The sequence below is a fragment of the Populus nigra genome, chromosome 7 (assembly GCF_951802175.1).
Source record: "Populus nigra chromosome 7, ddPopNigr1.1, whole genome shotgun sequence".
Taxonomy (NCBI): Eukaryota; Viridiplantae; Streptophyta; class Magnoliopsida; order Malpighiales; family Salicaceae; genus Populus; species Populus nigra.
The window spans coordinates 17,341,725-17,463,175 of record NC_084858.1 but is presented as its reverse complement, the minus strand read 5'-3'; the positions used below and the strand labels follow the sequence as shown (position 1 = coordinate 17,463,175).

The 121,451-nt window shown below is 31.9% G+C and overlaps 9 protein-coding genes across 12 annotated transcripts; 5 read left to right on the top strand and 4 right to left on the bottom strand.

Annotated features, from left to right (window-relative positions):
* Positions 1-2,454: 2,454 nt before the first annotated feature.
* Positions 2,455-9,178, top strand: LOC133698354 (MACPF domain-containing protein CAD1-like). Its single transcript, XM_062121245.1, has 6 exons — positions 2,455-2,950; positions 4,562-4,800; positions 5,029-5,224; positions 5,433-5,616; positions 6,227-6,381; positions 8,291-9,178. Exons 1-6 carry the CDS (start codon positions 2,690-2,692, stop codon positions 8,927-8,929), a joined length of 1,674 nt encoding a protein of 557 aa, XP_061977229.1. The 5' UTR covers positions 2,455-2,689; the 3' UTR covers positions 8,930-9,178.
* Positions 9,179-10,479: 1,301 nt separating this feature from the next.
* Positions 10,480-12,849, top strand: LOC133700135 (protein NRT1/ PTR FAMILY 4.5-like). Its single transcript, XM_062123685.1, has 5 exons — positions 10,480-10,582; positions 10,841-11,058; positions 11,141-11,584; positions 11,718-11,845; positions 11,949-12,849. Exons 1-5 carry the CDS (start codon positions 10,480-10,482, stop codon positions 12,847-12,849), a joined length of 1,794 nt encoding a protein of 597 aa, XP_061979669.1.
* Positions 12,850-26,555: 13,706 nt separating this feature from the next.
* Positions 26,556-36,109, bottom strand: LOC133698133 (floral homeotic protein AGAMOUS-like). Of its 2 annotated transcripts, none has more exons than XM_062120962.1 (9): positions 35,886-36,109; positions 35,200-35,443; positions 30,260-30,341; positions 28,820-28,881; positions 28,635-28,734; positions 28,450-28,491; positions 28,205-28,246; positions 27,898-28,064; positions 26,556-26,851 (listed from the first exon to the last, which is right to left on the bottom strand). In XM_062120962.1, the coding sequence occupies exons 2-9, from the start codon at positions 35,424-35,426 to the stop codon at positions 26,848-26,850; spliced, it is 726 nt and encodes a 241-aa protein (XP_061976946.1). In that variant the 5' UTR covers positions 35,427-35,443; positions 35,886-36,109; the 3' UTR covers positions 26,556-26,847. The 2 variants fall into 2 exon arrangements, with proteins under 2 accessions (XP_061976946.1, XP_061976947.1); XM_062120963.1 differs by having other exon boundaries at positions 35,200-35,439.
* A 14,113-nt stretch (positions 36,110-50,222) lies between these two features.
* LOC133699470 (integrin-linked protein kinase 1) lies at positions 50,223-57,249 on the bottom strand. 2 transcript variants are annotated; one of them, XM_062122705.1, is made up of 12 exons: positions 56,635-57,249; positions 56,026-56,100; positions 55,839-55,934; positions 55,309-55,394; positions 55,102-55,222; positions 54,292-54,371; positions 52,992-53,054; positions 52,731-52,837; positions 52,475-52,560; positions 52,134-52,255; positions 50,962-51,117; positions 50,223-50,615 (listed from the first exon to the last, which is right to left on the bottom strand). In XM_062122705.1, coding segments are annotated over exons 1-12 (1,302 nt in total). In that variant the 5' UTR covers positions 56,944-57,249; the 3' UTR covers positions 50,223-50,614. The 2 variants fall into 2 exon arrangements, with proteins under 2 accessions (XP_061978689.1, XP_061978688.1); XM_062122704.1 differs by having other exon boundaries at positions 50,223-50,613; positions 51,006-51,117; positions 56,635-57,246.
* Positions 57,250-61,358: 4,109 nt separating this feature from the next.
* Positions 61,359-63,879, bottom strand: LOC133700223 (GDSL esterase/lipase At1g29670-like). Its single transcript, XM_062123769.1, has 5 exons — positions 63,426-63,879; positions 62,686-62,810; positions 62,344-62,589; positions 61,990-62,245; positions 61,359-61,826 (listed from the first exon to the last, which is right to left on the bottom strand). Exons 1-5 carry the CDS (start codon positions 63,676-63,678, stop codon positions 61,603-61,605), a joined length of 1,104 nt encoding a protein of 367 aa, XP_061979753.1. The 5' UTR covers positions 63,679-63,879; the 3' UTR covers positions 61,359-61,602.
* A 10,468-nt stretch (positions 63,880-74,347) lies between these two features.
* On the top strand, positions 74,348-88,546 carry LOC133699142 (alpha,alpha-trehalose-phosphate synthase [UDP-forming] 1-like). Its single transcript, XM_062122291.1, has 18 exons — positions 74,348-74,756; positions 75,781-76,166; positions 76,359-76,456; positions 76,600-76,988; positions 78,130-78,244; positions 78,412-78,513; positions 78,800-78,950; positions 79,315-79,403; positions 80,051-80,099; positions 80,827-80,927; positions 81,482-81,669; positions 82,627-82,741; positions 83,168-83,344; positions 83,417-83,539; positions 83,625-83,712; positions 83,917-84,047; positions 84,150-84,248; positions 87,804-88,546. Exons 2-18 carry the CDS (start codon positions 75,803-75,805, stop codon positions 88,182-88,184), a joined length of 2,760 nt encoding a protein of 919 aa, XP_061978275.1. The 5' UTR covers positions 74,348-74,756; positions 75,781-75,802; the 3' UTR covers positions 88,185-88,546.
* A 3,443-nt stretch (positions 88,547-91,989) lies between these two features.
* LOC133698685 (uncharacterized) lies at positions 91,990-92,753 on the top strand. Its single transcript, XM_062121705.1, has one exon. It carries the CDS (start codon positions 92,187-92,189, stop codon positions 92,622-92,624), a length of 438 nt encoding a protein of 145 aa, XP_061977689.1. The 5' UTR covers positions 91,990-92,186; the 3' UTR covers positions 92,625-92,753.
* An 11,064-nt stretch (positions 92,754-103,817) lies between these two features.
* On the bottom strand, positions 103,818-105,639 carry LOC133699973 (uncharacterized). The gene is made up of 4 exons (XM_062123522.1): positions 105,066-105,639; positions 104,810-104,956; positions 104,606-104,683; positions 103,818-104,170 (listed from the first exon to the last, which is right to left on the bottom strand). The coding sequence occupies exons 1-4, from the start codon at positions 105,420-105,422 to the stop codon at positions 103,964-103,966; spliced, it is 789 nt and encodes a 262-aa protein (XP_061979506.1). The 5' UTR covers positions 105,423-105,639; the 3' UTR covers positions 103,818-103,963.
* Positions 105,640-105,816: 177 nt separating this feature from the next.
* LOC133699167 (uncharacterized) lies at positions 105,817-108,261 on the top strand. Of its 2 annotated transcripts, none has more exons than XM_062122325.1 (4): positions 105,817-106,451; positions 107,337-107,477; positions 107,824-107,910; positions 108,074-108,261. In XM_062122325.1, exons 1-4 carry the CDS (start codon positions 105,846-105,848, stop codon positions 108,149-108,151), a joined length of 912 nt encoding a protein of 303 aa, XP_061978309.1. In that variant the 5' UTR covers positions 105,817-105,845; the 3' UTR covers positions 108,152-108,261. The 2 variants fall into 2 exon arrangements, with proteins under 2 accessions (XP_061978309.1, XP_061978307.1); XM_062122323.1 differs by having other exon boundaries at positions 105,817-106,466.
* The last annotated feature ends 13,190 nt before the right edge of the window (positions 108,262-121,451 follow it).

Sequence of the window (121,451 nt, the reverse complement as noted above, 5' to 3'; positions counted from 1 at the left end):
AAATCTAATGATGTAATAGCAACGGTCAACCGTATGTGTATCTCCCTTATAGTGTGAGCAAAACAAAGATTTGCCCTTGTAGTTTTGTAGCCGTGTGGATTGTCTGTTCTTTGTGATCCTTGTGTTCCTTTTCACATTTATGGCATGAATGGGGCGGTCATTGGCTTCAGTGAGTTGCCGTTGTTTTTCCTCTTGAAGCAGGAGTGAATATATTTTCCTGATGTTAGAGAGTGGTTGCATCAACAGGATTTGTCCACAGACAGCAGAATATGTATCATTCAGCCCCATGAGGAATTGGAAAATTCGTTCATGTTCTTCTCTTTCAGCAATATGCTTTAGTCCTGCACAGTTACATAAAGGTGGATCATTGTATGATCCTAATTCATCCTAAAAGGACTTGAGTGCTGAATAATAAGCTGCTATGGTCTGTTATTGTTGACGATGTTCAACAATCCCTCGTTTAAGCTCAAATATGCGTGACAAATTTCCTTGAGAGAAACACTCACTGAGATCTGCCCAAACATCAGCAACAGTATCAGAGAAGATTACAGTATTTGTTAAGGATGGACTGATGGAGTTGAGAATCCATGACTTTATAATTTGATTGCATCGTCTCCAAGCTCTATATTTAGGATCTGTCTCTGAAGGTGCTTTTATTGTTCCATCAATGAAACCAAGCTTATTCTTAGCCTTCAGAGACATCATCATGGCGCGACTCCATCTTGCATGATTGTCACCTTTCAAAAGTTGGGTGACAATGGCGTGATTGATGTGATTTGAGGGATGAATGTAGTAAGGATCATAAAAATCCATTGTTTCTGACAAGTATTTTTCTGATGGTGTTTCTGTCATGGTGATGTTGACGGAAGCAAAATAATAAGCAGTATTAGGTGCTAAACCACTGCTCTGATACCATAAAGAAAGCAAGAAAGCTGACAGAGAAAGTTTGAAGAACAACAAAGCAGTCTTGTTATTCTGTGTAATTTCTAATTCATCTAAGGTGATGAATCTTCTCTTGATTACTTAAATACCTTCATATAGTTCATGTTATATCCAATATCTTCCTGTTTGTTGCTTTTGATTAAGAGAACATGTAGTTAAGATTCAAGTATAATATTCTTTATATAAGATAATTTAATGATATCAATTTTAAGAATCACTTATACAACTATCACATGAGCATTAATAGAGCATCAACCATTAATATTTATGAACAATGCTTTGATGCAATATGAATCTCATAATTATAACAACTATAATTTTATTTTCAAAATTTTTTTGTTCTAATGACTTTATCTTTACTCTAAATTCATTAATTAAACATAGATGAATATCAAAGATAAAAAATCTTTATTAATAATAAATATGCTCCTACATGAACAAAGTTGTTGTCACATATAACTAATCAATTGACTACAAGGTATATACATTGATAAAAAAATGGTGCACATAAATTAAAAAAAAAACCAGCCATTTAAACTAGCCATAAGTTGTAGTGATTTTTCATCATAATTGTTTAGGCTAGGTCCAAGCAGCAAAGGGATTTTCCTCTAAATTGCTTGGGTTGGAGCTAAGTGATAGGATTTTTCATCTTAGCTACTTGGGCCAGACACAAGAAATAAGAAGGTTTTTTCCTAGTCGTTTAGGCTAGGCCTAAATAAAATGAGATTTCTCCTACCAGCTACCTAGAATAAGCCCAAACGGTTAGCTTCCTTTTATGAATTCCAAAACTATATAAATTTTTATGCTAGTGCACAAAACCAAATTATATTATGAGTTGTAAGAAGTAGTGCCCTACATTACAATAGCACACACTTCCGCACCTTCACTCAGAAAAATTATGCATGGTATTGCCAATTAACACTAACTAATGCCAACACCAACCTCTCTATCAATAATATAACTCAACTCCACACACTACAAGATATTTGTAACTTCACATATCACAAGGTATCTGGAACACTATTTTTAATGCTCCATGAGGTAAGATAATATAACCGAGATTTATATATAACTTGGTCACCATGTAGGAAAGGCCAAGCAAAAGCAAGTCATGTCAGGCAAATTCAAGCCATTCAACACATTCGTTCATAACACAAGAGCTCGTGCTCCTCTCTTTATGGGTTTTTTTCCATCTTCTCATATTATTTCTTTTCCTAAATATTATTTTTCTTTTTAGATTTGCTAACTTTAATATTATTTAATAAAAATGAATGACTTATTATTATTATTATTATAAAAAATGAATTATATAAAATATACAATGTAGAAATTTTTAAAGATAATCTAAACTTCTATTGATTTAAAATAATTGATATAGCAAGTTAGGGAGGAAAAAAACTAGAGTACTTGGGAGTACCTTTACAAAGAAAAAGAAAAAGAAAAAGAAAAAGAAACTGCACGCAAGTCAAAAGAAGATAGGTAGCTGTCTAAAAGAGAATTTTGAAGAGGTGAGCGCAAAGGGAGACGAGACGAGGATCTAATAGGGCCGGTCAACTCACAACATCCTCTCTTGCCCGAACACAAACACCCACAAACGCAACGCGTTTTTAGCCCATTATTACAGTCAAACAACAAAAACAAATCAAAATTCAAGAAATGCAAATCTAATCCTTAAATAAATACTAATCCAACAACTACAAAGATTTCTCATTTATGCCAAAAAAATAATTTTTATTAGTTGATAAAGATGAGCTTGAGTTCTGATGCTTTGACGACTACTCTCTGCAACTCCATTCAAGCTTTGGGTCGTGGCTTTGATGTTACATCTGATATAAGGCTTTTGTATTGCAAAGGAGCTACTGGGTCTAGGTTGGTTCATATTGATGATGAACATACACGAGATCTTGATATCTCTCATGGGGTTGTGCTGCCTAATGTTTCTTTTGATATTGATTGCTCTAAAGAGAATAGAAGCATTGAGAGAATTCCTGTATGCTCCTTTCATGAGGTGATTTTTTTCCCTCTTCTTTTCAATCGTTATCTGGTCATTTTTTCTTATGTTAGGCTGAGCTTTTCGTGATTTGGTTAGTACTAAAACTTATGTTCAACGCATGCCACCTTGTTCTTGTTGGGATTTTCATGTCTGGCTTTTTTGATTCTATGCCTTGTTGCTCTTGAAGTCCAATGTTGAAAGATTATAGCTTTTCTTGTGTTAAATGTTCTTGAACTCAGAAATATGTTGTTCTAATGTTGTTGGCAGGCGCAATTCATATATGCCTAGCTAATCTGGAAAAGTGAGTTAGAATGGACACCCCCCCCAGCCCTCTAGCCCATTACTGCATTGATGATTTAATTTCGGATGACGTTACTGAAAATGCAAATTTAGGAAGTCAGTTAGAGAAAAGTTTTCATTTTTTAGTTTTGTCATAGCAGGCTTGATAAATTAAATTAGTGTGATGCCTAAAGAATAACATAATTTTGTTCATCTTCGGGAGCCAATCAACTTGAGGTTTTAGATCATTTCTCCGTAATACTTATTTTTTCAACTTCTGGTGGTGTGCATGCAGCGAATTTATTTGGCTAATAATAAAATATTTTCACATTGCTGTGATGTGAAACCAAAAATAAGGATTATTGATGTAACTGCTAAATTCTTAGAGATTGTGGCGTAACTTTTATGCCCAGTATCTTGCCCACCTTTTAACCAAGGGGCATTTACGATTACGTTTTTTCTTAGTTTATGGAGACCTTTTCATTTTTACATTTCTGTAATTTCTGCGATGTTGTGATTTCGAGAAGAAATTCTATCATGTTCATGAAAAGTCCCAGGTCATGTATGAATGTTCTGTTGCAACTGTTTTGATTTATGAAGGTGGTTGTATTCATGGATTTTGATAAACACTTTGTGTTCAAAGCTTGGGCTCAACAAAAGGCATCCTCTGCATACATTTCTTTCCTGGTGAAGGGGCCAAATGGCCCAAGAACTAAACAACTAAGCTATACTTTACGAGCACAAAGATGATGAACTCTTTGATTTGGAATATTGATGGTAGATAAATGCATATGAATATATTGGTGAAGAAGAATAGATTGAAATGCTAATATTTTTTTCTGGTGTGTTGAAGGTGCTTAAATTCTCTCTATCATTACCATTACCATTACTGATTTCCAGTCTGGATCCAGATTTTATCTTGTTTTTTCAAGCTTTCTGGTCTTTAATCATCTTTGGTGTTCATGGTGAATCATTTCTGCAGAAATTTATATTTATTGATCAGTGGTTCTCAGATTCTTTACTCTATATTTATTTATTCCATTGATGGACCTTAATGATTTCACTCTTAAGTTGAATATAAATAAAACGTCATAATTTATGGACTGGATCAAATAGCATGTCTTTTTTTTGTATAGTTTTCATCAATATTATGGCTTTTATTGCTGTCCGTGTCCGTGTTCATGGTGAATCATTTCTGCAGAAATGTATATTTATTGATCAGTATGCCCTTTTTAATAGGGTTTTTTTTTGTCGTCATTATTATTGTAGTGAAGTTTCTATTTATTGTTGAATTACTAATGTAGTGAAATGTGGAGTTCAAAATAAACATTTTGCTTGAATTTTCAGATGGCAGGACAATTCAATGAAAAATCAGGTATATCAGGACGAATTCCTCTCGGAAGCTTTAATGGCATGTTCAATTTCACTGGCTCTTGGCAAGTTGATGCAGCTGGAACAAAATCCCTTGCAATGGTTGGGCATTTCATTCCCTTGTATAAAGTTCAGATAGCCAAAGTTAACTTAGTTTTGCTTGAGGAAGTCAAGCGTGCTGTTCCTTCCTCCTGGGATCCTGCATCCTTGGCAAGGTATTTTGTTGTGGCTCTCATTGCTTATAGAAAAGAACTTAACAAAAATTTATAATATAATACATGAGTTTGCTGGTGTGGAAACTTATCATTCTTTACTTACCTATAATGCCATTAAAGAGCATCATAACTACAAGAAATTCATCTGTTAGAATCCCTTGATCATATCAAATAGTTTGGAAACATCAGCTTTTTGATTGGTACCTGTGGTTTTATTTACTTTTCCAGCTTCATTGAAAGCTATGGTACCCATATAGTCACATCTGCAACAATTGGTGGACGGGATGTTGTTTATATCAGGCAGCACCAAGCTTCTCCTTTGTCAGTATCCGATATTGAGAACTATGTGAAAGACATTGCAGATCAAAGGTTTCAAGACTCAACAAGCACATCAATTGCTACCCCCTTGAAATATAAGGACAAGGTTAGTGTTATGGAATTGCTCCCTTATTTATTTAACTAAACCATGCCATCAATTGATGGCTTTCATCAGTTCACCCAGTCTTTTCTTGACACAGCCTCTTCTTATTACATTGCACATTCTTGTCTCTTACACTTGCTGTTTCTTTTCCTAAATTACTTTTCTACTCTGAAGTTACTGAAATATTTACAAGTTAAATTCCTTGCTGTAGGACGTAACAGTGATTTTCAGAAGGAGAGGAGGTGATGATCTTGAACAGAGTCATGCCAAATGGGCAGAGACCGTGCAATTGGCACCAGATGTGATTAACATGACATTTACACCTATCGTGTCTCTCCTTGAAAGAGTGCCTGGAATAAAGCATTTGGCCCGGGCAGTTGACTTGTATTTGGAGTGTAAGTTCTAATCCCATACCTGTGTTCTCTTTTGTGGTTTGAAATTCAAATTTGATTTTAATTTATAATATATTTGTTTTGGTCAAGGATTTTTAAACGAAATCTTTGTCGTGATGATTAATTATTATTTTTTTCTTTTCTAAAGCATTTTGCCAATCTTGAGCAAGAATTTTTTCAATAGCCTGTATGATAAGGAGTTTATTTTGTTGCACTTGCAACAAGGGTGAAAAATTAATGTAGTAAAAGGTTATTAACCTTTTCTTAAAGCTCAATCTTCTGACCAACAAAGTCTTAGAGATGATTTGGGTATGATCTAAGTGAAAATTGGATTGTTGAATTTTGCATATTCCTTGCGTAGATACTCTGAACTATTATCTAACATAAAAGTTACTGATTTGAATAATTTAAAATTTTAGACATTCGTAGTTGTGATCACACCAGCAGTAATGCAATGGATCCCATGATAGCTTTGAAGTGTACAAATGTGCTTAGGCGAGTGTAGAACTAGGATGAGTAATCTTCTAGGAATACTTGTGTTGCATGCCACCTTTTAAAAAAATCTCGACATTTCTAGTTGAAATATTTTTTCTTGTGTTGTTCCCTTTATCAGACAAGCCACCTATAGAGGATTTGCAGTATTTCTTGGATTTTCAAATTGCTAAAGGCTGGGCTCCAGAGCAGAATAACCTTCAAAGAAAGGAGCCTGTTTGTCAATCTCTTCAGTTCAGCTTGATGGGTCCCAAGCTGTATATAAGCCCAGATCAGGTATGTTTTCGAAGTATATCTTCTTCACATGGTAATGGAAATGAATGTTGAATTGATAGCATGTGATATTAAGAAAGTCAAGGATAGTAGCTTCCTAAATAGTTTGTAATATGTTTTCTTTTGTCATTTTTGTTTCTCATGCATCCTTCATTCAAAACCGCCGTTTTAAAATTACTCGAATTCTTAATCCTGTGATGACCTCTCATATCTTAAAAAAGAAGGAAAAGTTCCAGCAGCAAACAAATTGTAAATTGTCATCCATAATTAGCTGAACTATAAAAATTACAATTTCCCCTAATTTGTTTGTGGTGATGGATGTTGGATTGAGGTTTTGAGAACTTAAGCACAACTTAAAGAACAATACTTTTCATAATAGTAAGCCTTGAAGAGAAAGCTTTACCAATAAGAGTGCTACTATTTACACTAGCACCTGACAAGCAAGTGTCGTTGGTGGACTTGCATCTTTCTGAGGTGTATCAAGATCGGATAAAATGAAATGAGTGTAAGTTGTAAATACATAGAATTCCATTGCGTTTTTCTTCATCTGGCGGAAAATTTCTCTCACTTGATGAAAAATGACTTTCTTCAATAAGATCATCAGGATTGCAACACGACCACCTTGTTTAGTTGCGCCACTTTTAAACAAGATCTAAGGAACAAAAAATAAATTGGACTTAAAACCTCTCTACAAGTACTAATACTAAACTTTAGATTAGGAGGAGACTTATGAAGGAATACAACTTAAAAACGAAGGATTAGATGAGAAATTAGGTGAAAAAGAGTTGAAATTATGCAGAACATGCATAGAAAAAACCAATCCCAAAACACTCATTTTCAATCCCTTTTATAAATGATTTTGGAACCAAAATTGATCTAGAATTAATTCTAGCAATTATCTAATTAATTTTTTTTCTATTATCAGTTTGATTACTCACCATAAAACCAAAATAAAACAAGAACTTTTTGGCTTTAGATCATATGTTTTTTAGATGAAGAAACTGTTCAGATTTGCAAAAAAAACCTTATAGAAGAAAACTGATCAAATCTTTTTAATAATTGGCAGACAAAACAAAGAGCTGATAAAAATTAATTCTTTAATGGCCACAGAATTATAAATCCAAACCCAAGTCTAAAATAAATTGACAAAAAATAATCTTTTGTAACCTAAAAATTTATTTTAAAATAAACCCATTTCTAGGGCCAAGCACGAGCTGAGTCATGCATGTGGGTTTAAGTCCAAAATCCATTTTGCTTATGTCCTTTACTCTCTAAGCTTGGGTGCTATCTTGATCCAATTTTAACTTTTCCCATTCCTATTAGGTGTGTGTTCAATATTGTGGTGCATGATGCTTTTCAAAAATGTTTTTCAATTGAAAATACATCAAAATGATGTTTTTTTCAGATTTTTATTTTTTATTTTTGACATCAGCACATTATAACCATCCCATAACACCTAGAAAAGCATCAATTTGATGTTTTTTCAAGTAAAAAACAATTTGAAAAATACTTTAAAAAACAAGTTGTAACACTTACTAAATAAACCATTAAGAAAGTTTGTTTCTTTCCTATATATGATAAAAGCTTTTAGAAGGTTTTGGATTTCCTCGAAACATGCCAATTAAAAGTTTTTTGACATCAATTTCTTATTCTCCCACAATAATTTAAATCATGTTAATGTTCCATGTTAAAGAATTTATATTGGAAATTAAATTCAAACTAAGTTTTAACCCAAAAAATAAGTAGATCTCACTTTTAATTTAGATTCAAATTTAATTTGGTTTAAAATATGCCCATTAACCATGATCTTAAACAAAATTTCAACATGCACTCTTTTTGACAAGCCCTACCAGCGCGAGCATCCATACATGTTTTCTTTTCTACAAAAGTCTAAACATTTATGATTCTGCAGGTAACAGTTGGCCGTAAGCCAGTTACTGGTCTAAGACTTAGCCTAGAGGGCATCAAGCAGAACAGACTTTCCATCCATTTGCAGCATCTTGTATCTCTTCCAAAAGTTCTTCAACCCCATTGGGATGCATATGTGGCCATAGGAGCCCCCAAGTGGCAAGGTCCTGAGGAGCAAGACAGCCGCTGGTTTGAGCCTATCAAGTGGAAGAACTTCTCCCATGTGAGCACTGCACCGATAGAGTATGCTGACACCTCCATTGGAGACCTCTCTGGTGTTCACATTGTGACCGGGGCTCAGCTTGGTGTTTGGGATTTTGGTGCCAAAAATGTGTTACACCTTAAACTCCTATTTTCAAAAGTTCCAGGTTGTACAATAAGGCGTTCTGTATGGGATCATAGCCCCTCCAACCCTTCTGCGCAGAGAACCAATGGTGCATCCTCATCTGTTGCAAACGAGAAACCCTCCAACGATAAGAAAGAAGATGGTAATGTTGGCAAATTGGCAAAAATTGTCGACATGAGTGAAATGTCAAAGGGGCCACAAGACGTTCCAGGTCATTGGCTGGTAACAGGAGCTAAGCTTGGGGTGGATAAAGGAAAGATTGTTTTGCGTGTCAAGTACTCATTATTGAATTATTGATTGATTGTTTTATATTTTAGGATTGCCCTTTATCACATGTAAGCATAGTTGAATATTCTTTGCACAGGCATCCCAGTTCATTTGTTCTTCTGTACATTGTGTTCCTTTTTCTTTGTTGTTTTAGCTCCCTTAGTTGATAGTAACCCGATTTAGTGTGAGAGGGGTTCCTTTCTTCTAAATCTTGTTCCCATTTTTGTTTGGTAAAACACGTCTCTTCAGACCTATGATAATAAACTTGTTTTTAGCTGATATGAAGTTGTTCGTCCATTTTAAGGTCTTCAATACAGCTTTTGAGCGTTCTTAATTTGCTTTGTTATGTTTTTCGACTGTCGCTTCGTTTTGATAAATCTCCGTCTTATACCCCTCGCGTAGTCTCAGGTTGCCTTTTCCTTTGTTTGAAGACGCTGAACAGGTACGACAAATTTGAAAGCAACGGCAAGTTTTATTTTTCGGACGCTACCTGAAAATCCTTCACCGCCAAAACAAGGCCAGGAGACAGAGAGAATGAAACAGCAGCCACGTCAACATGACGAATTCCATATTATTTTCCCCATTTTTTTTTTCTATTGAAGTGAAAGATTAGTTGCCGATTAGTACACTAAAAACATTAACAGTTCTTTGCAAGGAAGCATTTATTTATCTGGAAATTGCAATAGAAAATGTGGCATTCCGGCCTAGTGTGAGCTACCAATTGACCTGGTATGAAAGGAATCGTGAAGAAAAAACAGCTTCAACAGTAGCCAAAATGCTTTAGCCGGCAATGAAAGCAATTGACAACGAGTGGTTTTGCCTTCACACCTTGACTAAATCTATAGTCTAACTGTCAAAATGCAGAATGATAGAATCAAGGTTTTGTTTGAATTCCGTTTCCGTTATTCTAACATTTCTAGTTTCTAGCACAGAGAGTTTCCATCATCGCATGAACTTCTGCCTTGCAGCAATTAAGTATCATATAAACACTAGCTACTCAAATTTCGTCACTGACAGGAGACAGACATACATGTGTCCAAAAACTAGAATCTCAAAGAGAATATGAAGTAGTTTATATGCTGGCACCTTTTTGAACGACGCCCGAATTCTTTATGCTTGTAGTTGTCGTAATTGCTTCTCCTGAATGTCTGGACTCAACGGAAAAGCTCAACTTATTCTTATTTTATTTGTTCTATATATAAATGTCTCTTGTTTATCACTATATCTTCATTTTTCTTGTGCTGCAGTTTGTAATCGGCAATATTAATTAGAAGAAAAGGCGGCCACAACTAAACAAACAAGAGTGGGGCACTGCAGCCCCAATAAGAAGTGGTCAAAACTACTTACATTATAAGAAGAGGAATTCTAAAGCTTATAGTATATGCATTTATAGCTCTATCGTAGCTTTATACCAAGCTGGTCTCTATATTTAGCTACTTTTGTGCACCAGGAAGCAGCAAATTAAACACCCCTGTGAAGCTAGAAAAATATGGTACCTTGTTCTTTGAGTCTATCTATTCGTGTCATCTCCAGTTCATTTAACAGTCTTAATACTTCACTGCTTACTATTTTTTGCTCTAATGCAGGAGAAACTTGAGTTTGTTGAAGGAAAGGTGGATTGGAAGGGAAGACAGGCTCTAAAGAATAAACATGGAGGATTATGGACCTCTTTACTTATACTAGGCATGTATCCAATATGGATGTTAGAGAATAATATAAATTATATTTTAGAATTTTATTTAATAGTTTAAGTGTTTGGGTTGAGATAATTCTTCAAGAAAATGAAATCAACGTAGAACAATGAAAATGAAAAAGACTTGATCCCAAACATCACCTAATAAATATAGATGAAAAAACTCGTTAAATTTAATACTGAAGTCATCACTTAGGTTGTATTATGATATGTGGCTTCTATCATGATAGTTTTAGTTTCACTTGCAGTTATGTTTGCTTTGGAAAGCATGGCAACTATTTCTCTGGCAGTGAACTTCGTGACATACTTCAATGGAGTGATGCACTTCCAAATAGCAGATGCAGCTAATATGGTAACCAACTACATGGGTGTCAGCTACATCCTCAGTATTGTGGCTGCTGTCCTTGCTGACACACTCTTTGGCAGGCACAGAACTGCTGTGATTTCTGGATGTCTCGAGTTGATGGTAAACATTTGTAAACAACCAGTGGATGAAGTTGTTTCTATATAAACATCTGTTTTGACATAAATGATATATATTCATTCAGGGACTATCACTGCTTGCTTTTCAAGCTCACTATGCCAAGCTCAAGCCACCTCCATGCAACATCTTAGATCCAACTGCTCACTGCGAGAAAGTAGGAGGCGGCAATGCAGTGCTTCTCTTTGTTGCACTATTCGTGCTTGCTGCTGGCTCTTCAGGCATCAAAGCTTCCGTGCCATCACATGGTGCTGATCAGTTCGACGAGAAAGACCCGAAAGAGTTGATTCAGATGTCCAGCTATTTCAACTTTGTCTTGCTAGCAGTCTGCTTCGGTGCTGCAGTTAGCTTAACAGTTTTTGTGTGGATACAAGACAACAAAGGATGGGACTGGGGGTTTGGAGTTGGTGCTATTTCCATGTTGTTGGCTGTGATCTTTTTTATTGCTGGATTGCCTATGCACCGGATACATGTTGTTCAAGGATCTAGCACGGTGGTTGAAATTTTGCAGGTTTGCCCATATTGCTCACGAAAATGGAGTACAATAGAAACTATAGTACACTCTTCCGTGGCCTGAACTGTTTCTATATTATATATTTAAATGATGAAGTTATTTTATATTTCTGCTATTTGTTCTCTTGCAGGTGTATGTTGCCGCATTTCGTAACCGAAAGCTTCAACTTCCAGAAGATCCTTTAGACCTCTATGAGATTAACAAGGACAAGGAAGCTGCTATCGAAGCAGAATTTCTACCCCACAGAGATACTTTGAGGTAAAATCTCTGATTCGATAAACAAATATTGATCAAAATATAATTTGTTACTGCTGAACTGAATCCATATATGTATCTTAGACATGAAAATTTGTTTGCTCAGATTCCTAGATAAAGCTGCAATCCAAGCATCTTCAGAGAACTTTTCAGGAGCTCCAAATCCGTGGAAACTATGCAGGGTCACACAAGTAGAAAATGCAAAAATTTTACTTAGCATATTGCCGGTCTTTAGTTGCACCATTATCATGACCCTTTGCCTAGCTCAACTCCAAACTTTCTCAATTCAACAAGGACTCACCATGGACACCAGCATTACCAAATCTTTCAACATCCCCCCGGCTTCTTTACCAATCATTCCAGTCATATTCCTGATTATCTTAGTCCCAATATATGATCGCTTAGTCGTGCCATTTGCGCGTAAGTTCACAGGCCTCCCTACAGGTATAACGCACCTTCAACGTATAGGGGTTGGTCTAATTCTCTCGTCTATATCCATGGCCTCGGCTGCATTAATGGAAGTGAAGCGTAAGGACGTAGCGAGAGACCATAACATGCTAGATGCTATCCCTGTGTTACAGCCATTGCCCATCAGTACTTTCTGGATATCAATTCAGTTCTTCATATTCGGCATTGCAGACATGTTCACATATGTGGGACTTCTTGAGTTTTTCTACTCAGAGGCACCAAAAGGGCTCAAGTCCATCTCTACTTGCTTTCTTTGGAGCTCTATGGCACTTGGATATTTTCTCAGCACCATAGTGGTTAATATAGTGAATGGTGCCACAAAGGGAAGTACTAAAAGTGGGGGGTGGTTAGCAGGCAATAATATTAACAGGAATAATCTGAACCTCTTCTACTGGTTGCTTTCTATATTAAGCTTCATCAATTTCTGTGTCTATTTGTTTGTTGCTAGAAGATACAAGTACAGGCCTCAGAAAGCTAGTCTGCCTTCAAATGAGAACAGAGAGGCTCCTGCCAACCAAGAAGATGGAAGAGAGAATTAATCCCCCCCCCCCCCCCCCCCAAAGAAAAAAATATATAAATATAAAAATGACAGTAATTAATTCTCTTGAAGATTTGGGTTCTCATTTCTTTTCTATCTCAGTTTATGATCGCATGGAATGATACTGCAAGAGTATGAACCAGCTCTGTTGTCGTCGTCGTCTTCTCCGAACAATGAAGAGAGGCTTGAACTCATGGGTTGTATTTATGATCATGAAAACTCTGAAATTGTCGCGCAGATTTATGGTTTTATTTTTCTTTCTTATCTTATTTTTGTTGCCTCATAGCCAATGTCATAGCACTACCAGGTTGTAATGAATTTGAAGTAAAAAAAAAAAAAACGTTTTCAATTCTGGCAGAGAAAACTATTACATGACGACGGAACTGGCAAATAATTTTATGAATTAATGGGGTGGGGTGTGAAGTGACACGACAAGCAGGCAGCAGGAGATTTTATTTTATTTTAAATCAACATCCTAAAATTTATTTGAAAAAATAACACAATTGAAGAAATAATTGAGAAAATAAATCTCCTTTTGTTACGGCATTCTCACCGCAAGAAAAGATTTCACTTGTTGTGCCGCAACAAAGAATGCAGCAGTGTATCTGCTAATAATTTTTTTTGTTGCGGTAGTGTAACTAGTTGCTGACAAATTGTCTGTTGAAGAAAACATGACTCTCTCTAGAGAATCTACGGAATCTTCTCCGAGGAAGCAGATCTCCTGTCACGCTAGTTCAGATTCAGGAAAACAGCCTACTGCGGAGGGAACTAGTTCAGCTCGGTTAAAGGAAGCAAAAGTAGCAACCAGAGGTTTTAGTTATAAGGACTCCCTTGTTGGAGCCTCTTATCTGAATCAAAGGATGGCTGAAGATTGTCTAAGGGATGATTATATTTCAGAAGATGATGATGAGGATTTTGGAGATGAAGATTGTCCTGTAATTAAATTCTGTTGAAGAAAAATGAAGAATCAAAGAACCGTGGCGTCAAACATTAATTATCAAAGTTATGGGGAGGAAGACTTATTTGATGAGAAGACTCCACACGCTATGGAAAATCCAAGGCGATCTAGGACTGGTGGAAACAATTTCTTCCCGGCTAAGTTTTCAATCCCGATGACCTGGGCTTTGCTCTCTTTAGGGTCTATGGATGGTGGCAGATCATTATCTTACCGTGAGACAATGGCATCCAGTTTTTATCCAATTGAAAAGGTCGCTGTGTGGGTCTGACTTCCAGGTTTGGCAATGGAGTATTATGATAAAGGGGTTTTGTGGAGAATTGGGGATCTTATTGGCAAGGCTCTGAAGGTGGACATGACGACGTCAATTGGCACTCATGGAAACTATACCAGTATTTGTGTGGAAATAGATCTTACGAAGCCATTATTATTGAAGTTCAAGGTGAGAAGGAGATCAGTACGCCGAATAGTATGTGAGGGTCTCCATCAAAATTGTTTCCAAATGTGGCCAGTATGGCATAAGAAGGAGATATGTCCTCCTGTACAGCATCTCACTGAGAACGGGAAGGAGAAACAACAGGCAGAAGGTACAACGGGAGTGGAGATGATGCAATAAAATCAGGGCTGATGACATGAAGATATATTGAAGTCTTCTCGTCACCATGTTCATGTAACAGTGGATGATGGAGGAGGATAATCATGGTTATGTACTGCGGTTTATGTCAATCCAAAAGACCAGCTAAAGAAGAGAGTGTTTTGAGCATAATATTAGACTTCTAGCTCAAATCCATATCTTCTCCTTCAATGGTATTAGGTGATTTCAACGAGATTCTGTCGATTTCAGAGAAAATACGTATGTGTGCTAGCAAATGCAAGAATGTGTTATGATTGACTTAGGTAGCTTGGGGCCGAAATCTACACAGAGAGGACTGGAATGCGGAGGTTATGAAAGAATTTATGATAGGTTGAATATATAGAGGCTTCGGCAATCGTTCATGAAGATTGAAATTTCTTGAGATTGTGGTGTAAACTCTTAAAAACTTTTTGTTTTTATGTTTTTAAAGTATTTTAAAAAAAAGTTAAAATTTTTTATTTTTTTTACTTTAATTTTTTATATATATTTTCAGATTATTAAACACTAATAACTCACAAAGATCACCCCGTCTATAGATTTGAAGCAGCCTAGACCACTCAGGAAAACTTTTTCTTAACTAATATATATGTTTTAATTTTTTTTACTCAATATATTTTCTTACTTCCAAAATATAATTAAACAAAACTTATCAATAAGTTTTGTTTTACTCATAATTAATAATATATTTATAAATTTTTTTCAACATTGTATTTTATTAAGTTAAAAAAAGAAATTACCTTTTAAAAATTTCATAAACAATAAAAAACTACTATTGTTACATATTGGATTGATATATTATTATTCATGATATAATTAAAAATCATGTATAAAAAAGTCCTAATCTTATTTGAAATATTATTATACTCATTTGAGTTCATGAAAAATTAATTTTAAAAAATTAAAAACTAAAATAGATAATGCATAGATAAAAGTAATTGTTTTTTTAACCCTGTCAAAAATATTAATCATTTATAATTATCCTCAAATTTATGGAAAAAAAGGATTATTTTGGAAACATTTCAGAAGTATTCAGTGTTTACGGATAAATTATTACATTGCATAAATGCTGAATAATAATATATGAGAAATTCTGAAGTATCTTTGCTTCTTGTATATCAGATAACGAGGCATTAAAGATGGATGGAAGAAGATAAAGGTTGCTTCCTGAGGCATAATTTTTGGCGGGTTAAAGGAGCTAATTAGGCTGTGAGGACTAAAGAGAGACATAGTGGGTCTGCACTTTCGTTGGGTTAATTAAGAACGATATCATTAAGTGGCTGGCAGACAAGAAAAGGCAACCCTCCTCCGATATGCTGCTCATAAGACGGTATCATTAAGTGGCTGCTAGAGTGATGATGGATAACCACAACTATCCTTACTCTTTGTGTAAAAGATTAGATCACCTAACTATGGTATCTTGATTCGCTTTCCATGTGAATGAAGAGCATTTATTGTGCCAAATCAAGTAAAAATCTTATATAATCTAGCACCAACCATAGTGTGACCAACACTTGACCTGAGTGAGCATCAATTTTATGTAAATTGTAGTGTGAAGCCTTCTTTTTGGTGACGCTTTCGTGAGGTGCTTTCTCTCTTCATTTTATTGTCTTTCTTTTCTGAAAAGCTTTTGCTTCTTTTCTTTAGGGTTCGAGCTTTGATAATAGTAGCAGCAATGACATACAAAAATCTTTATAATACATAAATTGAATATATTTTTTAGGCAATGTCTATTTTATCATCGAGAAAATCTGTGATTAGACTTGAGAGACCATGTTAATCCATTCCAAAATAAATTATGTCATATCACTTGGAAGACGTTGATTCGTTCCAAAGTAAATTGTGCAATTGCACTAGAGAGACTGATTCCATCCCAATTCTTGGAAGGTCATGGGATTATTGGCCTAGGGGACCCATATCCATCCTCATTGTTGAGACAATGTCTATCCCATTATTGGAGAAATATGTGATCACACTAGAAAGACCATATCAATCCCTTCTAAGGTAAATTATGTCATAGCATTAGGGAGGCGTTAATCCTTTCTAAGGTAAATCGCGCTATCACATTAGAAAGACTGAGTCCATCCCATCTTTGGAAGGTTATGGGGATGTTAGGCATCATTTGGTGAAAAAATAAAAAATGTTATTTTGAATAAGTCATTCATATATAAGAAACTTATATTTTTATTTTCATTGGCTCATTGGCTATGATAAATTTTCATTTGACCAGAATGCCTGATGTGAAAAAAACTATTTTTTTTCCCTTGGATAGTTGCTAAAAATATTTCACATGTTCAGTGGTTTGAACCAATATCCCACTTGTACTTGGTGCAAGCTTTTCAAAACCTCGAGGCTTCAATTGTATTTTGTAAAGTTGACAAACACATAGTCTAGATTTGCTTGTCTCACTAAGTCTATAAGCAAGTAGAAGAAATCATGCTCTAACTTAAGATGATTAAATTACCACGTAGCATTTTCTACTCCGTATTAAAGAGTGTTGAAGCTTTGATGGAGCATATATGCTAATGACTATAGGGAGGTCCATGATGTGTCCTGTTCTAGGTGTTTCTTGACTATCTGCCTTTGATAATGATTAGGGATGTCAATAAATAGTTATGGAAGAACAATTGATGACTTTTTGAACAGGTTCCCACAAACAACGCTGGTGATAATGTCCCAAAAAAATCCAAGTAGTTTGGGGGCAAAGCTTACATCTTATATAATCTGTTAATCTCTTGGTTTTAGTAACCTGATCTATTTTTCCTAGTCAAGATGGCTGATAGTTGGTGCTTGATACCTACAAAAGGTTTTTTTTTTTTGATGAATTTAGGGACTCTCTGATACTTAACTAAGTAACATTTTGAGAGAAAAGGCAATCATATTTTTAAAAGACTAAAAAATAAATATGCATTAGAGAATGAAGATTTTGACTCTCTTGTTTGAAGGATTCATGATGTATTTATAACTCACGAATCTTGTCTCTTTAAGGAGAAGAAGGGTTAAAATGTAATTTTGCTATAATAATTTCAAATATCTCTAACTCTATTAGTGGGAAAATATATATAACTTGATCAGAGGGAAAAGCAATGCTAGGTTGAGTCAAAGGATACTAGGTGTGGTAGTCTTGCTAGACTTGTATATGCTTTGGTTCAGCGCTTAAATGAGCTCAAGGATACCAGATCTAATAGCCTTGCTAGAGAGAGAGAGAGATTGAAAAAAAAAAGAGAGAGAAAAACCCTTTCTATCATGACCCATATATAACTTAAACTTATACATTTTCCTATTAGGAGAAAAAAGAATGATTGAAAAAAAGAAGAGAAAAAACCTAAAAATTCATGGATTCACATTGCAGTTTCTTCTTGGATTAATTGCATAGGTAAGCCTTACACAAGTACTCAACTATCATTTATTTAATTTTAGCCAAATAAAACATCCAATATGTTTCTTCACACGATGTATTACATCTCATGATAGAAATTATAGAGATGCTTATTGGGCAATATTAGGTTATTCAAATCTAGTCAAGTTCAATTAGAAGTCATATAAAAACTTTAAAAGGTTTCGCTAAACTTTTTTCACACCTGACAATGGATTTGGCTGTTCTTGCTAGATCGTAACCTGCAAAACAAAGTCTCTATATGTTGAGGGGACTCTTTGGTGCCTATATTAGTTTAGAGATATAGTTTAATGGTATAGAAACAACAAGAAAAATGTTGGGCTCTTTTGGGTAAATAGAGAGTTAGTTCCCTATACTTATATTGTTGGGTATTTAAACACCTAATTTAGTAACTTACATAGGAAGACGAAGAAGTGTAGCTCATCATCGTAGGATGGCATCCCTTATATAGCTCGCCTTTGTGAAAATCTTATTCTTTATTGGCGGTAGGAAAAATGTTTAACCAGTAAAAAAGGGTGGTATGAGAATATTTTATGAATGATTGGATGCTATGTATGCATTATTTTATGTGCCAAACCAATGTTGATGAGATAAATGGTTGTGCTAGGTTTTTGGGTAAGTTGAGTTTAAGACGAAGCTAGTACAACATAAATAACCTTAAAATCTCAAACTAATTGGAAAATAGAAAAATATAAAGACAAACACAATCAATCACACAAGAACATACTCAAAATTTATATGGTTTTGGAATTTAAGCCTACTCTAAGAGTGATGTAATCTAATATGACGTTTCCTCCCATCCAAAGGCCTCTCTAGGAGGTTCTAGTTGTGTATGGTTTTGTTTTCCTCAATTTTTCTGTATCCATGTGGTTCAGATCTTAAACATTCAAACTCTCTCTCTTGAAGGGTGTGGTTAGCCTCTTTCTTTGGCTGTATTGTTTCTTCATTTTATGCTTCTGTATGGATATCAGAGTAAATGAGTTCTAGAAGGCTTCTTAAAGACTCGTAAAGGTGATGTGATTCTATCGAATTGATATCCACCTCTAATTATTCAGGTGGTTCCATGGTTACTTGTGCTATGAGATCTTTTTCTGTTTGTGTTAGTCTGTATTGTTGAGTTTGCTTTGTCGCAAAGTGTTCTGTGCTATAGCCTTCCTGGCTCGGATTTGGTGGTTTGACTGCTACTTTGCATGAAGTTTTGTCACTGCATGCCATCAAGTCATTGTTCCCTCTTTAGACATTGCCTTTCTACCTTTGATTGCTTTTCTAATTTGTGCTTTGAGTTTTGCCTTCAAGCTTCTCTTGGCTGCTTCTTGTTCAGGTTCTAGAGACTATCGTACATCTTCCCTTTATTTTGGTTTAGGATATGTGGTCATCTCTATTTTCTAAGGTTATTTATAATCTCCAGTCACGATTTTGCCATGTTACATCTTCTTATTATTTTGGCTTAGGATCTACGGGTTTTTTTTATTATTATTATTAGTAATAATCTGTGGTTTTTGGAGTCTTCAGTTTAGGTAGCTTATTATTATTATTATTTCTTATTTTGTTTGCTTGCTCTGTATTTTTTACAGCTCTTTCTTGTTTTGTTTCTTATATAAATTACTTTTTGCTATTGGCTTTTATTGAATTCCTCCCTTTTTTTTTAAAAAAAAAGAGAAAGTTCATTTGAACTCTAAACATCTCTCAGAAATTATGAAACTTCAACCCATGGAATTAGAGGGTAAACTTTTATTTCCTCAAAACAAAGGCCAGACTAACTAAAAAGTACAGATATGAACAATAATAATTAAAATAATTTAGTAAAAATGATTATATCGCATGAAATTTAATGTTATCTAAAAATAAATAAAACCCTTCTATTTGATATGTGCATTAAAAAAAAACAGATTCCAACATTAATATGTGCCCAAAAGTAGCAAATTATCGCAAAAGCATCCTATACTAGTTCAAGGGATTTTTTATTAAATTAATCTGGCTTTGTTAGATCTTTTTGATACGCTGATCTCAAAAATAAAAAAAAAGTATCGTTTTGATGCATTTAAAAATGAAAAGCACTTTAAAAAATAATCGCAATCACACTCTAGCCTAGATTCATGAGTTGCACATACAAACTTTTCATGCACATAATTTTCTATGCATACAGCTTTTTCATACAAAGAAAACATTATTTTTTACATGAATGGCACTACCCATCACCAACATTTTCACTAATAATGTGCATGACACAACAACCATTGCAAACAAATCAACCAACGAGCAACCATGACTAACCACAAGTTTTTCATTTACTAAAAGCATAGATAACACTAACAAAGCACCATTTTTTCCTCAATTGGATGACCACCTTTACAACCAAGGTTGAGCAACAATTTCGCCACCATTGATAAATTTTCCTTCTTGTTGAAGAAATTTTAAGGCCTTAGTGTATAAATACACCTAATCACTCAGGCAAGTAAACCAGAAAAATTCCCAACAAAGCTAGTCGAACATACAACCACACAAAACCAATCATGTCATTCTAATCCATAAAAAATAGCCAAAAGCAATAAAAGCTAGCTAAAAGTCATAAAAGCCATCCAAGACCAAGACCATAGACTCTTTCTCTTCGTATATGAATTTCTCTTCCATTCATTTCTTTCATACTACACTCCTCTTACATGTGTTAACTTAAGCATCCAAGGGTTCCTTGTTTCAACATTGGACTTGTTTTGTAAAAAAGCTCAAGAACTCGCATTCAAACCTAGTCACACCACTATGCATAAACCCAGCCATGAAAAACCTAATCTTTTTGTAAAGTTTTAATGACTTTATGGATTTTATTTAATTGTAAGAAAAATCATTCTAATAAAGAGCACACATAATTTCTTGATATAGGTGAACATTTTGGGTTTGAAAATTTCATCCCTTCCTTTCTGAATTTTAGTGGCTCAAAAATACTCTAAGGTGTAAATTATGCATTTGGTTCAGCTGGAATTCGATATGAAACTGGAAAGAAACCGATAATTTGATGACATCTATGAGCATCTATATTTTTTGTAACTTGTTGATGAAAAGAAATTTCTCTGTTTGTAAGGTATCAATATTGAATTAAACAAGCAGCTGCAAAAATCACAAAGTTGTCATCTCACAGATAATAAATATACAAGGAAATAAATTATCTACTAAATATCTGAATAAGTTCTTGCATTCCTTTATCATTGGCAGTAATGACTACTTGAGCAACTATTCTCTCATCAGAATATTATCCTGCTTCTCCTGGCATAGTATGCCGAATTCATAATATATTATATATTGAATTTGTTAGAGTAGTAAGTATAGCAAAAAAAGGTTTTGAGGTGTGAAGATCACACTATCTTTAAGGTATTAATTGCCTCTACTATGTTTGCAACAAGGTTAAATCAAAATACATTTAAGATACAACAAATCCTTGAAACTTATAGACAACAACTTCTATAAGTTTGTTAAGAATTTTTGTTTTATTTCTGATGAACACAAACAAAGAGTTTGTAAACAAAAAATAAGGAGAGAAGAATATTGTTTTCTAATTAATTTCTGTCAATATCAAACTGATATTTATAAGGAAAATAATACTCTTTTAGACTAATATGTGTGCAGAAATTTAAAGGCACATCTCTATAGAGTGTTTAGAATTTAAAAGGCACACTTCTACAGAACAATATGTCAATAGAATTCAAAATGCAACTTTTTGGTTAAATTAAGAATAACTTGGTAGGAGGTATTATGCATAATTAATTAATTAATTTAAAAAATTAACTAATTAAATTAAATTAATTCTGAAAATAAAATTGATTATTTTTTCATAATGACAAGTGCCCAAATGCCATTATATAAATATATATATATATATATAATTTGGCTTTGTCTCTAAATCTTCCCTCCAACATTCAAATCTATTGATTTAGTGTCTTTCACTTTATAAAGTACAACAAAACCTCTTTCCTTTCTAATGTATAGGATAGAGTTCTCTTTGTTTTTTTTTTTATCTAATATTCAAGCTATTATAACAATCCCCCACTTAGCTTGTAATATTAAGTTATACCATGTTGCATGCATAAATAAAAGTATCTTTGGATTTAAACCTCTTCTTAATGTAGGCATTCCAAACTTTAAAGAAATTATGATGGAAAAAAAAAACTTAAATTAGAATTTTATTTTATAGAATTGCAAATGTTACACGATTAAAATGGAAGAGGCACTCGAATTTAGGGATCTTATTAATTTAATCAGGTGTGTAATTGAACACAACAATTAAGATTTGAAGTCAATTTGAAAAAAAAATTAAAAGACCAACGATCAAAATGGAATACACACTAGAATTTAAGGACCCAATTGATTTAATTAGGTGTTTAATTAAAGAAACAAATTGAGATTTAGGGTTAATGTGGCAAAAATTACACAAATTAGAAATCCAAAGATTGAAGTATAAAAGATGCTAACATTGAAGGACACTTTTGAATATCATCAGGGTTAAATGAAAAAGATCTAGGAAAATCCAATTTCACCGAATATGAAGGAATTAAAAGTATAGGGATTAAATTGACAACAAAAAAAGAATAAAAAATAAAATAATATTTACAAAAGAAAGAAAAAAAGAAAACTTCCCATTTAAAAAACGGTGTGTAGCACCATTTCTAAAGGAAAAAATTGTTAATTAGAGGAACCAAATAATGTCGTTTTAAAAGCATTGTGAGGGGCAATCATATCCCTCACGCATGCATGCTTTTATTTATCCATTTTTTCTCTATTTTATAGGTGTTTTTAGAGCTATTATGGACCACCATTTCTTTCTCTCACTTTGACATTAATGATAAAAAAAAGTCATTCTCTTTCCTTATACTTGTACTTTATTTTTAGCTAAAAATCCATTTTATTGCCTCTTTATGGTGGTGAAAAATACGTGCCAGATGAGGTAACCTGAGCATGTTATACAAAGTGTACAACAATGGTTGATGGACAAGATTGACCCAAGTAGATCAATGAATGGACTTGTTCTTCATAGAAAGGTTCCAGAACCTTCCTCCCTACATATGAAAAAAGGTCCATGATGAGAAAGAAATGGTAGAAGCCTAGAGAAAGAAGGACTTAAATTTAAGAGATATAATGGAGAACAAGGTTTAAGTTTAAAACGACTTGTCTAGAGGGTATATAGGAGTGAGGAGAGAAAAAAAAAGAGAAGAAGTAGAGAGAAAACAAACCTAAAATAAACAAAATTGAATTGTGAAGAAGAAAGAAAGCTTGTTTTTTTTTTATTATCACTAAACTGAATCATTTCGAACCAGAGAGTTCCATAAAGGATAAATAAGCAAGAGAGGAAGAAAAGAATGAAAGAAGTAGAGAAAAAAAAGGCATAACCAAGGAGATATAAGAAATCTTAGCCTAAAAAGAGAAAACCACTCAAAATACCTCTCCACCATAAGCCAACCACTATGACAGCCACCAAGGACATCCATAAAACCTCTCCACTCTGCTAAATCCCTTTTTTTTTAATGATTTTTGTGCAAAATGTGCAAAATAATGTTTTTTTGATTTTAAGACGCATGAACACAAGTAAATAATGGTATTTATAGGCTTAGTTAGGTTTGATTTGGATATGGTGTGTTTTGATCATAAAAAAATTTAAAAAACAAAATGGATAAATATGTGTTTGCTTTCCCATAGAAAAATAAATGGATGGAAATCTAAAGTTTGGATTTTAAAAGTTAATTTGTGTTTTAATTTAGGTGATGCATGCCTTTTATTTTTTAATTTTTTTAAAAAAGAGAAAAAATGCTATAAGTTTGGTTTTAAAAAAATGCATGAAAGAAAAACCAAAACTTGTGTTTTTAGGTTCATTTGTAACATTGACTTCGAATTATAAAAGTTAGGGTTTTGAGATTTTTTATTTTTTAATGTTGCATACTTCCTTGTTTATGAATGAGAAAAAGCATGACACATGGTTTTGCCTGCTTGGAAGAAGCATGAATTAATAATATGACTTGAGATCTTTTATTCCTAGGATTAAATAGTTATCTTGTATTTTTTATGCTTGTTGTAGTTATCCTTGTTTTCATGATCATGCAAAAAATGTATTTTAAATTCCATGTATTTTGAGGACACACACACACTTACTGTCCATAAAAGTTTTGTAATTAACATGTTATTTCCATGATCTCATTTTACATTTACATGTCTTTATTTCTAAAAAAAGAAAGAAAAACAAAAAAAATATTTATCACATTGCATGTGTTTATATTGGGTTTATAACTTATTTATAAAACCCATTAAGATTTGAACCAAATAAAAAATGTTTTTATGGGCCAGCACGCATTCCAAAACAACTTTTCATTAAAAAAATACATATCAAAAAATAAATATTTTATTATTCACTCACTCAGATAAATAAACTTATAATGAGCTATTATTTTAATTATTATTGAGGAGAAATACCCCGGTCTCTTTTATTTTCAAAACATGTCTTCCTTTTAAAATTTCAAGCCTTTAAGTTTATTATCCATCAAGGACATCTAAGTGACAATCAAGGGTATTAATTTTTCTTAGTAGGTCCAAAACATGTGTGCCACTAAATCCTATCACCAAGTAGATCAATCGATAATTGTTACTATTTGAATATTTTAGTATAGGATGCAAAATTCTCATTCAACAAAAATATAAGTGAACCTTAGTATTATAAGATAAATGAACATGAACAAGTCGTTATTCATGGGCTCCTGTTGCATAAATAAAGTATTTAGCAACAAATCCTCTTAGGATCTGAGTTAGGTTCAATGAGCTTAATATAAATCCACTCAATTATTCATTAATATGCCTTAATAAACTATTAATAGTCATATGTTATGATCAAGAGTAAATAGTTATAGATATGTCAATAGTTATAGATATTTCAATTCACCACGTAATTGAGAGTTACAAAGATGACATGGACTTTATAATAGATAGTTTTAAATCCTCTCGTTCACCTAGAGTTTAACTCATTGCAGTAGATTCATTATCACACATGTAAATAGACCACCAATATTAGACATAACATACTATTATAAATTGAAAACAAGTAGTAATGCAACTTATCCTAGGTAGGATACTTCAGGGTGATAATATTTTTTCTTTAGCATAAACAATCATTTACCTTAAAACTTTGAAGACTAATTAGAATTTTCTAGTAACCATAATATTAGATGGTTACTCGTTTTCAACATAAAACCTTTTTCCCCATCTAAACACAAAAAGTCTTTCCCTTTCTATGAAAGAGGGTGGGTCGCGTGCAATATTGGGACTTACAAGGATAAAAATTATAGATTGATTTTGATTTTTTTAAAAAAAAAACAAACATGCCTAACCTTTAACTTTATTTTTTTTTTATCATAAAAAGAGACGAATTTTTTCCTCTAACTTGACTCGAAACAGAGTCCCAGTTAGCTATACAATACTCATGGATAAAACGCAAGTATTTCGTGCCCCTAATTCCTAGACATTTTTTTGGGTGTAAGTGAGGAGGATGACACTAAAAAATAAATAATAAAAAAATGAAATAAAATTTGCAAGCTGACGATTATGTCGTTGGAAATGACTTGTACTCAAACTGTTGTCCACAAACAAAACTGCCAAAAACATATGATTCTTGTTTTTGAATTGTTTTCTGCAAACACCAAGGAGGTTACCGTTGGTGCTTGACATCCATTCTTTAATTTTTTTTTCTTTTTTTGTTTTCTTTTAACTTCTAGCCTAATATAATTGCTCTGTACTTGAAATGCAAGAAGTTTACTTAGAAGTTGAAAACAGAAAAATGGATTAAAGATATACCTAACCCAAGTTCCTAATTAATGCCATTCCATGGAACATTTAGTTTATCATGATATCATCTTCTCCCTGCCTCATTAGGCAATGGATGTATATGCTACAGCCATTAGAGTGTTTGAATCTAATTAAATAGAGATTTGCATGATCCTTTATAAAATTGTATGTCTTCTCTCATCTAGAACGGCATTCCATAACTAATAGCTAACAAAATGTGGACATTTTTAAGCTTCTGCATGGCTTTGGTACGTAAAAATTCTAAATGAGAGATCCACCCACAATAAAAACGAAGAACTCCATTGTTATTATAATCATGTTTGGGCTGGAGTAGGCAAAACCAGCACCAATCTCGCAAGTTTGCGGGCTTGCCAAACGACCTTCTTGACAATCCTTAAGTTTCGAGTTTGGAAAGATACATCCGCAATTGAAATGAAAATAATAATAAATACTTTATATGCTCGAAAATTATACTTTACACCCTCAGTCACAGTACTATTCCTATTCCTGATAATGAACGTAACACCATCTTGGTCGTCTTATTTTCAGCTAGATTAATGAAACAGTGACTAAATAATTTCTTCCTCTTCTCTATCGCACAAAATCACATTTGCAAGGTGTAAATTGCATCTAGCTAGCACCAAAAATCAATAGGCCTTTAAAATATGAGAAGAAGATGAAAATGATGTGCTCTAGTGCATTGTCTTGGTGAGAGGTATGCTAATCCACTAGTCCTGATTTTGGGTTTAAGCAGAGATTGAATGAAACAGCAATACTAGCTAGCTAGTAATTCCGCACCATCATTTTTTAAAGGCATAGCAGTACTACGGAGAGCTACTAGTCACCAACAAGTCACCATTAACATGGTGAATGGTCTAAGCTACACTTCAATCAGATTAACATGCAAGAAAATATCACAAGATGAAGCAGTAAGACATATATAATAAGTTAGTCACAACTGTAACAGCATCTTAATGCCTTCATGAAACATACAGAAAAGAAATCCTTCTCTGACATTTCTTATGTCTTAACTGGGACAGGATAGTTAATACATAGAGGAAGAGTACTAGGCCCTCCCACCCAGACAAATATGATTTACGCTACTTCAGGTTTTTTAGCATACATGTAGCTTTTGCGCTCAATGGAAACCCAGGTACTCTCCATGGAATATGGAAATGCGAGAAACTGCTGCACTTGGAGATTATTAACTGCACCAACAACAGAGGAAATTATTATACATGTACTAATTGGAATAATGATGTCTTTAAAAAATAATCAGCAATGGAATAACCAGAAAATGCGTCGAGGAGTTTGAAATTTATGAAATGGTAGCTTTTATGCGAGGTTTTAATGATATCCTATCAAACACCACTTAATCATATGCAAAGGGTTAAGAAGATATATAGTAAGAGAGAATTATTTCATTTAGATTTTAGAACAAGATCAAGCCAAATGATGTCAGAGTTCATGGCAATATCAAGCAGTGTAGTAGAAGTTAAACCATAGTGAACTTCAGCACTCTTCTCTACATGAGACAGCAAAGTTACTTGGAACTCCTCAAGCATTAGTACACCATTGCATGAGTAATGAAACCTTTGTACATAAAAAAAAGTTCATCTAGGAGAAAATTAATACAAAACTAGCAGAAAAGATGTTAAAAATACCAGCAAACGCCATAATTTTTTTTAGTAGTATTTTCAAGTAATCTGATTTCACCTATAGTGAGGAGAGTAATTTTAGGTTCAAGTTCTATAATGTAGTCACTTTAGTTCAGAAATCGATAAACAAAGTTTGAAAAATCAAGGTGCGTGAAACATAAAGTATGCTAAGAAACATATACTTCTCAATTGGGGAATCTGATAACACTTAACCTTCTTACAGCTAAACATTTCAGTAAACCTAGGTCGGCCATTCAATTGGTTCAGAGGTATATATTTCCTTTGGGGTGCTAAATAACAGCAACAGCTCTTTACTTCTAGTCCAACTATTCAATGTCAAAATCTTATAATCTCAATAGGAAAATGGTCATAAGAATCTGCAAATAATCATCTATAAGGGACTAAGTAATTATGAGAATGAAAAGACATAGCATCGGTTACATCCTTCCAAGAAATTAGAGCCCATGAACCATGCAGTTGCAACTTTTGGAACATCTCCAAATTAAAGTAATTAATTGTATTTTATGAATGCACAACACTGAATCTGGTTGTCCGGTTAATGAAAACCTATTATTCGTTACAAAGGAGATACTTACACTAACTGAAGGGCCATCTGATCTTGATGTGAGTAATGACTTGCAGGCTGCAATCCATTCACTTGAGAATAGTTCCGAGAGTCATATGGTTGAGACTGCACGATCTCAAAGTCTGCTCCTCCTGGCATCAAATTCATGCTCTGTCGCTTTCTTTCATTTTCTGAAATCTGCACTATCAAGATAAGCCTCAAATTTCTAAATTAAAAACAGCTCACTAACGATATAAGACATAGAGATCTTCATTCATGCACACGCACGCATCCTTGCCCTCACTCGAGATGGATAAATAGATAGATAGAAGAAAGACCTTTGCTCGGAGAAGCTGGTTATTGTTGTGCAAGTCAACCTCCTGTAATGTGCATTTTCATTCAAGGAATCAAAGGAAAATCTCGGAGTGAAAACAGGAAGGAATAAGTTGACCATAGAATCATTATGTTAATAAACACTAGATGACTTTTACCTCAGAATATATAACAATCATATAGAATATACTCCACCAGAAAACAATAAATATTAAATAAATGGGGAATATGATAACAGAAGAAGCATTACCCTCTTCTGCATATACTCGATTTCTGCAAACAACAGCTCATTCTGGCAAGGTTTGCGGGAGGAATTTTTTAGAAACATAGCAGGAAAGTATGAACACAAAACTTGTTAATGGCAATACATGGAAATGTGATATCCAAGTAAAAAAAAAAATTGTGATAGTATCAATTCGGTACTAGTATCAAAACCTTTTTGGATCGAATTCTGCTTATTCCTTTCTCAAGTCGTATTTCCAAACTCTTAAGTTCCTTCACACTCAATGAACTAAGCGCTTCACCCAGCATATGCCTGAAATATAATTTATACTTAAGCGGAGTTTGGAAGAGAAAAAGATATCATCTAACAAATACATCAATATCAAACAGGCTCTGACCTGTTTGAATTCTGCAAATTACCAATTTGGGAACGCAGCTTGGCAGCTTCTTGCTGGTAGTACTGAGATGCAAGAACAAAAGGCAATAAAACATTATATATAACAAAATTAAGAGCCTCAAGTTCAGATTAGAGTTGATAAAATACAGGTAGAAAATCTCAGTGATGTAGATTCCCCCCTTCTATTTTCTTGTAAACATGCATATAATACATGCAAATGTTTGGAATAAAGGGCCCTCTGAAAGTTCAGGTGTTTTTCTGGTTGGCAGTTCAGAACAAAGTTAGTACAGAAGCTTTTCTCCATCAACAGACTATTTTGTCTGCCTCACAAGCTTCATGTGTCTTTTGCAATTCAGATTTGGAAACCTCAGGGCATCTTTTTATATATTGTAACTTTTCTAGGAGTGTTTGGATGAAGGTTTTGGATTGGTGGGGTATTCAATATTGTTTACCGAGAACACTTGACTCGCTGCTTCTACAGTGGCCCGAAATGGTACATGACAAATTTCAAAGATCAGCTTGGAGACTAATTTCAAGTAGTACTATTTAGAGTATTTGGTTGCTAAGAAACAAAATTGTTTTTGATGAGAGAACTATAAACTTGTTTGATTGTTTCTTCACCATTCTTCATCGAGTTGCTATTTGGTTACATACTCAGGATTCAAATTTCACTTATACAGGAAATGACCTCTTAAGATCTTCTGATGACATCAAATTATGGTGTAAGTAGATTAATTTTATTTTTTTCTCATATCCTTGTATTTCTCTTTGACTATTAGCTCTATAGCCTTTTCAATATATCGATGATTATAAAAAAAAAACTGGAAATAAATTAGTAGGAGCATAGCGGAAGGAGGAAGCGAAACAAAATTGGTTGTAATTATCAGAGTGTGTGTAGGGTGGACTGGAAAAAACATAGACAACATTTACAAAGAAATTAAAAGACTATTACTCAAATCTCATGAATTATTTATCAAACCATTTACACAGTAGGTTTATAACCACGGGCCTCCCAATGTACAAACCCCTCTTGAAAACCCTAGATCTTCGAAGAAGCCAGACAACCCTCAACTCCGAGATGCTAATCCATGTGAACACTAGTGTCATGTCAGACACTAGTGAGAAAGGTAAGGCAAAAACTTAGAGGTATCTAATAGATTTTATACAAGCTGGGGTTATCAAGAAAGAGTGAATGAAGTGGTAGCATAGCCCTATATTGGCAATAAATTATTGGGAGGAATATTATGCTTGAACTCCATCTAATAGATATTATGAGTACAAATTGTTAGTTAGAGTACAAATTGGCAATAAATTGTTAGATATTATGGAGTGGTAGCATAGCACTATATTGGCAATAAATTATTGAGAGGAATACTATGCTTGAACTCCATCTAATAGATATTATGAGTACAAATTGTTAGTTAGAGCTGATATATGGTACCTGAGCATTGGCTTCAGAAACAGACCCAGTGTTTGAAGAATCTGCAGAAGCCTTTTTGTACCTCTCAATTGTTGATTTGACACTGCAATCATGTCAACATTTCCATCAAGAAAAATAAAATAAAAAAATTCATCAAAATGTGCATTGGAAAGCTGTGGAAGAATCTAATTAAGAAAATGCAAAGCACCAAAAACAAAGTTTAATGATAACTAAGTGCGTAATCGTGTGAATATTTCATAGTGGACTTACATTCACTCACAATTCTCTGCAAGAGGGTTTCAAGAAGGTTAGTTCTTTTGCTTCAATGGATTGTAGAATTGATGCTCATATATACCATAGAAATGCACTACTCAGGCAGAAGGAGGCTTCATTATGTAAATTTCTCCATCCTAAATAACTTTACCTTATAAGAATATTTAATTGATGATATGAAATTAATTTGCAAAACTAGAGATAATATTTCATTATTATAACTATATGTTTCACTCGGATTTTTAAAGTTATGAATGAAAAGGGAGGGCAGGATTGCAGAGCACGCGTCATCTATTTTTTTTATATATATAAAAAGATTATAACACTCTTGACTCCACACAATAATTGCAAAATATAAAGGTTAAAAAATCAAAAATACCCATTTACCTTAGGTAAAAAAAAGTTGGTCCTAAAGGCGGGATAATTCCACTATATAAAAAAATATGAAATTTCAAAAAAAAACCCAGACATTAGTTGTTTTTTTTCTTTTTTCAATGATTTAAAAATAATTACACTGTGCAATAAAGATATGAAAATACAAAATTAACCCTGAGTGTTTGTTTAATTATTTGGTTATATAAGGGAAGCATCAATTATTTTATAGTGAATTGCACTGTGATTAATCTATAGTAAAATACTGATGTCTTTTAGTTTTATATATAATATTGATAAAAGAAAATAGAAAGAGAGAAACAAATACATTAATCTTACCACTAAAATAGGGATGTTATTTGAAATGAAAGAGAATTGTAGTGTTCATAAATTTTAAAAATCTCCTCTGCCCCTCAAACAATGAAGTATATTTAGCTGCTATTTTATTATTAAAGCTTTTCATCTATAACCTCTAACCAAACACATGAAATACACATTATTCTATGCTTTTTGTAAAAAACAATAAATAAAAATGAGGACAGATAACTTTTTACCAAGCACATAATATTGACAATTAAAATAAAATTGAAAACCACTCCTTCCTCCTTTTTTATTTTTTGTATTTATCATGGTAACCCTTTTCCTTATGCTCTTCAACCTATCCCAAGATAGTAATAGGAAGGATTAATTATTTAATAAAATTAGCAATGTTCTTTCAAGTAAGTAAACACACGTGTTGACAATTCTTACAAGCACTTGCTTATTACTAACGCCACACTTAGCACAAGAAAAGCTTTGTAACGCAATTGATATGACATTTCATATGCCACATTAACGCATATAACATGCTTGTAAACTTCTGATATCTCTAACATGTATTTTTTTCCCACATGGCGGCTTCATAAATCTGTATTTGGGTAATATTGTGTTTATAAGTGTTTTTTTTTAAAATAAAAAAATAAAAAATTGATGTTTTTTTAATTGTTTTATAATAATTTTGATATAAGGATTGAAAAAAATAATCAAATGCTTATGTTAAACTTCCTCAAACATATCCTAAACTTGTGGAACTACTAGACTTCTTACAAAATATAGGCATTATATATATATATGTATGTGTATATATATATAAAAAAAAAATGGCGACGGGGTATTATATTGCTCGCTTAAAACATGTATTTTTGTCCAATGAAGAACAAAAATATATTTGAGGAAGCAAATTTTGTCAATTTCCTCGACCACTAGAGATGTCCTCCTGGCTTGCTCTTAATTACAAGATCAAACATAAAATTACAACTTGGAGGTTATCAGCTGACAAGAATGCAATAACTTCAGTGATTAATAATTACTATTAACAAAAGAATTCAAATATGATGACTTAAAAACATATAATTGGCCAATGACTCTATCAATGGTAGCATATATATGATCAACTTTAGTCTATACATGTAATTTGGTCAACTAAGAAGAAGAAGAATTACCATGTTCAGACACTTTTATATTGCTTATATATATTGGAAAAACTTTTTTTTTTGTTAAAAAAAAGCTTTGTCTCAGCAATAAGAAGTAGAATTATTTCAAAACAAGAACAAACAACCAGATATAATATTATTCGTATTAACTCTTTCTTTGGACAAATTCCTGTGAAAAAGCAAATCTAACTCCTTATGATCCATAAAAAAGAAATTACATTGAAATCCAATTTTTATATAAAATTTGGTTTTTATACATTATTTCATGTGAGGTTACTGATCCCTTTATTTTTCTTGGAAAACCATTGTAAATTTAAGATATAAGAGTAAAAGATTAAGAATATGTTTGTTATTGTGTAAAAAATATTGTTTTAAAAAAATTAATTTGTTTTTACTTTAAATTATTTTTTATTTTTTTAAAATCCTTTTGATATATTATTTTAAAAATTAAAAAATTATTATTTTAATATATTTATATAAAAAAACCTTTTAAAAAATCGTTATTATAACAAAGATTGATGGTAACGCAATTAAACAGTCAAATCAACGAATAACTCCATTAAGTTACTCGTAGAAAACCCTAAAAAGAAGATGAATGACAAAAGTTGACCACAGCTCTCCGAGTCCGTCTGATTATCCAGTCTTTCCTCGACACAATGCGAAGGAAATCCTAAAATTTTGCCATAATAATATCAGTAAAATGTGAACACATCTTGTCAATTCAGACAAGAACCGCTTTTCTAGATTTCCTTATACCTTAACTTCGTCGAGACATTGATTGGCTGTCTCTGCCAAGCTGTCACTGAATCCTACAATATGATTGGCCAAGCTAGATCAGCGGTCAAATGTTCTCCACGTGTCAATAACGCATCACATAGTGGATAATCTCCTTAAACTCCCTCTATTACCCACCTCGATATTCTATTTCATTGTAATAAAATATTGTTCTAATCGGACATTTTATTAGTCTCAGACTGAAACTCTGAGAGAATCAGAGCCGTACAATACCAGCTAGAGTTGTAGGCTTTCTATTACATAGAAGAAACCAAAATTGACAGAACTCTTCCACTGGTTAACAGTTGTCGTTCATTCTCTCTTCACGACTCTCTTTCTCTCAATATTGTCATCAACGGTTAATTTTTTATTTAAAATATATTTATATAATATTTTTTATATTTTTAATATCAACACATAAAAATAATTTAAAAAAATATTAAAAAAATATCAAATTTTTATAAAAGTGTTTTCTCACCGTAAAAAAAACAAATGGGGCAAAATCTCTCTTTAAATTAAAATAAAAAAATAAAAAAATATATATAAATATATCTATACAAGATCGTAAACAGTGCCATCATTATGGCCTTGGTTAACTCATTCTCATTGATCCATCTCTCTGCTTTCACCATGGAAACAATTTAACCGGGAGAGAGAGAAATGGACAATTTTTGGAATTTCATATTTTTTCCAGGGGGATCGGAAGTTAAAAATCTTGGGTTCAGTTTAAGGAATCATGACATAAAGCCTTTTGTCAGTAGGCAAGAACTGAAAAATCGTGTGTGACGTTACCAAAGATTCTGTTCATAAACCCGAACAACAATCTGATCTATTTGACTGGCTACCAAACCCTAACCGGTTACTGTACCATACTTACCCAGGTTAAAAAAGGGGTAAAAATCTAGGTGAAATCTAACTGAGTTTTGATTGGTTGTGGAAGGGTCCACTTGCTTGATTTAACAGTTTTCCTTGAATGTTAATGTACGATTTCGATGATTTCATGTGGTTACTTGAATATGAACCCTAACTATGAACCCTAACAGGGGTTATGCATTGACTAACAGAAAGGTTTTCACTATCCCCTCGTGGGTTCAAACTGAGATTTTGGGAAATTTCGTGTGATTAGGGGAAAAACCCTGGATTGGTTTGGAAAAATAAAATAAGATGAAAAACCCATCTGGGGATTTGGGATTTGAAACCCTAATAATATATGTTTGAGTGACATGACAAATTAAAAAAACCTTTCTTTCTTCTTCTTCTTTTTCACGGTTATTTGACATGGTACTTTTGCTTTCTTGATGTCTAATTGACGTGCTATTTAGCTGGGAAGTGAAAAGAGATGGAGGGTTTGGACTAATGAGAAGATGACAGCTTTGGCTATAGGCAATCTCTTTAGCCTCGTAGATGACACAAACAAACAAGTATGTGCAAAAAAAAAAGCGAGAGATAAAGAGTGCAAGAGGAATAATGGAAGAGAAAAAAAAACGGAAACAACAAAATTAACAACAAGAAAGGAGATAAAGAGGCTGATCTCACAGACCTATACTTATTTCTGCTACCATACTACACTCATATAGTGCTTCTATGTCTGTTTATTATACCAGATCTATGTTTTTACCAAACCAAGAACTCAAAATAACGTGTGCATCAGCATCGTCTAAAGGGTAAGAGAAGAGAAAGAAAGACAAGTGAATCTCAGTTAGATAAGAAACTCAATCTAAACTGCAGCATAAGGAATGATTGTGTCTCTTTTGCTTTAAATCCTTTACCCAGAGATTAAACACAAAATAATAATAATAATAATAATAATAATAATAAATTTCCCACCTTAGAAATTGAAAACCATTTAATGATCATTCATGAAAGAAAGAAAATGAAAATGAAAGAAACCAATTAAAGCTAAAAATTAACACAAACATAAGCAAAATAGAGAGGAAAAAAAAATCTCTTTGGGGCAGAAAGGAAGATAAAAAAAAAAATAAAATAAAATGATCACATGAAGATAGAGGGCTTGTAACATGTAGAATTTAAGATCCAGAGAAGCAAATATCTAAAATTAGATTTATTTACCTATCGTTAGAGTACTCATAAAGGCGACCGCGGCTAGAGAAGACGATGAGTGCAACCTCAGCATCGCAAAGAACAGATAATTCGTAGGCTTTCTTGAGCAAACCACTGCGCCTTTTGCAGAAAGTGACTTGGCGATTGGTGGTGTTCTCGATCCGCTTGATCTCCACCTTTCCCCTTCCCAGCTTCCTCAGGGGGGAGCTCTCAAGGGATTCATTTTGATATTCCATAGCTGCAGCCTAGCTAGCTGATCCAAAACACAAACTGAGTGACAACACAAAAATGTAATAATTCAAGAATAATATATGCATAACTCATAGCATATTTAGCAATACTTTTTTTGTCCAAATGAGTAGTCCAGGATGGAAGTAATATAAAATAAACATAAGAAAAAGGGGTCGATGAACGTCTGGAGCTTCTGAATTGCGATTGTTATGGTTTATTGGTTATGGTCAAAATAATCAATCAACAAAACAAAAATAAATCACTGGTGCTTCAATCTGGAGATTGATATGGGAAAGGGAGACAGAAATGTTTGCAAGTTGTATTTTTTGGGGTTTCTGAGTGATCAAAACAGAAAAGAAGAGGTGGGTTTTGAAACGTGAAAAGATTGATTAATTAGCCCAAAACAAGTGATGAAGCACTGAAGAATACAACGAGATTTCTGTCTCCATGTTTTGGTAACTAACCTTGGGAGGAAATAAAACAAAGTAACTAGGGGCTAGCTGTAGATAGCAGTTAATGTGTAGAGAAAGTGAGGATCTTTTCCTTTGGGATTTCTCCTACAAGTCTAACTAGTACAGAGATGAAGAAAATGGAAGCAAGTTTGGGCTAAGAGGTGGGTATTTATAAAGTGAAAAACAACCTCTCATCCAATCTTTATAAATAACAATACTTCTACCAAATCTAACTACTGTCTTTGTAATTTCTCTTCTTCAATAATTTTTCCATTTTTTTTTCTTTTTCTTATCTTGGTATTGATGAGTGGTGAGCATTGAAGAGGAATTAAAAAGAAGAGGCTAAAGGTGGGGAATCTGTCGTCAGATTCAGACCTCAATAACTCTCCACTATATTCATTTTCTTTTTTATTTTTGGCTTTCAAGTAAATGATTTAGGTCATTAGAGAGAAAAGCAAGGGACTTTCTGAAAATGAATTATAATGGGGTGAGTGAGACGTTTTAGGGCTAAGTTACACTCTCAGTGCTTAACGACAAAATCATGGTTCAAATGGGAAGGTGCTTAACAAGATAACCTCAGACCTCATCTCTACCCTTATTTCATTAAATTCCATTGTGTAGTCACCTAAACTAAAAACGTTTTATTGCCTGCCTACTTGAAACGAAAAAAAAGATAGTTGTATGAATGTTCCCCAGCAGATTGTTTAACTTAGAATCAATTAAATTGTATTAAAAGATTTAATTCAATCAAATTCACATATAATATACAAGATCTCTGAAGATCCCCCAATAGCATCAAATTATGGTATAATAAAATGTCTTTTTCGGTTTAACTTTTTTTTTTATGGTCTCTTTGTTTTTGTTGCAATAACACTAGCATTTTTTTTTTCTGTATTCTCTTCCTTTTTTTCTCTAAATCTATTTTTTTTCTATTTTGTTTTGTCCATATATATTGTTTTGATTATTCACTTTATGGCCTTTTTAATATATCATTTTGATGACTATAAAAAAAAATCCATATATTAATTAAGAATGAATACTAAAACAATAAATTTTTCGGATCGGTAGAACTTCGTGTTTCTCTTTGCGATGATATTTTCTATCAATTTTAATTAAGGAAAAGGTGGTAAGGAGTAGGAAAATTATATAGTTCTCCGCACATGAATGCTTTTGCTTTTATTAATAAGTGATAAAAAAATATATATACATATTTTTTAAATAAAATGAATTAAATTCATTGCTTACATGTTGTAAGCTTCTTATGTACTAACAGAAACATTTCTTTTTCTGTTTTTTTTTATTTAATTAAGAAATTTAAAATTTTATGGTGATTATTATTTTATTTTTTTTGTCAACACATGTGTTTCCTTTGCTTTTATATGTAAAAAAATGAATTATGTGATAACCATCCAAAATAATCAAACTAATTATTTTCTTTACTATACAATTTCTTAAAGAAATCATCAGCAGCACTCCAAATGTATTTTCCTTTCCAAAAATCTACAAAACCCCAAACTCTACATAAATTAACCAATGTAGACAAATATACACACACAAAATCACATTTCTCCTCATCCACTTAGCAATCTTCTATTTAGGAAGATGTATTCAAACATTCTCAAAAGGTAACCACACGCCAGTTTTGTAGTATGTAGATGCGAAGAACAATTTTTCGTTTAACTCCCTTTTATTTATTTATTTATTCAATTTCCTCAGCAAAGAGTAAAGTGATAACCCTTATAATTGCTAAGACTGTAAATTAATGGAGTGAAAGGAATCCACTCTAGAAATTGGAGATCTAGATTATGAACCTGTATATTCTGAAGAACAAAAAAAATCAAATTCTTCATTTCAAAACTAGATATCAATTGTCTCCGAACGCCCAAACCAAGAAGAACAAGTCAGCAACTCATTCACTACTGCCAAATTTCCATGGACGTGTTAACTCAATAACAATTTCCTATAAGCCCACATCACCTCACACAAAAAATGATTAGACTTGCTAAGAGATTATCCTTCGCTTCACTGTCGTTTTTCTTTTTTCCCTGTTTCTATAACTTTTAATTCTAGTCTGCGAGATCCTTACTAGCACTAAAACTATCTAATCTTATTTGTCATACATTCGATCGATTATTTTTAGAAGAAAAAAAGACCATTGTTTTTCACTCACAACATATGGATGTGTGAGCGCCCTATTAAAGACCACCGGCATATATATTTTTTTTTAAATCTTTGACGAGGAAGAAAGTGACAATGAAGAAGAGCAAACCAATATCATTGAAGAAAAAAACTGGCACGATAATAAATGAAGAAAAAGAATTCGGCGACCAGGTGGACACAGAGAAGAAGAAGATCAACCTATCCGTTAATCTTCAAAAACCAACCAACTCAGAAGCAGCTACAAAGTCAACTCAACCACCATGACCTTCTCCTTCTATTTTAATCTTGTCAAACCCTAAAGCTGGACTGAATCTCCAACAGCACAAGAAGGAAAAGTCTCCAATTAAAAAAAAAATCAATAAAGGAACCAAAATTGCGGAGTTTCCACGTCCATAGTGACGATGGAGGAAGACTACATTACTATTTTAAGTGGCATGATTAAGTACAAATCTATTTTGAATTTTTAGTTTTATGATTGAGTGATTTGTGATGAACTACTCGGTGGCATGACTAGTTGCAAATGTCAAGTGAACAAAAAAACAAAGGGTTAGACAATCCATCTGCCTTTTTGTATTTGGTGTATTGATCTCTTGTATATCATTTTAAATTTTTTAACTTTTATATGTTCTTGTACTTCTATATTTTATCTCATGTAGCTTTTTATTATTTTCTGGAAAAAAATTGCACCTTAGACCATCAAAAGAAAATTCATTTTGTGAAAATTATTGACCCTCCCATAATTTATTTGCGATCACACTTTGCCTCTATAATTTTAAAAATTACAGTTTACATCTTGAGTAAAAATAATTTTTAAATTTTAACAAAAGTCTGAATCTAGCCTCGATTATAATATAACAAACGAAACAAATGATAAATCGGTTAAAATTTTTGCTCTTGAGACACAATTTCTCTTTCTTCTTACGATGAACACAATTTTTATACCTAAATCAAAACCTAATCTAGTATTTTTAATCGATTTGGTTAATTAATCGAACCTAAATCTTCTCTTATCGATGAGACTTTGTTGAGGTTGCTGCTACAATCTTTTCCTTCTCTTATTTGAAACCAAGAAGAAATGGGTAATTAACAATTATTTTTTTAATTGAGTTTTTGAAATTTGATGCTAGTGTTAATTCATTAGAATATATGTTGGTTGTACTCGATTTAATAAAAAAATAGATATGTGACCCAATTTCGTTATAGTTAGCTTGTAATTCTTGAAGATAGAAAAAACTAAAAAAATTATTTTTTTGCTCAATAAACAAAATCCAAAATCCCCAACACTTTTTGCAAGTGGGAAAGAAATTAGTCATGGTTTTTTTAAAAAAAAAAACCTATAAATTGAAGTTTGCGAGTTACTATTCACAAAACCCTAATTTTTAAATCTTTATTTAAAATTTATTTAATCCTTATTTAACCCTTGTATAACCTTTATTTAACCCCTTTTTTTTATAGTGATTATGTTGTAGTGGTTGTGTTAATGTTTGCAGTTCTAGTGTTAATGTTGGTAGTGGTGGTGTTGTTGTTGGTAATAATGGTATCCATGTTGGAAGTGCTAGGGTTGATATTAGTAGATCTGGTGTAAATATTGAAATAAAAAAAATATTATTATTGTAGAGTTTGGTTTGACTTACCTGGCTATGAGATTAGGTCAAACATGCTAAGATTGCGAAGCTAAACTTGCACTTGTTATCTACCATATTTTTTTGAAATATTGTCCTATAACAGCGACTGATTCTTATCTTATTTCTTAATAATACTTCTTAAAATTGAAGGAAAAACACAAATTGCACATTTTGAAAGCTCAATCTCCCTTTTTAGAGCGTGTTTGACAGTGTGGTTGCGGATGCTTTTCAAATAACTTTTCACGCCAAAATGCATGCCAATGATGTTTTTTTATTTTTTAAAAATCATTTTTGACATCAGCACATCAAAACGATCCAAAACATAAAAACCATATCAAATTTTAGCAAAAAAAAATTCAAATTTTTTGAAAACACAGCCGCAGCCGTGTTCCCAAACGTTCCCTTAATGTCATCTACATCTTTGAAGTCTTGACTTTAGCAGCATTAATAATCAGTCACTGGTTTACTTGAATTATTTCAATACCTTCAATACTTAATATGGGTTTGTCTTCCCATGTTCTCCACTTTTAATAATTGGATGGATATGGTTCATCCATCATTTTAGCTTGAATTGGCTTTGCTTATCATCATCTTTAATTGTTGTCTATGGTATATTTCAGTATTGCTCACTTTTCATTACCATCATGAAGAAGTTGTTTCCTCAATCACTTATAGCTTGTGATTAAATTTTTCATGACATCATTTGGCTATTGTTACTACAAAGGGTTTCTTTAAACTGAATTTTTCATAATTGATCTACTTGTGTTCATCTTTCTAATGTCCATCAAAAGACACGCATACATCATCATCCTCATTTTGGTCATGAATTTTGTAAACTTAGTTAATGAGAATTTTTTTTTCTTTCAAGAAATCATCTTTCATGTTTTGAGACCAATTAAAGATTGTTTTTAATAATTGTGTTCATGTATGTCCCATGGTTGAAATAAAGTCACTGAGATGTGAATTTAAAAGTATTTTCATCAAATGAACATTTAGACTTTTTTGGTTGGAAGCCCACAACATGTCCTTCAAATGTTATGAAGCAATTTTGGATTTTATATTGGGCATATAATGAAATGGGTGTTATTTGAAAAAGAATGATAAGGATGTTCATGGATATAGTTGGGTTAAGTTTGTACCTATAATTGCATCTAATCCAACTTCTAATATTTTACAAATTTTAAACTCAACATATTCAATAGGTTTTAGACCCGCACGGGTTGGCTTTATTAAGCTGGGCTAAATTTTTTATGAATATTATAAATATTCATGGGTTTAATTTTGTACATAATAAAATACAAAAGGCAAGGTGCTTAACTTGCTTAAAATCACATGTAGCAGAGAATATGCCTTTAGAAAAACAAGATAAACAAAAATGTAAAAGAAATGCATAATTTTATGCAGAGTTGAGCAAGATATCAATAGAAATAATTTGAGTAAAAAATTTCATTGAGCAAATAATACATTTGATATATCTCAAACAATGTGGATAATCTTGTTCTCTTAAAATGAAAACTTCCCCATTTAATTTGAAGATATCGATCATGACACAAAAACCAACATTCCTTCTTAACAAAAGTCTCATAGAACCAAATCCACAGTTCATCTAAATCTTCATACATTGAGTGAAAATAATAACAAGCTATAATTTATTAAAAAATTCATTATCAATAATCCATATCTCACTTTATCCCATATATCATAGCTAGATAAGCACCAACATATAAATGAAAGTGTTTATTAGAAAGGAAATCTACAAACTTTATGTAATCTTTAATAAATATCCTTACTTTATATAATCTTTAATGAACGTCCTTGATGTAAAGGTGATAATAATATAAGGTAAATAATGTTAGCCCATTAACATGGTATATGACAAAGACATCTTGACAAGATTTTTCCCTTTAATGTTATTGTTATAATGACAAATAATTTCCAAAATGGAAGACATTCCTTCAATAAAATAAAGATCCCAACAAGGGTGGTCATGTTTAAATTCAAGTCCTTCTAGTTGTATTGGAATTTCTTAATTGAAATGATATACCATGTCAAAGGAACTCCTATATAACAATTTTACCATGCCCTCAATGGAATCATATTGCAATATAAAACAAAGAAATGCATCCAGGCATTCTAAAACAATATTATTCTTGCATACAAAAATTAGATATTACCCATCAAAAACTTACTTTGTATGCATTAGCATACAATTAACAATAAAATACATAACTCAATGTCAACATTATAATAATAGCTTGATGCAAATCATTAGGTTTCAAGATGTATTCATCCAACATACCTTTTTCATTTAGCAAAAATCTTTGTTTGATAAAAGAGTTCACTCTAGTAGTCTAAACAAATAAAACAAGTAAAGGGAAAAACAATGTTTTCACCTGGATGGAAATTAAACAGTATTTGTTCCTGATTGAATTGTAAAAGGCCAAATAAGCTCTTAGAATTATATTTTTTTTACTATTATTATATATTGCTTGATTAATAACTGAAAGCATTATTGTGAAACAAAGATACTATTTCTATAAAAAAAAAAAAAACAAGATATTAGTGGTGCATTTATGTTCAAAATCGGCATAACAATTTAGAATATGTTTAATAAAAGTGTTTTTCAATTAAAAAATTAAATTAATATTTTTTGTGGATTTCTTTAATACATAATTTTGACATTTTCATATCACCATCATCCAAGAAAATATTTTTCAAAGTCATTTTTAGAAAACATTTTCAATCACAATATAACTGCATTATCATATAAACACTTGTAATGAGAGGAACTTGGCCCTCCCAAATTTGTTTTAAGAAAGTAGCAAGGGGGCTATAGTCCTCCTAAATTTTTGAAAATTTTAATTTTACTCTTCATTTTTTTTTGGATAATAGTTGAGAATTTAATTAAACGGTAAAAATAGTACAAATTAAAGAAAGAAAAAGTAAAAGTACAATAAAAAAGAGTGAAGCTCCTCATACTCATATAACAAACATGGAAACAACATCAACAAAGCCTTAAAAAGCAACATTTAACATGGGATCCACACAAATTTAGACCATGGATGACCTACAAACAGACAATTCTAAAAAGTTACCACCTCCATAGCCAAGTAATAAGAAATTAATGAATTAGAAGCTACGGAGCCCTCCCCTTTCCATTGTTAGTCCAAAGTAGAATACCCTCAGCATCAAGGTTGTCAAAAATGCTTTTTTGACACGACACGAAATATACAATATAAACTCGGATCGTAAACTCAAATCGTAAAATCATAAAATCACAAGAAAAATATTTTAACTAATTATATATTGACAATTTCAGTCAAGTAGTAAATAATAGTATAACACAATTAAAATAAAAGTGAAATAAACAATACAAATGTCCAAACACCTTAAAATATATAATTCAAATAAAAATTCATACATGGTTTAAATAACTTAAAAATACAAAAAGAAAAAAAATAAGATTGAACAACTATGTTTTATTGATAGTGTTTCAGAAAATTTTCTAGAGAACAGGTCTTGAAACACAGTGCAGACAACTAGTGAGATGATACAACATTCTAAGGTATGTCACCAACTTCAAAAAAAAATTAACAGAGATCAATATAGTGAACTCGTGACAACAAAAACAAAAACATACAAAATGACATCAATTTAATCTCATGCCACCTTATCTTCCACCTTTTTTATGTTAAGAACAAGTCCTAAAAATAATGTCCAAATATCTCACCAAGCAAGACATGTATTTCAAGTTTTCTCTAAGTCTTTGTCGTCTCTCTTCGTAGTTAACAAATGGTTAGTCTAAAACATAGTATTTCTCTCTATATAAGTATTCTTATCTCTTATTTTACTCCTTTGATTCCTCACCATCTACCTCTGTCTTCCCATGGTTTCAATCATCCGATCATGCCTTCCTGGCCTAAAATACAGTATAAGGTTTCCCCATACCCAAGATCCTCTAATGCTGGTGTTAGTCTGCTAAGATTGAAAATTTGAGATTTTGGCAACGGGGAAAGGGGAGACTGGGGAGTGGGGACTATGTAGTGGAGTTTTAAGGGACTCGGACAGGGAGGCAGTAAATTTTTTAACTTTTACGGGTTAAAACTCGAAATTGGTCAAACTCGGTCAAAATCGATCAAACTCATAAAATCGGTCTGATTTTAATCAAGTTTGATCGATTTTGACCGAATTTGACCGATTTCGAGTTTTAACCCAATTTGATACGTTACATACATGTTGACTCATAAGATTTTAAGAGTCAACTCGTAATTTTGACAACAATACTCAGCATTATGAACTAAGTCAAGTCTCATGCAAGAAAATTCTTCGTTCTATGACCACAACTACAAATCAATCAATACAAAATGAAATAAAAAAATCATGTCCCATATAGAATTTTACTCCCCACTGTATATGTCCTACCTCAAATGTGTTTTCTATAGTACTTTGAAATATTTTCAATCTCGGATTTTCAACATGTAAGTGGATTTTATGAAGTAATATCTACCCCTTCTCTTCACTTGGGTATACACTAGAACCCTTCTCAAACGTGAGCAATATACCTTCTATTCATTGCTTTAAATTCAATTAAGATAAAGCTTGCTTCCAAAAGAGGACCATTAATTATTCTCACATGTCGAACTATTTTATGATTTCACATCAAAAGAATATTCTCCATATCCTTAGCCCCGAGGACCCCATTGAGGGCAACTAGCTAGCCAGTGCCTTATCCTCCTGCTTCAGTACCGTATATATAATGTAAGAAGTCGAAATACATTACGATATATACATATACATATATATATATATATATATATATATATATATATATATAGACACCACACACACACACCTTGAGACCCCACAACCCTTAATAGAAAGCGGTCACATGGAGGATGCGAGAAATCCTCCATTCAAGTTAGACAAATGGGGAAAATATGGTTGTTTTTCGCGAGAAAAGTAACTCAACAGGTTGAAATTCGAAACAGCAGCGTCACGATGTCTATCTAGAAGAGGGAAGTGTAGTTCCTTTCCCTCATCTCTTTCTTGGTCATATCTCTACTAATTAGTCTCATGTTCGTCCCTTCTTTTTCCCTCAAGTAAAGTGTATTAAGAAAGTAAAACAAGGCTTTTCGTAAGAGAATGTTAGCCAGTTCATGGAGCTCGAAAAAAATTAGGGCAACTCTGTACGTGCGGCAAGGCCCTATATTTATGTTAACCTAACCAATATTCTCTTGAAGGGGACCACTAAAATAAAGCAAAATGATTTTCTTACGAAATCATCAGATGGTGCTGAAAGGTACAAAACTTGAATGCAAGACCCAATCCAATAAATGCATTACAGAGGGTCACGCCTACCAATAGCTCAAAAAAAAAAACACATCACTTTCTGGCCTAACATCTCCTCTTTCACAACCACCTCAAAACATATTAAAAAGACTTTCAATAGATGGCTATTGGAGTCTTATATAATAGTTAATTTCAAGACTCGTGGGATTAGTCAAGATGCAAGTAAGCTGGCCCGGACACCTATGTTAAACTAAAAAAAAACCCTTGAAATAACCACAAAAAGAGACCAAAGGTCAGTCGACCATGATTTTTCTATCAAGGAATTAACATTTTCGATTTACATTTATCCCAATGGACTTAATCAAACAATCTTAGGGATATAAAGAGACCCTTCCCTCTCTATAAATACATGAAGAAAAGGAAAAAAAAAACCTATATCAACTAAAAAACTAATACAAATCCTGGATAGTAGTTTCTGGATCTTTGTTAAAAAGTCTTTCTCATGTTCAATTGACTTGAAATTTTAATCCAATATAAAACAAGACCAATAGAATTTTTTTAATAATTATTTTAGATGTTGTAGAGTTTGACTCAATGATTTAAAAGTATGGAGGATTACAACAAGAAGATGGAGATTTTCATTATTAGAGCTAATATTTTGATTATTCACCTTTTAAAATTGTTTGAATTTAGGCCTCGTTTGTTTGACGAAAAGTGGTTTTCTGAAAATTACTTTCCAAACTTTCATGTGTTTGTTTGTTTGTTATTAGAAAAGGTGGTTAACAGAAAACACTTTCCATTCAAAGAAAAATTTAGCTTGTTTCTGGGAAAGTGTTTTCCGCAGGAAAACACTTTCTAGAAGTTATGAAAAATTTAGAAATGTTATATTATTTGCTTATTATATCAATTTTAGTCCTCAAACTTTTGATTGCTATATATATTTTTTTTTGAATATTTTTTTTTCAATTTCATCCTTTAGAATTTGATTTTATATTAACTTTGGTCTTTATTTTTATAATTGTTTTTTGTTTTTTTATCATTTTTTAATTGAAATTTTTTATCTATCAAAGTTGTTCCTCATTCTTTTGATTGCTACTTATTTTATTTGAAATAATTTATGAAATTATAATTATTTTAATTTTATCATCTTTCAATTTTTTTATCTGTTAGATTTGATCTCTATTATTTTAATTATTATTTATTTTATTTGAGATAATTTATGAAATTGTATTTTTTTTTCAATTTTATTCTCATTCAACTTTTAAATTTGTAAGATTTATTTCTCATTATTTTAATAAACTTGAAAAAATATAAAACATTAATAAGTTATTTTTCAGCTTATTTTTCATGACATAACCAAACACCGAAAAGTGTTTTCCAACTTATTTTCCATAACACAACCAAACATCGAAAAATAATTCACTTTCCCGGAATTCACTTTCCAATAAAATCACTTTCCAAAAAGAAATTACTTTCCAGCAAACAAACGGGGCCTTAATCTTTTAACATCTTTAAATTTGATTCCTTTACTTGTTAGTGAAAGGGTTAGTCTTGATAGCAATAGCAAAGCATAGGTAATGAAGGTTTTTTAGGAGAGTGTACAATAGTAAATACAGAAAAAGAATGAGCAATATGCATTCAAAACTAATAAAGGTCAAAAAAGGTTATCTTTAAACCAAGTGATAGGGTTTGGGAGCATATTTGTAAAGAGAAGTTTCTTAAATGTAAGAGATTTAAGTTAATGCCGAGAGGAGATGGTGCATTCCAAATCCTTGAAAGAATTAATAACAAAGCCTACAAAGTGGATCTACTAGGTAAGTATGGTGTTAATGCTACTTTTAATATTTTTTTTATCTCTCTTTGTTTTTCGTAAGTGATGACTTAAGGTCAAATTCTTTTAAAGAGAGGGGATGATGCAATTCAAACTATACCAAAAGATCCATTAAAAGTTCTAGCTAGGTCAATTACACGATTAAGGGCAAAGAAGCTCAAAGATATATTTAGTGGTCTTATTTAGAGTATTTAGATCAAGGTGAATTTTAAGGAGGCTACACATTCAACAAGGAATGATTAGACCTTAGTTAATTTAATCTATATACAAGAGGAGTCTGATCCATCCACTTCATAGGTTTATTTTTCCTAATTTATAGTTGCATGTTTATAAGCATAATTTCTTATCCGGCCATTGGGTCGAAACTTTTATTGAAAGTGTGAATAATAGCAATAAAATGTGAATATAATCACTCCATGCTTGGATAGTGTATTGTAACATGTTTTGCAACTTTATACTTTAAAGCCAAGAAACATATGGGAAGAATAAGGAAAAAAAGGAAAGATATATGGCTCATATGGAGGGTTGATTCCTAATGAGGGAGTGATGCAAACCCCATGGATATAGATATTCAAAAACTCATAGTCAAATCGACCATTTTCAAGAAAGTTAAATTCAGGCTTGTGATTAACCTTGACACAATGATAATATATATCAAGGCAATAAAACTAAAAAAACCAAACTCTTACCCAACACTTATAAAAAAAACATAAACGACAAGTATAAAAGATGCAATAAAGCTTGGTTAATTCTTTAATAAGTCAGAATAGAAGAATCAAATTAAGAGAATTTCTTCTCTCACACACAGTAGATTATTCTAAAATCAAAGTGTGTAAAAAATAGAAAACCTAAATACAAGCTAAATAATACTATTTATAATAGGTAAAAAAAACTACCTAAACAACTTTGGAAAACCAATAAAAGGGTTATAAATAAAATAGGAATAAGAATCCTAAATTAACTTGAAAACTAATGCAAATCTCTCATAGTAGCTTCTAGATCTTATTACAAGGCTTTTTCAATCTCTGATTGATCTAAAATTTTAACCCAATATAAGTAATACATATGAAAACTTCTAATAAAAGGTTGGAGTGATTATATTCACATTTCATCGTTATTATTCACACTTCTAATAAAGGTTTAGCTTACCCCAGTGGCCAGATAAGAAATAATCCAAGCATGGAGTGAATAATTACACATTTCCTATTCCAAAAATTTTCATAGATCTCTATTCTATCATTCATTCCATCGGTAATATAATCACCGATGGATTTATTGATGAAAGTATCGTGTCGAACAAAAAGTTTTTACCGGCAATAATTTCATCGGTAAATCCATTGGTGTTTGTGGAATATTACCAACATAATTAATCCATCAGAGAATTATATTTATATGTATGTTACCGACAAAATAAACTGATGGTAAATCTATAGGTGATTGTATGCATATTACCGATAGAATTAATCTGTTGGAGAACTACATCTAACAGGGGCAAGTCTAATAATTTTTTTCCTAGTCTTTAGAACTCTCCGATGGACTTAGCTCATCATTAATTTTGTTGGTATTTCACATTTCATCACTATTATATGTAATTATTTAAAAATAAATAAAATAAAATAATAGAATTAAAAAAAATAGAATAGAATTAAATTAAAATAAAAAAGAAAATTTTTATTATTAATTTAAAAGGTATTATTAAATACAGTTTATCTATCTAATTAACAGAAGCTAGAGGAGGAGAAGAAAGTGGATCTTCACCTGAACTAGGAGGGTGACGAGGTGGAGCACAGGTATCATTAAGAGTTGCCAATAGTTGCTCGAGGACATCACTTTATCCTTTAATTCGGCCCTCTCATTGGGACGACCAAATATTATTGGCTCGATCCAAATTGCATGGTGATGTGATTATGTCGAGCCTTAATCAAGAAAGGATTCACCGTCAACTCCTTTTCGTAAATAAATAATTTTGCCACTACTTTTTGTGTTGCCTTATCTCTTTGTTTCTCTTTAAAAAAGCTCCTTTTTTAAGCTGTTTCTTCCCCTGCTCTTGCTCTCTATGTATCGAGAGAAGAAGATAAGGGAGGTTTGTAGTAGGTGTTGCTAAAGGCTGAATTAAAAGTCTGTTTGAGATTGTGGTAGCAATTGCAGTTCAAAGTGATTTTTGCTTAGAAATGAATCAAGATGATTTTTTTATTTTTTAAAAATTATTTTTGATATCAGCATATCAAAACGATCCAAAAACACTAAAAAATATTAATTTTAAGTAAAAAATTATTTTTTAAAAAAAACATGAGTTTAACCGCATTTCCAAACAGGGTCTAAGAGAGGTCATAGCTTATTCACTATAAAAAAAAAGGATGAAAATGAAAGAGGAGAAAATGAAGATAAGGATACATAAATGGGAAAAAACATGGCTACAATTTAGCCACATTTCATTTTTTATTTAATATTTTATGTTACTAATAGATAAAAATGTCTCATTTAAGTAATTTTACTATCCATTAAGGAAATGGTCATAAAGCCCTTGAATGATTTATTTTTTTTTTCCTAAAAGCTTATTTTAGTAATTTAATCCTTCAAATAAAATGCAAAGATGACTTTTTTATCCACATATATTTCTATTAAAAAAATCATATTACCTCTAGCTGTTAGCTATTTTTTATATAGAAAAGGATAAAATTGAAAGAACATTGTAGATTTATTGTGGACATCCACAGTATTTTTTCCACACGGATTAGAGTTTTTTATAATAATTCAAATTTAAAACTCCAACAATGAAAAGAAGTAAAATTCACATAAATCTTTAGTATGTCTTTTGACTTGACCAAAGAAACGAGCTTGATTTCATGCGCAAAAGCTGGCCTATCCAAAGAAATGGATTTAATCTAGTACTAAATAAAAAAAATAAAAAATGTGTACTTTCTCGCATTACCGACAAGTTTGCGTGGCCTTTTTGTTCACTTTAATTATCAATTTCGTTTCCATGAATCTTGCCATTTGACTTGGTAAGTAGAATTCAAAAGGAATAATATAATTATTTATATTCCCTTAAGAACATAAAAGAATCCAAATCCAAGTTCATTAAATTCAAACCAGTCATGTGAATCCAAATCCAATTGACCTATTGCTCATCCCTTGAGAATAGGCTAGTGTTACATCGCTGACTGCCTACGTGACCAGTTCAACAGTGCGGTTGCTTCGCCCAAGCCAGCTTCTCGACTGATTAGGATAACATCCTTACAAGCATGAAACATGCCTAGTAATTAGCTTAAATCAACTCAATTCACCTCTAGTTATTTCTTTGCATTTGGAAGCTTGACAGGACAACCACAAGGCACAATCAACCACCTAATTACTAGGTGCTGATCATGCCATAATCAACCACCTAATCTGCAGTTCATCTCTCCTGGAAATCTAAATCTTTGAATCATCCACATCAAAAGATGAGCAAAATAAAGTCAATCAGGATAGGGAAATTTACAGCACTCATGATGCACATATTTGAGAAGCCAGAGTGTTTCGAACTACAACAGTGAATGATATATGGAGTTTGTTTCTCAACCCACAATTTCAACGGGAGAGTTGACAAATATCAAATAACGAAAATCCGATTGCAAATGGAATTACACAGGCAGGAAAGCTGCGCTCTAAACTAGTAAAATAATCCTTTGATCACACCAATGCTTGATAAAATTCTCTGCACATATATAAGCTAAGTGGGTAACAAACTCTTGCTTATTCATATACTGCTGTAAGAACGTGAACTGCGGTGGCTTAGACTACGATCTTTCTTTAACAATGCCTCCAGATTCTGAAAGCATTTCAGTGGTCTCACCTGTGCATTTTACCCAAAAAAAGGAAAAAACACCCGTTAGTTCTACAAAAACAGTAGTGTCAAAGGGATAAAATGCTCTCCTAAGGAACCAGAACTTGAAAAGTGTAGCTCCCACGAGAAGGTTCAATTCATAAATTTAATAGTATCATTTTTCAATATTTATTATCAAAACTAGTACTCATAGCACCAAAGAATAACATAACGGAAGACTCTAATGTACTAATCCCACCAGGGGCACTCAGAATAAAGCATTTATAGCAATTCAACACCGAGAAATGATTAGTTATTCACAGGAACTGCTTCAGAGACAGTCAGATAAAGTGTAATATCAAAATTGTGGTTACTCATCAGGTAAAGTACAGTATCCCCAGACACAAATTCAGAGGAGAAACCTTCCAACGCCTCTTATGACCAATACTGTTTTGAATGGCATCCAGTCTTGTTAGTATCTGCCTGAAAGTTGGTCGCTTAGCTGGATTCTCATGCCAGCACTCCTGAATTAACCTGTGAAATGAAGACAGCGTCATGATTTCTCTATCCCATAACTGATCTCAATGAAAGATCAGTTGACATTGAACAATCTTGACAGTAGACGTGGAAGGTATCAAGCAATTCAATTTTGTGAGAAAACTATTTATAATAGAATACACAATTTGTGATAAGGAAGATATTTTATAAACCTGTCTATGGATGTTTCTACAGTAACCAGCATTTGATGAATTAGGAAGTGATTTGTTCAGGATCATAGATTGCTCAGGGTTCAATTTTAACTCAAGTAGCTATTTATCTAGAATCATTCCAAATGCAAAGTTGACTCAAAAATCTTGTGTATGAACAAAAAGAAACACAATTTCATGTTAGGTTTGAATTGTTTAAAATTCAATAGAATTCAAACTAGTGATATGATATGAATTCAAATTCAATTCACTCCATTCTCGAATTGATTCCAAAATGGAAAGTAGATTAAAAAGATCTTAAGAAATAAGAGTTAAGAAATAAGAGTTAACAATTCTTAAGAATACCATGACACCATCTTTTCTGTCTTGGTGAGTCAAGGCATTGTCAGACAGTCATTTGTTTACATGCAGAAATGTTTGGGTTTGGCCATGGTTCCAGGACTTCTTAGCAATGCAATTCACAGATTCTGGTAGTAGACTTTTTTAAAGAAGCTTTAAGTGCAGCATGCTTCAGGTTCTGCCTCATGAAGCCTCTAGACTGAGTGTCAACTCATGAGAAGTTATTACATCACTTGTGCTAGTCGATGTGGAATTAATTGAAGATCCATCCTAGACGAGCACCACCTTTTGCTTAAAATTTCTTTTGTTTTAATGTTTGCTTATGTTTACTAGTGGTTCTTATTAATGATGTGCGTACATGTATAATGTTTTCATACCAAATCCAATTATAGAAAAATACAATGTCAGATTCCACAGTTAGTTTAAGAACAATTGCAATAAACTCAACGCTTTAAAAAAGAACAAATCTCATGTAAAAAGAACCCCTAAGACAGAATGGCATACTCTTTAAGTCCATGTGCATAGGACTTTGTTGGAGCTCTAAAAGGCGGACGCTCTTTTGCCGCATAAGCTGAAGGAACCTCATGTTCTTGTTTAGCAGAAAATGGCGGGCAGCCTTCAATCATCTAATGCATATTAGATAACAAATGTCCATAGTCAAAGATTTAAAATAAATCATAAAATCTATCAAAGATCAAGAATAAATGAGGTTGCATGTATATGCTTTGTCGAATTGTTGAGGCGCTAAGCATGAGCTCTGGGTGCGCAGTGAGAAAATGCTCTAAAATATACAAAGGCCCATTATTACAAGAAGACCTGTAATGATACAACTGAGAAGTCTTTACCTCCTGTAGGATTAAAGCAAAGGAAAAAATATCTACTTTAGTATCATATTCTTCATTTTTGAAAACCTCTGGAGCCACATACCGCCCTGTCAATGACAAAACAAACATTTCCATAACAATATTCATCTAACAAGTCAACTACAGGAATATGGATCAATGAATACATACATGAAAATAGCTGGCATGTAGGAAAGGTATTTGGTTTAGCAACTTCCAAAATAAATGAGATTCACAAAGATGAAAAAGCCACACTTACAGGAATTGTCAAGACTAATTAGAGGTTTTTCTTCTTTAACTGTAAGCAACTTGCTAATTCCAAAGTCTGCGACTTTCAGATGTCCAGAATCATCCCGCAATATATTTCTGTTATCTTGCTCATAAGCAACATAAAAAGGTGCTGACAATGTCAGAAAAATTGAGGAATCCAATGAATTTTAACTGAAAGTTCCACTATAGTCATAGATATGTGTGCATGTCAAATAAAAAAAACCAGCCTAAGTTGAACAAGAAAACTTACGAAGGCTCAAGATCACGGTGAATTATTGGTACCGGCTTATTCTCATGCAAGTAATTCATTCCCCTGCAACATTTGCAGAAATAGAAGAGTTCTTTCAAGACTGTCATCAGAGAGTGAAGTGACAGGCAAACAACTAACATTTTCATCTTCATCTCCATCAACCAAAGCATGTCACACATCTTGAAGGTTTTGTTTTACAGTAAAATCTAACACTATATATCATCCATACAAGAACTTAAAATCTTAGTGATGGGGGATGAAGGGAAACAATGGGAATTAATTTTTATTTATTTAAGAATTTAATATTTTATTATTATTTTTTATTTTATTATTTAGGAAAATTAATATTCATTAGTTATTAGTTAAATTAGGATTTTAGTTTCCTTCTTGAATTAAGACTTATTAAGTTTTCCTACTTTTTTTGGTTTGGTGCATGTAAATAAGCACCTCAACATTAGTTATTTTAAGAATGTATCATAAATGATTGAAACAAAGACTTTGAATGTTCTTCAAGATTAAATGCGTCTCACTTGTGCTGATTCCCTAGGATCAAATGCGTCTTAGTTTTGTTCCCTTTATGACCAAGAATGTTGACTCTCTTATTGGTGAATTTTGGTTACTGTTCTAAATTAGCCTCCTTGTTGGTGATCTTGTTTTTTTTATTCTACATCAATTTGGCTAGTCCTACATCACATAGGCATCACTGTCCAATTTTTTACCCATTTACATAAAATAAACGAGACTCCACAACTTTAGTATTTCTCAAATGATTGTTAAATTAGTGGAAAAACTATATGCTATACATTGAACAATCAAAGTTTTGAAAATAAAAAAAAAACTTTAGGCAATAAATCATGTATTTATCCCAGGCTTGGAGACCAGTTTTATATCCTAATATGTTTGACAGCAGAACTGTAAGAACATTCGAAAGTACAAGCCAATCATGAGATTTTTAGTCTTGAATCACAATTCTTGAATATATGATACTCTCCTAGCTATTCATTTGATTGACATTTTCTTCAAGCAGACAAAGTAATATAGCTAAAAAATGTTATTTATAGTTCTTAGTGGGTCAGTCACTAATGTATAAGCATCAAATCAAAAAATGATTGCTATTTGAAACAAATTAGATATTCAGAATACTAATAAACTTCAAGAAAAAGTAAGGAGGCCTTTTATGGGGAGTGGGAGTGTAAACACCAAAGATTTACAAGCCCACTATACATTCTTTATTTTAGACTTGAAATTTGTGTTTACACTGCATTAATGGGAAAAATAAAAATAATAAATAATAACAGACCTTGCAATATCAAGTGCAAGTCTCACAGCTGCTATTGGTTTTAATGCTCCTTTTCTTTTCAAGAACGCACAAAAATCTCCCTGTAATATTAATGGAAAACAAAAAACAACAAATGTTAATTTTATAATATAAGATTTCATGACTTGAACATCTAAAAGCATTTTTATCTCTCAATTTCTTCTGGAAAAATAAAGATAGATAGATAGATAGATAGATAGATAGATGTCACCACAGAGAAAATGCAGATCCACCACTCTGCTGATGTGAAAGAGCAGAATTGACCTATTTACTAAGTAGAAGTAAATATTTACGAAGATCTAGTCTCTAATTTCAATACAAGTGAATTTCAGGTTAGAAGGAAGGATGCTAAGAAGAGAAATGGAGGATGGTCTTCCCATCCTTACTTACAAATCAAATCCAAAGGACAAATCCATCACACATGAAGCAGAAATTTTCACAAGGATCTACCATTAGTGCTATTAAGTTTGTTTAAGAAATCATATCCACATGGGTGCATGTATATACCAGAAACAAGTTGACTTCAAAGGAGGGCTCATCAGGGGAACAAATATATCATCATCAAATTCAATAAAGCATTAAGAAATAATGATCATAAAATAAGAAAGAAGCTGACAGGAAAAATAAAACCACAATAACTGGCATTGAAAATGATACATAACAACCAGCAAAAAGAATTATACACAAATAATAGAGTTGTGGCAATAACAAACATCCAGCAGAAAACAATAAGAATGACTAAGATTGGAAAAATGCCACTCCCATGGTGAACGACAGAATTGAAGAACAAACCTTGGGTAAAAATTCAGTCACAATCATCATTGGACTACTTTGAGTAACAGCACCCAGAAACTGGACCACATTTGGATGCCGTATTTTCTGAAGCAATGCAAGTTCATCTCTGAATGCTCTCCTGTGCAAAACTAACTGTCAAGATAACCTAAGCATACAAAACTAAGATACTATTAAGAAAAAAGGTTCAGGGTATAGATAACCCACACTTTATCCTCGTCCGAAAGCACCTCCTCACCAAGCTTTTTAACAGCAACCTGAATTCCTCGCCATAATGCTACGCAAAAGGTTCCCTGTGGCATATTTCATGCAATCAACTTGAAAATGAGATGTGTTTCAAACAGGTCAAATACAGCCTGACCATATAATTAGCCAAAACACCTCAGATATCTTATCTAAAATATATATGTTCATTACCTAATATGCTCATTACCTAAGTAACTCATCATTGTATTCTTACTCAACTCGAATGCTTACAGTAGAGGGATATAAGCCACTTATATATATATATATATATATATATATTTCACTCAGAAAATCATCTACAAAGTTTAAATTCAAGTTGTAACATTTGACAATAAGTATCAACACAAGAAGAAACTGACATTGATCTTCACAACATTAACATAAGAAGCAATAAAATACTAGCTCGAAGAGGTCTGCAAGCAATGTTATCAGAAGACAAACATAAGCTCGTAAGTTCCCGAAGGTGAAAAAAGATATGGGGAACAAGTGACCTTAGTTAATTCCACACTGTTAGTAAAATCCAGTTCGTCAGGATTGATTTCATATTCCGGGACCTCACGTGCATGCTTAACGTGCATAGGAGCCATCTACATAAACAGAACCGATCCAGGACACAATAAGAAAAACAGGTCAAAAGTAAACTGATGCATCATGTAAACAACAAAACTGATAACATACCAGAGGTTTTGCACCACGTTTCTCCAAGAGTTTGATCACATCATGGTTTTTGTAAAATATAGCATCTGCAAGAGGCTGTTTAAGCAACATCAGTTTACTGATAAAAAGAAAAGAAAAAAAAACTCTTGACTATCAGTTAAACAACAAACCAAACGATACATTTTAGTATTTAAAAAACCCCAGGAATGCTCGGGTTTGTAATGCTCTCCGTGCAACTGGAGAATTTGAAAGCACCCCATATCTTACTACCTAGCATCAGCAACAGAACCCACTCCAAACTGGCAATATGAAACCCTTTGGCTCAAAACAAAATGCTTGAGCAAATTGCCTGGGCTAACTCAAATGGCATACACCGCATGCCTCCTCCAAATTAACAACAAAATTATTTAACACAAAGCAAAATTCCTAACTTCATAACCCACAAAGTCTATCTACCCATAGGCTTGCTAGGAATCAAACTCAAATCTCCGGCCGAACAACATCATCAACCCCAAAAAAAATATTAAAAAAAAAGTTAAGCCAACCAGCAATCTAATCTCTCAAAACAACTATTTCAACAATCTGAAGAAACCCAAATCAGAAAAACAAAATCATTATCCAAATACATACAGTGCTACCCCAACGATCCTTGGGGTCAATTTCGGCCCCATGATCGAGCAAAAGATCGACAACTTGAGTGAGGCCTTGACAAGAAGCAATATGAAGGGCAGTACGGCCATCAATATCACGAAAATTAACATCAACATCAGAATTCACCAAATCTTTGATCCCTTCTAGATTTCCTTCATTAGCTAAGTACATTAGCCTCACTCCTGGATCAACTCCATCCATATCAACATCAGATTCTTCTCGGTCTCTCTCCGGTGCTAGTGACGATTGCTTTCCTAACGTAAACCTCAATGGATTCTTCCCTTCCATTATTTTGAAAGAAGAAGATTTCGTGGGGCTGATTAGGAAGGAACGATGGAAGGGCAATTTGATACTCTTTCCTCTTCTGTCGCTGACTGCTTAAAACCCTAAAATGGAGAAGGAAGCAATGTTGGCTTTAGCTATACACGCGTGAATCATTCAAATTCGGAATCTTTTTCCTATCCTTTTTTTCCCCAAAGAAAGAAATGTGAAGTTAAATTGGAATGTGTGATTCACGCGATTACGTGCGCCTGTGATGACAATTGTGATGCAAGCGTGAAAGGAAGGAGGCGGTTGCCTGCGGAGAGCCTCAAACGACGCCGGTTTCCATTTCAAGAGGGAGTCCACTTGCTGATAAAGAAAGACGGAGAGGTCATACATACATGTCATGTGATGGGGTAAATATAATATGTTATAGGTTTTATTTTATTTTTTTTAACGTTAGCGAATCAAGAACAAATAAAAAAAATATAAAGAAAATAATAATTTAAACGGCGGAAATGTTGGCAATGTCAATTGTCAACTGAAGATGGATAAGATCACGTGGAAAAACTTAAGATCCAAGTAAGCAGCTGATATCAAGCTCATCTTTGCTGGGAAATGCTGGCCATCCTCGCAGTCAACATAAGACCCAGTAGTAATTGGCGTTATCTTCTTCCTTCACAAGTCAGAGGCCCTTATTAGGGTTTCTTTCATTCGCTTGGACCAGCACCCCATTCTAGAGATGCTGTACTTTGTATTCACATTCGTGCTCACTTCCATTTTCGGCTTCATCTTCGTGGAAGGAAGACGACCCATGGAAAACTAGGCCAATTTGCTTACCAATATTTTTTTTCCATAAGAAAAGTAATTAAGAAACATTTCAAAAGAGAATGTGCGTTGAAAATATAATTTTTTTAAATATAATTTTTAAAAAAAGATATCAATAAGAAAAAAATAATTAAAAATTACAAAAGGAGCATGCAAATGGTTGAAATGCATTGAAAACATGTTTTTTTTATATTTATTTTGTTTTTTTTTATTTCTAGCAAAATATTTTGAAAAAATAAATAAAAAATTCATTTATAACAATTGTCCTTCTCTTTACAATGTTTATGGTACAAAGTCTTGTAAAGATTTTGTATAATAAATTTGTAGAGAAAAAGATGATGTTTTATCTTTTAAGATGGGTACAATTGTTTAGGTGACCAACTTGTATGTGAAAAATATGAATATTTCTTGAAATGATATCATTGTTATAGGTGACCTACCTGTTTGTGAAATTTTAAAAAAAAAAATTGTCTTGTTGTACTGGATGGCCTGCTCGCTTGTGAGAAAATTGAATTTTTTTCAAGATGATCCCATTGTACATCAAGATAGTTTTATTGCACCGGATGACATATAGTCTCATTATGCTTCAAGATGGTCTTGTTATACTAGGTGACCTACTCTCTTGTGAAAAATTTAAAACCCTTTCAAGATGGTTTCATTGTTTTAAACGACCAACTCATTAATGAAAAAATTGAAGATTTTTCAAGATGGTTTGAAATACCCACATGGAAACGACTGGTTGTTCGTTAATACTAGACATGAACGATATGTCGTTTAAGATATCAATTTTGACATTAAACAACTTGACCTATCACCTAGCCACTATTCATTTTCTTCCTCCTTTAAAACTACATATATATAAAAAAAAAACCTAGTCAAGTTCATGGCTTTCAACCCATGATTCAAAACCATCTTCCCACAAAAACACACTAGTCTCGCACCCAATCAATGAACACGATCACGACCTACAATTCTAACCACTCAGATCTTCTTTTTTTACCCCAAAACTCCTTATAGATGCAACAAAAGACCTTCCACACACTAGCTAAAAAATATAAGTTGTGTATGCCTCCCCATGCCTGCTACAAAGTTGGGCATGCTTTAGTCCTCAACATCAATCAAAGGTCATCATCTCTTATTAAGTATCAAAGGTTAAGATATTGCCAACACACATCTCTAGATTCTCCCTCACTTGCCTATAAACCCCTTATAAAATCCTAAATCAAGCAGCGAGGGAGAGGAACAAGAATAAAACCTTTAAATAAAGACATTGTAATTCTAGTCTTAGTCTTCACCTTTTTTCAATACTTCAAAATCCTTCTATCACCAAACTCCAACTATTTAACTAATAGAAGCCAAGTCAATTCATTCTCACCTCTAACCATTTTACCTTAGTTTAAAAAGTTGTAACATTTAAGACACTAAAGCTTCGAGGAGATAAGGTCTAGTAAAATGAAGGACTTTTCCACTTATTTTTAGTGTTGTAACTGTGTAGTCCCTTAAGTTTTTTTCTCTTTAGGAAATGAACATTAAAGCCTTATAAGTATAAAGGTTCACGTCAGAGGAGTTTAGCATATAGGTATTTCTCTCTTTAATTTGTTTTGTGAGGTGGTGAGTTGATAATACCACATTTTAGTTTAAAATGATATGTCATTTGATGATTTATCTAGGCAAGGTCAAGAATTGTTATGAACTCTTTCTAACATACATATGTTTCTTATTATTGAAGTTATAAACTATAAAAGAGAGTGGTGGTGTGTCCATTTGTTTATTTTCTTTTCTTGACAATAATATAAGTTCCATTTAAGACAAAAAGTTTTTACTTTACTATGAGTTCTATCTTCATAATTAAACATGTTCTGTCATAAGATGCTTGTTGTCTTTCCATGTCATTTTAGGTATAATGTGATATAGTTTCAAGAGGAGAGCTGTGAACTTAGAAAGAGATATGGATACACATTGGTTAAAATCTATATTTTATAGTTAGAGAGGTTATGCTTAAGTTGTTAAGGTTAATAATGTGAACCTTATAGATTTAAAGATCTAGAAATCCATAGTTAAATTGATTCTTCCTAAAAAAGCTAATTTTAGGTTTTTAATTGAGCTTGACACAATAATAATCTATACCAAGACACCAAGAATATAGAAACAAAACCTCCATCTAACACCTATAAAGAGATGCTAACAAAAAGTATAGAAAATGTCATAAAGCTTTATTAATTATTTGATAAGTAAGAGTAGTTCAATAAAGAACCAAATTAAAAGAATTCATCTCTCATATATAATAAATGGGACAACGATGTATTGTCCAACTTTAAAAAATAATATCTTATAAAATAATATTTATACTTGAAATAAAATGACCTAATAGGTTAACATAAACTCAAATTAAAATAAGGCTCAAACTATCTTAAATAAGGCAACATGAATAATAATAATAATTTTTTTGAAAAATAATGCTAAGTAGTCGCACAATATAGATAAAAAGAAATAATTCTTGAATGAAATCCTTGTTTAAAAAAGACCTTTAGCCGAATAGGTTATAATGCTGCCATCTGAAATCCAAAACAAACATGAAAATAACTCTTCCAACCCTTTTATCTGGCTCACAAGCCATTCAAGTATCCAGCCTTTAATGTTAATCTACATGAACCACCAATAAGAAATCGCTTAAACCTTTTTAGAAAAGAAAGATTGTTATACATTTGAATGTTAGCTCTTTTTTTGTGTTTCAAGTATTTCTATAATTAATGTAGTTTTTCTCTGTGTACAGAAAATAAAAGATATAAAATTTTATTTATAAAGAAACCTAAAAACATATAAATGATAATATCAATTTGTTTCTTAAATAATATCACATATGTTATTTCAGAATAATTCAAGAAATTTATCCAATCAAGTCCCTATTTGATTTTTTCTCTAGGTCTAAAATTATAATTCATGTATTAATTACATTCTAGTTCTTAATTTTTAAAACTTATTTACAATCAAGTCACACTTGATTAATCATCCCATTTTAATTTCTCACAAGTGGTTCTTATGTGTGTGACCCATTAGGTTCCCTAATAAGCTGGAACAAATATAAATCATAATCTTAAATAAAATAGGATTAAACAAATAGACAATCTAATTTATTATCAATTCAATAATTGATTGATTTATATTTGAAGATCAAATATAATGTCTACAATTTGTCATGATCTTTTAAATACTAAGAAAGTCATAAATGATTTGACTTATTATGTTAATGACTAGTTTCTCAGTATAATTATTATTTCTTCAAAAAAACATGTTCTAATTTAAATATTATAACATGAAGTATATCTACTTTGTTAAATTATTTTTGTACTTAATATTATAGTTATTGATTCCTTAAATAAGTTGAAACTATTTTCAAATCTTATTTTACTATAATTTTACTATCAATACTATTTGAAAATATATGAAATATTTTTTCTAATTCACTTAGGATAATAAATCCTCTTTTAATCACTCAATTATCTTCATATAGTCCATATTATATCTAATATATGCATGTTTGTTACCTTTAATTAGAACAATGTATAATCAAAATAAAAGCATAATATTACTCAATTCAATTTTCAATTTACATCTTATAGTAATTTAAAATATTTAATTCAAGTCAAATCTCATACTCAATACAAGTTTGCATGAATACATTAGAGTCAATGCATAGACAAGACTCTATCTTAACTTGTTTACACTTAAAATTTCATATAACAATTGACAACAACAATAACAATAACAGCAACCAACATTATACAGCAAAAAACAAAAAAAAATCTTGGGAACATCTTTAACTTGACATATCACCACAACTATTAGCTAGCTCCATCTTCAGGACTGAGCCAGCCGGCGAATATCGAACGGGTATGCATCCGATGCAGATTGTGCACTGTAAGATCTCCTTCCAATAATTACGTTTGCTGCCTCAGTCGGGTGAAATGCATCCCAAAACACATATTGGTTCCTATTTCGGCATGGATTTTGTAAAGGTAGACATGTAATTTGGCCATTATTCCTCCCAACACCGCAACATCCAGCATTTGTAACCGTAAAACCTGAAATTAACAAGAACAAAGCAAATTAAGCAGGTGGCCGGCAGGTCCCGGTGACCTGATGGTCAATCCAGTGACTCAACATCTCGGAGTCTGTCCCAGTCCGGATCACTGAAAAACACAGACTTCTAGAGTTTAATACGTTGAAAGCTAACGGGATATTTACCAAAAGCTGCAGGTCTGCTTATTATATCTTGAAAGATCCCATAAGCATTGATGTAGATAAATCTCGCATCAGGAGTATTGCCGTTGAACTGCGCAACAAGAGATCTGAGCTTATTATTGAAAATCTGGTTGGCAGAATTAATTTTCTGAACACAAGTTCTCCCATCAGGACTATTTTGGGCCAATTGACTGGGGCTGCATCCTATCTGACCCACACCAATCAACACAAACTTCCTGGCTCCATAGTTGTACAAAATCTGCACCAAATCAAGTAAACATTAGTGAGTCCCAGAAAAATTACCTCTTCGTTTCTTGAAATAACACGCCGAATTTATTTAAAGGAAAAAAAACTGACCTTTAGTTGGTCAGTATATTGTTGGATAAGAACATTAGCATATTGCTCTGGAGTATATTGGCGGCTTGATGAGTAAATCTGAGGCATGAAATAATTGTTAAGGTAATCATTGCTGCCTAGTCCAATTGAGAAAATGCACCTGCTTAGATAATTTGCTGCTGTGTCCTCGTCCCCAAGTATGTTCACAATTTGTGAGACCGTATTCTGGTAGTTTCGTACTTGACCACTAAAACTAATTCGATCTCCCTGGAAAAACCAAAGACTGGTAATTATATACCTAACAATCAAGCTATAAAATGAGTATTAATGATACATAATAAGTAGTTGGTTAATAATAATTACGAGTTGTTGGCCGGTTTCTTCTCTAATTCCGGCAGCAGCAGATGCATAATTCACTCCTCCGAGTATATCTCGGCCCCTTGCTGTAGCATAAGGTGGAATGTAGTTGCGGAAGCCCAGTTGCTCAGCTGTTTGAAATAGAGGATATATGTATGTTAGCTGCACTCGATCGTTCCTTTTGCTTTGACGACGACATACACACCATGGTATATACAAATAAAGAGTTGTAATTCAACCAAGTTTAATGTCAATTCTCTCGATGTTTTGAGTTCAAACCTTTTTTTTATATAAAAAAATAAAAATAACATCTACCACTACTTTTATAATATTTGAACATTTTAACATGTGGTGTGATGTATTGCTTAGAACACTGATGGAATTATATTTTTAAAATATTTAAAAATAATTTTTAAAAAATAAAAAAAATATTATTTTAATATATTTATAAGTAAAAAATACTTTAACTACTACTACTCACGCTTTCAAACCCGTTTTATTGCCTAAAATGTGTATGATCGGCACTAGTTTATTTTGAATTTCTTAGGGAGTCAATTGTATGACTAGACGTAAGCGACCAATATCATTTATTCAATTACTTTTTCTAGCAAGCTTAGCTTAATGAGATTATCTCTATCCATCCACAAGGAAAAAATGTTTCCGAGTTCAAATGCAAGGTCAAATATACATGGAGAGTTAAGAGTAGTACTGAGAGAGCCGGGAGAGAAGTAAGAGCGGCTACTTACCAATGACATCAACCGTTGTTCTGCCATTGGAAAACCTTCCGGTCGGTCGTGGAGGCCGGAAGTCAATCCCATAAGGCAAATAATCAGCTCTAGCCAAAGATGAAAGCTGATTATTATTGCCATTATCAACCAACGAATCCCCGAAAATAAAGTAGCCAGGAACTTGCTGCGCTCTAGCCCCATATGGTTCTGAAAGCAAAACTACTGCAAAAATCACACCCACCACCCAACATTTCTTTAGCACCCCCTCCATTAATTAATCAAAAAAGTTTGATATAAGGAATGATGATGAAGAAGAGGTAAGGGTGTGAAGTACTAGAAGACTAGACTATGGAAGAGGTGTGTGTGATGAGTTTAAATGCAAGTACTATATATAGATGGGAGTGACATTGGAGATCGCGTCAAGAGATTCAAAAAAAGAAAGAAAGATTGAAGCCATGGAACTAGTGGGTTATTGTTTTAGCTTTTACAGTTGAAGAAGGTGGTTAGCTCATTAAATATCACGCGGCTATGCATGGGAAAGGACGGCAGATAGCCAGATATCACTCTGCACGCACTGTGTGGATGATATATTGCTTCGGTAACCCAACTTAGTGTTTGAAAAATTTCAGTGGAAGGATTGATTTATGTCTTTTTGTTTTTGTTGTGTTATTTAGAGTATATTGCTTGTCAAAAACAAGGTTATCTTAGAACTGCAACCTTTAAAATAGCTTTCCCTTAATTACATATCTCTCTTGAATTTGTTCAAGTTTCCATATAAGTTTTTTTATGGCTACTAGCATTGATTTAATTATGAGACTTGAAAGTATTATAAATTGATCTAATAATACTAAATAAAAACTTCAAGTGTGGTGCATCAGCTTCTTCAGTTCTGATATTCTCTTTTTGTTATATATTTATTTGCTTTTTTTATTTGCTTTTTATTTTTGTATTTTTTTATATATTTTAATTTTAATAATCTTCTAGTTAGTCCTTTCAATGTATCAACATCTTCCAAGAAAAAAACATAACTCTGCACACGCGGTATTTCTAGTGGCATGGATCCCCAAGAAAAGGAAGGAAGAAGCAATATTAATTAGGATTTGGGTATGATAAAAGTGTTGGTTGAAAACAATTACTAGTGGCCAATAGTTAATATTTCTGTCGGTGGTGTACTTTGGTCATAATCATGCAATCATTACTAATCACTGTCATTAAAAACAAACAATTAATCTTCTGGTTCGATCTTGTTTTGGTGCTTATCTATCTTGGTTGGCTCTCAGCTGCTGCGTTTTGTATGCATCCATTTTCGCCACCGAAATTCATACTTATAGATCAATTAATGTGGATGTCTTGAGAATGTAAATAAATCATCGTGAATCTTGAATCATCTTCCAAGATTCACTAATGTTTCAGTAGTACAGTAGCATTAAGGGGATGGGAATTGAAATATCCTAGCTAGTTAAATAACGCAAGATGCACGTAAAACCCCAAGAACCTTCAAAAAGTCAGTGGACATATACAAGAACATGGTCACTGCTTCATGAAAGAGAAATACGACTCCTTAATTGCTATATTGACTACGTACGTTGACTCGTGATCAGCAAGTTGCCACTGTTCTTGACAGAAAAATCAACCCTAAACTTCCATTTCGACTTGGTCCAAATTAAAGAAGGATATGCACGATGGTAACACTTGCTAGGTCGATCGCATCTACCACCACCTTTTCCTATTCATTCACCATGCGTGCAATTCCAAACACTCTTCATTTCACATTTAGTGCACTAAATGAGCAAGGATGGAGGCAGAACAAGATCATATCTTTGATAGGGAAACTGTACATTATCGACATCCATTAATATTGACGGTTGACATCATCGACAATATCCACTAATCCAATATTGGTGCACGCAAGGCTCATGAAACGTACCCATTAAACCATTAATGCTAGTAGGTTGCTAAATTTAATGCTTGGGATTTCAAGTCATACCGAGTCACATGGGAGGAACAAGGCACAGTAAAGGCTAGAAGTCTTTTTTGTCCTTGTATCCCCAACGTTGATCAGATGTGTTGTAGTCTGGCGTGTAAAGGCTGTCTTGACAAAAGACCACACACATTAATATATAAAAAAAAAATTATTACCATAATTTTAAAATCTGGTCCGCAAGTTGAACTGGAGTCATGCCTAGATCACGAATTGGATTGACTAGTGATCTCGGTTAATATAAAAATAAAAAGTGTTATTATTATAATTTTAAAACCTGACTCAGGGGTCGAGCTGAGCTGAGGTCATACACCTAGGTCACGAATTGGGTTGATCATTGACTCGGGTCAATATAAGAATAAAAATAATTATTATTATGGTTTTAAAATTCAATTCGAAGGTTGACCCAGGGTCAAACTCAGGTCCTGGGTTAGTGCCATTAGCATAGGTTAGCATAAGAAAAAAAAATTGTTATTATCCTAGTTTTAAAACCTGATTTATGAGTTACCTTGAGGCCAGCCCAGGTTACGACTTGGGCTGACCATTGATTCAGATCAATGTAAAGATAAAAGTAGTTATTATCATGATTTTAAAACCCGACTTGGGGGTTGATCCGGGGCTAGGCTCGGGTCACGGGTCGGGTTGACCATTGAATCGAGTCAACATAAGGATAAAAATAATTATTTTCTTGGTCTTTTCTTATTTTTAAAGCATAATAATATGATTAAATTCCTTTAAAAGAAAATTTTATTTAAGTTACGTCTAGGGGCTTTTTCAAATTTTCACTTTTTTAAAGCATAGTAAAATGAGTAAATTACCTTTATGAGCAAAATTTCTTTAAATGGCATCTAAGGGTTTTATTGTATTTTCATCCTGTATTTTTTTTAGCTACAATCAAGTTGATTAAGAAAAAAATTAGTATTTTAATAAATATAAAATATTATTAAAAAAAATTAGTTAACACATGTATTGCATGTAGCATCGCGTCCCCTGCTCTGCCATGTTCAGACGACACATAATGATGCGAACCTCGTGATCACGTGGTCATGTAACCCACAATCAAGATTGAGATTTGATCCCGGAAAGCTAAAATAGGTCTAATAGGAGTGTGACACAATGAAAATCTGCCCCAAGGCACCAACACTATTGGATTGAGTAGAATAACGCCACGAAACCAGTTAATCTTCGATAAGTCAGATTCAGTTCGTTCAAGAACTGAAGAATACAAGAATCACTCTCACACGTTAAAACTGAAAAATTCAAAAGTAAATATCATCAAAGCTGCCAAAATTTTGGCTTACATGAGTTTAAATAGTTCTTGAAAAATTAGCCCTAATGGATCTACCATTGTGGGCTGAACTGACCCCCATACAAATCTGACTCATAAACCCTAAATTGAAAAGCCCATAACTTGATTCAAACAAGCCTCAGATCCTAGCTCAAAACAAAGTTTTAATTAAGCCCAAACATGAAAAAAAAAAAAAAACTAATGTATCATTAAATACCACTAGCCCTTCTTTCCTTGTGCAGTTAGGATGAATAAGGAATACTTATAAGAGAAGGATTCTGAAACATTAATGAATCCTTACCACACTTGGAGATTATATTGCACCTCATTAAAGATCCTTGTGGAACTAGGAAATTCTCAAAACCAGCTGCCACATCCTTGTAGGAAAAGAATCCTAACCAAATAGAAAAGTTCACAAGTCAAATGAAAGTAAATAACAAAATTCATACAACCTCTGTTGACCAGTATTGTGGTACCTTCCCGAACTCTGATTGACCTGAAATTGTAACCCATAATAGGACAACATGTTTAGAGAATCCACATAAAATGTTAGCTCAATCCTTTTAACACTGTTGAAATTATCTTGGTGACCCCTACCTATCGAGGGAGTGCATTTAGCTTCCTGACCTATGGTTTGGCACTGACAATCTTCTCTGTTTCCTCTTTTTTTCTCTCTCAACCTTGATTTTCATGTCTAACCCTCCAAATTTTTAAATCAACCATTTAATTTTTTTTCCCTTCAGATTTGCTCCCTATAATTCTAATTACTATTTATTTTATTTGAAATAATTTACAAAATTAATTTTTTTTATCAATTTCATCTTTACATTTTTTTTATTTGTCATATTTGATCCCCATGCTTTTGATTTCTATTTGCTTTATTTCAAATAATTTTTTAAACTGATTTTTTTAATGATTTAATCTTCATTTTTTTTCTATTAGATTTGATCATCATTCTATTGATTGCAATTTTTTTTACTTCAATTTTTTTTTTAATTTTTTTTTATAAATTTCATTGTTCAAAATTAAATTGGTTGGAAATTGAGCTTTTTAATTGAGCTCAGGTCTAAGATTTCATGGATTGCGAGTTTAGGAGATTAAACCAGGTTTAGAAGATTCACTCGAGTTTGCTTGACTTTTTTTTCCTTTCTTTAAGTTCACGTTTTTTTTTAGTTTTATTATTCATCATTTATTTTATTTGAAGATTGAGCTCTGCTATTTTTTTATTTATTTCTTACAAGATTTTTCACTAATTTTGAAAATGACTTGGGTTATCTTACGTCTTTTTATTTGTCATTTCTTGTTAAATTGATTTTTTTAAAATAAATTTTATTTTAAAATTAAATTAGATTAGTTAATGAAATATAAGCATTAAATGCTCATTTCATGATATTTTGTTTGGTCTGCTTTCTAAGTCATTGCTCTGATAGCACATGTGATCTCTTTTAATGTCATTGTACAGTCTTCATATATAGTAGTGTTAGAACTATTTTTATGAGTTCTTTTTGGTTATAAGGTGATGTTCATGTTTTTAATCATGCCTTCTTTAAAATTGTTGGGGTTGCCTAAACATTTTTTTTATGCTAGAAAGAATTTGACCCGACTTGCGGCATAACACAGATCACCTATCTAGTAATTAATAATTAATATAGGATTCTCCAAAATCTTAATTATTTTTACCTTCCTTTAGATTTGAACAACATCAGTCAAGAAGGTATCTCCCACTTAAATGTAAGATTTTGTGGACTATTCTTTCTCATCAGAAGTTGCGCAAAGTTAATTAACAAGATAAAATCAAACAGTTCAAGTATAAATTATGATTCAAGGAGAACCTACGACATAAATGCTCTGATACCATTACATCACTTGCGAGACCTGAGGGGAGGGGCTCAAACACCATAAATTGGGAGTAGAGACGACTACTCTATATATTGTTTTCAGGGCATATCAAGCACACAAATAGTTTAGATAAACCTTTTCTTCTACTTATCTGTTAAGGCTAACAAACCAGTATTCATAAATAAATAAATAAATAAATAATTTTAAGTGGACTCATAATTTTTTTTCTCTAACAAGTGGGACCCAACCCCGTGAAAAGAAAACACATCTTTTTTTTTTAATCAAAATTTAACTATATATGTAAAACGGACATAGATTGGGGAGAGATCATACTAAATTATAGAATCTATTGGTCTAAATATATTTTTACAAATTTCCTAACATTTTGTTTTCAATTTCATCTTTATTACTTGATTTTCTAATTTTTTTCTTGATTATTTTGTAAAAATTATTATTCTTTATAATTTTACCTTTCAATCAAAATATTATTTTTAGTTTTTAAGTCAATTTTGATCCTCATTCTTTTTATTTTTATCTTTTTAATAAATTGATTTTTCCTTTTGATTTCACTTTTCAATTTTGAGTTGATTTAATATTTCAAAACATTGATTTCATTCTTTAGTTTTTAGTTTTTAAGTTAATTTTGATCCTCATTCTTTTAATTGCTATTTTTTTAATATACTTTTATATAATTAAAATTATTTTTTTAATTTTTTCATTTAATATTTGATTGATTGAAATTAGACTTCATGATTTGTTTAAATTGGATGTTTTAGGATAATGACTCAAGTTACAGGTTTGAAAAAGATAAGACAATTTGTTTTATATAAAAAAATAGTTTTATAACTCTCTTGATTATTTTATTATGTTATTTTAATTTCATGATCTGGATCGTGGGTTTGATAAAATATCATATTTTTAAAAAGCATGAACTATCTAGAGATTTTATTATCATATTTTATCATACAACTTTAACTTTACAAATTATTTCTAGATCGAGTCACAAAATTGTGCAGTATTTTAATCCAAACCCAATCGAAAGATGATATAGCCGAATGGGGACGCCATGCAATATAGTCTTGTAAACTCTGTAGACTTGATAAATTAATTCGACTAAGCCCATGAAGCTGATTAGTGGACTTAAATCTGCAAAAGAACTTTTAATTTTAATTTTCTTTTTTTTTTGTTTTTTTTTTAGCTTTTTAAATTACTAAAACTTAAACTTGCTATAAGAGCACAACTCATTGTGAGCACACTAGAGAGAAGCCACATAATAAATCGGACTTGTGCAATTTATTTCCCTAAACATTTTGCCAGCTGGAAAGGTGAAGTGGGCCATGATGGACCTGCAAGACAATGTCCACTATGCCCAAGTTTGAAAATGGGCAGAGTCCAACTAGCCCACTTCTCTTTTGTATCGTGCCCTGTCATTTGCCAAAAACTAAATAAAATACTAAATTATTATATATTATTGAAAACTCATGGGAGGAAATAAACTTCCATCAATTATATAAAAAAATATAAGTTATAGGATTTATATTATCTTTGATGAAGATGGAAACACATATAGAGATTAAAAATTTTATATAAAAAAGAATTAATGATGCATTTTCTATTTTCATAGATCTTCATCATTATTATTAAAAATTCATAGATAAGATGTTTGTTTATAATGAATAAACTCGAAAATCATGCTAATCTTATAAAAACATAAAATAAAAGGAAATAAATTATGAAGTCAAATTCTCAATCATCCCAATATTAAAAGATGAAATCAACAAAAACAAATTTGAAAAAAACAATCATAACAAAAATTCAAAAAGAAAAAGAAAAAAAGAAAGAAAATAAAACATTGTGGATTACTATTGCCATTTATAGTGCAATGTGTATTGGTGAATAGTGGTTTCCTTACACTTTTTAATTTTTTGTTACTTTATAAAGTTTAATAAAATGACTTTTTTGGTTTAATGTTCGATTTCACAATCATTTATTTTTATTATCATATAGTTAAATAAAAAATAGTTTCAAAAAAAAAAATTTAAACCCAGTGGAGTCCATACTCAGCTCACAAATTTAGTGTACGAGCCTGGCTTACCTGATTCATAGGTTTGATAAGTTTACCCACCGATATGATATGTTTTTTTTTGCCTTTGGTCTTTTAATTGTTTTTATTTTTTTTTTAATTTTATGATTTAATATTGTATTGGTTGGGAAATGAACTGCATTATTGATTTTTATTTTCTTTCAAGGGATAATTGTCTCAAATAAATATTTATTATTAGGTTGGTTCTCAATTTTGTGAATATCTATTTTTATAATATAATTAAATATAATTTTTTTATAAAAAAGTTGTTAAACCCAATAGAGTCCATGACTTAAGTCATTAGAGGGTCAAGGTCGATCCAATGTGTTTTTGTCTTAATATTTTCTTAAAAAATTATCATCTTGAAGTTTGTTTAAAAGTTAAGTCATATTTTTATCGATCATTAAGATTGTATTTGGACCTATGAAATCAATTAGTTTAAGTCGAGTTAGCTCTCGCATGGTTTAATTAAAAACTTGAGTTATATAAAGAGTTGAGTCAAGATGTTTCAAAATTAACCTATTTGATCAGGTTTAATATTGTTAAAAAAGTTCTTCGTGCTCTTAATATTTTTATATATTTTAAAAAAATTAGTCTAATTCGTGGTGGAGCGTGAAACAATATACTAGTGTGTGTATGAAGACAAAATCATAAATAAATTTCAGGATGGATACTACATTTATATAAAAGGAAAGTTAAAATTCGTATTAGACTTGATAACTTCTCACAAGGAATTTATAAAGCACTTGAAGGATAAACATTGACTTAATTTGTGTCTATGAGAACTAAATATAGGAGCTACCAAATAGGAAAGCACAAGTATTACTTTGACTAAAAATCCGTTGGAATAATAAAATCTCAAACCCTTGATCACTCTCTCAGTATTTGCACGCAAATATTAAGATAATCTTCTCCAAACTTATCCATCAATCTCTATTTATTTTACCCTTTTAAAAAGAGAAAGAAAATCCATAATTTCTTACCATAATAGTAAGAATTAAGAAAAGAAGAAGATATATTACATATTGTCGTGGGATGATGTTGGGCTGGCATGTTTTGTGTGCCTCCTAAGAGATATTGTTGGGAAAGAAAAGATTTTGGATTTAATCATAAAATTATGATTAAGATTCAAGAATTGCTACTTTGTATTATGGTTACTATGAATGCTATAGTCTGCGAGAGTCCGGGTAAGGGACTGGTTGTGCATGAGAAAGACGCATCACCCCTAGTGCATCTTACCTGAGGTAAGCTGCATTGTTGTTTGATTGTTTTTCTAAGTCATGTTTCTATTTATTGGTTTTTTTCTAAGGTCCAAGGCAAATCTCCTTTCGTGAGGAAGTCTCTACCTTACTAGGTTCAATCCTAACCTTTTTAAAGTCTGGATTTTAGAATCACATTATTTTATAATTTGTATCTTTAATACTTGATGGTATACTTTACCGTGTAGTTTTAAATCCTTTCAAATATTAAAAGTCTACATCTAAACTCTAATATAAAATGAGCAAAATAATGGTAAAAAGTTTTTGATATTTTGACAAAATCCTAATGGATAATCATAAACCGGTTATGATATCCATTTTGCATTTTAAAACATGAGAAATATGTAATATTTTTTTATGAAAATATTCTTGGAAAAATTTTAGAATTTGATCGTTTGCATGAAAATAAAATATTTTTTTTGAAAGAGGAAATTAATTTAAAATTTTTGAGATTTTTCAATTTTAATTTTTTTTGAAACATTTCAGAGAAAGCCAAGTATTTTAATATCAGATCTGTATCTTACAACCAGATCTATATCTTACAGTATAAATATATAGCCCAATATTATGCTAAATTGATAGGAAAACATGCAAGAAAATCATAATTTTTTTTAAGTTTTTAGATTTTTTAGATTTTTTAATATTTAATATTATTTATTAATATATTATTATTATATATAGGGCTGAGCCCGACCTATCCAATTAGGTCGGACCCAACCGGGTCGGTTTGGGTTGCTAGCAGCCCAATAGACCTGGCCTTTTCTGTTTTTTTTTTTGTTTTTTTAGGTGGACTGGACTTGACCCATCCATTTAGTCTTGACTGGAAACGGGTACAACCACCAAATTTATAGAGAAAGCGCCATTTGCATGCAAATCACTATGAGGTAAGTTTTGAAGGGGAAAAAGGAAGAGTAACCTTGTTTGGCTAAAGGTGAAGAGAGGCTGGTAGAGAAGGTGAAAATTTTTGCATGTGTTCATGGTGTTGTAGGGAAGATCGTGCACTATAGCCGGAGGTGGTGGTGATACTGAAGGTGGAGAAAAATAAGGGGAAAATGAGGCTGATGAAGGATATGAAAATAAACTAGGGCATGGATGATTTTTTTGCCAACTTTGCACACCGATTTCTTGATGTCAGGCCATGAAATCCACCTCTATTTATAGGGGATGGAAAAGAGATATTTTATTTTTAATGGTGCCAAATCTTGACCCTTGGTTCGGTTGGAAAGGATCCAATCATTGGTTCAAATCATGACCTGAAAAAGTTGGTTGTTAAAGGCTGGTCGGGTTGGTCACTTTAGGTCGACGGTACGACTGCTATGGTGTTAATCGGCCTAAACAGACCATACCGTGGTGTAGAGAAATGTCAGGTGATCAGTTTGGTGTTGATGTTGTCAAAATTGGTGGAGATTAGAGGTATAAATGCACCTGCAAAGTAGCTTCCATAATCTGTCATTTCATAGAAAATTAAAGAATAAACAATAACCAAAACGACATCATTTTGGTAAAGTTCATTGTGGTATTTAATTTCTGATTTATCTCATCTACACCATTGATTGGCTTCAAACTTTAAATGTTACGCAATTTAGTCCCTGGAAAACTTCAATTTTAGCCCTAGATTTCGGCGCATTTTTTATTTTGGTTTTAAGTCTTGAATTTCTTCAATTTAACCCCTAATTAACCATTAAATTTTAAATATTTTTTAATTTAACCTTTGATTTTAATCAATGAGGTCCTTATAGCTCAACGCCTTTTACAGATTAGTCATTGACTGTAAATTTCTTCAATTTAATCTCTAATTGACCTCAAAACTTTGATTTTCTTGTGATTTCGCCGATGATTTCAATTAATTGACTTGACAAAAATTAAATTTGTTCTCCTAACATTCTAATATTCTCATTTAAGCCCAAATTGACCTCCCAAACTTAATTTTTTTTTACCAATTGAGCCATTAATAAAATTAATTTGATCCATTTAAAGTATAATTATGTCCTTGCACCTAATTAAATCCTTTAATTTGACCCAAATTAATTCTTAAACATAATTAAACTTTAATTTGGTCATTAATTAAATCAAATGGCCTATTAAAAATTTAATTGTGTCATTGGACTTATATTTTATTCAGATTCGTCCAATAATTATTTAATTTGACCTTGAATCTGTATTTTTTCTTCAGTCTTGGATATAATAGGGTACAATTAGGCTTAAAAATTCATACAAAATTACAACTTATTTTTCTATATGTTTGAAATCTTCGGCCTGCTTTCTCTAAGTTGTAAGTTTTTTATTTTATTTTTAATTTTTATTTTGAAAAAAAAAAGAATTTGGAGGATGACCTCAAAATATTTATTACACGTATTCTTAACATATCACACACTAATTTTTAATGATAGGCAGCTCAGAGTGATTATGAGCAAAGTTGTGATCTCCATACAACACATGCAATTATAAAGCTGCTGTGATTCTATACAGTAATGTAGAATTTATCAGCCAACCAGTTACACTCTAATCTTTTGAATGGGGCGCCCCACAGCAGTTACAAGACCGAACCTGCCTGCATGGCCTTTCCTTTTGCATATAAAACCGGCTGTCTTTGTAATCCAATCTCTGGCAAACACATATCGTTGATTTGGATAATAAATCTTTTTTTTTTAATTTCTCTTCTCTCTCACAAAGATCGACACCATCAGTTACCCAGAGATTCTTGTGTTTATTCTCTCAGTGCTGACCACAACCCTCTAAAATATCGCTTTGGCCAACTTGCTTATCTCGTCTCCATATAGCTTTCTAAACGTTTCTTGTTTTACAAAACAACAGGACGTTGTACTATTTACTCTTATCAATATGGTTTTGAATGAGTGCTAAATCACCCGAAGAGATCTGCATTCTGTATAACAATCAGGTAAGTACAAGATAACATGTGGCTTTTCTTTTCTTTTTTCTTTTTTCAATTTCAAGATTCTTTTTTTTATTCTTGTTCTTGTGTTTTTTGTTATTTTTTTGGTCATTGAGGATTCTTATTTGTGTTGATGAAAATGGGTTTTGAATATTTTGATGTTCTGTTTGCTTGTCGATATTGTTCTCTCTTGTCAGCCCTCATATAATGGGGTTTTGTTTCTTTCTTATTGTTTTTGATCAGTGCATTTCTGTTATGTTTGGCATTGTAAATGGATTTGTTGGTGAATGTTCTTTTATTGCAACCGATCGAATGCCGTGGTATTTTTCGTTGGATTGTTTTTTCGAAGTTCAAAGTGGGTGTTTTTGGACCCCACTTGTATGTTTTCTATTCTTTTGCTTCTGTTGTTTAGTTTTTTTTTTTTTTCCCAATCGATTTGCTAAGTTGGATATAATAGCAATTTTGCCATGTTTAAGTTTGCACATGACTAGGTCCTTAGTCTTCTCTGAACTATTGCAAGCAATGGATTACAAGTTGTGGTCAATATTTTATGTTTTTTTCTTCGTTTCCTAATCTTTGCATGCCTAAACTCTTGGACAAGCCTGCATTTTACCAGTTTAGAATTACAGCAATCTTTCCTTTAAGTTTAATCAGAGTATAACTGGTTGGCTGATAAATTCTACATAAATGTTTTTGCATGGTTATATCAAAAGTCTGAAGGGGGAGAGTAATATAGTATATGATGATTGGCAAGGTCTGTACGAAGAGAGCGCACAATTTGAATGATCAGGGGCTCTTTTTCATGCTTTGTAAAACAATGCAATCATTCAAATATGCTTTAAACACTTGAGAGGTTAATTATGAGTTTTTTCATGTCTTTGTACTCTTATATCTGTTTGGGCATGTTTGAGAAGGCACTTTTTGTTTATTTGTTTTCTAAATCAGTATCCCTTCTCTAAGTGGTTGTTGTAGAATAAGAGTTAGTTTACCTTGCCAAAGAGCACATTTAATGGGATGGCTTGACTTGCAGACTTTGTTGCAAAACAAGCCATATGCCAGGAAGCAAGTGTAATGTTGATCCTGCTACACCCAAAAGTAGAACAGAAAGGCTAATGAAGGAAAGAAATTTACGGAAATTAAACAGGGTGTTTAATCTGAATGAGAAAGCAGGAGATAGTTTGAGAGATGCAGATCTCTTTTCTAATGATTCGGCATTAACTGAAACTGAAAATTGTGCTTCACTTAATGAGGAAGAATTGTCTGAAGGGATCGATGGATGTGAAAGGCAAGATCAGAGGCTTCCTAAACAACGTTTATTGGTGGTTGCAAATAGGTTGCCCGTCTCTGCAGTTAGGCAGGGCAAGGATTCATGGCAACTTGAGATAAGTGTAGGTGGGCTGGTCAGTGCACTTTTGGGTAGGTGATACTTAAATTTCTTTCTCTAATCATCCTTTCAATTCCTTTTGTATATCGATGTGTATTATCTTCTTTTACGATAATTTCCGTTTGATTTAACATAATCATGTTACCCTTTTCTTTTATGTCCATGTATTTAAACCATTGGCACTGAGTTTTAAGAGAATTTGAAGTGTTGTTATTTTCTTGAAGGTCTGAAGGAGTTTGATGCCAGGTGGATTGGTTGGGCTGGTGTAAATGTGCCTGATGAAATTGGACAAGAAGCACTAACTAAAGCTTTGGCTGAAAAGGTTCAAAAACCTTTTGTTGCATCTTGATGTTTCAATTCTTGTTCATCTATAATCTCAAACACCCTATAGATTATCGACTCTTCTTCTCTCTGTAGTCTGTGCTATAGTTCAGTTTCTCCTTAATTTTGGTCTATTTTGTGCAGAAATGCATCCCAGTTTTCCTGGACGAAGACACTGTTCATCAGTATTATAATGGTTATTGTAACAACATAATATGGCCTCTTTTCCATTATCTTGGGCTACCCCAAGAAGATCGCCTTTCAACCACCCGTAGTTTTCAATCTCAATTTGATGCTTATAAGAAGGCAAACCAAATGTTTGCTGATGTAGTGCACGAACATTATGAGGAGGGTGATGTTGTTTGGTGCCATGATTACCACCTAATGTTTCTTCCCAGATGTCTGAAAGAGAAAAACAGCAACATCAAAGTCGGTTGGTTTCTTCACACTCCTTTTCCCTCCTCTGAAATACACAGGATGCTGCCATCTCGTAGAGACCTGTTGGAATCTGTTCTTGCAGCCGATTTAGTTGGGTAAGTTGTGAGTAGTGTAGTACAGCATTTTGAACTACCTGTTTCCACCAACTTATCATGTGCTCCACCCTGCTTCATAAATTCCAGCACTGTATGCTTAAATTCTTTCAAATTTATTGTCACTGCAAGTTTGCTTCAGAGCACACATGGTGTTTTAGGAGTTGTACGCCAGGCCTAGATTAAGTCCCCTAAAGAACTTAAATTCTTATTTTTGAGTGCCATCTTCTCTTTCTTCCTGTTTCTTACGTAACTTGTATGGAAACAGAAGATCAAACTCCATTTGTTTCATGACAAATGAAACCTTTCGAGTTGATGCTATTTCCTCTTGATCATTGTATGTGCTTCGTGATATGAACTGATACACTCCTGCTACGTCCAAGAGGTTGGGGAAACATTTGACAGCTAAAAATTGTATGTTCATTGTGTGAAATGGCACTCTGATTCATAATCTAATCAACCTGGTTGATTTCAACAGATATGTTATAGATATTTTTCTACTCAAGTTGAAAGAAATAAGTAAGAATAGTATAGATATCAATTGCATACAAATCCCAGAAAGTCATGCTAGCAGAGCCAATGTTTTTCTGTAAGAAACATACTAAACAAAGTATTTTAGGCTGTTTCCCTTGAAATGAAAAATCCGAGACTTGTTTTGGAATTTTGTATTATCCGTGCTTGTTGCATAATGTTAACACGTATGATTGAAGAAGTAATAGTCAATCTTCTTACGCATCAGAAAATGTGGTCTGTGTCTCTGTTACATGCATATACTATAAGAAGTTGAATCCCTTTTAAATTGGAAAACTAAACAACACATGCAGATTTAGCATCTATAGGAAGTTTCTCCCGAATGTTTAAGAACTCCAGGAACCTAAATTCCTGTCTGAACTGAACAATAGCTGTTGCTTTCTGTTCATCTCAATTTTCCTTGCTCCAATCCTACTCGTAGAAGGAGTAGATAATTTTACACGTGATTTGTGAACAAACTAGATATTCAATGTAGCATAATGATGCAGCCAGGTTTAGGGAACCAAATTATCTCTTTCGAAAATTTGTTTCTTTGGAAAATTTGTTTCCGTGGTAATTATTTTGGTTTTCTTTTGATAATCAAGTTTCTAATTGCTGGCTTTTTTACTTTCAGTTTTCACACATATGATTATGCAAGACATTTTGTCAGTGCTTGCACTCGTATCCTTGGGCTTGAGGGTACACCTGAAGGAGTAGAGAATCAGGGAAAGCTGACTCGTGTAGCAGCGGTATATATTTTGCTGATAATTTTATTTCTCTTATCTGCAGACCTGCAAATATTTTGCTTATTAATTTAATACTATATGCTTCTTTAACTTTACTTATAAATCTGTTTCTCAACCCTTATTCTTCCTCATGATGGCACCATTTCGTTTTTGGGAGATTGAAACTGCAGTTTCCTATTGGGATAGATTCCGATCGATTCATTCGAGCTCTGGAGCTCCCTCAGGTCCAGGATCACATAAAAGAACTGAAAGAAAGATTTGCTGGCAGAAAGGTTGGAACTTGAATTTTGGTCAATTTTCAGGCAATTAGGAGATTGTTGGCTTTTGTTTTTCTTTTCCTCTTGATTAACCCTTTTAATGCTCTTATATATTCACATGATCTTAATGATTTTCTTTTCTTGATGTTTGAGTCAACATTTCATCACCGATTAATAGTATGAATAAATGCCTCTGTAAATTAAGTAATTTCTCCAACACTGGATTTATGCTTTCCTTAATATGTGCTTGCTAATGTTAGTTTGTTTATCTGGTTGCTTGTTTCGACTCATATGTGAGTAGGTAATGTTAGGCGTTGATCGTCTTGATATGATAAAAGGAATTCCCCAAAAGATATTGGCGTTTGAAGAGTTCCTTGAGGAAAATCCAGAGTGGCGTGATAAAGTAGTTTTGCTACAAATTGCTGTGCCAACAAGAACAGATGTTCCGGAATGTATGTGCTTTTTTTAAAAATAAGTTGTTACCGGTGCTCTTTTATTCAATATAACCAGCAAGCAAACTTTCTTCTATCCCAATTATACTGGCATAGAATTGACTAAGTGATGCATGGAACCCCAAGAGATTGTCAATTTCCAGTGGTTTAATAGGGATTTAGGGTTGTGGTTTGCTAGTGATCACTTAAAAAAGACAAGAAATTCTGAAACGAATTGAGATTCTGCGGATTAATTTTAATCTTGGGCTTTCAGATCATTGCCAACTGTAAGAAATCTAGTTTTGTCTTTGACAGATCAAAAGCTTTCTAGCCATTTTGAGGTCTCTGTTACCAGCCTTACTCTTTCCTTTTTTGTCTTTGACAGATCAAAAGCTTTCTAGCCAGGTCCATGAGATTGTTGGGCGCATCAATGGGAGATTTGGGACTCTCACTGCGGTTCCAATACATCATCTGGTTTGCTTTTACCTTATGAACCATGATATTTGTCACTGGAATCAGTTTATGAATGGAATCAAAGGTTCCCTTGTAATAAATGAAATTACATATACCTGACTGGTGGTAATAAAAGTAGTTGAAGAGTGGACTTCCAAATCCAGACAAGCTTCTTTGTTTGAGAAAAAAACTATGATTAAATCAAGTAGCCTGAATAAAAATTATTTAGTATCAGAATAACATACAAAGCTTAGTCCTGGACAGACTATGTGAAGAAAACGTATAGCCTAACCAAATCAATTTAAATTTGAGGATTGGTGGTGTATCAAAACTTCTTTCATCCACCAAACTACTCTTTTTTCCTTTATTATTTTCTTGTTCATGGAAGCTTGAATTATCACATGCTAATAGTTTAGTAATCATTTTTCTTATATGGTGGATTTTATTAATTTCATTGTGAATACTGGGTTAAATGCTTCTATTGAGAAATATGTGGAAGCTCTACGAGTTAAAATGTTTCAATTGTTCTGCACCATGTCAATCTAGTGTAGAAAGTTGAAATTAGGTGAAAAATGCATCTTAGTGATAATTATGGATTGATTAATCTCTCTTATGACTATTACTTGCTAAGTTTTTCCTAAATTTCTGCATTTTCTTCTCTTTTCCAGGACCGGTCTCTTGATTTTCATGCGTTATGTGCGCTATATGCTGTTACTGGTACCTATTTATAGGCATTTTATAGTTCTTTATTTTTTTTTATGGAATGTTACACTGGATTAGATATTATCATTTTTGTGAACAGTGTTCTTGAGCCCTCTAAAAAGAATGGATGAACTGCTAAAATTGTTGAAATAAACGAGTAGGAAAACTTTTGCTGCCAGTAAAATGTGGAATGAGATATTCCATCTGGTTTATGCCTTCATTCTTATGGGGAATAATTTTATGTTGTTCTTTTCCTTCATTGATAACCCTCTCTCTTTTGGAGGAGATGGGGGAGGGCAATGTCATGTCCTATTATGCAGTCCTACGACTTTGTAAGTGTTCATCTATAATGACTTCTACAGTTTTGCAAGAACATGCAACCAACAAATGCTTGCATTATGAGTTACATAGCAAATTAGGTGATCATCTTGTATGCTATTGTGTAAAATGTTTGAAGAAATATGAACTAACTGCATACCAGGTCCAGCATGCATAATTTTCCTCCACAGTCGATAACTGAATGTGGAATCATGTGAAAGTTTTACAAAAGCGACATTAATATTTGGAGCTGCATTTGTGGATATAAACATAATGTATCTGCAAGCATTTACATATTTAGTTTAATGAGGATTTTTCTAGCTGGCCTTCAATAAGAAGCTCAATTGGTCATATTTAGATGGTTTTCGGTAAATTTAATTTCAGGCTTATCAATATATTAACATTTTTTTTTTTTTTTATCCAGATGTGGCGCTTATTACGTCTTTAAGAGATGGAATGAATCTTGTAAGCTATGAGTTTGTTGCTTGCCAAGCTTCCAAGAAAGGGGTGCTCATTCTGAGTGAGGTAATTAAAACTCAGCAATGCCTTTGAGATCATGTTCATCCAAAAGGACTAAAAGCTTAAGAAATCCAACTATCCTGCTCTATTTTATTTTTCAGTTCTTGTGAAGTAATTTAACATAGAAATGCAGGCAGCCTTTTTTTATTTTTGCAGAGGGTTGAAATAACAAATTTTTCTCATTCATTACTGGAAGTTTGTCAGTGTCTTGGAGGAATCTAAGATTGGATAGTTATGTTTTTGCCCTGTCAAACATGACAAGAACCTAAAGTTAACATTATATTTGGGGTTCTAGATGATCAATAACCACCAATGGTGGTTGAGACAAAATCTTTGGATCATCCAGAAAGTATTTGAATGAGTTGCTGAATTCCTATTGAAACAAGGTGAACATGAAGTCTAGCAGCTACAAGGTTCCCTTTGTGATGGCATACAATACCATCTTATGTGTATATTCCAGGGATAGTCTCTTGCTTCTGTTAGGATTTTGGATAAAGATACATTTTAGAAATAAAGAAGAGAAACAGAAGAACACATTGATTATGCTTTGAATATGCCAGTTTGCAGGTGCAGCTCAGTCTCTTGGCGCTGGAGCCCTCTTGGTGAATCCATGGAATATTGCAGAAGTTGCTGCTTCAATTAGTCAGGCTTTGAATATGCCAGCTGATGAAAGAGAAAAAATGCATCAGCATAACTTCATGCATGTGACAACACACACATCACAAGAGTGGGCTGCTACTTTTGTAAGGTATTCACCATATTGTGTTGCTGCAAATATTGTGGAATCTAATGGAAGAAAGAGAAATTCAAGCCTATGCAATTTTCCATAATCTTATATCTGGTGATATTATTTAGCCTTGCAAGGTGGTCCTTGCTAATTCATTCAACTTCTTGTATGATATCGTTTCTCTAACCGCATTTCCACTTCTGAATGATCTATGAGTAGTATACTCATAATTGTTGGAGGTCTGATTAATGTATTAGTAGTAATTTAATATTACTAATATCACCAGATATTAGATTCTGGAAAAGTGCACATGCTTGAATTTCACTTTCTTCCATTATTTTTCAATCTTTCCTGTGATGAGAAACTAGGATCTCTCATTTATTATCAAGATCTTAATTTCTAAAATCTTTCAGATTATTACTTTTTTTTTTTACAGGAGGTTATTATATGATCATGTAATATGGCATTTATCTAACATATAAGAAAAATTACTTTTGTAACTTCTAGATGCTTTAATGGATTAAAGGCCATTTTTAAACGTCCAAATTGGTTTATTTGGTTGGAGAAACTTTAAAATTGTTTTAAGACAAGAATTTTTGTACGCGGTCATGTTCCATCATCGTGTCAATGAGGATATCGATGAAGCGTAAGTGATAAATATTATAGCTCGACAACAGGATTTCTTAGTGTAGACATGTTCTGTGTCGGGAAATAAAAGTTTAATATTTGGAAGCACATGTAGTGATTGGTTAATATTGTTTTGTTGGTGTAGTGGTTTAACATGACTTGATTTGTTTTAAAATGTTCCATGGGGAATATGATTTAGCACAATAAATGGGAAATGGGGATTCATATGGCTGTATTGGTAACTATTCTTTTAGTTTGTTCAATGAAACAAGTATTTTTATATATATTTTATAAAGTATATTGGAACATTTGGCGTCTTTTACTTTAATTTTGAAGTTCTCCTTTCTGTAGTGAACTAAATGATACCATTATTGAAGCCCAACTAAGGACAAGACAAGTTCCCTTACTTCCTGTCAAAGTTGCAGTTGAACGATATTTGCAATCCAATAATCGTTTGCTTATGCTGGTATGCTGTTTTACTTTCAACTATGAGGATGATTACCAGGAGCACTTCAATTATGGCACCTTTTCATATAAGTTTTGGAACTTCTTTCCTATCTCTTGTTCTCCTTGACATAAAGTTACGTATAGCTGATGTACCGAAAATGGGGAAGTTGTTTCAAAATGCTGTTTGTTTGTATAAGTCGCAATGCTGTTAATAACATAACAGGAAAGGTTACAATTAATGAATTCTAAGGCACAAGTATCTTACGTTTCTCCTTCCAATAAAATGCTTTAATATGAGGAATTCCATTAAGTTCATATGCGTTTAGTATGTCCTATTCACATGTGTGGATTTCTGGAAGTGTATACAAACAATCTGTTTTTAATTTCATGAAGTATAGTTGTTTTCGATTATTTTTATCTTTATTGCCGTACATCATTATTGCAGGGTTTCAATGCAACTTTAACTGAACCAGCAAACACTCAAGGAGTTAGAGGCGGTCATATTAGAGAGCTGCAATCTAGATTGCACCCGGAAATAAAAGAAACCTTGAAAAAACTTTGTGATGATCGTAGAACAAACATTGTTATTCTCAGTGGAAGTGATAGAGCTGTCCTGGATGATGTATTCTTATATCTCTAGTTACCCTTTTCTTGCCTCCATAATATGCCTTTGAACTAACAACTTCTTATACAGAATTTTCGAGAATACAATTTGTGGTTGGCAGCAGAAAATGGAATGTTTTTACGCCATAGTACAGGAGAATGGATGACAACAATGCCAGAAAATTTGAATATGGATTGGGTTGACAGTGTTAAGGTTAATATATCACACCTTAAAACTTAGTGCTTTCCATGACAGGTTCTCTAGACTCTAAATGCCAGATGCTTATTCATGATTTCAGCATGTTTTCGAGTATTTTACAGAAAGAACACCTGGATCTCATTTTGAGCTTCGTGAAACTTCACTTGTATGGAAATACAAGTATGCAGGTACTTAACAACTTTTTTTGTGTTCTTTCTTTTTCTAAACTTTCAAGTTTGAAGTGCATCTGTTGTACTGTGTATTATCTCTTACATGCACATATGCACAGACATTTTAGTTCTGAATATCATGGGATCACACTTTGTCATGATGATGTCCTAACAACAGCATTTCTTTTTCCTTTTATTTTCTTAAATATTTAAATCTTTTAGAGAGTCATTTTGGAAAGCTTCAATCAAAGGATATGCTACAGCATCTCTGGACTGGTCCTATTTCAAACGCAGCTGTTGATGTTGTCCAAGGTGATCGATCTGTTGAGGTTCGATCTGTTGGTGTGACAAAGGTATACACAACAGGATTAGCTGCTGTACACCACGTACCTGCTTTGAGACTTTTTCAGATTGACTTGTTTATCTTTCCCATGGATATTTCCATTTACATACAGGGAGCAGCAATTGATCGTATTTTAGGGGAAATAGTTCGTAACAAGGGCATCAAGTCACCGATTGATTATGTCCTTTGTGCTGGGCACTTTCTAAGTAAGGTCTGTTTTCCTACGCATAATCTTTGAGCAGGTTTTACTTTGCCAAATATATTAATATTTGAGAAATGATAAGCATCCAATTTAATTTTATATTCTATATATTTTTTAACTAGGAAAACTGATGTAAAACCACACAAACAAGATCACTATAGATAGCTAATTCAGAACATAAATCAAAATCACCAACAAGGAGACACACTTGATTTTGAAGAGATCAAACCATGAGAGACACTGGACCCTGGGAATTCAACACATGAAAGACACTCAATCCTGGAGAATATTCAAAACCTTTATTTCAACAATAATAGTATGCTTTGAAAAACTAATGTCTCGGTGTTTATTTATATTATTTATATGCATCAAACCAAACAAAATAGGAAAACCTAATAAATCTTAATTCAATAAGGAAACTAAAATTCTAATCTAACTAATAAATAATAAATACTAATATCCCTGAGTAATAAAATATAGAATAATGATACATATTAATTCTTATTGTTGTCCTTCATCCCCATCATTCTCTCTTGGATAAAAGTTGACATCGAGTAGCAAAAACTCTACAAACTTGCATGCACTCGATAGGTGGAAGAAATTCTTTTGCACTTGATACCTTTCATTCTTCTTTAATGATGAGAATACTGTTGGCAATAAAATAGTCTTCTCAACTACAAGATGGAATTTAGGAGTTACAAAGACAATACGAACAACCTGAAGCCTAGCTCGTTTAGATCCTGCCATTCCTACCTATCTATCATTAGTCAATTCGGGAATCCGCTAGACCCTACTTTCTCTTTGAAATGAATTGATTCGCCAGTTTATGAGCTCACTCAACCGTACGCCAACGCTATCTATCTTGCTATGGCTCTTAGCTCATTCTTTTGATATCGTCTTTAAACTCTTCAATGTGACACTTTGAAATCTTCTTGTACAAGATCCATTGCTTTAACTTCTTCATCCTCAAAGTCATGTCCATCTTGTGTCTGCACAATCACAATTTTTCTCAAACAAGTTTCTTACATGTCATCTTCAATGCATTCATCAGCTTTGACAACAACTTCTCGATTCTCTAACTTGAGCTCTGCTTGGTCATGTTCAATCTCTTCACCTGTAGTCAGGTTGTCACTAGACTCCAAAGTTTTGGATTGTACATAGTTATCAATGAGAACTTTATTATAGTGATCAGTAGGAAAGCCTAATTGCACAGCTTTATATAAGGAGCAAGCTTGAAATGCAATTGATAAGAACACTCTCAGCTAGCTTAAGTGCATTTTATGAGACAACTTGGTTATCCAATCTCATATTTATCTAAAAGAAGAAAGACTAGTTCCATTGGAATTTCATCAAATTCCTTGAAAATCTCAAACATCATAGACTCCTTGTGCAAGAACATACCTTTGGGATAGCTGTTTATAATGAAACTTGTCAAAAAAACACCTGAGCATATTCCCAACCAGAGTTACATTTGAGATCTAGCATCGAAAGATAAAGTTTAGCCCTAACAATAATTTCAAATATCCAAGTGTGCTTACGAACCAATTGACTTGAAGTATTAGAGGTATCTTTTAATACTCTGCTAAAATAAGCTGAAAAACCTCCATCATCTAGCCATCACTATAAGGAGCATCTAGCTAAGGCAGTTGTACTCAAAACCTTACACAAGCTAGTGGCAACAGAAACTTTAGCATGCATGCTCAAGTTAGTTAAAAGTTCCTTAGACACTAATGCCTCTATAGCGGGATTTGATGCCATTCTCATGGAACTAGATAGAAATTGGTCCTCTTTCACTAATCCTTTCGCAAATCGATCATGCCAATAAAGCACGTCCATAGAAGATGGAGACCAAAGAATTTCTTAGCCAGCCACATATTTATCTTCCCCTAACTCTTTATCCTTGAATACTTGTTTTTTAAACCATACACTAAACTGCCATTACCTCAAACCCAAAGCTTTGTGTTGAATCAGTGGTTAAAACAGCAGCTTATACTACTGAAATGTGATGTAGATTTTGATGGTTGGGCTGGCTTTGTTTTCTTTTGTAACAAATCTTGCAATAATGGGTATTGTGATGCACACGATTGTCTTCTTCATGGCACCACAGGATGGTGCCGTTTACTCCAAATTAACCCACTAGAACAGCCCATCTAGCTCATATTAGATGTTGGATCTTTTAGAAAGCAAGTAGGTAAACAACCCTGTGCGGGGGACTTGACTCCCCAATCAATTGCCTCTACTGAAGAGAAAACACATGTACCTAGACCCCAGAATGTGTCTAATCAGAGTACCAATGGCAAACATGTGAGGTTTCTCGCTGATAGTAATCTCACTCAAGCTGACGACCTTAACGACCCTGGGAAAGATAACTACAGGAACTCACCTTCTCCACATAGTACTCTGACGGGTTGCACTTCAAAAGTTGTTAGCTTGCTAACAAGGTCGTCACAAATCCTTTAAACCTTGGTCTTTCATGTACTTGGCAGACCTTTCCCTTTGTCCAATGCCCGATTTTTTTTTTAATGAAAGAACAAGAACCCTACATCGACGCTTAATTGATGTAGAACCAAATGAAAAAGACCAGCAAAGGTAGCTAATCCAGAACAAAAATCAAAATCACTGACAAGAGACACATTTGTTCTTGAAAAGACCAAACCAAGAGAGACACAGTTGATGTTGGAAACTCAAGGCAACAGAGACACTCAATCTTGAAGAATATTCAAAGTCTTTATTTCAATAATAATAATAATAATAATATGACGCTTTGAATAACTAATGTCTAGGAGATTATTTATACGCAACACACCAAACAAAATTGGAAAACCTTACCAGTCTTAATTCAATAAGGAAGCTAAAATCCTAATTTAACTAACTAATAAATACTAATATTCCAAGTAATAAAACATAAAATAATGACACAATTATAAAATTCCTCAATAAATAAATATTAATTCCCATCGTTGTCCTTCATCCCCCATCAAACATCTCGTGCAATCTGTTTTCAAAGTTCTTTTTGGCCAGACTCTGATTTGAGTGATAATAATCTATAGGAATTTGTTAATGAATAATTATAAAATAAAAAGTTTAAACAATAAAGCCACTGCCCTTGGCATAGTGGCAGTAGCATTTACAACTTCCATTAATGAAACATTGCCATTTTTTCTCTTGCCTCAGCTCGCAGTTCTTTTCCATGTTCAGTGATAGCACCGTGTACATAAATTGCTAGATACATTGTAAGTGTAGCTTGCATGCTCTTCTGTAATTGAACTTGTATACATCCTTTGAAAGTTTATAATCCAGTTCCACACACAGCGCTCCCTTTTCTTTTCTTTTCTTTTCAACCTGGAAGCATGTTCTACCAGCTGCCATTCAATATAATCAGGTCTCGGATATATCCAAGTCGCATTAACTATTTAGTGGAACTTCCTACTCTCAAGTCTATACCAAATCATTGCATTGTCTGTTCAATTCAGATGCATGGATGCATATAAACACGCTACTTCTACTGAAATACAAATATCAGAAAATAATGTTTTTTTTTTTTTTTGGAATTCATTGCTTCAGGATGAAGATGTCTATACATTTTTTGAGCCAGAGCTTCCTTGTGAATCACTAGCCTTAGCACGAACCAGGTCACTAGATCCTGCGAGGACATCTATTTCAATGATTCCAGACAGTACAAACCAAGTCAAGGCTCATCAGTTAAGGAGACAACGCTCATTGTCAACTTTGGAAAGGAGCAATTATCGAAGTGCTGCTTGGCGGCCTATAGTCCATGATAGAATGTCATTGCCAGAGGGCTCATCTGTACTTGATCTCAAGGCTGAGAATTTCTTCTCTTGTACTGTTTCCCGGAAGCAATCGGAGGCTCGATATCTCCTTCAGTCATCAGATGATGTTGTCACACTCTTAAAAGAGCTGGCAGAGTCTAAATCACCAAATTGATTCAATTTTACTGGTTTTCTTGGGGATGTTATTCAGAGGCTTGAGAAACTAGAGAGTATCCTGGCGATTATTGGTACTGGAGCTAGCAGAGGTTCCATGATCAAGTTGATTCAAGCTATCTTTTTTCCCTAGTTGGTTCAGTTGAGAAATTTGAGAATCTGACAGAGGATCTAGAGATCAAGGAATGATGATTTTTGGCATCTGCAAGATATGCTTTTATCTGCACATATTATTAGTCTCTCCCATGTCCCAACTACCTTCTTGTAGGCACTCCCTTACCATACAATTGCTGCCTGAGTAGTCCCTGGACAGTTTAGAGTAAAAAGCGCTATAAAGAAAAGGCAAGACATTCCTTTTTGTTAGTTGATTTGAAGAAATTTGGGGTGTTTTTTCCTTTCTAACACACTTTGAAAAATATTTAAATGGTTAAAAATTTATTTGAAAAATAGCACAGTTTGGTAAAAAATACAGTTTTCACTGTAAGCTTTAAAATACTATAGTTCTCAGCTACGAAGTTTTGAAAAAATTGCAGGTGAGAACTGCTATTTTAGAAATCATAGGTGGGAAATGTAGTTTTTTAAAATCCTAACTTTAATCTTAAACTTTAACTTTAACTAAATCCTAAGACCCTAAACTACCTTAATCTCAAATTCTAGCCCGAAGCTTCCAATCTAAACACTAACCTTAACCTTAACTAACATCAAATGCAAACCCTGAAAATTATCCTAATCTCAAATAAGACATGACAGTGTTGCTATTATTCACTTGGAAAGGCCTAATTTGAAATTCTAACCAGCCTTTGTCTACATATAAGTAAGTACCTATAAAATTTGAAAATTCTACTGCTCCAACATAGATATGAAAATTCATAATATGCTCAACAATATTACAATATCCTCACATAATATAACCAGGTCAAATTGTGAAAATGTAAATTAAACATAATAAGATTAGAAGTCAAATTGTGTTGGTAATTAAGGAAGTACATGCAGTGTAAGAATAGTTGTGTTATGTATGATTTGTAATCAACCACCGCAGCGATAAATATTCATATGTAAATCATAATTAACAACACTTCAACAGTTGTAAATAATTTGCTAGAAAAAAGGGTTATGGACACATTCATCACATTAGGGATGAGATTGTGTATAAAATTGATGGATGGTACATTAAATCACAAGTATGGAGATATATAAATTTGATGCAAAGTGAGACATTCAATATTGAAATGGATCGATGAATAAATTTTACTTAAAATATGAACATTGAATCGGGATAAATAAAAATAATAAAAATAAAAGGGCTATAAATAGGTACAATGTATAATGGGATTGAAAAGCAAAACATTTGAAACAAAATGTGTGTAATAGTTATTGAAATTGAAGATTTTTAAATCTGTTAAGAAATGAGTGTGTTAAACAAATTAAATATGCTCATGAGATGAAATGAATACAATATGTAATGGAATATGGTATAAAAATCTTATAATTAATCTGATGAATTTAAAAGATATATTCTATTATGCTTAGAATATATATATATATATATATATATTCTAGATCAACCTTATTTAGAGGTCCATTTATTTTTAAATTATTTGGAATTATTCTTTCTTCCATATCTTTTAGTGATGAAATCGATAAATTTATTTCTTGAACTACTCTCAACATCCTCAATCATTAAAAGTTTTTCTTTGTTGATTCTTTGTTCAAATAATATATTATTCCTATTATCAAAATATTTTGGCCAACAAAGATCTTTTCTATTTTGTTTAGAATCATTTCTCTTATTCATTATTTTATTTTCTTATTTTAATGATTAATTTTTTATTAGCATTTTCAATGGCCTTAATAATTTATTTATGGGATTCCTTGTTCAAGTTTTGCAATTCTTCTACTCAATGCTTTAAACTTCTTTCCCCATTCTGACTGTCTTTAACATTTGACTTTATTACGGCATGATTTGATCTCTCATTCATTGCTATAACTATATTATAATGATCTTCAATCATCTTCATTTTAATTCTATGTTTCTTCTCAATTTCTCTAGAAATACATTTGTACCTCTTTTCAAGTATTTTATTTGCTTCTTTTACTTTTCATTTAAGGAGTAAATATGTCTCTTCTAGAATCATAAATCTACTTTCTTTTTTATTTTCTGTTTACTTTTACTTCTCTATTTCCCTTTTTAACAAAGATATCAACTAATATTTTACTTTCCTCTATATTTTCTAGTAATTTTAATCCTTTTAATGCCATGTGTTTTTTCCTAAACCAATCTAACACTTCTACGGTGGTCGCCAATTGTTTTGTAGGTTGTTTTGTGCATGTTTCAACTAAAAAAACTTTATAACTTATATTTTAGACTTAAAGATTTTTACTACAAAACTAGATTTGTAACTTAAGATTTATAGCAATGCCAAAATATAATTCAAATACTCGTGAAGTAATCAAACACTTTAATACACTAAATATAAATAAAAACTTTAATACTTAAAAATTATAATACTTATATTCATATAATGATCTTCATTTTAATTACAAAGAATATGGACTGGTATTTTTTGGTGTTTTCTGGTTTTCTTTTGATAATAGAAATTATAAGCCTATTGATTATCACCTACAAGTTATTTACCTATAGATTACTACCTATATTTTACTGCCTTCTAGTAAATAGGTTTTCAAGTTCTTGCAAACTTGATCCAACTGTAGTGCAATTTTTGTTGAGTTGTTTAAGTTGTTGTTGTGTATTTTTTTTTTCTAAATCTTTTTTTAAATAGGGAAAATTGTAGATTTTAAGGATACATAACTTCAACTGCTCTCCTTCATTCCTCCATATACCATGTCAATTTTGTTTGATAACTTTATACTGTTTCTACTCTGTATTCTAATATTTCTTTCACTTGATTCAAACTTTGTTCTCATTTATGTAATCTTAGTTCAGCTCATGTCCTTTTTAATTTGGCTCAAATTTCTCTCTCTCTCTCTCTCTCTCTCTCTCTCTCTCTCTCTCTCTCTCTCTCTCTCTCTCTCTCTCTCTCATGTCCTTTTTCTTTTATTTTGAGCAAAATACTCTTTCTAGAAATTATAAAAAAATTAAAAAATATCATGTTATTTATTGATTATATCAAATTTGGTTTTTAATCATTTGTTGCTATATATTTTATTTTGAATATTTTTTTCTTCAATTTCATCACATAGAATTTGATTGAATTTTATTTTCATATAAAATTTGGTCATTCTTCTTCTTCTTTTTATTTATTTTTCTCTTATCCTATTCTTAATTGAAATTTTTTTATCTATCAGATTTGATCCCTATTCTTTTGATTTCTATTTATTTTATTTGAAATAATTTATAATTTTTTTAAAAAATAACATCCTCTTTTAACTTTTATATATGTCAACTTTGATCCTCGTTCTTTTGATTACTATTTATTTTATTTAAAATAATTTATGAAATTAGATATTTTTTTAACTTCATGTTCTTTCAACTTTTTTATCTGTCGGATTTAATCTATATTATTTTGATTGATATTTGTTTTATATGAAATAATTTATTAAATTGAGTTGTATTCAATTTCATCATTTTTAAACTTTATTATTTGTCAGATTTGATGTATATTTTTTAATAAACTTGATAAAATAAATTAAAAATTTTAAAATTTATTTTATATAATATTGTTGAACATGAAAAAAATCAACTTTTTAAAAATTTATTTTTTATTCAAAATTATTATTATTTTTTATTTAAAATTCACCCAGATAGATAGATAGATAGAAAGAAAACACTTCCCTACTCTCCTTTCATAATTCCTCCGTCCGAAGCCTATTGCAGTCATTGCAACTTATACCCTCACAAAAAAAGAAAAAAGAAAGAGAAAAAAGAGAGCACCTAAATATCCCCCTAATCGCTCTCCACTTGCCGATCTATCAATAGGAACTCAACACTCCTTTTCTTGCTTCTTTAAATTCCCTGGAGAAGCGACGCCAAGCACATCCCAAAATGACTTCTCAACATATCGCAACCCACAGAGAAAAAGCAGAGATCCACACCGGCGAGTCTCTTTGCAAGCAAAAGTCCTTAGAACTCCTCGAAGAGATCCACCTCCCTATGGGTCTCCTCCCACTAGACGACATCGTTGAGGTGGGTTATAACCGCACTACTGGGTTCGTTTGGTTGAAGCAAAAGAAGAGAAAGGATCACAGATTCCTTAAGATCGGACGCCAAGTATCTTATGATACGGAGGTGACAGCTTTCGTCGAGAACCGTCGGATGCGGAGACTGACTGGGGTCAAGACCAAGGAGCTTTTGTTTTGGGTCTCCATCTCGGATATTTATGTTGACGAGAAGGATTTGGAGAAAATCACGTTTGGTAATCCGACAGGGATCTCTAGGACTTTTCCTGTTTCGGCTTTTGAGCTTGACGAGGACAAGAAGTGAGGTTTCTTTCGTTACATTGGGTTTCAAGTGTTTTAGGATCTTCAGAAATCCGAGGATTTACTCACGTCTGTGTTTTTAAGATGTTTTTATTTTGGACTGAATAATATTATTTAATATGCTTTTGACGCAGTTCAATTTTTTTACTGAGATTGATTTATGTGATGTCTGCTCTTTTTGTGCCATGATTGTTTCGCTTTGACAAGTGATGTTGTTGGTTTGGATTAGGTGAATTTGATGCTTAGCTTGAAGATAGATATGCAATTTTGTTTTTTTGTTTTTTTTTCTCTTTTTAATGTCCACTGGATTTGGAAATCAAATTTGAGAGTGTCAATTTTGGATGGAAAATTACTTGGCTTGGGCTTGCATTTTCTTAGTCCCTGAAAACATGTTAGTTTTATAGTTTGCTAAGCTTAGACCTGACCGACAGAGAATGATTTTCATTTGGTGATTTGTCTTTTGTCTAAAGGCTTTGCTCCGTTTGGTCAAAGGTAGATAATGCTATACAACCGACAAAAGGTTTACATATCAATTTGTTTAGAAATTAGCATGAATAGTTTATTTGCTAATTGCTTGATTTTTCACACAAACAAAAAAAGAAAGAAAGTCCTATCTCATTTTTACCTTGTAAAAAGAAGAAAATACACAATAGAAGCTTAATTCCGAAAGGGAGATTGCATTATAAATTGAACTATATTATTATATCTATGTTAATAATCACATGAATCCATACTAATTTACAAACAATGATTAATTTACTGTATTGAGAGTTTTCACACAGAAATCTACTGAGAACTCCCACACTAAACAGAACTAAGCCTTCTTATCAATTATAAGAACTTTTGTTTCTATGTTAGATCACTTTTCTTTATCATAATTCAAGCAAAACAATCTTTATAAATTGTAGCTTGACCCACATTAAAAGGCACATTTGGATGACATTTCTAAAATCTTAAAAAAAACCCATCTTGGTTTTTTAAGAACCCATTTCAATTTTTTTTTTCATTGACTTTTGATAATTTTAGGTAAATGGATTCAATACAAGTCATTGCACTAGATATTAAGAGGACTAACATATCCTTAATAAAACTTTCAAGCTAATATTCACTAATAATAAAATCAGGAGTATTAAATTTTCAGTTTAATATTCACCAATAACAAAATTGAAAATATTAAAATTTTAGTCTAATATTTATCTATAAAAAAAAGCAGGAGTAATAAATTTTTAGTCTAATATTCATTGATAAAAATTAGAAATATTAAGGATTTTAGTATAATATTCACTAATTACATCCAAGTATGAATCAGAAGTATTAAGTCTTCATTCAACAAATATTACGAGTGAAACCCCTTATTAAGGCACCTCTTAAAGAGCTTTTCTAGGATTTGAGTCGGGTTTAATGAGATAGCATAGACTCATGAATCATTCACTAATATGACTTGATCGATAATTAGTCATAGGTTATGATCAAAAGTGACCAACCTTATAATTGTTAATTTAGTAAGTGTTATCCAAAAGTAAAACTAAGAGTGATAAAAATAAACATGACTTTAAAATGAATAGGTTTAAACTAACAATCAAGGTTTAACTCATTACAATAAATTCACTATCATCTTATAGATAGACCACTAATAGATTAGGCACAACAAACTGTTAGGAATAAAAGACAAGATTAGCATTGAAGCTTACCTCAAGTAATATGTTTTAAGATGATAATGTCTTCTTTTAGTATAACTAGTCCCTTACCATATATCTTTATTGACTAGTTAAGATTTTTAGTGATCATAATACTAAGTAGAGACTCATTTTCAAGAAATTAAGACTTTCCCCCCACTCACACACAAATAGGTTGTTTCTTTAAGAAAGAGGTTGGGTTGCCGTGATATTAGATGCAAAATATTATTGAGTTATAATAACTTATTTAATCCCGAGTTTTAAAATCTTGGCCATTTCCTTTCAATTGCAGGTTATTTGGCCTAGCAAAATATGTTGTGAATTGCCTCATGGATATTATGTTTTTACTTAGAAGTCAATATTATCTACTTTTATTAATAAGACTAGACCTAAGTCATGGTTATATAACCATCTGTTTGGCATTCTTAAATTAACCATAAATAGTTTATCATCCTCTTTAACTGTCTTGGTTGATCCATTTAGTAACCAAAACATCAAATCTTGATATAAGGATGATGACACATGTAAGTTAGTGTGTGTCTATTCTTGTCAAAGCAAGTTGTTATAACTTATCTTTGCTTATACCATAAAGAAAGTTGCATTGAAGGTTTTGGACCATATAGTTAGATCCACATGTAATACCCTTAGTGTCTTTTATGTCTCTTATAAAATCTCATATAACCATTTTTTATAGGATCACGAATGCCTTGTTATGACTAACTTTAGTGATAAAAAACCAAGTCATAATGTTAAGTGAGGCTCCATTATCAACAAAAACTCTTTATGCCGGTACACTATTGAGATTTATCGTGATGTACAGAGGATTTAAATGGCGACTCATAGCCAATACTAGCTTAAGAAATGTATGCCCAAACTATTGATCAACCACTAGTTTTGACTAATCAATTTTAAAAATCTTTATCTTTTCTACTATATTGTCTTCATATTCATTATCTAAATAAGATAGTTGGCTAATATGGTGATGTGACTACCATGTTTATGGATGTAAACCTTTATGGTCACTCAGTTCTACTTAAGAAAGTATTTTCAAGTCTTCATCCTTTAGAGCATTCTGTTGATCTAGTTATTACATTAATACTGAGAAATTTGGTTGTTTTTCTTTTTGTTATTGTTTATTGATGTGATCCAAACTACACTAAAAAATCCATTACATGTGCCAGTTAGGCCTATCATAAGGTCAAGAGCTTAGAAGGTTAAAAAGACACTCAATGAGTTAATTCAAGATATTTGAGTCTTATTTCCTACAAGACTTATGGATTCAAGTTATTTTTTTTATAATGTACAGTTTTACATTAACAAGTACAATTCTCAATTCGACTATTGGATTGAGCTATAATTTTACCATAATTTTCAATATGACCATTGGATCGGGTCTTGTGACAAGGTACAAAAGGTACTATACAAGAATTATATTAGTTTTCTCTTTTATTTAGAACTCTTTTATTATTTTTTTAAAATTGCTTAGGATGTTTTTACCTATTATAAACAAGGATATGTAGCTTGTATTTAGGTTTTATTTTTAGGACAAACTTTGATTTCTAAATGATTTATTGTGTGATTGTGAGATGATTCTTTTAATTTGGTTCTTCATGGAACTAACTTATCAAAGAATTAATCAAGCTTTGTGGCATTTTTTATACCTTGTTCATGTCTGTTTATAGGCATTGGGTGGGAGTTTGGTTACTTAAAGTCTTGGTATCTTGATACAAGTTATCATTATATCAAGCTCAATCACAAGCATAAATTTAACTTTCTTGGGAATGGTCGATTTGATAATGGGTTTCTAGATCCTTATATCCATTAGGTTTACATAAGTTGATATCAAAGCAAGGATCTAAAATTAGATTTTATCTATCTATCTAGTTTAGTTTATATCTTAAGTCTAGTTTTATTTTTTTGTTAGGTCTTTGATTTCATTTTTACTATAGTTCTTGTGTCTTAAGTTTCAACTTGTTTTCTAGTTTAGCTTAATGTTATTTGTACTTTGAATTATATATATATATATATATATATATATATAAAGAAGATCAAAATCACAAAATCAAATAAATATGTCTTTCAAATACGAGTTAACATCCAAACATAATGATGATTAAAGTTCTCAAAGGATTCATTACATGTGCCAATTAGGCCTATTACAAGTTCAAGAGTTAAGAAGGTTAAAGAGGCATTTAATGAATTGATTCAAGATATTTAAGCCTTATTTCTTATAAGACTTATAGATTCAACTTATTTTCCTACTTATACGCAAAGTGGGCTTATTTTTTCAAATGTATAGTTTTATGCTAACATGTATATTGATCTTTACCTCTTTGAAAATTGCAAAAGTTTTAGAATTGTGATTCACTTTCCTTTGATTAGTTATGGCATGAGAAAACAAAAGTATTGATAGGGAATCAGTCTTTTCTTTGCAATGTTCAGGTTCGACCTCTTCCTTATCTTTAAAGATTGATTCATTATTTTTTTATATAAGGTTTAAGAATAGGTTTTTCAATAGCCTTACCACTATAAAGAGTCATTACTGATTTGACTTGATCATGTGTTGGTTTCTTGAGCTGCCCACACTTTAGTGTATTGTCCTTTTGTATTTTACTATGGTTGATAAGGAAATTTACTTTTCTCCTGACAACTAAAAGCAAATATGAATTTTTCAAGAGTTTTTTTCTTCAAATTTGCAATAGTTTGAGCATTTTGAGCATTGATTGACTCTTTCTTTTCAATGAATGAATGTAATGTTTCCTTAAGATTTCTTTTAGGAGGGAAAACATAAAGAGGTATATATCCTTAAGAAATTTTAAAATTATGATGTGTTTGAAAGGATGGTTGTGAAGTTTATGCATTATTGTTATTATTCTTCCAACTAAAATTTGGATGATTTCTTCGACTATGATTGTACATTTATGAGTATGGATTAGGATTTTACCTTTGGAAACTATTTAAAGCATTGACTTATTCATGAAGACATTCCATGAAAGATGGAAAAATTAGACAATTATTGGTTGAGTGTTCATTAGTTTCACAGATTTGATACACAACTTCATGAACAAATTTTAAATGACCACTCTTTTGCAATTCTAGTACCTCAACTTTTCTAGCTAAAGATGCAAATTTAACTTGAAGGTCATGATCTTTCCTAAGGTTGTAGATGCCTTCATTTGATGTATAGGGTTGTGTTTTACTCGTTTCCTCACAAGTGCCTTCATAACAGAGGTGCTACTTTTCCATGCGGTAAGCTATGAGAGAATTAAGTATTTATTGTGCCAAAGATTGTACACTACGAATCAAGACTCACTTCTTAACAAGAAAGGTATTAAGATTGATTAAGATAGCAATTATAACACATGTTAATAGCGAACTTTCTTGAATTTAAACATTAAAGTCCATGTTGAATTTGTACTATATTTATTCTTACACAATTAGTGTAATCTTTTTACCTTGAAAAAAATAAACTTAACTAAATATAGTTAAGAAAAAAAACATAAAAAAACAAGATAAAAACATAGTAATGATATAATTACTAAGCATAATAAAACAAATTATAAGTATAAACAAGAGATTAATGAGAATATAACATGAATAAAATTCAAAGAAAAATGCAAATAAAGAAAATAAGAGCATGGATCTTGATTTGAAAACCAAGTTGTCTTAATGTATGAAAAATGCCTCCTTTTATAAGCTAAAATTTAGAACTATTGAAATGGTGGCTAATAATTGATTTGATGGATGTACAAAACGTCAGTTGTAACATGATTATTTGTACAAATAGTCTGCTTGAAAGCTATAGATATTTGTCTTAGTTTTCCAAAAAAATAAAAATAAGAATAGGCTTATTTGGGCTTCTAAGACTCTAGATATGGGCTGAACACCGAATAATGTCTAAAAAGCAAGACAAAAACTTATCTTTGATCGCTAAGATTTGAACTTAAAAATGACAATATTGAGTCTTAGGCTCTTCATGAATGTTTTAGGCCTACATCTTAGCTTTCCATGAAGCTAAACTACATCTAAATCCGAGGTTGGTAACTTTTAAAAAGTTAGTGGTGTTTCAGTTTGAATAGAACTAGCCCAACTATGATTTATTCTCAAAGTGTAACCCTCTCTTTATCTTTTCACTTAAATTATAATTTCAATAATTAAACATAACAATTAGTTTTCTAAATTGTAAGGTATTCCTATTTTACAAACCTGCATTTAAAACAGAACATTTACTATAAATTAAAGATATATTATATTATCAAACTTGTTATTATAAAATGTGTTTAAGTTAGGGAATTTAATGATATTTTAAGTGTAATATGATTTTATAAAATCTTAATAGAGATTCACTTTTAAGTACTTATTAAGCATGAAAGACCTTATAGAGTTGAATGATTAAATGAATGTGGGAAAGGAAGAGTTACTTTGATTTCTTTTTTGGTTGAAAGTCTAAGGATTAGGTATTATGTGTTGTGGTTTTTATACATATATACTACTCATTTACTATTGTGGTGTCCTTGAGAATTTGATAGGAAGGCCAAACATTATGGGTTTAAGAAAATATTTTCTTAAAAAGAATGGAAATTTTTTTACACTTATACCATTGTCACCTAGATAGGTTTATATAGATCAAATAAGACTGAAGAAGGAAGTTGAAAGTTTAGAATAATCATGTGAGGATGTGAGGAAAAATGAAAATCATGAGAGCCTTAAGAGAATAGTTTTGTCCAAGATGAAAAAAAAAGGGTTTTAACCGAGAGATGAGAGAAAAAAAAAGGATAGAAAAACAAAAGGGTAAAGAAAAAAAAGTATGTGAAAAAAAATAAAAAAACATGTTAGTGTTTATACAAAAGAAAGTGAGATTAAGACTGTCTATAATTTTATTTGCATATAAGAAGATATATTTTAACACTAATAAACTTGATCGTTGTATTCCTAAGTTTTTCTTATAGCATGCTTTTGAGGGTATTTTTTTTTATGAGGTTCTTAGTGGGTTGCCATCTATTACGAGAATTAAGCATCAAATTGATCTCGTGCCAAGAGTAACAATACCTAATCAGCCAACCTATATAAGTGATCTCAATGAAACGAAGGAACTTTAAAGGCAAATGGAGAAGCTAATGTCAAAGGGTTACATAAGAGAAAACATGAATCCATGTGTAGTTCCCGTGTTCTTAGTACCAAAAAAGGATAGGACTTAGAGACCGTGTGTTGATTATCGTGCAATCAATAATATTATAGTAAAGTATAGACATCCAATTCCTAGACTTCATAATATGTTAGATGAATTGCATTGATCCTATATGCGTTTTTATAGGAGATTTGTTAAAAAATTCAGCACTTTAGCTACACCTTTAACAGAGATTGTTAAAAACTTAATAGGATTTAAATGGGGTCAAGAGCAAGAGCATGCATTTAACTTATTCAAAGTGAAATTGATTTCAACTCTATTATTATAATTACCTGATTTTATATAAAAAATTGAGATTAAATGTAATGCCTTGGGAATAGGTATTGGATCTGTTTTAATATAGGAAAACAACTCATAACTTATTTTAGCAAAAACCTCAATGGTGAAACATTGAATTATCCTATTTCTAATAAAGAGCTTTATGCTTTGGTGAGGCATTAAAGATTTAACACTATTACTTGTGGCTTAAGGAATTCATGATCCATTCAGATCATGAATCATTAAAACAAATGAAGGGTTAAATGAAGTTAAATCATCAATATGCTAAATGAGTTGAGTTCATATAAACATTCTCATATGTGATAAAATACAAGAAATGTAAGGAAAATATAGTAGTTGATATACTATCGTGAAGATATAAACTTCTTTCAAGTTTAAATGCTAAATTAGTATGATTTGAGTATATGGAAGATTTATATATTGATGATGATTTTTTGGCCAAGTATATAAAGCTTCTGAGAATTCAAAATTTGATAAATTTTTTGGGTTGATGGGTATTCATTTAAGGAAAAAACATTGTGTGTACCTACTATTTTTATACATGAATTGATTGTTCATGGGGGCAGATTAATGAGATATTTTGGGGTTCGTAGAAATGTTGTTGATCATGATGTTAAAATTTTTACCTACTTTTGGAAGGTTTTGTAAGGTAAGTTAGAAACAAAATTTTTATTTTCTACTACTTGTCATCCATAAATAAATGGTCAAACTAAAATTGTTAATAGAACTTTGACTACATTGTTAAGAACTACCATTCAAAAAAATTTGAAGAATTAGAAAGATTGTGTGCTGTTTTTTGAATTCATATACAATAAAAATGTGCATTTTACGACGGATTATTCATATTTTAAAATTATTTATAGCTTTCGTTCAACTCCTTTGGATTTGATTCATTTATTTATTGATGAAAGGAATAGTCTTGATATAAATGGAAAAACACATGTAGTGAAGACTCTTTATGAGAGTGTATAGTGGCAAATACAGAAAAAGAATGAGCAACATGCATTCAAAACTAATAAAGGCCGAAAAAGAGTTATCATTGAACCAAGTGATTGGATTTGGGTGCATATGCATAATGAGAGGTTTCCTGAATATAAAAGATCTAAGTTGATGTCATGAGGAGATGGTTCATTCCAAATCCTTAAAAGAATTAATGATGATGACTATAAAGTAAGTTTACCAGGTGAGTATGGTGTTACTACTACTTTTCATATTTCTAATCTTTCTTTGTTTGATGTAGGTGATGACTCAAGGTTAGATCCTTTTGAGGAGAGAGGGGATGATGCAATTCAAACTACACTAAAAGATCCATTAAAAGTTCCACATGGGTTAATTACAAAGTCAAAGGCAAAAAAAGCTTTAAGAAGTATTCAATAGACTTATTTAAAGTATTTGGGCCAAGGTGAAATTGAAGGAGACTACATCTTTAACAAGTAATGATTAGACCTTAGTCAATTTAATCTATATAAATGAGAGGCATGATCCATCTACTAAATGAGCTAGTTAATTTCAGTAGTTAGAGGCTTATTTTTTTTAATGCAGAATTTTATTCTAACAAGCATAATTCTCTATTTGACTATTGGATCAAGCTGAAAATTTATCTAAAGATTCCAGAGGCCTTGTTTTATATTAGGTTAAATTTCAGGCCAATTAGACATCGCGAAAGCCTTTCGATTAGGTCTAGAAGCTACTAAACAAGAATTGTATTAGTTTCCTAATTGATTTAGGATTTTTTTTCTATTTTATTTAGAACTCTTTTATTATTTTTTTTCCAGAATTATTTAGGGTGATTTTACCTATTATAAATAGGGTTATTTAGTTTGTATTTAGGTTTCTTTGAACAAGCTTTGATTTCAAAATAATCTATTATGTGTGTGAGAGGAAATTCTCTTATTTTGGTTCTTAATTGAACTACTCTGATTATCAAAGAATTAACCAAGCTTAATTGTGTCTTTCATACTTCTTGTTCGCATCTCTTTATAGGTGTTTGGTAGGGGTTTGATTTCTATAGTCTTGGTGCTTTAGTACAACTTATCAAGCTCAATCACAAACCTGCATTTAACTTTCCTAAAAGGGTCAATTTGACTGCAGGCTTCTGGATCTTTATATCCACGAAGTTTACATAATTTAGAATACCTAATTTACCCCCTCTTAAGTTCTTTAGGTTGACATTTTATTTTATACACTATGTTAAAAGTTGCCCACACTCATGTTTGTGTTAGTGTACATGCCTTGTAGTCAATTGGTTGATTAAACGTATAATTGACTTTGTTCATGTAAATATATTTAATTTATTAATAAAAAAATTATTTATCTTTAATATTTATCAAATATTTTATTAATGAATCAAGTATTTGATTAATAAATCTAGAGTAAAGATAAAGTTCATAGGATAAAAATGCTTTGCAAAAAAAATTATAAAATTATTATAATTATGATATTCTTATTGCATTAAAGCATTTGTCCTATATGTTCCTAGTCAATGCTCTATTAAGACTAAATATTAATTAGAGTTATAAGACTAATACATATTATGTTCTTTCCTTTATAAAAAGGAAGAAAATGTTTTCATAAGCTGAGGTATGAGGGATACCTACAATTAATATATAGGTGCTTACTAGATCACATGTACAATGAATTGATCAGCATGATAATTTTATATAAAGATATCACTTGTGTCTATGGAAAGACTCACGTGACGGTTTTGTAACTGATCATTAGACTTAAAATCACTAAGTTATCTTATATAAGGAATTTTATATTTTGATTATGCTATATATTGTCCTAATCAAAGGTAACAAACAAACAAATATGGGTAAAAAATGAATTATATGAAGATATTTGTGTAATCAAAAGAGGATTCATCACCTAAATGAATTAGAAAAAATATTTTATCTCTTGTCAAATTGTATTTGATTATAAATCCTTGCGCAAGATAGAATGAGATTTGGAAAGAATTTCAAATCTTATTTAAAGAATCAATAACTATGGTGTTGAGAACAAACATTATTTGATAGAGTAGATACACTCCATGCTATAATATCTAAATCAAAACATTGTTGATAAATGAATAATAATTACACTCAGAAATTAATGATCATTAAAAGGTTAAGTCAAATCATTTATGACTTTCCTAATATTTGGAGTTCATGATAGGCTGTTAAACATTGTAGTTGATCTTCAAATATAAATCAATCAATTATTGAATTGATAATAAATGAATTTGTTTAATTTATTTAATCATATTTTATTTAAGGTTGCTATTTATATTTGGGTCAACTTATTAGGGAACCTAATAAGTCACACACATAAGAACTATTGGTTAGAGATTAAAATGTGATGATTAATCAAGTGTGATTTGATTATAAATAAATTTTAGAAATTAAGGACTAAACTGTAATTTATACAGAGAATTACAATTCTAGACTTAGAAAAATCCAGTAGGGACTTTATTGAATAAAATTTTAAAATTATCCTTATGAATGATATTATTCAGGTGGCAGATTGATATTTTACCTTTTATAGAGTTTTCAGGTTTTCTTATAAATAAAATGTTATACATTTTATTTTTGTATAACAAGTAGTACATAGTACAAAAACTATGTAAGTTATAGAACACCTGAAAAACACAAAAGAAAAGAGCTAGCACTCAAAGGTATAGCAATTCCTCTTTTCTAAAAAGGTTTAGGAGATTTCTGACAGGTGGTTCGTGTGGATTATTGTTAGAGACCGGGTACTATTGGATGACTTGTGGTTTGCGACAACTCAATATTAAAGCAATTATTCGAAGCCAAAAAAAACATTTGATCTTCAAGTAATATTCGTATAAACTCTAAACAATTCTAGATCTTTCTAACGGAATCTTTGAAACTCTTAAAAAATTTTAAATTTATTATTTTCATTGCATAATTATGTTTCAGAAAACCCATCGGTTAGTATCTTATATCATAGTCTATCTTTTTCTTATTTGAACTTAGAAAATTGAAGAGATGTCCTTCTAGGAATTCCTTACAAATGAAGTTGCATGAGAGGAAAGAAAAAGCAACGAAGGATGTGAAGTTGAAAATCTCAAGTGTCATTGAAACAATCCGATATCACCACACAATATGCCAAACAAACCTTAAAAAAGGGGAAAAATAAAATAAAAAGAATAAGAAGAAGTTGAGCGTATATAGGTAAGATGTACAATTTCTTTGGACTTCAGGGCTTAATTTGCTTCCCGTGGGCCTCCTTGATATCATTTCTAAGCAACTTGACTGCTTTCTCAAACTCATTGAAATTGGTAACGGCTTCGTTGAGCTGGCTTTGGTGTGAACTTGGAGACTGGAAGCGAATTCGAATTTCCATGAATTTTTCCCAACAATTCATGGCTTTCCCAGGGTCTTCTAACATTATATAAATGATGGCCTGCAAGAGCAGTGTTTTATAAACATTCACAATTACGGGTATTAATATACAATACTGCAAAATATAATCCAATAAGTTTCGATCATTTCTTGTCCCAGTGATCATTGAATACTTGAGTTACATTAGTTGATGGTTTTTTTTTTAAAAAAAAGAAAGCAATCTACTATTTATTAGTAGATAACATAACTTATTTGATACTATAAACTATTGGTAGTTGATACGCTATTTAAGTCTAAAAGAATTTAGTTTTAATTAAAGGCATATATTATGATAGAGAATAATATAAAGTTATTTTCAGTCCTATTTGTTAATTTAAGTTTCGAAGATTTATGGACTAGTTGATTATTTAGATATAATTGTTCTTCCCCAAATTTATCTGCAATTCTCTTTTATAATGCATGTTTGTCATGAGGGTTGTGAAAAAGATGTCCTCACCTTATATAGAGGACGTCTTGCGTCAGAAATTTCTTCATGACTCAGGCATTCGCAGGCTAAAGCCTTCTCGAATTCTCCCTAGAGAGATGCGTAAATACATCAATACTATACTGATTAGTTTATGTAATATATATATATATATATATATATATATATATATATATATATATAATTAGCGAGTACGAGGAATGAATGAAGCAGCACCTGGTAGATGTGCATTTCGACAAGCAACATTTCAATCTCATAAGCTACATGTGATTTCCCTTCCTTTCGAGCACTTTTCAGTTGTGTTTCCAGTATTCCCACCGCAACTGCTTCTTTTCCACTCATTTCCAGCCTTGCAACAGTGCTCTAGTCACATGTAATGGGGAAACCTTAAAGATACTGGTAAGCCGTGCCTTGAACAAAAATTGAAGACTCAGAAAGCAAAAATATCATTAAATTAACGGAGAAGCCTAACCTGTAGCTTTACGAAATCAGGATGTTCTTCTATCAGTAAATCCTGTAACTCAATTTCAGCTGATTTAAGTGACGCTTCATCTGCTCGGGCACGATGATAATCAATCACTCTCTCCAAGGCCAGTTTCCCTCCATGGAGAACTCCTACAGACATCGATCTTGTAAACACAGCGTGAACCTTCTTTTTTTGCTTCTTACATGAACGTTTTGCATAAGCCCATCCGATGTAAACGCTGGCAAAAATTACAGTTGCCGTCGCCGCCATTGCTCCATATTTATTCCTTACAGTGATGCTGTTAAAGAAATTCTCTAAGTGTACGTCTAGGTTTCTCTTCAGGGAAAAGTTGAAAACAGGCATTGTTATCAATTTATGGTTTTGCTACTGCCTGTGGGAAAGAAAATCTTTCCTAACGATGCATATGCTAGTGGAATTGCTTCCAATCCGGGAAGTGGTGATGCAAATGATATGAGATAATTCATAAAGGTGAATACTGAGAGAAAAAAACAATAACAAAAGCTTGGTTGAGAAGAACAAATTATTCTTATTTCTTCCTTGTTAGGTGGGTAAAGAAAGTTGCACGCGTACACACCCATTGAGAACCAGGACAAAATGTATACCTCTCCTCCATATGAAGGAACAAATATTACCTATATCAATGTGAATGTTCTTGGCAAATTCTTATCTTTCAAGTTATGCCTCGCCAGTTAAATATCTACCAGCCTGATATAATTATGCTTCGCCAGCTAAATACTTGCAACGTCTGACAATTATGACTCAGAGATGCCTTCCTTGCACAACTTGAGTACTTTCATTATTCTCAGTTATTTCCTTTTAAAGCTCAACCAGCAAAGGATGTTTTCTGAAACTCTTAAAACGCAAACCATCATGACATCAATGCTTTGCGTTGGCAATGGAAACCCACTTTCAATGCTTGTATGCATACCTTCCACTGTCAGCATTATTCCTCGGAGGACTAAACCTCATTTAAGCCTTGTCTCTAGTTCTCCTTCGCTTACAAGTTGCTATACACGCCACAAACTTGGGCATCTCTTCCGTCCTGTAATTTGCGCATCATCAGACAGGTCTCCAACCCCTTCAAGAAATGAAAACAATTGCGACAACAAAATTGTGAAAGCCGCAGTGGGGGCATCTGTAGCTTTGGCTTTTGCTCTTGGTATAATTGGTGGTAACTTCAGAATGTATCCTAAAGCCATTGCAGGTCCTAGGGAATTATATCAGAAAGCTCCTCAAGTAGAAGAACATCCATCATCACTTGCGAAGCTGGCACTCGAATCATTCCTGGATGTGACATCGGACCTGGCTTCTACCGATGCAGTGAGCCCAATTGCAACTTTTGATCCGCCTCCAAATCCTTCAATAGAACAGGTTAAAGAGATCAAGGTTCTCTTCTCCAACACCCTTAAATGCTAATCTTCCATATTACATTAACTTTTTTTTTAAAAAAAAAATAAAACTTCTACTGATATCCATACCAAATAATTAGGTCAATATCGGTTCTTACTACACCTTCAATTTAATGAAAAATGATCAACCAAAATAGTTTATTTATGTATTTTTCCTCCTCAATTGCACGCAAGTCCTATTCGATATAAAGTAGTTTATTTTAATATAGTGAAACACAATTTTGCATGACTATTTTTCCTACTCAAGTTCTTTTGCTACTAATTTTTTTCTATTATCTCGAACAGAGAGAGAGAGAGAGAGAGAGAGGATGCGAGCAATTATCATAGATTTTACACCCGGTTTAAGGCCCGGGTTCCGGATTTTGACCGGGTTACCAGAATTAATTTTTTTTAAAAAAAATCAAAACAACATTGTTTTAGTAAAAAGACAAAAATTAATAGGTTGCAACCGAGTTTTTTATCGGGTCTTGCCGGGTCAACCCGCCTGGTCAGTGGGTTACACCGGGTTTTTTCTTCTCCTGTTTTTTCTTCAACTCGGTCTGATTCTAGCCTTGGGTCGGCCAGCTCCTAGATCGACCTGTCGGGCTGAACCGGGTTTTAAAACTATGGCAATGACAGAAGCCAAAACCGTAAACCGGCTGAAACTAAAAAAAAGGCGCCGATTTGCTGAATGGAAGTACAAGAACATAATTGAGACCATGAATATCCAGCACAATAAATATGTCAAATTCTAGCTAGGCTCAAAGTCCGTTCTGTTCTCTGTTTTTTATATTCTATTTTTAAGAGGCACTGAATTTTCTTGAATAGGCTAAAAGGTTAAATTTGTTATCCACAAAATGTTTTGCAGAAGCACGCAGTGCGTCTTATGATATATGGGGAAGCTGAAGAAGCAGTGTGGTATCTGCAAGAAGCATTTGAGAAGTATAAGAACGATCCTGAGCCTGCATACAATGTGGAAATGGCATTAGTGGAAATTCTCATTTATCAGGTACAACTTCCAAAATGCATGCAAATGTTTGGGTGCTAACTTTCATCAAAATGAATTCAAAGGTCGACAATCTTGGCATATATGCTCATTTCTTCCTATCTAGTCAAAGAAATAAAATAACTAGGTAACCTACCACTGCTCATCACATATAGATTCAAATCTGTAGAATCAAGAAACCTCAACTTCTCATAATTGGCTTTGTAAAATTAAGAAAAATATAGCTCTCAGAATCTTGAAAAGTAGTTTTTACTGGTTGCATAATCAAGTATTGATTTCTTCCTTCAATTTACTGCTGACCTCCTAGCTAGTGAGTAATCGATCTGTTAATCTATGTTATGTTATGCAGCACAAATACGAACGTGCTTTGAATTGCGACTGCCTCAACCATGATGATCAACTCGGCCCTTCAGATGCCCGGGTTTTCCTTTACAAGGTCGTTAAACCCCGAGTTCGAATTAACACAATCATCTATCAGAAATTCTATGATAATCAAGGCCTAATCATTTCCGAATGAATATTTCTGAATTTTCTTTCAAAAAGAATTCTTATACATTAGCTTACTCGTAGATGCAATCTTTTTTCTCCTATTTGTACAGGCTATAATATATACCATGTTGGATTTCAACGAGGAGGCAAGGATATGGTGGGAAAGATACATGTATGCTGTTGAATGAGGATTTCTGGCCTGCAAGATAAATTTTCCATGTAATCAAAGAGGGACAACCATTGGCATCATAATATCAATATGTGCGAAAATATATATTTTAACTAGATCATTTGCTCACACGACCATGATTGCCCACATAACATTTCATCTCCTACCCAATGAGGAGCAGCCATGGGGATCGTGTAGCCATGTTCTTTTCGAGGCAAGAAAAAAACATTTTGGAACGATTTACCGCTTTGAGAAAATACTTGAATAATGGACGCATCCATTCTTTTTACGGAGAACAATTTTATGAAACAAGAGACTGAGAACAAAGACATCAATCTGACCTAAAATAACGGATACAACCGAAGATTCTATCATCAAACTAGGAACCATGATGTGACAAAGCACCCTCTGGAAATTGCTTTGTAGCATAATAAAGGTTAACCCACTTCTAAAATTTCATTCCCATTATCCCAGCAATTGGCTTCCTAGTTCAGAAATTTTTTTTTCTCAAGAAAAATAAAAACAACAAGAAACGAGAATTGCAATTTTATCCTTTAATGTCCTATAGACACCTAAATCATTGTCAATATTATATTTTGACAGCTCCAGCCTAGTAGCAATTTTTTTTCCTGATTTTAACCCTTGAACTGTAAAGCATTTTGAGTGACATTAATGTTATATCACATCTGATTTAGACATTAAATTCCATATACCAGTTAGACGTTTTCTTAAAAAACCAAAACTATATATATATATAATAATTTTCCAAGGGATAATTTTTTTTATGATAGTTTTATCATACTGTAAATGATGTTCTATCATAATATTTGTCTGGACGTTGATTGTAAGACTTTTTTGACCAATTTTTAATGATCATTTAATATTTTATTAGGGGACATGTGTAAGTCATGCGCAAAGATGGATGAAATGTAACAAAAACAGTGTCAACACTCTATAGTTTAAATGTTTTTAAAAAATATAATTCAAAGATATATATCAATTAAAATAGAAAATAATAGGATAGGTAAAACTAGCCGGTATTTATACCTAACCCAAATCTGAAGAAAACGTATTTTAAACTTCATTCTAGGCCGAGCCTAGAATGAACCATGGTTCAATATCAAAACACCATAACAATGGCTTTAAAGCTCTTGCATCTACAGTAGTCCTAGTTCTTTAATTTTTCTGCATTTTGTGTGCGGATGATTTCATTTTAATTTTCAAATGGTATGTATAATTAATTATATATCATTAAGCACTACAAAGTCTAAAGCTTTCTGTTAATTAATGCTTAAAACTTTGTTAATGTACTGAACTAATTCTATATCAAATTCTTTTATAAGAATAATAATATCAATACAAAGAAATATACATCTCGTAAAAAGTATAATCCAGTTTGTGATAATATGAATTGTATCTCACCACCCTCTGTAGTGAAATAATGTCTCTTTCTTTATAAAATTGTACAAAGGACGTATGAATTTGTAAGTAATATATCCATATATAGAGGAGGCATACCTTTTCTTCCCATCTATGCTTGTACATTTTATTTGTCTTTTGCTTCTTCATCTTCTTGTATTTTTTTTTTTTTTGGTGCATTACACATCCCAAACTTTTTATATCCCATCCGCTTCTACATTTGTGGCTGTACAGGGTAAAGGTCAAAAAAGTTTGTTTTTAATGATAATGATGCATATACACCAAGAGTTTTCCTAAACCAATAGAGGTGTGTTGGCTATTAAAGGTAAAAGAACTAAAATTTAAGATAATAATTTGAAATTTAAATTGGATAAATAGGCTGAATCCCCACTTTTAAAATGTAATTGTTGAACCGAAATGATGATTAGCAAATAATAAGTATAAACCTGTTTAAAATTATTTTAATTAAAATGAGTTTAAAGGTTACCACTTGCTTGCATTTTATGAGTATATGTTGAATTATATTGATCTAGCCCAAATCTGATTGCATTATCAAATAAATGTGTGCCAAAATATAAGAACATAAGTATAAATTAACACACATTAATATAAATATAGAAAATTTAAATTCAATAACAAACAAATATTTACAATTAAGATTAATGCTAAGGTTTTACAAAATATTTACATTTATAATTTTAAAAACAATACCATCACTATAATTGTTTTCATTTTTTGAAAGCGATTAACTGGATATAGATGGAAGAGTAGCTTGGAAGGATGTTAAGGATACCCTCAAACTCACAAGTTCAAATTCACAAAAAAAGGAAAACAAAATTTATTATTATTACTTTTTCTTTTTTAATACAAAATTATGAGAGAAGAAAATAGGATATCTTGAAAATATTTTTTTTAACCCAATAATATTATGTATTAAGCAATTTTATTATTTTGGAATTGCATCTTATAACACTACCTAGTGATATTATATATGTCATAGGTAGGATGGACTAACAATGAAATTATTAATACATAATAAAATTACAAGGAGAAAATAAATTTTGAAAATATTTTAAATCTAATAATGTAATGTATATTTTATTATTTACATACTATCCTCATCCTATAACATTGGCTAATGATGGTACATCTACCATGGGTAGAGGATCAATGAACAAAAAATTATTAATATAAAACAAAATTACGAGAACAAACGTTGAAATTATTAATCTTGAAAATCTTGTAGGTATAATAATATAACATATTATGTGATTTTATTATTTACTAATCTTATTGTATAACATTGTGTAATGATGGTACATCTATCATAAAAAGAGGATCGATGAATAATAAAGTTATTAATGCCTGATAACATTGCAAAGAAACAAATCTTTTAAAAAATAAAATTTAATAATATAATGTATTAAGTGATTTTATTATTTACTAATTTCACCCTATGACACTGCTCAATCATGATACATTTTTCATAGGTAAAGAATAAGTGAAAATAAAATTATTAGTACATGGAAAAAATTATATATTAAATCATTACCAAGCAATACAACAAATCAAAAACATCATCAATATAATATAACAATTAAAATGAACAACTCGAAAACTAAATCCACTCACACATAACATAACAATTTCAAAACAATATCAATACACTAATAAAAAAATGTTAAATTATAATGAATAAAAATATAATAACAAAAAAATCACATCAACACATCAATTTAAAAATAATATGATAGCAACTGAAGGCTTACATAATTGTTAACTTCAGGGCCTGTGAAATTAATCAAGCTAATCTGAATACCTACATTAATAAAAATAAAATTAACATGAACACATTAAATTTATTATCCAGACCAAACAATTACATTTTGAATAAACCTAAATCAATTATGACCCTTCGAACCCTATCATATGGTGTTGATTTCCTTTCTTATTTCACCCCAAAAATAAATTTCTCTGCAGCTTCACAAAATGATGTTAACTCCAATGCTTCTAATTTTCACAATTATTCACAATAATACGCTATACAAAATAAATCATAAAAAAATAACCAATATTTATCACAAAAATTCAACAATATGTTATAATTGATCTGCTCTGGAACTTGGATTGGTCGGACGGAGACATGACAACTACCCTAAGCCACCTTATGTGCTTTCTTATCTGTTACGAATCTTTGGGGTTCTTGTCGGCTGATTCTTCTCCACAAGGATCGGCCGACATGCAATTGGGCCATTACTTTTGTCGTCAAGACTTCACATTGTTATCTCTTTTGTGACCCCTAACGTAGCAGACAACTAGGGTGATGCTTGGAACTGTTCAGATAAAGTGAATATATTTTCTAGTTTCGATTTTAAAATCATCTAGAAACTGATTTACTTTGTGTTTTACCTTCAATCAAATAGAAATTAATAGAAACTCCAGGATTTAGAGAAATTGTGAGCAAATTTTGATGATAATATGCCAGCAAAGCAGAGCAAGAAATGCCGAAATGTTAAATAATAAACACGTTTATGAACGTGTTGGAGGGGCGTGGATGAAATTATGAAAACTTGATGGATCGGGATCAGCAATTTAGAGGGAAATAAGGACTAGATTGTGTATAGCAAAATGGAATGACATGGGCCACTCTCGGAAAAGCATGCAAGCTCGCATTAGGACATTGTCACCTGAAGGCCACGTGCAAGGAATTCCCTTGTCCGCTTCAGGCCGCAGCAGTGCATGCCGTCTAGTGGATGCTTATGAGGTTAGCAATTAAAGGCATGTGGTTCATATGGCGAAGCAGGCAGGCACCCAATAGGCGAGCCACGACTGGGTCAAGAGCACGTGATGGGCTTAGCCCATTCCCTGCTTTTATTTATTTAGAGCCTAATAAATCTTAGTGCATGTGTCCCATATGATTTCATTTAACCTCGGTTTGGGGCTTCTTCTCTGCAGCAATATTTGGGTTCTACGGAAATCTGGTAAATTTAATTTCCCAGCTTTTCAACATATCATTGCATTTCTTTTGATTTGATATCACGTGATGTACTGACATCGGTATGCGCTTTCCGATGTCTTTTTGTTTTTTGATTTGTTGCTTTTACACATATTTTTTTTTTCAATAGCTTTCCTATGTTTTTATAATTGTTTTTATTTATTAAAATGATAATATAAAAAAACAATTAAATAAAAAAATATCTTAATTGCACTGCATAAAGAATGCATTTCGTAATATCAGGAAAAGAACAAATAAAAAAACCTGAAAAATCAAATGAAAAAAAAACTATTAAAGAATGAAATAAAAAAACTAAAAAAAAAAAAAAATCCAGGCATTGGACTTTATCTAGATGGCCCAACTTGTATGAGCTTAAAAAGATCTAGGTATATGGACCTTTTGTCCCAGGTCCACGTATCTAGGTTGATTCTTTGTTTTATTATTTTTTATTAAGGGGTATACAACCATTTTTATTTTTTTAAAAAATAAATAAATTGATCTCGAGGTCATTAAACGATAATAATAATTGTGGATGGTGGAACAAAAATACATAAACTAAAATATAAATATTTTTTAGATTAAATGTAAATTATGCTTGGTCTCATTCAATTATTTAAATATTTAAATCAAAATAGTTATTTAATATGATATTATAAGTTTAATAATCAAATAATATTCAAGTTTTAAGTTCAAAGAATTTTTATTTTTTTTAAAAAAAAGAAAGTAAATTCCACCCCTTTTCCTCTCTTTTGTTTTAATAATTTCATTAATATTAAATAATTTACAAATCAATAGTTATTTTTATACTGCATCTGGGAAAATTATAAGTTGTTGTTTGGAAAATTAAGCTACAATACCAACACTATAAGATGGTCTTCCAAGTAACCATTATTCCTTTTCAATGATTTGGATGAAAATATTAAAAACAAATCTTTGAAATTCTCAAATTTGAGTTGCCTACGTCAGGAAATTTTTAGCATATTTTCTAGTAGATAAAATTTTAATAATAAATTACAAGTTAAAAGCATTGCTCTTGGATTGTGGCCTGTGGAGTGCTACTAGCAGTGAAATAACACCACCTCTTTCTTTGCACTTCTAGTGATAAATCATGTCCTTGGCATGTGATATGTAGTAGGTTGAATTATTATTTTTTAAAATGTGAGAACAAATATCAAGACATTTTCAGTTTATTTTCTAGTAAATAAAATTTTAAGAATAAATTAACAAAAGAATAGGACACGTTACCAAGCTTTGTAGATGATGAAGTAAAGAGTTCAGTGTTTTATTTTCGAAACCGACATCCTAAAAGCTTTTGATTGAGTTGTCTAGGAGTTTATGATACAAATCATTGCTCATGTGGGGTTCATATTGAAATGGAAAAATTAGATTTATCAATGTAACTCCATTTCTAGAATTTATATCTTAATTAATGGGTCTCCATCTTCAAAGTTTGTGTAGCTAAAGGTATTAGGCTATGTGATGGTATTAGGCTAGGTGATTGTAAATGTTAAAATGATTGGGTTTGATTAGTGAAAGATTAGTTGCGCTGATGAAGTAGAATTTGTTTAGATTATTAGTTTATCTAAATGATATAAAGAATTAGTCTAGTTTTTCTTATAGGATATAACGTCATTATTTATGTAATTATCTCGTTTATTTGGATAAATTACATAGAAAATTCATATAGATTTTATCAAAAGAAGATAAATATAAGTTATCTGAAAATAAATACAAGTTATCCAAAGATCATGAAGAAATGTTCATTAAAAGTTAGAAAAGTGTTGTTATGAAACATAATTAGCAATCTGTTAAGAATATAACAGATTATAAAGCTTGAAGATAATGTTTATTAAAGATTCTTATCCTTATTATATGAATATGTATACAAGGGAAAGCAGCACTTGCAGCGGAGGAAGCACGCTCAATAAGATAAGGAGTTATATAGAGTTTCACATTATATACTCTTGATATACGAATGAAGTGTAAAGAAAATTCTCAAGGGGAATTATTTATTGAAGAGTTGGAGAGCCTACAGACTCATATAAGGAGGTTTTTTGTGTTAACTGTTAGCAACTGGATGTTCCAATTAAGATGACAATAGTTTTGAAGATCGTTAGATATTTTGGCAAGCTACCGCGATAGAAGAAAAACATAATATTTGTCTTGACAAGTAAGGTAGTATAAATACAAAGGATTTGTAGGGGAAAAAAAATACTCCTCTTATTATCTTTTAAACTAGTGAAAGTTATCTATCATGGGTTTGGCTGCCCCAAAAAAATATTTTATCTTCAAAAAGTTCTTCAAGAGGTTTTTCCTTCATAACCAAAAAAATTGTTCATTTAAGTTTTCCTCACTTATATTTATTTGGTTATTAATAAGTGATAATAGTTTCTTCTTAACATACAAGGAACAAAAACATGACTTTCTATAAAAAAAATGTCCACATTTTAAATAAATATTTACAAGCACATACTAACGTGGAAAGAAGAAAATATAGTTTTATGAAATGAGACCGACACTAATATGAAACCAATAAAAATAAAATAAAAAAATACATAGATGAATAGTAACCTACTTCTATAAATATTATTTTACATACATATCCACATAAAACAAAAAGGTGAGAATGCATTTTTATAAAACAAATCTAATGTGAATGTTAAGTGAATAGAAATAAAATAAAACTAAAATAAAATAAAAATACAAGAATCAATTGTGTCCATATAAATAGTAACATAAAAGAATAAATTAAAAGGAAAGAGGGTGTTAAAACAGTACAAAATATTGTATATCAGGACTCATATGCACTGTGAGTTAGAGTAGTAAAATTGAACTGACATCTAGGGCAGTTATGGTTTTTGGACTTTAAATACATAATTAATTTACTTAACCCTTAATATAAAAAAAACCATTAACTTTAGTCTAGGGTTGTTCTTGTCTTTTCATCTTGATTGTTTTTTTCTTTTTATATAAAGTTAAGTGGCATTAATTATAACAAATCTAATGTGCATGTAGGGGTGTTTTCATCATTTTCATATGGTTTTATTGTAAATATCATGTGGGGTTAGGGGTAATTGAGTATTTGTATATATATAAATTATTATTATTTATATTCAAAATGATTGACGCCTGCTTAGCACATGCCAACGGGTGGGCATCACCCGCACCATACAGGTGGTGTTATGACCTTAAATTGGAACCGAACACTACCTTACGGGGTGACGTTCGAAACGCCTCACCACCCTAGGCACATTGACAATGCGCGTGTGCTGAAGTGGCCAATGAAAGAGCTCCGACTGAGGGTTTTTCCCTCCATCCCACTCTCCCCTCTCTCCTCCTAGAAAATCATGTTGCCTATTGCAAAAAAACAAGAAGGTTTGGCATGGTTTCCAGACCCAAGATCGCTTGGGTCTGATATGGTTACCTGACCCAAGGTGTTTTCAGTCTATCATTTTGCTAGACCCAAGGCACTTGGACTTGGCGCTAACCAAGTCCATAGTGCTTAGACTTGGCAAGCTACGAATTCTAAAGTAACGTGAATCTGACATGTTTGTCAGACTCAAATGTCTGGCTTCTCAGGCTCACAAGCATCTGGCCTGGTTATTTTTTTATGTTTTTTTAATTTTTCATTTAAAAAAAAATAATGCATTAGTTGTGTATATTTTTTCAAATAAATTTTGTGGTTTATGTTTTAATTAGATTATGCTTATTTTTAAATGATATTGAAGGTACTTAGTTTTTAGAGAAAAATGTATGATTCATCTGTGATTTTTTTTCTTCATTTTATATAGATTAAGTTGTTTTTTTGAATATTGATTTTTTATAGGATTTTTAAAAAGTCTAGGGTTGCATTGTTTTTTTTAATTATTATTCATGTGTATGAGAAGCCATGCATTGTTTTTTTTTAAAAAATTATTGTTCAATAAATTTTATATGGATTTGGCATGGTTGTCAGCCCAAGGTCACTTGAGTCTGGCATGGTGTTCACAAATCTAACTTTCAACTGTCTTTACCAGAATGATTTATATTGTTTTTTACTCGGCCCGCAACAACGCGCTGTTGCTGCGGGCCATTTATCTAGTATAAATGAAATTGAGGAAGGGTTTTATTATACCTCTACTTACAAAACACTATTCATTTGAATAGTTCTTTGTCTTTTTTTTTTCTTTGATTTTTTTCAATGAATGTTTTTTTTTTTCTGTTTTATCTTTTAATATTAAATTTATTTTTTATTGAGTTATCATACTCTTATTACACAAATTACGGGTTTGACGGATTAAACCGGTTAACTTAAATTTTTTTTCTTAATTAACTTTTTTTTTTAATTTTATCATTTAATATTGAGTTGATTGAGAATTAGACTCCATAATTAGTTTTGTTTTTGTTTTCTATTATATTATTTTAGCCTCATTACTCAGGAACAATGATCAATGAGTAACCCAAGTAGACTCGATTTGTTTTTGGGTTATTTTTTTAATTTTTTTTTTTTCAATTTCATCATTCAACACTTGGTTGATAAGGAAATGAGCTTCATAATTTTTTCTTTCTTTCCATAAGGATATCTTGGTCTCATGATCAAAGTCATGGGTTTTGACATGTTAACCTTAATTAAATGGAGTTGTTTTTTTTTTTTTGCTTTCTTTATAAGAAGTTATCTTGGTCTCATGACCGTATTCATGGGTCCTTCAACATGTATTTTCCTTTTATTCGGTTGTCCCCGACTTAAGACCTGGGTCGTAAGTTTAACAAATTAACCTAATTGACTCAATTATTTAACTTTTTTTAATTGATTTTTTTCTTCTAATTTCATCTTTCAATATTGTGTTTGATTGAAAATTAGGTTTCATGATTTTTTTTCGGTTTATTTTTCATAAAGTTATCTCGGTCTCATAACCCGGTAATAATGCATAACAAGTTAACTCAGAATAACTTGACTCATTTTTTATATCATTTCTTTAATTATAATTTTTTATATAAATTTCATTGTTCAACATTGGGTTTGACAAGGGAGATTGAAAATTGAGCTTCATAATTTATTTTGATTTGCTATTGGGTTATTTTAGTCTCATGACTAAAGTCATGAATTTAACAGGTTAACTCTAGTTAAACCAAGTCATTTTTTATTTTCTTTCTATGAGGTTCACTTAGTTTGATGACCCAATTCATAAGTTTGGCGGATTGACTCGGGTCGTTTTTTATGTTATTTTTTAAATTGATTTTTTAATTCCATCGTTCAACATTGAGCTAATTGAGAATTAAAATTCATAATTTGTTTCTATTTGTTTTCCATAGGGTTATCTCAGTCTTATGATCTGGGTCATAAATTTGATATGTTAACTCATGTCACTTTTTCAAGTCCTTTTTTAATTGTTTTTTTTTTTCAATTTCATCATTCAACATTGGATCGGTTGAAAATTAGACTTCATAATTTATTTGGATTTGTTTTTGATAGGGTTATCATAATGTTATAACCCAAGTCACATATTTAACATGTTAACTCGGGTTGACTCAAGTCAATTCAATATGTTGTTATCTTAATATTAATTTTTTTTTATCAAACTATATTTTTACAGGTTGTAAGAATTGTTTTCAGATCCACAAAATCAACTAGGATATATAAAGTTACCTCTTATATAATTTATTTTTTTTTACAGAAAAAAAAAATAATCTACTCCACAGCGGGTTAAATCATCTAAGTATATTGCTATTTTAATTCAAAATCAGAGACCCATCAGTATAGTTGTTGCAGGGAAGGTGGGGAGCACATGATTATGCAAGGAATGTCCTACAAAGCTGTCATTGTATGCTTTATCGACTCTCGGATTATAGGGAAACAACATCACGCATGCCAAAATCTTCGATTAATGTGTGTAACCCGATCCAGGATTGACCTGGCTAAGAAACCGGATCTTGAGTTATATGGATTGATCCGGATCAACCTAAATCAACCTGAAAAAATTAAAAAAATATTTGAAATTTTAATATTTCATATAAAAAAATTAAAAAACAATTCATGTAAATATAAACTATACGTGTTATAAATAATAAAGTTTAAAAAATTATTTTAAAAGGTTTTTTATCCCACTTTAAAAAGATACTATGTTAATATATTATCCTTTTAAGTTGAAGTAATTAAACCAAAAAGGTTTTTTTATTCTATATTGAAAAAACATAACTTTTTTCTTGTGAATATAGAGTATATATATTACAGGACTCCAAATTTCACATTGAAAAAATATTTTTTTTTTGTGAACATAGAGTATATATACTAAAAGATTTTAAATTTCAAATTAAAAAAATAAAATATTCTTCTAGTATTTATATAATGAACTTTGAAAAGAGTTAATAACCAAATAAAAATATATATATAAAAAAAAAATCTCTAGCTAGGAGAAAAAACACATTTGAAAAAAAAAAGAAGAAAGGGTCTCAACCGGGTTTTGCTAAGTCACGGTTCAACCCGGCAGGTCAACCGGGTTTTTACTTATTCCGGTCTTTTACCTTACCCGAACCTGTTCAACCACCAAGTTAATCGGATTTCAAGTTAACTTGTTAGGCCGGTCCGGGTTTAATATCTATTACATTCACACACCTTTTAATTAACAACACACAGCCTCTTAGTTCTTTTTTTATATCTTTTAATTATAAATTATTCTCTTTGTCCAAAAAAAAAGTCTTACTGTTTAGATTAAAAAAAATACACTAAATATCATGTTTATAACACTAGAGTATCATTTTTTAATTGAAAAAAAAAATAATCCGGCCCGTGAAGACCCCAATTATTTATAATAAAAAAAAAGTGTTTGGGGTACCTTAAAAGTATTTCTTACAAAACAATTTTAGACCCGTGACATAGCACGGGTTAATATCTAGTGTTGAATATTTTTGAATTTGAATAGTATATAAATTGCCAAAACCTACTACAAAAGAAGAAAAGAAAAGAAAAGAAAGACAGATTTGTTTATCTTAGGGATGATTCATAATGAGAGATCGAGGAGCTGTTATGGTGGCAACTGATGGTGAGGAAGGCAACGATGTTGGTGGTGGTGTGGTTTTTAAGTAGTTTTCTTTCTATAACTTCATGTTGCTTTCTCTCACTGATTAATTTTCTATTATCTACTCGCAACAAGTAATATAGTGTATAAAAATAGTTATTGGTTAGTTGCCTTATACTGCACACTGAACATTCCCAAATATAACAAGTGTCATCATTCAACATATTAGGCCTGTCAACATACCCTTATGGATTTGCAACTATTTTATAAATGCCAAAATCTCTCACACCTTATAAAGAAGTACGAGCTTCATGAAATTCTAGTTCTGAGTTTGTTATTTAAAGATTACTAGTTTGAGTCTTATAAATTTTAGGGTTATTGGAGGCTTACATGATCGTTAATTTTAGAGCTCGTAAGATTTATCAAGATACACACAAGCTGACTCAAACACCCACATTAATAAAAAAAAAAAAAATGAGCTTCACGAATAAGTTTCACTCGGCAGATTTTAGGAGCTCCTAACCTTCCATCATATGACTAGTATTGCTGTAAACAAGAAAATCATCTAGAAAAATAAATACACATTTATCTAACACAGATAGTAAATATATCATTCATCAATCGGATAAAAATAGCAGTGCTTTAGTAATTTTAAAAGACATTATAACTATTTATACAACTCATATTTTATATTAAAAAAAAATATATTTTTTAGTGTGTCTTCTTCATTTATCCTTGATGGTAACGTGATTTCAAGTCTAATTTACTAAAATAGATAGCATGCTCCAAGTAATCAAGCAAATCATTAAAATATGAAGAGGTGCATATTCTTCGTGGTGATTTTATTCAAAAACATGATAATTAATACACAAGACAACAAAAGAAAACTAGAGATATGTGCCTAGCTAGTTGTACTAATCCTCGAGTTAGAAATCTTATACTTGTCACCTCTTCTCCTCAGATTTAAGAACTGATTGGCGATATCAAAGCACTGATAATTAACAAGTATATTTCATGGTGCCCTACTTTATTAGGAGGTATATATATTCTCTAAATATCCAGAGATAAGTACTCTAAGAGGAAGCATTTCAAGTTTTGTTTCTATTTTGGCGTGCGTCCACTAGCTTTCATTACATCCTCAATTCTATGTGAACTTGTTTTGAATCCTAGGATGATATTGAGAGAGAGATAACACAGACTACCATCAATCAACTATATGCTTAGCATGCTAAAACTTTTTTGGATTTTGTATAGGAAAAACACGATAGCCAGCCAGCTCCATTCTTGACAAGACATCATATATTATCCCTCCTACGAAAAACTCCATCTCTATCATATAGGTAAGGACTCTTAAACATCATGTGACAAATATTTGACAGTACAATAAAACAACCTCATTCTTAAATTTTTCATTAATTGTATGTTCTTCCTTGACACTATCATAGGTGTCTTCCACTCGAGCAGCAACCATGAGATAGAGAGGTGGTAGCTAGCTAGCTGCAAATTTTTCAGACTGGCCTCACCTTACATGCTTTACTAATCAGTACTCTCTCATCTGACATGCAATTTTCTTATCCTTGGATAGCATATGCATAATAGGAAATCGCTTGTTTATCGTTAAGAAGCCCAAATTCGATACAATGATCATAAAATCTCACTTCTTTCCAAATAGTTGAATTTTTTTTCTATTTCCCTTCACCCTCTCTCATGCTTGTCATTTTCCCTTCACAGCTACAGCGAACTGTGAAGGTTTTCAATCCCATTTTTCCATATGCATGCATGGTCTTAATCACCACTAGCAGCATTATCCATATCTCATACATCGGAAATTAAGTGTTAATTCAGTTTGCAGTGGAAGAACTCAATATAGCTTTGTAATTCATCAAGGTGTTACATATTGACACCTAATA

Excerpts from the sequence above, each read along its gene's own strand:
- LOC133698354 (XM_062121245.1), top strand. The coding sequence starts at position 2,690 with ATGAGCTTGAGTTCTGATGCTTTGACGACTACTCTCTGCAACTCCATT. Across the intron at positions 2,951-4,561 it reads CTGTATGCTCCTTTCATGAG|ATGGCAGGACAATTCAATGA; the intron begins GTGATTTTTTTC and ends TTGAATTTTCAG. Across the intron at positions 5,225-5,432 it reads CCTTGAAATATAAGGACAAG|GACGTAACAGTGATTTTCAG; the intron begins GTTAGTGTTATG and ends TCCTTGCTGTAG.
- LOC133700135 (XM_062123685.1), top strand. The coding sequence starts at position 10,480 with ATGCAGGAGAAACTTGAGTTTGTTGAAGGAAAGGTGGATTGGAAGGGA. Across the intron at positions 11,059-11,140 it reads CTGGATGTCTCGAGTTGATG|GGACTATCACTGCTTGCTTT; the intron begins GTAAACATTTGT and ends ATATTCATTCAG. Across the intron at positions 11,846-11,948 it reads CCCCACAGAGATACTTTGAG|ATTCCTAGATAAAGCTGCAA; the intron begins GTAAAATCTCTG and ends TTGTTTGCTCAG.
- LOC133698133 (XM_062120962.1), bottom strand. The coding sequence starts at position 35,426 with ATGGAATATCAAAATGAATCCCTTGAGAGCTCCCCCCTGAGGAAGCTG. Across the intron at positions 28,882-30,259 it reads TTTCTGAAGCCAATGCTCAG|TACTACCAGCAAGAAGCTGC; the intron begins GTACCATATATC and ends CTTGCATCTCAG. Across the intron at positions 28,247-28,449 it reads TCGAGTATATGCAGAAGAGG|GAGGTTGACTTGCACAACAA; the intron begins GTAATGCTTCTT and ends TGCACATTACAG.
- LOC133699470 (XM_062122704.1), bottom strand. The coding sequence starts at position 56,943 with ATGGAAGGGAAGAATCCATTGAGGTTTACGTTAGGAAAGCAATCGTCA. Across the intron at positions 55,935-56,025 it reads AACGTGGTGCAAAACCTCTG|ATGGCTCCTATGCACGTTAA; the intron begins GTATGTTATCAG and ends CTGTTTATGTAG. Across the intron at positions 52,838-52,991 it reads CACCGTGATCTTGAGCCTTC|AAATATATTGCGGGATGATT; the intron begins GTAAGTTTTCTT and ends GCAAGATAACAG.
- LOC133700223 (XM_062123769.1), bottom strand. The coding sequence starts at position 63,678 with ATGGAGGGGGTGCTAAAGAAATGTTGGGTGGTGGGTGTGATTTTTGCA. Across the intron at positions 62,246-62,343 it reads AATATACTGACCAACTAAAG|ATTTTGTACAACTATGGAGC; the intron begins GTCAGTTTTTTT and ends GATTTGGTGCAG. Across the intron at positions 61,827-61,989 it reads AAGCAGACCTGCAGCTTTTG|GTTTTACGGTTACAAATGCT; the intron begins GTAAATATCCCG and ends TGTTAATTTCAG.
- LOC133699142 (XM_062122291.1), top strand. The coding sequence starts at position 75,803 with ATGCCAGGAAGCAAGTGTAATGTTGATCCTGCTACACCCAAAAGTAGA. Across the intron at positions 76,457-76,599 it reads CTAAAGCTTTGGCTGAAAAG|AAATGCATCCCAGTTTTCCT; the intron begins GTTCAAAAACCT and ends TATTTTGTGCAG. Across the intron at positions 83,713-83,916 it reads ATGGAAATACAAGTATGCAG|AGAGTCATTTTGGAAAGCTT; the intron begins GTACTTAACAAC and ends TAAATCTTTTAG.
- LOC133698685 (XM_062121705.1), top strand. The coding sequence starts at position 92,187 with ATGACTTCTCAACATATCGCAACCCACAGAGAAAAAGCAGAGATCCAC.
- LOC133699973 (XM_062123522.1), bottom strand. The coding sequence starts at position 105,422 with ATGCCTGTTTTCAACTTTTCCCTGAAGAGAAACCTAGACGTACACTTA. Across the intron at positions 104,957-105,065 it reads CTGATTTCGTAAAGCTACAG|AGCACTGTTGCAAGGCTGGA; the intron begins GTTAGGCTTCTC and ends ACATGTGACTAG. Across the intron at positions 104,171-104,605 it reads CAAGACGTCCTCTATATAAG|GCCATCATTTATATAATGTT; the intron begins GTGAGGACATCT and ends CTGCTCTTGCAG.
- LOC133699167 (XM_062122323.1), top strand. The coding sequence starts at position 105,846 with ATGCCTTCCTTGCACAACTTGAGTACTTTCATTATTCTCAGTTATTTC. Across the intron at positions 106,467-107,336 it reads AACAGGTTAAAGAGATCAAG|AAGCACGCAGTGCGTCTTAT; the intron begins GTTCTCTTCTCC and ends AATGTTTTGCAG. Across the intron at positions 107,478-107,823 it reads TGGAAATTCTCATTTATCAG|CACAAATACGAACGTGCTTT; the intron begins GTACAACTTCCA and ends TATGTTATGCAG.